General features: G+C 43.4%; 1 protein-coding gene across 2 annotated transcripts; it reads right to left on the bottom strand.

The window, feature by feature from the left end:
• Window positions 1-37,196: 37,196 nt before the first annotated feature.
• Window positions 37,197-105,977, bottom strand: TMEM26 (transmembrane protein 26). 2 transcript variants are annotated; one of them, XM_083149143.1, is made up of 8 exons: window positions 105,434-105,572; window positions 77,322-77,377; window positions 70,221-70,299; window positions 65,506-65,574; window positions 61,518-61,577; window positions 54,933-55,150; window positions 48,766-48,842; window positions 37,197-38,559 (listed from the first exon to the last, which is right to left on the bottom strand). In XM_083149143.1, the coding sequence occupies exons 3-8, from the start codon at window positions 70,269-70,271 to the stop codon at window positions 38,138-38,140; spliced, it is 897 nt and encodes a 298-aa protein (XP_083005269.1). In that variant the 5' UTR covers window positions 70,272-70,299; window positions 77,322-77,377; window positions 105,434-105,572; the 3' UTR covers window positions 37,197-38,137. The 2 variants fall into 2 exon arrangements, with proteins under 2 accessions (XP_083005269.1, XP_083005268.1); XM_083149142.1 differs by lacking the exon at window positions 77,322-77,377 and having other exon boundaries at window positions 37,200-38,559; window positions 105,434-105,977.
• Window positions 105,978-144,179: the final 38,202 nt, after the last annotated feature.

Raw genomic sequence — 144,179 nt, forward strand, 5'->3', positions numbered from 1 at the left:
ATCGCTTTCCTTCTGGACCTACAAGCTATGCTATTACTGGTGCCTGTCCTTGTGTTTCCCTCCTATTCCCTATAGACTGTAAGCTTGCAGCAGGGCCCTCCTACCTCCAAGTCTGTCTGTTGTTACCCAGTTTGTTTTATCTCTGTTTACAATTGTAAAGCGCAACGGAATCTGCTATAAGAAACTGCAAATAAATAAATCACCTAGTGTGTACCCACCATAAGGGAAATATCCAATCAGCTGCTGTAAATTCCCACAGCTAATGGTGTTGCCCGGGGCAATCCAATTAGCACTGACAACCCTGCACTTATTGCAGATAATGCTTTGGGTGCCTCATAACACATGGGACTGTGTTATGTGTTATCCAGTTAACTCTCTCTGCACATGTTACATCAGCCCCACCTGCAGTGCATATGGTTTTGTCCATTAGAGAGTGATTGTGCCTTTGCGAGTAAACCAGAATAACCCCCTATAGGCAGCTCAAGAAAGTTGCCTTCAGAAACTATTACCCACTTGATTTACTTCCTGAACTGCTTGAGAAATTGCAGAAGGACAACATCTTATTTATAAAACTCGTTCTGCATTGGGCCTTCCATACCGTTCTTATGCAATCTGTATATGAATGCGAGATTATTCTCCAGCTCACATATGGACATTCTGAGTACATGGTAATAGCGCTCACTCTCTGCGGTGCATCTGCAAATTTTCAACATTGTATCAACTTTGTTTTTCCACCAATTATACAATTGCCCAAGAACGGAGCTCTATTCAGATGCTAAACTAAGGTCAAGGATCTCTTATTTAGCTGTAACTCTGTGCACTTTAGCACCATTATTTCCAAGTAAGATAAATAGAAAAATATTTACTGCACTAAGGGTCTGATTCTGCTTTGGAGGTAAAATAAATAAGAAACTTTGTGTCTGGAATAAACTTTGTTGCCATGCAAGGTGGCTAAATACAGATCACTCATCATAGTGCGATGCTGCCAGCCGGCAATGGGTCATGCGCATCTCACACACCCCTTTCTCCACTATGGACGCGTGAGCATGTGGCATACTCGCGCGTCCGCCGACCCACCCTCCGCCAATACTCGCCAGCTAGTGAAATCTGGCACGCTGGCGGCAAGGGAGAGTATGGCTCCATCTGTACATATTTATTTTGAAGTTTGGCGACCTGGCACTCCAATATAGAGTCTTGTACCTGGGTCCCCTTGCGGAATTGTAGACAGTTGGAGGGAAGGGGGTATAATTCCCTGAAACCATTGCACATTAAATTTTGCTTTATTTCACAAACCCTGGAGTGCCGTGCTGGTGATTTACCCTGAGAGGTCATATCACCTTCCAACTATTTATTTATTTATTTATTTACAGTTTCTTACATAGAGCAGCATATTCTGTTGCACTTTACAATTGGAAACAACAGTGATGAAAAAAGCTGGGTAGAAACAACCGACATAGAGGTACAGTAGGATGGCGCTGCTCGCAAGCTTACAACATACTTTTTCTGTGTATGGTCATACTTGCCTACTTTTGAAAACTGCTTTCAGGGATATTATAGTTGGTATTAGAATTTCGCATACACAAATATACACTCACAGCCAGGGCCACATGGATAAGGGATACTCAATCTTTAGTACTTTTTGGTTTTCCAAACTGGGCCCCGACAGACAGGTAGCCACTAAGCATAGGACCCAAGCAGCAGGTAGGGAAAGCTGGTGGAGCAAGTAAGAAAAGCTGCAGAAGCAGGTAGGGAAAGCTGCAGGTAGGGAAAGCTGCAGGAGCAGGTAGGGAAAGCTGCAAGTAGGGAAAGTTGCAGGAGCAGGTAGTGAAAGCTGCAGGTAGGGAAAGCTGCAGGAGCAGGTAGGGATAGCTGCAGGTAGGGAAAACTGCAGAAGCAGGTAGGGAAAGCTGCAGGTAGGGAAAGCTGCAGGAGCAGGTAGGGAAAGCTGCAGGTAGGGAAAGCTGCAGCTGCAGGTAGGGAAAGCTGCAGGAGCAGGTAGGGAAAGCTTCAGGTAGGGAAAGCTGCAGGAGCAGGTAGGGAAAGCTGCAGGTAGGGAAAGCTGCTTGTAGGGAAAGCTGCGGGAGCAGGTAGGGAAAGCTGCAGGTAGGGATAGCTGGAAGAGCAGGTAGGGAAAGCTGCAGGAGCAGGTAGGGAAAGATTCAGGAGCAAAAAGGAAAAGCTGCAGGAGCAGGTAGTAAAGCTGCAGGAGCAGGTAAGAAAATCTGCAGGTAGGAAAAGCTGCAGGAGCAGGTAAGAGCAGGTAGGGAACGATTCAAGAGCAAGAAGGGAAAGCTGAAGGAGCGGGTAGGGAAAGCTGCAGGAACAGGTAGTAAAGCTGAAGGAGCAGGTAATAAAGCTGAAGGAGCAGGTAGGGAAAGCTGGAGGGGAGCACAAGCTTTATAAGTCTTTCTGGACCATAGATTCAGTCCTCACATGGACATAGACCCCCCCCTACCAGCCATAGACTGGTGCCTCCCTTACACATAGACTGCCACTCCCTCCTGCCCTACCTATACCATAGACTGACACACCTTTTCCTTGGACAAAGAGTACAGCCCCTACTGCATACAGTACTTACCTACTTTTTGAAAACTAGTTTCCGGGAGATTATCGCTGGAAATATAATTTTGTAAAGCACCTCATTGAGTTTCATGCTCCACCCAAAGGGCGTGTCTAGTTCCATATATGGAGAGTTTGTGAAAAGAGATTGTGAACGTGGCACCTAGAAGCGTGGATGTGTACTGCTACATCTGAGGAATCTTTTAACATGAATTATATCCAAATATAGACGAGCCCCCAAAGCAGTTAGTAAGAGATAATATACTTGGTAAAGTGTTGGGAAATGGGGCTGATGATTCATTGTAAATGTATCTATCTCTCATTCCTTTTTCCCCAAAAAATTTAACAGTGTAATGTGAGCTAGGTGACATGAGGGTGATTGCTAGACTAATGAGGGAGAGAGGGAGATTGCTGCTATTTCAGGGAGTCTCCTGCAGAATGCAGCAGGGAATGCTACTATGGTCTGGTAAATACCGGATGCCTTTGCAAGTAGACCACATCTGTTGAAGCTGGGTGCACACTGGCCAATGTTGGTTGCAGCTGGACCAGGTGTAGCACCAGCATTGGCAAGCGCATACACCCTTGCAGAGGCCGGCAGGGAGGGAAGTGCCTGCAGAGGGAGCCGGGGCCATGCTGCATCATGGCATTCTTTAACGGGGACCTCCCTTGTCTGAAATCTTAACTATGCGTGGGTACACACTAGATGAGATAGTAAAAGATATTGCTCTTAAGGGCCCTTCTGAGTGATATATTTCACTTTCTTGTCAAGTGTCTATGGGGCTTTAAGCTGCTTTAGCTTTCCACTATAATATAGATTTCAGAAGACAATCCACACAAACCTTTACTTTGATTCCAAATCTGAATCAGACCCTAATACCGAAAGAATAATCAATGAAATTAGGAGACCTGCTTATAGCTATCAATAATAAAAAGGGACTTTAGGAAAAAAAAAAACACAATCCATTATCCTACAGAGATAAAATATACTGTAACTGGGTGTACACACGGGCTGGAGGATGGGTGATTCTGATTAAACGATTTTGCTTACTCAAAATTGGCCAGTTGTTGCCCGAGATAAGGCGGCGGCCATCCCCAGGAGCAGCCCATGTGTACAGCCAAATAGACACTGCAGGTCTAGTCAAAAAATTCTTGTCTGCAGTGTATATTTGACCGGGCGATAGCGATGCTACACACAGGGCAATTCAGCAAACCTAAGTAATTTTGATGATGTAAAGACAATATAAGAACAAAGATGGAGTATCTGCGCTGTTTTTATATATCTATTTGCACCATGGATGAAGTCACTTCACACACACAATTTTTGTCAGTTTCTGAATATTGGTTTTCATATATTTATTTTTATATAAAAAAAGTTAATCATATAAAATACAATACAATTTTATAGGCGGCCACCTACAACTACACAGAATAATATTAGTATTATAACAACTGCATAACCATTTTATATACCATGCAATCAATATGCAAGCAGAAAAAATGAATACACAAATACATATAAAAAATGTATAAAAAATATATAGAAAAAATATATATATAAAGATAAAAATATATACAATGTTATACTTTGTATTTTAGAGCCTTGGGATAGAGAATGCTGTAAACTCAGTTCATGTATCTAGAATTCTGGACAGAGAATAGATTTTCTGGAAAAAGACTGAACTAAACGGGTCTTATTTTTGTACGGACCCTAATAGTCTTTATTTGCAGATACAGTCCTTTCAATTAAAGGTGTAGTACACGTGAATAAATGTATGCACAGCCTTGTGCCTTTAGTTGGTTTGGGGGTATATAACTTTGGGGAAGTGAATTGCACAGTGGTGCGTCTCTCACCTGCACAGACTGTGCGTGGATATCTGCGTTGGTAGTGGAGTGTCTCTCTGCACACACTGTGCTTAGATATCTGCGCTGGTGATGGAGTGTCCCTCCGGTGAGCGGGGTGGTAGGGGAGGACGCCGCGTAGATGTTGTTGGCTGGCGTCTCACTCACCCATGTAGTTTGAACCGGACAGCTGGCGCTGCTCTCACCTGCGCCGCTGTATCACCTGATTCACACCGGAGTTCTCCTGGCAGCTTGGAGGGCGTGATGATGTGCAGCTTGGTCTGTATTTCTCCCAATCAAGTTGTGCTGGTGGTAGTAGACACGGGAGACGTAGCAGAATCCAGGCAAATAATTTTTTCAAAATTGAAGGCTGTAAACTGGGTGAACTCTAACGCGTTTCGCCCTATCAGAGGGCTTTTTCAAAGAGTAAAAAAAAAAAAAGCCCTCTGATAGGGCAAAACGCGTTAGAGTTTACAGCATTCTCTATCCCAAGGCTCTAAAATTTTATCTTTATATATATATTTTTTCTATATATTTTTTATACATTTTTTATATGTATTTGTGTATTCATTTTTTCTGCTTGCATATTGATTGCATGGTATATAAAATGGTTATGCAGTTGTTATAATACTAATATTATTCTGTGTAGTTGTAGGTGGCCGCCTATAAAATTGTATTGTATTTTATATGATTAACTTTTTTTATATAAAAATAAATATATGAAACTGACAAAAATTGTGTGTGTGAAGTGACTTCATCCATGGTGCAAATAGATATATAAAAACAGCGCAGATACTCCATCTTTGTTCTTATATTGTCTTTACTCGGATCTGTCTAGAACCTGTACCCTAATAGGTCGGGCAATAGACAGATTAAGTGTATCCACACTGATACACGTGGGAGAACTGCAAGCTAAAATATAGATTGACTAGATTCGAAATTACTATATTCTAAATAATTTTTCTTTTGTTTTTAATACTAACTAGCGCCCAATCTTCCACTAATTTAGTGGTCTAATTTTGATGATGTAGTCAAAATGGGATAGATGCCTTACATATTGCTCCTGCATCGTAGGATGCTGCGGGGATGCAAACATTTTTGAATGCTGCAGGAGGCATCTTGTAAAATAGGGTCTAATTCAGCACTGTTTGTAATTGTGTAAAAATCGCTAATTGGCAACGGCGCATGCAGCAGCCGCCGCAGCGTGCATGCACAAATTCTCAAACTGTGGACCTGAAAAAAAGTGAACGCAGTCTGAGTGAAATCAAGGGGGGAGAAATGACGAAGTGGAGTTGGGTGGGCATGGTATGTACAAGGCAAGTGTGTCCAGACCATTTTCAGGGCAGTCACATGCAGCTGCTGCAAGCTGAAAAATGCCAGCCCTGTGTCTGCCTTTGCAGCTAGTCTGCCCAGGCAGGGGGCTACAATAAATATGCAAATGCATTGTATTTCAGCAATGCCTTCTCATTTCTGTGATGCGAGTGCAATTATGTTGCAATCGCATTGCTGGGAGGGACTCAACATGCTGGGTGGCCTTGCTCTTGTCCTATGCTTGGAGGTCCCCAGCATGTGAGAGACAGCAGTTCCAATCTGCAACTGAAGCTGAATCAGGCCCACAGAATCCTGTACAGGCTAAAAAGGGCTGTGTACTGTTTTCTGGGTCTCCGACTCTCCATTGAAGGTATATGAAGGGGGGCATGGCCAAGTGCATCATTGGAATTTGGACTGTCACCTGGATGAATTGCAACTTTACACAGACTTCCACCTTTAGTTGCACTTGTGCAAACTTCCATGTGGCGTAATTCTCTGAACCTTTAGGGTTAATAAAGCCCATCATGGATGCAGCTACTGTAGGCATATACTGTATATAAACTGGGATACTGTGCAGCTTAACTGATTATCTTGTCTGTAATGAAGGGTTCTATAGTGTCTGAGGTGTCTGTTTGTCTGAGCCCATCATATGTTAATATGCACTATTTTGTGCTTGACAATGTTTTAAGAAAGTACAGACTAGTGGGAAGAAGTTTGGTAGGCAGGCCAGCTGGATAGACTTAACCAGGAGCTTGTATTTATTGTAGTGCACAGATATTGTATAGCTATACACACAGTTATGTAAACAATCAGCGGAGATGGAACCAGGGCTTAAAGTGGTCATGCAGAGGTGGGGGAACTCATTTCTCTATGCCGCCTAATGACCTCCCCTCCCCCCCATTAGGCAGAGACAGGGCCAGTGGTAGGGTTTTTGGCATTCCCCTGGCAAACTACAATGCTTTTCTGTGAGAAATACTGTGCAGGGCAAATGTGGAGGTTAAAATGTTCCACCGCACCATTAGAGGTGGTGGAACTCAGTTCCTCCCCGTTTCCCCTCACTTTAACCCCTGGATGGAACCAAGCATATAATACATCAGGCAGCCAGTCATGTATATAGGGAGGATCACAGGATTGCACAGGGCCCCAATGGAGCTTGGTAGTGCACGTTTATGAACTACTGTGCCTCACAAACACAATCACAAGATGGCGTCCTGCATGTTCAGATTAAAGAATGGTGGCCATCTTGTTAAAGGACCATGTGCTTCATGTAAACTCCTTTAGCATGGATGAAGAGCAGTAGCACCCAATATAGCAGGTGACTCCATTGCCTATGGGAGTTACACCACTGCCAAAATGTATGTACAGATGGAGCCGGCTCCATATTTGCAGGGGCTGGCGATTCTATGGTTAGCCCCCACCAGCAGCAGGCTCTCACCAGGGGCGCGTGCGCACGAGACGCTCGCTATGGTGCTTTCTACGTTGCCTGCTGCCCCCCCCCCCCTTGGTGCCCCTCGCAACCCTGCTGTACCCCCTATCCCTGCCCGTCTCCCTGAAGTGGAGCCGGGCAGGGACCCGCAGCGGCACCGTCCGGAAACTGGGACGCGTGTGAGATGCACGCGAATCCCAGTCAGATGAAGCGCCTCTGCGCCGGCGATCGCCAGCGCAGGCATGCTGGTGATCCCCTGGCAAGGACCAGGGGCGCTCCACCTGTACATACAGCTTGCCTGGATAAATGTTTTGAGATAAGTGAAATGTGGGTGGCAACCCCTGCGGAACCAGTGTCTGTTATTTATTTAATCACAGGCCCTGTACATTGCTCCCTACATCTGCAACGCGATAATATTATATCACTAATGGGTCTGTGTACTAAGTCTGGGAGAGAGATAAAATAAACAAAGATAAAGTTTTAGCCTGTCAGCTCCAAACTGCCATATTACAGAGCTGTCTTTGAAAAAGGACATGAGCTGATTGGCTGGGACTTTGGCTGGTACTACCTTTCTGTTTATTGCTTGTTTTCCTTTATGTTGTTTTGCGTGCAAAAAGTAAAAAGTGGCCAGTAACAGCAAAATATATGACTCTGAGCTTACCTTATAAATAGCAAACTCATTATGTTCTGGACAGTTTCCATTATATTTATAGCTATGAAACTTTATGTGTCCAAAACCACAATTCTCTAAACATTATTTCATACCACCACATGTACACTGTACATTTCCCTTGATCTGTATTTTAATAGAGGCTTCATAAATATTAGTGAATGTTCTATATGGCAGTATGTGCAAAATAAATATTTGATTACCAAAGTTATGACATTACCATAGGACGGAATATTAATCAGCTGCCTAGAAGGCATGAGGATTTCTGTACATTGTCTTCCACACTTTGCATTATACATTCTGGGCATCACTTTCACTGTTTGGGGATCTAGTGAAAACATCTATTGTATTAAGCACAAGTCACATAAAACTTCTCTTTATATGAAGGTTAAAGCTGCAAGAATAAAATGTCTGTACAGCAAGGCATACTTGCCTACTTTTGAAAACTAGTTTCAGGGAGATTATAGTTGGTAGTAGAGTTTCGCACAGTGCCCCATTGAGGGGGCGTGTCACGCTCCACCCAAAGGGCGTGTCTAGTTTCATATATGGAGAGATTGTGAAAAGAGATTGTGAACGTGGCACCTAGAATCGTGGGTGCCACATCTGAGAGGAATCTTTTAAAATGACTTATATCCAAATGTAAAAAAAAAATATAATATAATAACATTTAGACACAATGTATTGCACAGAATATCAAGCAGTACAGAACATTTAAAAAATGTACATTGGTATGAAAATAAAAATAAAAAGGTTTTGAAAAAGCTGTCAGTTGGACGGCGAAACATGTCAGGGAGCACCTGCTGATTTTAATTGGGCATCTTTGGTCTGATCCCTCTCCACTCATCTTTACTACAAGTATTTGGAGACTGACTACCCCAACTCTGCAATACCTGGGCCTTAAAGCTGTTATATCAATTTGGGAACCACCACCTGCAAAATTAGGATTACAAATTCCGCATTATTGTTGAGGACTCCGCACACTCCATCAGGGGCTCTAACAGCATCCTCCAGCGTGAAACAAGAATCCGGCAAGGTTCAATGGACCCCAACTATCTCCAGCTATTTAAGGATTGACCCCAGTATTGTCCCTAACTCCATCTACGTCTCCCCACCCTGGGTGAAACGGGACTTCAGACCATAAGTATCAGACCCTTTTTTCCAAAACCTTTTTATTTTTATTTTCATACCAATGTACATTTTTTAAATGTTCTGTACTACTTGATATCCTGTGCAATACATTGTGCCTAAATGTTATTATGTTATATACCAACCTAGTGCACTGCACAAGGTGATCATTTTACTATAGAAATACATTTTTCATGTTGTTATAAATTTATCTCAAACCAATTATTGTTCATAGCGCTCCACCCACCCCCTCCTTTTTTCCCATTTGCAATTGTACCAGGAGATTGACACCCCCAAGTAGGAGCAGCTTGACAAACCACCCCAGAAGGCGCCCGATAACTACAGGCCACCAGGCCACTAGTTAACCCTTCCTTTTTATATCCAAATGTAGATGAGCCCCAAAGCAGTTAGTAAGAGCTACTATACTTGCTAAAGAACAGTCACTAATATGTGTCTGGAATTGTTTATCTATTGCAGGGGTGGCCAACCTGTGGCTCTAGAGCCGCATGCGGCTCTCCCCCTGTTAAAGTGCGGCTCCTGCTCCCACTGCTGCCCGCCGCCCACCGTCTGTCCCCATCACCCGCTGCCGGTTCCTCTAATCCCTTCTCCTTCTGAGGGGAGGAGGGCGCGCATCGCTTATCTCTCCTACCCCTCACTGTGCATCCTTGTGACTGGGTCATCCGCCAATCAGAGCTCGCGTACCGGCAACCAATCAGGAGCCGGCCCTCAAGCTTTGATTGGTGGACGGCCCAGTCACAGGGAAGTGAGGGGGGAAGGAGACGTGCGGTGTGCTGTGCTCTCCTCCCCTCGGTGACATGACAGGACTGCAGGGGGACACCAGACTGTCCTCTCCATGCCCGGCAGCAGCAGCAACAACGGTGAGTGCTGCTGCTGGGAAATTAGCACTGTGGGGCATAGCACTTTGTGGCACTGTGGGGGCATAGCAGTTTGTGGCACTGTGGGGGCATAGCAGTTTGTGGCGATGTGGGGGCATAGCAGTTTGTGGCGATGTGGGAGCATAGCAGTTTGTGGCACTGTGGGGGCATAGCAGTTTGTGGCACTGTGGGGGTATAGCAGTTTGAGGCACTGTGGGGGCATAGCAGTTTGTGGCACTGTGGGGGCATAGCAGTTTGTGGCGATGTGGGGGCATAGCAGTTTGTGGCAATGTGGGAGCATAGCAGTTTGTGGCACTGTGGGGGCATAGCAGTTTGTGGCACTGTGGGGGCATAGAAGCTTTTTGGCACTGTGGGGGCATACCAGCTTTTTGGCACTGTGGAGGCATAGCAGTTTGTGGCACTGTGGGGCATACCCAGCACCATGGGGGGCATACCTGGCACCGTGGGAGCATATGTGTATCTGTCACTATTGGGGGCATATGTATATATGTGTATCACACCCACCCAAGGGGTCCAAATAGACCATGCCCCTTTTTTGGCACGTGTGTCGAAGGCGCGCGCATGTTGTTGGCTCTTTAGCTTGACTACAGATATTTTTCAGGCTCTTTACCTCTGACCGGATGGCCACCCCTGATCTATTGTGTCTAAATGGCCACACGACTGCATGTAGCCATATGATCATTGTGTTTTATCACCAATGCTGGGAAATGGTGCTGATGATTCAATGTATCTATCTCTCATTGCTTTTTTCCCAAAAATGTAACAGCTACATAATGTGGGCTAGGTGAAATGAGGTAGATTGCTAGACTCTTCAGGGAGAGAGGGAGATTGCTTCTATTTCAGGGAGTCTCCTGCAGAATACAGGAGGGTAGGCAACTGTGCAGCAAGGTTAGGTGTACAAGTTGCTTAGCTTAATTAACAAAAACATTTAATATTTAGCTCAAGTTTCTCATGGTGGGCATCTCAAATAAAATAATCCGCAACAAAAAGAGTTTCGACAGGTGAATGATTGCGCCCGGGACTGCTGCTATGTGTAAATTCAGTGGGTCACTACTTTCCTACCAACAAGATACAATACAGAAAAAATTGAAAATACACTTTAGCGCTGTCCCCTAAACATCAAGCAAATATCTACTTGTTGACAGGACAAACAGAATTTGATTGATGTCCTCTTTTATCCTTAAGACAAGTTGGGGTCTCCTACTGACCTCCGTGGGGGTCCCTATATGCACATAAAGGTATCTTTATGTGAATTTAGAGATGATCTCCCTTCCACTTCTTCTGCAACTTTCTTCCTGTTCCTCGCTCAGCATGAATTGTACTGACCTGATGAAAAGGCCCTATTTGCACAAAAAGGTATCTTTGGGGTAGAATCCTATTCTTCCAAATTATCACTCGGCACTTCGTATCCAATCACCAACCACCACATCAAACGCCTGATAAAACGACACTCACCTCAATATGAGGCCCTATGTGCACGTAGCGATTTCTTTGTGGTTTCTCCAGGTAAGTGCAATCTCCACAGACAGCATACTCCGTACAAAAATATTTATTCCACAGGTGTATACATAAAACCAAACGATAAAAATTTGTATTAAAAGACAATGTCACACTCTAAATGTGTGAGACCAAAAATTCTCCTTTCCTGCATCCGGAACAGGTAAAGATGAATTCTGCCAGATGAAAAATAGCAATAGGTCTCACCATCAAGTGTGCCTCCTTCCTCTCACCAACGCGTTTCGGGCTATGGCATCAGCCCTTTTTCAAGGTGTGAGGAATATGTGATCTGTGGTGGTTTTTATACCTATCCCACAGTTCACCTTAAAACATAATTCATAAAACCTGGGCCGGAGCGGAAAATACCCATCTCCCTTAAACCCACCTAAATACCTGACTAATACAGCAATGTTACCTGGCTACCTCACACCTTGAAAAAGGGCTGATGCCATAGCCCGAAACGCGTTGGTGAGAGGAAGGAGGCACACTTGATGGTGAGACCTATTGCTATTTTTCATCTGGCAGAATTCATCTTTACCTGTTCCGGATGCAGGAAAGGAGAATTTTTGGTCTCACACATTTAGAGTGTGACATTGTCTTTTAATACAAATTTTTATCGTTTGGTTTTATGTATACACCTGTGGAATAAATATTTTTGTACGGAGTATGCTGTCTGTGGAGATTGCACTTACCTGGAGAAACCACAAAGAAATCGCTACGTGCACATAGGGCCTCATATTGAGGTGAGTGTCGTTTTATCAGGCGTTTGATGTGGTGGTTGGTGATTGGATACGAAGTGCCGAGTGATAATTTGGAAGAATAGGATTCTACCCCAAAGATACCTTTTTGTGCAAATAGGGCCTTTTCATCAGGTCAGTACAATTCATGCTGAGCGAGGAACAGGCAGAAAGTTGCAGAAGAAGTGGAAGGGAGATCATCTCTAAATTCACATAAAGATACCTTTATGTGCATATAGGGACCCCCACGGAGGTCAGTAGGAGACCCCAACTTGTCTTAAGGATAAAAGAGGACATCAATCAAATTCAAATAAAATAATGCTTAACAAAATTAACCCTATATCCGTAGTGTTTTTCCACTGCAGCAATATCATATCTACAATAATTCTCTAATGTCTTCCCCTCTCCAACATGCACACACACAATGGCATCATTGTACATACCCCAACAATTCCCACTGTTAGGGAGATGGGACATATCGGGGGAAATTTACTAAGTTCAAAAATATGAACTGAGAATACGGCTATTTTACTGAACTGCCATAACAATAGCCCTGCAGACCTCGCGGTGGCGGGGAGGCGCTTAGAAAGTGTGGGCACCGGGGGGGTCTGAGGGGCTATTGTTACTCGCTGATGCCTGGCACATCTGTCTGTCGCAATTTGTCTGTGCCATGACAGGACCTGCTGCTGCCGCATCTGTCTGCGGTCCTGTCCTGGCTCTCCTGGCTCCGAGTCCTGCTAATGAAATGTGACACACAAAAAATGACTGCCCACATATAGCAGACAGTTTTTGAAGATGCTAGAGAAGGCGGCGGACACCTCTAGCATCCTTAGAAACAGTCTGTTGTATGGGGGCAGCCATTTTTTGTGTGTCACTTTTCATTAGCAGGAGCCAGGAGAGCCGGGTCTGGACTGCAGACAAGACAGGTGGTGGACGCAGGAGGGGTAACGCACGGGAAGGGGGGGTTAACACTACTTGCGGGGGGGAGGAAGGGGGAGAACAGGGAGAGGGAGGGGGGGCATTACCAACATTTTTGACAGGGGGAAAAAAATTATTAGTTACGCCACTGATGGGGACCTTATTTAATTTCCCCCCCCTGTATTTCTGTAAACGGGACCGTCTCAAAGAGCCTGTGGCTGGTTTTGCTCGTGGGGGGGAATGTTGAGTATTTTCGCCTACGAATTCAGCAGTATGCATGATAATAAAGATAGAACTCTATGACCATATACAGTATGACCAAGTTCTATCAATGGTGTATTCATTTGTACACCAGAATTCGGCTGAAGTTGCTGTTCACAAAAAAGGGCAAATCAGCCAAATTTGTCTCTTTGTAAATTAGCCGGGCACCGGGTTCTAACCATATTTGAAATTGAATGGGTACAAATGGGTGCATTCCTACCCATTAAATCTTCGTAAATTTCACCCACCAAGTCTAGCAGTAGAGGAGGAGGTCATGATCCTGGGCCTCAGAACACATGATGGGTATGGTTATGGGAAGGAACCAGGGTGTTGTGGGAAAATTCAGGGATTGGGAGTACAGAACATGGGAAGCAGGACAGAGGAGATGTAAGAGAAGGGGTGGGCCAGCAGAAGCCCAGGGGAGGGGAGGGGGGTATACCCTGGGATACTGTAACTCAGTGTATGCTGGGTCTCTTTACTTGCATTGAAATATTCAATTATCAATAAAATATTGCATAAAGACTGCAGCTTGAACACTGACATAACTATAACACCAGTCACAGTCAGGGCCGGCTCTACTACTAGGCAGCTTTAGGCAGCTGCCTAGGGCACCGGGATCTAGGGAGGCGCCACCAAGTCTGCCTATCAAAAAATCAAGGATGTCTGTGAGGATCCTTGTTGTACTTAATGCTGTGGAAACTCTACGACCTCACCTCCATACTTTCTCTTGAGGCATACTTCCCTATTTTACTGCCCTCTCTTCCTGTACTCTGTTGTGGGTGGCAAAGGGGAGGGTGCTGGGGGCCTCCAGAGAAAGCAGGGGTCTTACCCACCTACCTGCGGGGTAGGTGGGTAAGAAGAAGAACATGGACCACCAAGGTTTCTGGGCTGCGCCCCTTTGTCAAGGTTTAGGTGAGAATGTATATATATATATATATATATATATATATATATATATATATATATATATATGAGCCTATGTTTGAGTGCATGCTTTGTCTTCCATTAGGCCTATGTAGGCATAAGGAGAAGTGCAAATGCAACCAGTTAATAAAGATGTATTAGAAACCAGGGAGTAGTCTTTGGCGCTCGGGGCAAAGGGGGTGTAACTTGTCCCCCTGCAGCCACCACGTTAGAGGATTGCTAGCCTCTAAAATTGGACAAAAACAAAAGAAGAACGTGGGGCGCTTGGGTATGACAAGAAATTCACAATTTATTAAAAAAACACATATACCACAACAATACACACAATAATACAATTTAAAATCACGGTGTCACTAAAGTGCTATTGAAATAAGCATTAGACAATCTATCCCCTTATGGTGGAGAAAAGGGGAGATTAATTTTGGATAGAGAAAGTCCAATTAATTTCCAGGGTACAATATCCTTTAGGAACAGGGTAGTTCGCATGGGTGATTCACCGCTTTGAAAAGATTAGTGTGCACACTTTTAATTTACTGTAGCACAGATATCCTGCTCATAGGGGTAATAGCAGTCACAATTTAAACACAGGACTTCTGCCACACAGAATGCAGTGACAGTGTCCGTCCTGTATTTTTTGAAGTGGATCTTACCGCTTTATAGCGTAGGCAGGTATCGGCAGTGATGAACTAGTGCAACTGCACTGTAGCGCCTGCTTGTTTTGTGCCTCTCGGCTGGCTCAGCTGTTAGGTGGGAGCGCACAGCCGGTTGTTGTATTCAGCTAGTACCGTCTCCTTGCCGCAATCGGTGTTTATCTCCGTGTTACGCTCTGCCACAGCGTGTCTGTTGGAGTCAGGAGTCGGCGGCTGGTAAAGGAGGTTTTCTTCGGTTTTCTAAGGCAGCAGAAGGCAGGTATCTTCAGCAGGGGATCTGGATACTCTGTAGGACGCGTTTCGCCGCACACTGGGCGGCTTTATCAACCAAGTATGGTGCTTAGTCTCCATACCTTGCTTAAATAGCTGTGCTGTTTGCATATACAGGTGTCTCTCATTTGGGTAATCATCACGGTCTCCATTATTACCTGTCTTATTCACAAGACATTTAGCTTTCCAATATCCTATGTTTATTGCACTTTTAGATTGGTAATCAATATTTATGCTTATTTCTGAAGTGGTCATAACGCACATTTTTAAAAATAAATATAGATAAAAATAATAATAAAAAATAAAGACAAATATAAAAACAATTAAGTTGTTTGTCTTTCTTGCCATGCGGACAGATTCATAATGTCTAGAAGGGAGTATATAAAACACACTCAAGTGCACTACACATTTAGCTAGAACATTTCAAATTGTGTTCATAGGGATTATTGTTTTAGTACTAGATACATTGCATCAGCTTCTAGCAGCACTGGAGGGTTGGATAATCTATTTAAAGGTACAGATCGCATTTTCCATAATGGAGCAACACAGTATGTTTTTTTATATATCAATTTCAAATACAGAAATGCTAAGCGGTGTTACTCTACCATATTGCTTACAAACATACATAATCATTTATACTTTATAGTATACATCTTGCGTGGATGGATCTCTAATAAGTACACAATTGTTAAACTTTACTTTATAATTATTTTAATTCATTTTTATTATTATTGTTGTAGAGCTTATATCCAAGGTATAGAGGGAGAGGAATCAGTGTATTCACATACATATGGCAGAGCAGCAATGCTCACATATCAAAGGATGAGGGGAGTCTTTTTTTGTATATATTTTTACAAAGAGAACACACTCAGCTGTACATGGTCTCAAGGTGTGTATGGGTCCATCAGACATGGAAACATCTCTTGTTGGAATATGTTAATACGGGACAGAAGGGCGGGGAGGGCCGGGGGAGGAAGGAGTGGAAGGGGGGGGGGGGGGGGTTTGGCATGGGAAAGTGGGGAAAAGGGGGGGAAAAAAGAAAAAAGAGTGGGAAAAAAGGAGGGTGTGGGGGGGGGGGGGGAAACACGGGGAAACCGGCAGACTGGAGGGCTAAGCCCAAACTGAACTAGCGTACTTTTTTCGGGGGCCCCTATATTCCCATAATGGAACACTAGTAGTATTAGATGAACTCAAGATCTATATTATCATTAAGACCCTGGGGTTTTAGGGATTGCAACCTCAGGATCCATGCTGCTTCTTGTTTGCACAAGGTCCTGAAGCGATCCCCACCCCGGCTTGTTGCTTTTATTTGCTCGAGTCCAACAACCAGCATCCCTTTTGGGTCATAATTGTGTGCCTCACAATAATGTCTGGGAACACTATGATTCATACATTTTTTCACAATATTTCTCCTATGTTCTGTTATCCGATTTTTAAGTTGACGTGTTGTCCGTCCCACATAGTATTTTTGTCATGGGCAGATAAGGAGATAGATAACATAGCTTGTTGAACAGTTGATAAATGACCCTATCTCAAAGGATTTCCCTGAGACAGAGGCCTCAACTGTCCGTCTTTTATTACTCACAAAATCACAAGTTATGCATCTTGTGTGGTTGCATCTAAAGAAACCACAGACCTCTGGACCTATCAGGGTTCTTTGTGTTGAGTTTTTGTTGCTCCTGTCTCTGTCTTTGAGCATACTTGGGGCTAAAATATTCTTAAAGCTACGTGCCTTTTTAAAGATTATAGAAGGATTTTTTTCAAGGTTGGATTTTAATATTGGGTCTGTGCTGAGGAGTTTATAATTCCGTTTAATGATAGAGCTGATCTTATTAGCCGCTACATTAAATGTAGACACAAAGAAGGGGTTCTTGTTATCATAATTATTCTTTTTAATTAGAGTTTCTTTGTTAACATTTTCATTTTTGTGTTTAGTTTGATTCCTATTTTTATTTTTATTGAGCATCTCACTTCTATCAAGATTTTCAGAATAGTGTGTAGCTTCATCCAATACTTTTTGTGGGTATCCGCGTTTTTTAAAGTCACATAACAGTGACTCTGCTTGTTCTCTAAATTTCACATCTGAGGAACAATTTCTCCGGACCCTATGTAGCTGGCTTTTGGGCACATTATTTAGCCAGCTTTTCTTGTGATTGCTAGCGTATGGGATGAAGCTACACACATCCACTGGTTTTTTATAACTGGTGACTGTCACTGTTCCCTCCACCGCCTCCACCAAAATATCAAGAAAATTAATCTGTGTGGGGTGGTGTGTGCAAGTGAAGGTCAAACCAAAATTATTAGTGTTCAAATAATTAACAAAATTTGTAACTGAGGAAGTGTCTCCGTGCCAAATAAAGAACAGGTCGTCGATATAGCGACCATACAGGACCAGGTTCGACGCATAGCTTCCTTCCCAAATATATTGATTTTCGAACGCCCCCATATACAAATTAGCGAAGCTAGGCGCGAACCTGGTCCCCATCGCTGTACCGAGGACCTGTAAATAGTGACAGTGATCAAACAAAAAATTATTGTGAGTGAGAATAAATTTAATTGCATCCAAGATGAATTTACGCCTCTCCCCTGAAATGTCCTCATCTGTCATGAGGTATCCTGAGACTGCCTCCACACCTTTGTGGTGGGGGATGTTGGTATATAGGGCCTGGACATCACAGGTCACAAATTGGTACCCTGGATTCCATTCTAGGCCCTCAACCATCTGGATGAATCCAGTGGTGTCACGTATATGTGATTTCAGGGAAGAGGCGTGTGGTTGCAAAAAACTATCTACAAATTGTGACAAATTAGACGTTAAACCCCCAATCCCTGAAATAATAGGTCGCCCCGGTGGATCATGCAGTGTTTTGTGAATCTTGGGGAGGTGGTAAAAAATGGGGGTGACAGGGTAAGGTGAGTGCAAGAAATCAAATTCATCACGGTTAATGGCACCAGTTTCTAGTGCCTCTTGTAATAGCTCTAACATTTCGGTTTTAAATCTAGGTGTAGGATCATTTTGGAGGACCCTATAAAAGGACTCGTCCGACAATTGGCGTTTGGCCTCCTTTATGTACTCCTCATAATCCTGAACTACAACTCCCCCACCCTTGTCAGCCGACTTGATGACAAGGGTGGGGTCGTTTGATAATCTTTTAAGGGCTTGTCTTTCGTCTATTCCTAAGTTAAACTGCCAAGGTTGGGTTTTTGTTTCACACAGAATTTTAAATTCTTCCAGGGTCGTCTGGTAGAATGTGTCTATGGCACTGGATTTGTACTGGGTTGGAAAAAATTGGGATTTCCTCTTAAAGATCTTTCTATTTGTATCATAAATCTGGGTTTCTGGTATAGTGTCCAGAGGGGTAGCATCAATATTTTCCAACAATAGATCGTTGAGCATTTGAACCCCTATCTCATCAGACTCCTCCAGCTCATTTTTATCTTTGTCATATTTATCATTTTTGTTGATGGCAAAAAATCGAGTTCGACAGAGGGCTCTTACAAATCTATTAAGCTCTATAAATAGCTCAAAATAATTCGGTGCTGACGTGGGGGCAAATTTCATACCTTTGGACAGTACTCTTAGTTCAGTATCTGTGAGTTTTTTTGAGGAGAGATTGAACACTCCTACTGGTTCTATTTGAACCTCTGATTTTTGTGAAGGTTTCCTCTTTCCTCCCCGTTTGCCTCTTGGTCTGAATCCCTTGCTCTTTTTGGTGTTTTTGCCAGGGTTTCGTATCGATTGGGGTGTTGGTATTGGCTGTAAAGGGCATCTGGGGGTCTCTCCGTCCTCTTTCCTCTCTCTAAAAAATGTTTTTGTTGGGTTGGCTCATTCTGATAGTTACGGGTGTTAGGGCTCCCCCTCCCATTCCTACGATATGAAACTCGCCTCCAGTTTGGGGTGTTCTCCCCTTGATTTCTCCTTGGGGAATCAATTGATTCATCCCTGTAATTATAGACATCATTGTGATGTCTCTTGTTTCTAGATGGTACACGTGGTCTAGGGCGTTCTCTAAACGTATCTCGTCTCTCTTTAACATTTCTGTTTTGGTTCCAATTATGTTCTCCCTCCCGTCTTTTTTTGTTATAATCTCTCACTTGATTAGTGCTATAGTCATTTAAATCTCTACTGAATTTTTTCTCTTTTCTAGCCACTATCTCATTCTCATATTGTTCTAATCTAGTGTTAACAATTGACTCTTTCTCCTTATAATAGGGCTCATCCTTAAATTTAGATATGGCATCCTGTGTAGTTTTAATTTCCCTCTCTATTTCTTTCAATTTATTCTCTCTATAATCAACCAGCAATTGCATCAATGAAAAGGAACATTTGTCCAGGATTTCTTCCCATTTCTCTAAAAGCTTCGGGTCATCCTGGAAGGATAAGGATTTGGATATTCTCAGGCCGCGTGGGATTTTACCATTCTCAATGTATTTGGTCAAGGATGTCTTATCCCACCAGTGTCTACATTCTGATTTCATTAATTCCTCCAAGCGGCCTGAGTATTCCAAAAATTCATCATGTGGGGTATTTATGGTGGACTTTCCACTCTCATAATTACGTAACAGATCCTGTCTCCTCTGTAATCTATCCGCATAGCATGAAACATTCATATTTACACCACAGTTGTCCCAGCTGCCAAGACTTAAGCAGAAAAACGTATTAGAAACCAGGGAGTAGTCTTTGGCGCTCGGGGCAAAGAGGGTGTAACTTGTCCCCCTGCAGCCACCACGTTAGAGGATTGCTAGCCTCTAAAATTGGACAAAAACAAAAGAAGAACGTGGGGCGCTTGGGTATGACAAGAAATTCACAATTTATTAAAAAAACACATATACCACAACAATACACACAATAATACAATTTAAAATCACGGTGTCACTAAAGTGCTATTGAAATAAGCATTAGACAATCTATCCCCTTATGGTGGAGAAAAGGGGAGATTAATTTTGGATAGAGAAAGTCCAATTAATTTCCAGGGTACAATATCCTTTAGGAACAGGGTAGTTCGCATGGGTGATTCACCGCTTTGAAAAGATTAGTGTGCACACTTTTAATTTACTGTAGCACAGATATCCTGCTCATAGGGGTAATAGCAGTCACAATTTAAACACAGGACTTCTGCCACACAGAATGCAGTGACAGTGTCCGTCCTGTATTTTTTGAAGTGGATCTTACCGCTTTATAGCGTAGGCAGGTATCGGCAGTGATGAACTAGTGCAACTGCACTGTAGCGCCTGCTTGTTTTGTGCCTCTCGGCTGGCTCAGCTGTTAGGTGGGAGCGCACAGCCGGTTGTTGTATTCAGCTAGTACCGTCTCCTTGCCGCAATCGGTGTTTATCTCCGTGTTACGCTCTGCCACAGCGTGTCTGTTGGAGTCAGGAGTCGGCGGCTGGTAAAGGAGGTTTTCTTCGGTTTTCTAAGGCAGCAGAAGGCAGGTATCTTCAGCAGGGGATCTGGATACTCTGTAGGACGCGTTTCGCCGCACACTGGGCGGCTTTATCAACCAAGTATGGTGCTTAGTCTCCATACCTTGCTTAAATAGCTGTGCTGTTTGCATATACAGGTGTCTCTCATTTGGGTAATCATCACGGTCTCCATTATTACCTGTCTTATTCACAAGACATTTAGCTTTCCAATATCCTATGTTTATTGCACTTTTAGATTGGTAATCAATATTTATGCTTATTTCTGAAGTGGTCATAACGCACATTTTTAAAAATAAATATAGATAAAAATAATAATAAAAAATAAAGACAAATATAAAAACAATTAAGTTGTTTGTCTTTCTTGCCATGCGGACAGATTCATAATGTCTAGAAGGGAGTATATAAAACACACTCAAGTGCACTACACATTTAGCTAGAACATTTCAAATTGTGTTCATAGGGATTATTGTTTTAGTACTAGATACATTGCATCAGCTTCTAGCAGCACTGGAGGGTTGGATAATCTATTTAAAGGTACAGATCGCATTTTCCATAATGGAGCAACACAGTATGTTTTTTTATATATCAATTTCAAATACAGAAATGCTAAGCGGTGTTACTCTACCATATTGCTTACAAACATACATAATCATTTATACTTTATAGTATACATCTTGCGTGGATGGATCTCTAATAAGTACACAATTGTTAAACTTTACTTTATAATTATTTTAATTCATTTTTATTATTATTGTTGTAGAGCTTATATCCAAGGTATAGAGGGAGAGGAATCAGTGTATTCACATACATATGGCAGAGCAGCAATGCTCACATATCAAAGGATGAGGGGAGTCTTTTTTTGTATATATTTTTACAAAGAGAACACACTCAGCTGTACATGGTCTCAAGGTGTGTATGGGTCCATCAGACATGGAAACATCTCTTGTTGGAATATGTTAATACGGGACAGAAGGGCGGGGAGGGCCGGGGGAGGAAGGAGTGGAAGGGGGGGGGGGGGGTTTGGCATGGGAAAGTGGGGAAAAGGGGGGGAAAAAAGAAAAAAGAGTGGGAAAAAAGGAGGGTGTGGGGGGGGGGGGGAAACACGGGGAAACCGGCAGACTGGAGGGCTAAGCCCAAACTGAACTAGCGTACTTTTTTCGGGGGCCCCTATATTCCCATAATGGAACACTAGTAGTATTAGATGAACTCAAGATCTATATTATCATTAAGACCCTGGGGTTTTAGGGATTGCAACCTCAGGATCCATGCTGCTTCTTGTTTGCACAAGGTCCTGAAGCGATCCCCACCCCGGCTTGTTGCTTTTATTTGCTCGAGTCCAACAACCAGCATCCCTTTTGGGTCATAATTGTGTGCCTCACAATAATGTCTGGGAACACTATGATTCATACATTTTTTCACAATATTTCTCCTATGTTCTGTTATCCGATTTTTAAGTTGACGTGTTGTCCGTCCCACATAGTATTTTTGTCATGGGCAGATAAGGAGATAGATAACATAGCTTGTTGAACAGTTGATAAATGACCCTATCTCAAAGGATTTCCCTGAGACAGAGGCCTCAACTGTCCGTCTTTTATTACTCACAAAATCACAAGTTATGCATCTTGTGTGGTTGCATCTAAAGAAACCACAGACCTCTGGACCTATCAGGGTTCTTTGTGTTGAGTTTTTGTTGCTCCTGTCTCTGTCTTTGAGCATACTTGGGGCTAAAATATTCTTAAAGCTACGTGCCTTTTTAAAGATTATAGAAGGATTTTTTTCAAGGTTGGATTTTAATATTGGGTCTGTGCTGAGGAGTTTATAATTCCGTTTAATGATAGAGCTGATCTTATTAGCCGCTACATTAAATGTAGACACAAAGAAGGGGTTCTTGTTATCATAATTATTCTTTTTAATTAGAGTTTCTTTGTTAACATTTTCATTTTTGTGTTTAGTTTGATTCCTATTTTTATTTTTATTGAGCATCTCACTTCTATCAAGATTTTCAGAATAGTGTGTAGCTTCATCCAATACTTTTTGTGGGTATCCGCGTTTTTTAAAGTCACATAACAGTGACTCTGCTTGTTCTCTAAATTTCACATCTGAGGAACAATTTCTCCGGACCCTATGTAGCTGGCTTTTGGGCACATTATTTAGCCAGCTTTTCTTGTGATTGCTAGCGTATGGGATGAAGCTACACACATCCACTGGTTTTTTATAACTGGTGACTGTCACTGTTCCCTCCACCGCCTCCACCAAAATATCAAGAAAATTAATCTGTGTGGGGTGGTGTGTGCAAGTGAAGGTCAAACCAAAATTATTAGTGTTCAAATAATTAACAAAATTTGTAACTGAGGAAGTGTCTCCGTGCCAAATAAAGAACAGGTCGTCGATATAGCGACCATACAGGACCAGGTTCGACGCATAGCTTCCTTCCCAAATATATTGATTTTCGAACGCCCCCATATACAAATTAGCGAAGCTAGGCGCGAACCTGGTCCCCATCGCTGTACCGAGGACCTGTAAATAGTGACAGTGATCAAACAAAAAATTATTGTGAGTGAGAATAAATTTAATTGCATCCAAGATGAATTTACGCCTCTCCCCTGAAATGTCCTCATCTGTCATGAGGTATCCTGAGACTGCCTCCACACCTTTGTGGTGGGGGATGTTGGTATATAGGGCCTGGACATCACAGGTCACAAATTGGTACCCTGGATTCCATTCTAGGCCCTCAACCATCTGGATGAATCCAGTGGTGTCACGTATATGTGATTTCAGGGAAGAGGCGTGTGGTTGCAAAAAACTATCTACAAATTGTGACAAATTAGACGTTAAACCCCCAATCCCTGAAATAATAGGTCGCCCCGGTGGATCATGCAGTGTTTTGTGAATCTTGGGGAGGTGGTAAAAAATGGGGGTGACAGGGTAAGGTGAGTGCAAGAAATCAAATTCATCACGGTTAATGGCACCAGTTTCTAGTGCCTCTTGTAATAGCTCTAACATTTCGGTTTTAAATCTAGGTGTAGGATCATTTTGGAGGACCCTATAAAAGGACTCGTCCGACAATTGGCGTTTGGCCTCCTTTATGTACTCCTCATAATCCTGAACTACAACTCCCCCACCCTTGTCAGCCGACTTGATGACAAGGGTGGGGTCGTTTGATAATCTTTTAAGGGCTTGTCTTTCGTCTATTCCTAAGTTAAACTGCCAAGGTTGGGTTTTTGTTTCACACAGAATTTTAAATTCTTCCAGGGTCGTCTGGTAGAATGTGTCTATGGCACTGGATTTGTACTGGGTTGGAAAAAATTGGGATTTCCTCTTAAAGATCTTTCTATTTGTATCATAAATCTGGGTTTCTGGTATAGTGTCCAGAGGGGTAGCATCAATATTTTCCAACAATAGATCGTTGAGCATTTGAACCCCTATCTCATCAGACTCCTCCAGCTCATTTTTATCTTTGTCATATTTATCATTTTTGTTGATGGCAAAAAATCGAGTTCGACAGAGGGCTCTTACAAATCTATTAAGCTCTATAAATAGCTCAAAATAATTCGGTGCTGACGTGGGGGCAAATTTCATACCTTTGGACAGTACTCTTAGTTCAGTATCTGTGAGTTTTTTTGAGGAGAGATTGAACACTCCTACTGGTTCTATTTGAACCTCTGATTTTTGTGAAGGTTTCCTCTTTCCTCCCCGTTTGCCTCTTGGTCTGAATCCCTTGCTCTTTTTGGTGTTTTTGCCAGGGTTTCGTATCGATTGGGGTGTTGGTATTGGCTGTAAAGGGCATCTGGGGGTCTCTCCGTCCTCTTTCCTCTCTCTAAAAAATGTTTTTGTTGGGTTGGCTCATTCTGATAGTTACGGGTGTTAGGGCTCCCCCTCCCATTCCTACGATATGAAACTCGCCTCCAGTTTGGGGTGTTCTCCCCTTGATTTCTCCTTGGGGAATCAATTGATTCATCCCTGTAATTATAGACATCATTGTGATGTCTCTTGTTTCTAGATGGTACACGTGGTCTAGGGCGTTCTCTAAACGTATCTCGTCTCTCTTTAACATTTCTGTTTTGGTTCCAATTATGTTCTCCCTCCCGTCTTTTTTTGTTATAATCTCTCACTTGATTAGTGCTATAGTCATTTAAATCTCTACTGAATTTTTTCTCTTTTCTAGCCACTATCTCATTCTCATATTGTTCTAATCTAGTGTTAACAATTGACTCTTTCTCCTTATAATAGGGCTCATCCTTAAATTTAGATATGGCATCCTGTGTAGTTTTAATTTCCCTCTCTATTTCTTTCAATTTATTCTCTCTATAATCAACCAGCAATTGCATCAATGAAAAGGAACATTTGTCCAGGATTTCTTCCCATTTCTCTAAAAGCTTCGGGTCATCCTGGAAGGATAAGGATTTGGATATTCTCAGGCCGCGTGGGATTTTACCATTCTCAATGTATTTGGTCAAGGATGTCTTATCCCACCAGTGTCTACATTCTGATTTCATTAATTCCTCCAAGCGGCCTGAGTATTCCAAAAATTCATCATGTGGGGTATTTATGGTGGACTTTCCACTCTCATAATTACGTAACAGATCCTGTCTCCTCTGTAATCTATCCGCATAGCATGAAACATTCATATTTACACCACAGTTGTCCCAGCTGCCAAGACTTAAGCAGAAAAACGTATTAGAAACCAGGGAGTAGTCTTTGGCGCTCGGGGCAAAGGGGGTGTAACTTGTCCCCCTGCAGCCACCACGTTAGAGGATTGCTAGCCTCTAAAATTGGACAAAAACAAAAGAAGAACGTGGGGCGCTTGGGTATGACAAGAAATTCACAATTTATTAAAAAAACACATATACCACAACAATACACACAATAATACAATTTAAAATCACGGTGTCACTAAAGTGCTATTGAAATAAGCATTAGACAATCTATCCCCTTATGGTGGAGAAAAGGGGAGATTAATTTTGGATAGAGAAAGTCCAATTAATTTCCAGGGTACAATATCCTTTAGGAACAGGGTAGTTCGCATGGGTGATTCACCGCTTTGAAAAGATTAGTGTGCACACTTTTAATTTACTGTAGCACAGATATCCTGCTCATAGGGGTAATAGCAGTCACAATTTAAACATAGGACTTCTGCCACACAGAATGCAGTGACAGTGTCCGTCCTGTATTTTTTGAAGTGGATCTTACCGCTTTATAGCGTAGGCAGGTATCGGCAGTGATGAACTAGTGCAACTGCACTGTAGCGCCTGCTTGTTTTGTGCCTCTCGGCTGGCTCAGCTGTTAGGTGGGAGCGCACAGCCGGTTGTTGTATTCAGCTAGTACCGTCTCCTTGCCGCAATCGGTGTTTATCTCCGTGTTACGCTCTGCCACAGCGTGTCTGTTGGAGTCAGGAGTCGGCGGCTGGTAAAGGAGGTTTTCTTCGGTTTTCTAAGGCAGCAGAAGGCAGGTATCTTCAGCAGGGGATCTGGATACTCTGTAGGACGCGTTTCGCCGCACACTGGGCGGCTTTATCAACCAAGTATGGTGCTTAGTCTCCATACCTTGCTTAAATAGCTGTGCTGTTTGCATATACAGGTGTCTCTCATTTGGGTAATCATCACGGTCTCCATTATTACCTGTCTTATTCACAAGACATTTAGCTTTCCAATATCCTATGTTTATTGCACTTTTAGATTGGTAATCAATATTTATGCTTATTTCTGAAGTGGTCATAACGCACATTTTTAAAAATAAATATAGATAAAAATAATAATAAAAAATAAAGACAAATATAAAAACAATTAAGTTGTTTGTCTTTCTTGCCATGCGGACAGATTCATAATGTCTAGAAGGGAGTATATAAAACACACTCAAGTGCACTACACATTTAGCTAGAACATTTCAAATTGTGTTCATAGGGATTATTGTTTTAGTACTAGATACATTGCATCAGCTTCTAGCAGCACTGGAGGGTTGGATAATCTATTTAAAGGTACAGATCGCATTTTCCATAATGGAGCAACACAGTATGTTTTTTTATATATCAATTTCAAATACAGAAATGCTAAGCGGTGTTACTCTACCATATTGCTTACAAACATACATAATCATTTATACTTTATAGTATACATCTTGCGTGGATGGATCTCTAATAAGTACACAATTGTTAAACTTTACTTTATAATTATTTTAATTCATTTTTATTATTATTGTTGTAGAGCTTATATCCAAGGTATAGAGGGAGAGGAATCAGTGTATTCACATACATATGGCAGAGCAGCAATGCTCACATATCAAAGGATGAGGGGAGTCTTTTTTTGTATATATTTTTACAAAGAGAACACACTCAGCTGTACATGGTCTCAAGGTGTGTATGGGTCCATCAGACATGGAAACATCTCTTGTTGGAATATGTTAATACGGGACAGAAGGGCGGGGAGGGCCGGGGGAGGAAGGAGTGGAAGGGGGGGGGGGGGGTTTGGCATGGGAAAGTGGGGAAAAGGGGGGGAAAAAAGAAAAAAGAGTGGGAAAAAAGGAGGGTGTGGGGGGGGGGGGGGGGGAAACACGGGGAAACCGGCAGACTGGAGGGCTAAGCCCAAACTGAACTAGCGTACTTTTATTGTGTGTATTGTTGTGGTATATGTGTTTTTTTAATAAATTGTGAATTTCTTGTCATACCCAAGCGCCCCACGTTCTTCTTTAGTTAATAAAGATGAGCATAATACAGGCATACAGGTGTGGGGCGGCATCTTCAAATTGAAGCCTACAACTATGTGTGGCTGACTATGCCATTTATAACACATTGCGGGGACATCTATAACCAATTTGAGTTCAATTTTGGATCAGCCACTTTAAAACTCAGAACCTAAAAGACCTGATCGCATGGCCGGGAATTCACAAGCTGGGAAATTATTGATAGACTGCGCATGCTTATAGCCCGTAGTACACATGCGCGGGGCCATCTTGTGATAAAGTCCTGCTGCTTTTTTAAATCGCTGGGCGTGTGGAAAGTGATTAACAGAAAGCCAGCGCTTGGGGGTGGTAATGGCTGTTTTCTGGGAGTGTCAGGGGAATAACGCCGGAGTTTGAGTGGAAGGCGTGTTATGTCAGCTCCGCCCCCTGATCAGCCTGCTTCTATTGCAGCCGCCGAGTAAGTCCTGGGTGAAGTACAGATTGCACACACTAGGAAAAATCCTTAGATGGTGAGCTGCTTGCAGACGGATTTGCATATAGCTGCTCGCACGGCTCTGCAAACTAGAAGCTGTGCGATCAGGTCTGAATTAGGCCTAAGTACAGCAGAGGGGAAGTCGGCTACACAAACAAGAAATAGGACATACTGTACTAATGTAGACCTGTTAAGCTACTTAAAGTTTTTTTTTATATACATACAATATCTATCTGTGAGCCCTGGATTACAGTCATCAGAAACTCTTATAAAAGCTAACTTGTACTTCATGGCTAGCTATACAGTCTATAGACAATTCTGACTTATTTATTATCTGCTTTCAATATACCACTTACATCTGTGTATTTCCAGTAACATTAATGGACACTGTAGGCATGCAGTACTGTAAGTCTGCTGTGAAAGGATAGTATAGAATTGCATAGTGTATTGTGTAATATATGGAACATTTCCATCAGTGCTAAGAAAATCCAGATGTTTAAATTCTTTTATTGGGAAACTGTGAGCACAGATGGAAGAGGAGTGCTGAGTAACATCGGCTTTTATCATAGAACAATAACTAGAAGCTATTAATGGATATTCTACATTGTGGAGGATATTACTTAGAAAGAACATTTATGTATTAGTTATTTGGCTTTATTATATGAAACCGTGTATTACAGTATGCTTCAAAATATTACAGAGTTAGGATTATGTCTGTATTTTATATTTGTTAATTATGTGCAATCTTTTATTTTTTACGTCTGCTGAGTTTAACATGTGATACATATTTTTTTTATCTTGTAGCCAAGCTGTAATAAAATGTTTTGAAATGATGCAAACATAACTGAAAGATTTAGACAATATGCAGATTTTATTATTGTGTTTGTACAAACGTTAATATTATTCTGGTATAACCGACAATGTTTATTCATATGGTCTGTGCAGGGAAACTTAATTGAAATTTATATATTAGGAAATAGTCATTTACCTATGAAATTCATAAAAGCTAACTCTAGTATTATGAGGCCAGCCTAGATTTAACCACCATCCATAAGTTTTGCCAGAGGTGCTTCAAGAGAGGAGGAGACCGCATGTGCAGCCTCCTCCGACCGCCCCCCACTTCTATCTGAAGCATCCTAGCCACCCAGTGCAATAGAGTCTGAACACTAGAGCACTCAGACTCTATTGCACATGCACAGACCTTTGGAAAAATTGCCACCGCGCCATTTTTCTGGCAATTCTGGCAGCGCTGCTGCCTTCATCCCTGTACTCTAGAGGGTAAGAAATGGGTCCCATGTCCACAGTGCACGTTGCACCCAATATAAATCCGACACTGAGTTTTACCTGATAATTACGTACAAAAAAGATTTTCCTTAAAGCATACTTTCTACCGTTCAGGAGTTTTCAGAAGGGTCATAGGAGTCAAAAGAAGTACGGATGGGTGGAGAAGGGTTAGCAAGGTGATGGCTAGCCCTATCAAAATATATGAAGGGCACCAGTCAATGTTATGAATCACGGGGTGCAGTACAGCCCCCATCTAGGCTTACCAAGGTCAACGTCAGGATTGTGATAATTACCTTTTTGACTGCTCTACCTCCTGCCTCCCCACAGCCCTTCGCCACGCACCTCCAGAGAGCTCCTCCCCCCTGTGCCGAGCTCTTGCCCCTACAGTGTGTGACTAGTTCCTAGGGGCTGGCCCCTCTTTTTGGGACCAGCCCCGCACCATTTCATACCTCCCATTTTGCCTGATCTAATACCTGGACTGTTTTCGAATATAACATAGATAGCTTGCGTTCTGTAAAGTATATCAAGCTCGCCAGCCTCATCCACATTTTATGTAATGTTATCCTTAACTTTAGCAATAACACCTCTTGCATCGGCTTAATGGATTCCCATATTCTGCATTGCATTCTGCACAAGGGTCAGGATAGTATTGAGGTACTTTATGTCACGTTAGTTTAGTATATTTGTGGCTTTTACGCATTTTTTATGACTGTGTGAAACAAAATGCTAAATCCCTGTACATGGTGGAAATGTTACATTTTGAACAACTGTACATAGCGAATGGCTACATTTCAACACAAAAGTTTTTTGTCCAGACACACATGTACAGTATATAACTTATGACCATTGTACTCATTGGCTGGAATGATGCCAGGTGTTACTGTTATGATCTGACAGAAGAAAAGTGTCCCCTGGGGCATATTTCACATATAATTTTCTGTAGATCACATAATAGTGTGAATGTAAAGTGGTCTTTTTCCAGAGCAATCCAAGATTGCAAATAGAGTAGATGCAGCTGTTCCTTATATTTGGCAGAGACATTTTAGAATAATTCCACAATGCAAACATTTTGGCTATGCCAGTGTTTAGTATAGGTGTTAAATCCCTAAAACAGATGGCTTCTTTTCGAACCTAAACATTAATTAAAAGCCATAATACCGTTACTTCAACTCAATGACATCACCGTCTCGTACTAACGAGATTTTCCGACTTAGAGACTTGACATAGAAGTTTCAGTGAATTCTAAACTCAAATCTTTTTTTTTAGACTTTTTTAAAACCATACTGAGAAATAGCAATGTTTCCTAACTTATTATTTATGTAATATGATAATGAATCAAAAATGAAATTATTCATAATCTAGAGGAGCAAGGGTTCATAAATTTTACAGATGTCTGTAAATTTCCATATTTTGCTGATTACTATATTTGTATTTGATGAATCAAATATGTCATAGTATTTAATATTTTATAAATAGAGATATCCTTCCCTGACTTTCATATGAAAACTAGTCAGAACACAGAATTTTATTTTTCCATGCTGCAATTAAAAAAAAAGAAGAATGCAAATAACAATGAGGGAATCAAGAACAGCTGCATTTAATTTGCAAGTGTAAAATGTGGCCCAGAAAGGTGGTACATTTTGAGTAGCTTGCAGAACTAACCTGCTTACCCTAACCCTTTGAGTGCCAATTTTTTTGGGGGTGCAATGTTTAACTAAACTTCAATTAATTGACTTAGCTGCATTTGTATTTATTTATAAAAGGCTGTGCGCGCCACTGGCCTTTTTAAGCGGATATTTTCTGTTCTGTAAATGGGGCTTTAGTACAAAGCAGTGTTAGTGGTCTGGGCCTGCTTTACTCCAGGAGAGAACAGTAGTATATGTGCCTGCTTTACTCCTGGAGGGAACAGTAGTATATGGGCCTGCTTTACTCCTGGAGGGAACAGTAGTATATGGGCCTGCTTTACTCCTGGAGGGAACAGTAGTATATGTGCCTGCTTTACTCCAGGAGAGAAGAGTAGTATATGTGCCTACTTTACTCCTGGAGGGAACAGTAGTATATGGGCCTGCATTACTCCAGGAGAGTAGAGTAGTATATGGGCCTGCTTTACTCCAGGAGAGAACAGTAGTATATGGGCCTGCTTTACTCCTGGAGGGAACAGTAGTATATGGGCCTGCTTTACTCCTGGAGGGAACAGTAGTATATGTGCCTGCTTTACTCCTGGAGGGAACAGTAGTATATGTGCCTGCTTTACTCCAGGAAGGAACAGTAGTATATGGGCCTGCTTTAATCCAGGGGAGAACAGTAGTATATGTGCCTGCTTTACTCCTGGAGGGAACAGTAGTATATGTGCCTGCTTTACTCAAGGAAGGAACAGTAGTATATGGGCCTGCTTTAATCCAGGGGAGAACAGTAGTATATGTGCCTGCTTTACTCCAGTAAGGAACAGTAGTATATGGGCCTGCTTTACTCCAGGAGAGAAGAGTAGTATATGTGCCTGCTTTACTCCTGGAGGGAACAGTAGTATATGGGCCTGCATTACTCCAGGAGAGTAGAGTAGTATATGTGCCTGCTTTACTCCTGGAGGGAACAGTAGTATATGTGCCTGCATTAATCCTGGAGGGAACAGTATTATTTGGGCCATAGTTGCCGACTTTTATGCTGCCCTCTCCGGGAGAGGAAAGCCAGCCAGCTCACTGAAGTAGGGGGGCTGGGCCATCACCGGGAGGGGAAAGGGCGATTTGGGGGCGGAGCCACGGGCGGGCTGCTCTATCGGGGGCGTGGATATAGCAATGTCGGTATTTCAGTCATTGCACTGCGGGGGGCGTGGCTAAAGTGACGCGATCGCGTCATTTGACCCGCGGACCCCCCTGCCGGGTGGGGGTTCGAGGGTGATGGATGGATATGCGGGAGGGTTGCCCCCCTTTCAGGGGGGCCGGGAGGGGGACCCGCTTTCCGGGACCCTCCCGGCCATTCCGGGAGGGTTGGCAACCCTGATTTGGGCCTGTTTAGTAATGGAGAGAACAGTAGTATATGTGCCTGTTTACTGAGAGAACAGTAGGACTGCGTTTGGGAACTTCTGTTTTATAATCTAAAAATCAGGTAATAAGCATTAGTGTACTATAAGTGCTTCATTTGCTTCCCCACATATCTTATTACATATTAAATGGAAATAGCTAAGTACGCATCTATGTTCCAAGAAATATATAAGGTGAAATCTTGCCTAAGCGCACAACCCTGCTGTATTCTCTGGAAACAATTCCATGTAGCATTAAGCTGTTAAAATGTTACAGTGTATAAGGCTTATAAAAAGAGACAACCTTACAGCAGCAGGGCCTTATGATGGGTACACACTAAACTATCCAGGATCGTGTCCGATGGCACAATTTATGGAACAATATGTTTACATCTAGGAGAATGCTGTTGTTAAACATTTCTTTTACTCTACTAGATCTATGATGAAGGATATACACTGGAGGAAACAATAGTCAATATTAGATGATTTGTTGTTCCAATATGACAAATCGTCCTACACCATGCTGGCCTACTTTAAATGATGTGAAATGCCACTATTGTGCCATATTCGCCCTGCCCCCTCTCCGCGGACCAATGATTCAAGGTAAGTGAACCAGCGGGGATGAGGGGTGCGGGGGCTCTGGCAAGCAAGCGGGAGACTTGCCCACCTTCCCGGGGGTGGACCTGAGTTTCGTGAGGGTAGGCAAACCGGTCCTACAGACATACTGACTGTTTTTTCATTGACACCAGTGGCGGCTTATACCTGCTTGGGCAACAGCCCATAAAATGGAGTCATGGTCCCGGCGCCTGTGTAATACAAATGACAGGCACCGGGACCGGCGTGTGCGTAGTACCGATGTAGGCACTGTGCTTGCGCAATTAGGAAATTTGCCCGGCAGCCTGCAGAAAGGCATCCTGGAGGGAGGGAACACCTCCCAATGGGACTACTTTGGTGACTGGCAGGTTGGACTTCCAATAGGAAGTCACTGCCAGTCACAGTGACGCCAGTGCAGTCTCACAGACTGCATCTGGCTTCACTACAGTGGTGGATTTTACCTGGGGGGGGGCTGCAGGCAGCCCTGCAACCCACAGGTAAAAACCGCCACTGATTAACACCATAGGATAACCTTAACTCTTTATTGATAACAAATCCTGGTAATATAACTAATTGCATGTATTAGACATACAGTAGAGTAACAGAGAGAAAAATATTATTTTATTCTGTGTGTTTAATATCTTGAATGTCATTTTAGATGTGCATTTTTATGAAACTGGCCAGGTAGAAATAGGTATTTTCCATACATTTTATTATAAATATATTCCTATTCTAGCGCAGTTTTTTTTTTCTGTCCAAAAAGCTTGACTAAGGCCAAAGATTACAGAAGTAGCAGGATTTTATCCCAGGGTGTCCCTGCAAATGCAGCTGTGCGATCAGGTCTGAATAGGCCCCCTTTTTTCCCTCTGCTTCCTTCCGGGGGCCTATTCAGACCTGTTTGCACAGTTCCAAATTCAGTCCTGTCACCGATGGCGGTGGTCTGCGCATACGCATAGTCACTCATGCGCATGTGCAAACCCCCAGAGCGATGCCCTCGGTGAGTTTTTCACTTGTTGGGGCATTCGCAAAATGATTGGCAGCCAGGGGGCGGTCGCCTGCAGATTCGGCCATCATGGTGCAGTATAAAAGGAAGGCCAAGTAAGTCCAGGCTTCTTTTTATCTGCAAAGAGCGGAAACATCATTTGATGGTGATCGATCATCGAATTATTTTTGCTCTGTGCGGGCGCATGTGAGCGGATGTATAAGCGTACCCATCCGCTCGTATTGTAACGCGGGATTCGGGCAGCAGGGTGGGTGTGCGTTCGGCAGGGCGGCGTTTACCTGCTCACTGGGCAGCAAATACACGCGGCCTAGCGAGCAGGTCTGAATTATTAAAATATCCCAATACGGTGGTGTATATGATATTTGGCGATCACTGTGTATTACATTACCATTCGTGCAAATGTTTCTAAAAATAATTGACAGTAATTATGTGGATAGTGAAGAAGGATAATGCAGCACATATAAAGAGACATGCAGTAATGGAAATAAATGCTGACACAGAGGTAATGTGCTAGATTAGATTACAGTATATTACTTCTTATCTGGAACAGGGATATCACACTTCATCAGTAAGTGCAGTATACAGTATAGCACAAAGAAGTGCTGCTACAATTCATTCAGCATCCAACGGGCTAGGATGTCATTATAGACAATGCTTGGCAGCTCTCCAGATTCTTGCTTTACCCTCCATAAGCAAGGCTACAGTAAAGCCCCATACACACTGGGGGTTATTTTAATTTATTTGGTCCCCCATGCGTTCGCACAGGCGCATTTCTGCACATATGCAGATGCAGGGTTCGAGCGGGCACGGCAGTAGGTCGACACTTGAATAAGGTTGGCATGCGTTAGGTTGACATTGTCAAAAGGTTGACATGAAAAAGGTTGCTATGATTTTGTGAAGGGGGAATATAATAGTGTGCCGAGTGCAGCAAACAAGGGGACGGACTACATTTATATACTGTGTCACCGTAGACATCGTAGACATGTTATTCATGTTTGCGAATTATTATTTTTAGTGATTCGAGTGTGCAGGGAAGGTTAACAGAATTGGGGGGCAGAACAATTAAATGGGTCTGTCAGTGTAAAACATGTAATTCTGGATATATAAATAAAAAGTAATTCAAACTAATTCAAGACATATAAAGCATACACACAATAAATGTGGCCATACAGTAGATACGATTCAGTAACAGGACAGACATAATCTACAATACATACTTTTTATTCTTCAAAACACAAAAAGGGAATTTAATGCAAATGCCATAGCAACAAAACCAGTTCTAACTGTCATTTTGCTAATGAAGTCTATAAATAAAATAGTTTGGTTGCTATAGATCACCTACAGGATTCTGTTTCTTGTGCATTAAATCTCTTAACTCTTTTTAGTATTGGCTCATTGGATTGGTGGGGAGGAACTAGACGCGCTCCAATTTCAGTTCTGTCCGTAGGAAGCATACAGCGGTTCTACCCAATAGGTCCCCTAGAAATCAGTGAATACAAAATAGGATGTGTATCCCACCCGAGTATTGTATGGAAATTATTCTTGCAAACCTCATGAAATAAACTATTTGGATATACAATTATTGAAATCTTACTTTAAAAACATTTACATTTTCCAGTAAATTAACAAAATGGTTTTTGGTGGGGATTTATGTCATTCACATTTGGGTGACATTCAAATGTCACACACGGATTCCTACTTGACATTGAGCAATATATTTTAAAAATAAGTAATAAAAAAAAAAAAGCAATGATTTCTCTACTTTATATACAGAAATATGCCCAGGATACCATTGACGATGGATTTCGCATTGAAGATGGAACTCTGGCATCACCCACTAAAATTCTGACTGGGGATCAAAGCGTCTGCATTTTATTTGCAGTAATACCAAACATGATTGCTTCAATATAGGCAACATTTTTTTAATTATCGTTCATATGTCATAATATTTTCAGAGACAAGAGTAACAATGAAAAAATGACGTATGAAGTTGGAAAGAATTGTTAAATCAATAAACATTAATAAAGGAGTTTAGTCATCAATTGAGAAACAGCCAGCTGATAATTCTTACCAGCACAAATAGAGACATTATTCTCAGCTTCACTAACAAGAATAAACACACAATGGAACACTGTTGATAACAAACCTTATATTGAGTCCCGCTCCCGCAGTTTAATGACCTAAACAATTCAGCGGTGAGAATGGATAAAATGCATTAATTAAAAGGATAATTTCAGCAAATTATCTTATTCTTGTATTTTGTACTGCTGATTTTCTCCTCTTTTGTCGAACAATTTTATAAAGAAACAATGACTTAAATTAAGACCTAACAACGGAGAACAGTTATTTCTTGGCTGAATTTAACATCAGACTTTCTTGCCAACATTTTTTTCCTTCTACCTCCCATGTTGAATATTTTAACTAATACAATTTGACAATATCTGTTTAATGTATTGTAAGCTGCGTGTTCATTGTAGACTAAAGCTGCTGTGTGGGTTTTGTATGTATATTACCACATTAGCTTTAGCCATTTAAAAGTATTTTTTTCTATCCTACTCTACTGTATTCTTAAGTACTTTCTAAACAGGAAGTTATTTTAAAAAATGTTCAGGAAGTGCAATAGAGTGAAATAGGGAGATGTATTCCCATGGGGGGGGGGGGGGGGGGGTTAAAACAATATTTGTGATTTCTCAAAGAACGTCAACCACTACAGAAGGGAAATCTCTTTCAGGATACACTCTTCTCATTGTTTTAATGAGTCATTTCCTCCCTGAAGTTCGACAAATGTGACACTAGTTTAGGATTGTGTTCAAGTACAGTATACAGACTGTGGACTGAAAAATTCCTGGAAATATCAGGGGCAACAAACGAATCCAAGGAAAAGATATCTAGTACAAATTATGATGATGATGATGATAATAATACAATTAATTATAATGATACCTTTGTATGTTATATTGCATTTCAAAAAATCTGTATGACTCTCTTGTTAATTTATCCAAACATCCGGCAATAAGGTGATTTGAAGCCTAAAATTTCTTAAAAATTAAAGTTTTTGAATTGTTTGAGGGTGGTTTAATAATACCCCTTTTACATCACATACCGGGTCGGACCCATTGTATTCACTTTAAACCCAGGTAAGCCATTATACAGAGAGTGACCCAGGTTTAACTCTTCTTACAACCTGGGTCAAATTGCTGGGTTGCTTGACCTGGGTAATAAGGTCTGGTGCTTTCACACTGCACCTTGACCCGGGGTCGACCCAGCAACAACCCGGGTCCAAATCGGGTTATTTTGGCGATGTGAAAGGGTATACTTTACCACCAGGCCAGAGCAGGTAGACCACTTATTCCTCTCACAGATGTTAGACGGCCCATTTTAACAGTCATAGGGGGAAAGATGGGAGTTCTGTTTCACATGGGATGTTGCTATGAACAACCATTCAATATCAACTTCTCATTTATTTACCACCTTCTAAAAGATAATAGATAGTATCTGAATGGTTGCCCATAGAACCATTCCATGTGAAATCAAACTCCCATCTTAGTAAATTTCCCACATTGTGTCCCAACATCAGCTGGAAGACAGCAAAGCTGGCAGAAACCTGGTCAAACATTGAGGTGCACAGTGTGATTACATTTCTGCATCTAAAGGGCACATCAGCTGCTGAACTATATCACCAATTTGTTAAGGTGTATGGCAATAACGTAGTGCAAAAAAGTTTTGGTTTGTTCACTACTTTTGGTTATGGCAGAACAGATGATCACAATGACCAGCGACCAGAAGGCCTAGCATGTTCACCAAAGGCAGTGCACCAAGCTCAAACCTGTTTCCATGGCATGAAGTTTTCACGGTACACCTCGACAAGTTGGCAATGAATCATCATCTGCTGATGTGCCCTTTAGATTTAGAAATCTGATGACACTATTTACCTCAATGTTTGACCATGTTTCCACCAGTCTTGTCATCTTACAGCCGATGTTGGGACATTATGACTGATATGAGTCATAGTCTAATGGCTGTGAGGGAAGCAGGGGTCTACCTGCTGTGGCCTAGTGGGAAATTGGAATGATATGTAGAACATTACACACATGATCGATCTTGGTACCTTACTCTTTGAACCACCCTTGTGCCTAAGTCTAAGTCTAAGTCTTGGCACCACACCTTGAAACAGATGTACAAAAAAGACCCAGTGCTTTTCCAGATCGCACTAGAAGACAGTTTTGAGAGTTTCATAATGTTTATTTCATTTCATAATTAGTTAATGATATCTAACAGCTTATCCCGCTGTCTGCAACAGAAATACAAACATAAAAATTACAATTTGAATGTTTAAATTCAAACTCTGCACAGAGCTCCAGTTGTCACAGTGTTTTGTACGAAGCACAAGTATGTCTGTATAATTAAACAGCAATGTGGAATATCTTGGATCGCTCTGATTGTTACCTGTCTCTCATCATCATCATAGTAATACAGTGCATGTCATATATGAGGAGAACACGTGCCAACGCATAAACATTTTCTATCATCCCATTGGTAGCATTGAAAACTTGAGATGGAAGTATATCCTAATGAACAGTACGACATTCAAAGATCTTCCGATAGAGATTCCGAAAGTACCATGGCAGCATTGATGTTTTCTGAGCTCTTTGTTTCAGTGTCAGCATCAATGAATGGCACTGCTGGACCATTGTTGGACTCACATGGACAGCAGCCTTCTTCTGCAATTTTTTCTTCCTGATTTTCCAAAGACGTGTGGAAATCTAGTACCAATACCACAAATCGATACAGCTGCAGCATCACAACAAGAGTGTTCTTTGCAGCAAAAAATACCAACATATGGTTAATCACGTGGAAATAGGCCATAAGAATTATCCGGCATATAAGAAATGGACCATCTTGAATCAGTAGACTGATGCCAATGTTCCAGAGATCGGCACTGTATCGGCAGACCAATAAACATAAGTGTCTTTTGGTTGATGATCCCTGCTGGCACCCAATATTTTTCACTACAGATAGAAAAAAAAATGAATTAAAAGACATTGTAAAACAAAAAAATGTGATTAATCACCTCCTCATATACAATATCATGATATCAGACATCAACACACCGTTACATAAATATGTCCTATCTGATATCTTGAGTTTTTTTATTTATTTTTTTATTTAGGAAACTACATCCAATAAACAGTTTTGACAGTATAGAGCAAAGGTTCCCATCAATGGTCCTCCACCCAAGAATGGATATTATTAAACCTGGACTGATGGACTATTGAGGACTGAGGTAGGGAAACACTTGCCCAATTTTACCTAAACTTGGATGGTTAATATCTTTAGTTCTCAGCTTGTGATTGTGTGTGTGGTTACTACATGTTGGCCATTCTGCTATGTGATCTTGCAATGCAAGGTACAGTATATTGAGGGTAGATGCAAGGGAATATGGTCACTAGGTCTACAAGCATTAAGTCGACAAGCATTAGGTCGACACAATCATTAGGTCGACATGGGGAAGGTCGACAGTCAAAGGGTCGACATGGGGTTTTCCTCTTTCTTCTTTTTTGAGCCGACATGTGCCGAAAGGCTGTATTTTAATGTCCTACCATCCACTAGTGCATTGTGGGAGAATAAAATAGTGTGCTGAGCGCACCAAAGCACCGAGCCCAAAGCATGGCGAGTGCAACGACATTCATGACAAAAAAGTGAAAAACCCCATGTCGACCTTTTGACTGTCCACCTTCCCCATGTCGACCTAATGCTTGTATCCACCTAATGACCCTGTCGACCTAACCCATGTCGACATTCAATCATGTCAACCTTCATGCATGTCGACCTAGTGTGTCAACCTAATGCTTGTAGATCTAGTTGCTGTCTATCCTGCCCCCAGGCCTACCCCTCATGGTGAGCATGGAGCTTTGTAACCTTTGCAGTGCGTCAACGATGGCTGCCTCATCTGGTGCACTTGTGGTTGAGATACATGGACCTGAATATACACTGAAATCACCCATTTTGGGTAATTTCTTAATGGGGTAATCTATTCCACCCAGGGTAATCCTACGCAGAGCGCTTAAAATGGATGCCGCACCTGGTACCTTGTCATGGTGGAGTACACAACCCATGGAAGTTATTATCCAAATATGCTGCACCACTCCTGCATTATGCTTACTGTGTGCTCAAGGGTTTCTTTTGTCTGTGACTTGTCTGTTACTGTACCACAGTTCTGTATTATGTGCATTGTTATAATGTCTGTAAAGCGCCTTGAGTCCTGTTGGAGAAAGTGCGCTATATAAATCAAACTTACTTACTTACTTACTATCCTATGATCCATACCCCATGTATGAGGACTAGGAATGTGCGTCGGACACTTTTTGGGTGTTGTGTTTTGGTTATTAGTAGTAAATGGATTCACAAAAGTCATATACACTGTAACGTTTTTTTTATTATCTAGAAACTCCATGGTAAACCGAACAGATACCTCACACCACTTTAATATTTTACTAGTGGCTGCTTTTCACTGACTAGATTTTATCTGTAAATCAGGCTGTATATGAAGGACAATAAACGAGTAGAGTACAGACAAGGTAGATACACAAAGTTGTCCAAATTAAACAGACAACAAATTGTACACGCAATAGTTAACTAGGCTAGCAATAAAATAATCAGCAGTAAACACTACAGCACAAATACACATTAAGCAATAATCATGCACTGCACAGATGATAATCAGAAAAGTAACAGAAAAAAAGTAAATGTGAGCACAATATAATAACTAGAGATGAGCGGGTCCGGATTCCCGAGATCCGACAGATCCGAATATCGGGGATCCGGGCCAGATCCGAGCCGGCTCGGGATTTCCCGCCTGAATTCCGGACCAATAACGAGGCCGAACGTCATCAATGTCGGATTCTCGCGGGAGCGGGATCTTATAAAAGACGCACGCGCGCCCCGCCATCTTCACTCCAATCTTGGAGAGGGAAGAGGGTGGTTGGGAAGCTCTGTGTGCTCCGTGCTGTGCTCTGTGCCATGTGCTCTGTGACCTGACCTGTGCCCTCACTGCCCTGTGCTGTGCTCCGTGCTGTGCTGTGCTCCGTGACCTGCCCTCACTGCCCTGTGCTGTGCTCCGTGCCATGTGCTCCCTGCTGTGCTGTGCTCCGTGACCTGCCCTCACTGCCCTGTGTTGTAGACTTGAGAGTCAGTGACTGTTTATAGGCCTGAGCCCTGTAGTGTGATTTAACTAACTAGGTGCTGCAGTGCTCACACGCAGGGGCTGCAGTGTCCACTGTCCAGGGGCTGTCCTGTGGCCCGTGCCCTGTTGTGATTTATTTAGCCCTAAGCCCTGTGTTGTGATTTATTTAGCCCTGAATTCTGTGTTTTTTGTGACTTAACTAACTAACTCAGTGCTGCAGTGCTCACACGCAGGGGCTGCAGTGCTGCTGAGTAGTACACTGTGTACAGGGGCTGCAGTAATACAAGGGGCTGTGTCCAGTGTGACGGCCTATATCTTATCCATTGTCCAGTGTTACGAGTCACTCACGACATATATCCTGTGTCCTGTGTGACGACATATATCCTGTGTCCAGCGTGACATATATCCATTGTCCAGTGTGACGACATATATCCTGTGTCCACTGTGACGACATATATCCAGTGTCCAGTGTGACGACATATATCCTGTGTCCAGTGTGACGTCATATATCCTGTGTCCAGTGTGATGACATATATCCTGTGTCCAGTGTGACGACATATATCCTGTGTCCAGCGTGACATATATCCATTGTCCAGTGTGACGACATATATCCTGTGTCCTGTGTGACGGCATATATCCTGTGTCCACTGTGACGACATATATCCTGTGTCCAGTGTGACGACATATATCCTGTGTCCAGTGTGACGACATATATCCTGTGTCCAGCGTGACATATATCCATTGTCCAGTGTGACGACATATATCCTGTGTCCAGTGTGACGACATATATCCAGTGTCCAGTGTGACGACATATATCCTGTGTCCAGTGTGACGACATATATCCATTGTCCAGTGTGACGACATATATCCTGTGTCCAGTGTGACGACATATATCCTGTGTCCAGTGTGACGACATATATCCTGTGTCCAGCGTGACATATATCCATTGTCCAGTGTGACGACATATATCCTGTGTCCAGTGTGACGACATATATCCAGTGGCCAGTGTGACGACAATATATCCTGTGTCCAGTGTCACAAGTCACAACATATATCCTGTGTCCAGTGTGACATGTAATGTGTGCCGGCATATATCCTGTGTCCAGCGTGACATATATCCATTGTCCAGTGTGATGACATATATCCATTGTCCAGTGTGACGACATATATCCTGTGTCCAGTGTGACGACATATATCCTGTGTCCAGTGTGACGACATATATCCTGTGTCCAGTGTGACGACATATATCCTGTGTCCAGTGTGACGACATATATCCTGTGTCCAGTGTGACGACATATATCCAGTGGCCAGTGTGACGACAATATATCCTGTGTCCAGTGTCACAAGTCACAACATATATCCTGTGTCCAGTGTGACATGTAATGTGTGCCGGCATATATCCTGTGTCCAGCGTGACATATATCCATTGTCCAGTGTGATGACATATATCCATTGTCCAGTGTGACGACATATATCCTGTGTCCAGTGTGACGACATATATCCATTGTCCAGTGTGACGACATATATCCTGTGTCCAGTGTGACGACATATATCCTGTGTCCAGTGTGACGACATATATCCTGTGTCCAGCGTGACATATATCCATTGTCCAGTGTGACGACATATATCCTGTGTCCAGTGTGACGACATATATCCAGTGGCCAGTGTGACGACAATATATCCTGTGTCCAGTGTCACAAGTCACAACATATATCCTGTGTCCAGTGTGACATGTAATGTGTGCCGGCATATATCCTGTGTCCAGCGTGACATATATCCATTGTCCAGTGTGATGACATATATCCATTGTCCAGTGTGACGACATATATCCTGTGTCCAGTGTGACGACATATATCCTGTGTCCAGTGTGACGACATATATCCTGTGTCCAGTGTGACGACATATATCCTGTGTCCAGTGTGACGACATATATCCTGTGTCCAGTGTGACGACATATATCCAGTGGCCAGTGTGACGACAATATATCCTGTGTCCAGTGTCACAAGTCACAACATATATCCTGTGTCCAGTGTGACATGTAATGTGTGCCGGCATATATCCTGTGTCCAGCGTGACATATATCCATTGTCCAGTGTGACGACATATATCCTGTGTCCAGTGTGACGACATATATCCTGTGTCCAGTGTGAAGACATATATCCTGTGTCCAGTGTGACGACATATATCCTGTGTCCAGCGTGACATATATCCATTGTCCAGTGTGACGACATATATCCTGTGTCCAGTGTGACGACATATATCCAGTGGCCAGTGTGACGACAATATATCCTGTGTCCAGTGTGACGACAATATATCCTGTGTCCAGTGTGACGACATATATCCTGTGTCCAGTGTGACGACATATATCCTGTGTCCAGTGTGACGACATATATCCTGTGTCCAGCGTGACATATATCCATTGTCCAGTGTGACGACATATATCCTGTGTCCAGTGTGACGACATATATCCAGTGGCCAGTGTGACGACAATATATCCTGTGTCCAGTGTGACGACAATATATCCTGTGTCCAGTGTCACAACATATATCCTGTGTCCAGTGTGACATGTAATGTGTGCCGGCATATATCCTGTGTCCAGCGTGATATATATCCTGTGTCCAGTGTGACGACATATATCCTGTGTCCAGTGTGACGACATATATCCTGTGTCCAGTGTGACGACATATATCCTGTGTCCAGTGTGACGACATATATCCAGTGTCCAGTGTGACGACATATATCCTGTGTCCAGTGTGACGACATATATCCTGTGTCCAGTGTGACGACATATATCCAGTGGCCAGTGTGACGACAATATATCCTGTGTCCAGTGTGACCACATATATCCTGTGTCCAGTGTGACGACATATATCCTGTGTCCAGCGTGACATATATCCATTGTCCAGTGTGACGACATATATCCTGTGTCCAGTGTGATGACATATATCCTGTGTCCAGTGTGACGACATATATCCTGTGTCCAGCGTGACATATATCCATTGTCCAGTGTGACGACATATATCATACATTTTTAAATCTTTGATGGATGAATGGTGGGGAGATGGGTGGTTTCTTTCTCCACATCATCTATTATGGATGAAAATATGTCCTCATGGACATCCATGGTCTCATCCATTCCTATTGTACTTCTTTTTTGGATGGGATGTCCCGGATGGATGGCTGGGTGAAAGGGCCCCAGCAAATCTTTTACTTGCACCTATTTCTGCCTCATTTGTTGGCTGTTTGTAGCGTCCTGATATTTTACCTCTTTGATGGATGAATGGTGGGGAGATGGGTGATTTCTTTCTCCACATCATCCATTATGGATGAAAATATGTCCTCATGGACATCCATGGTCTCATCCATTCCTATCGTACTTCTTTTTTGGATGGGATGTCCCGGATGGATGGCTGGGTGGGAGGGCCCCAGCAAATCTTTTACTTGCACCTATTTCTGCGTCATTTGTTGGCTGTTTGTAGCGTCCTGATTTTTTACCTCTTTGATGGATGAATGGTGGGGAGATGGGTGATTTCTTTCTCCACATCATCCATTATGGATGAAAAATATGTCCTCATGGACATCCACGGTCTCATCCATTCCTATCGTACTTCTTTTTTGGATGGGATGTCCCGGATGGATGGCTGGGTGGCAGGGCCCCAGCAATTCTTTTACTTGCACCTCTTTCTGCGTCATTTGTTGGCTCTTTGTAGCTTCATAAATTTTTAAATCTTTGATGGATGAATGGTGGGGAGATGGGTGATTCGCTCTCCACCCCATCCATAATGGATGAAAACATGTCCTCAGGGACATCCATGGTCTTATCCATTCCTAGACCGAGTGCGTGGCTTCGGGAGGAACACACGTGATTTGGTGAAGTGGTGAGGGAGGTAAGGGAAAACACACCTAGCCAGCCAGCTCAAACAAATTAACCTTAGCGGTGAATTGGGTGACAGATGTCGCAGACAAATTGACCCTACTACCTAGATAGCGGTCTATAAGGGTAGACTATATAGGGATCTCCTAACCTGGGGTCCTAGAGAGGTGGAGGCCACCAATTACCCCATCCCTGCCACCAATTACCCCACCCCCCTCCACCCATTAGGTGATGGATGAGGAGGCAACTGGTAATGCTCCCAGCATTCAGAAACCACGTGACCTCACGCCAGATAGGGGTCTTGTTAGATATTAAACTGATCTAATCAGATACTAACTTGCAGACTAAATAAGTGCTGCACGAAACGCCCACTGCTCCTTGGCTGAACATGAGGAAGAGTGCACAATCAAGCCAAACAGGGGTTTTGGTACTTGATTGGATCTTCTACCAGAGGAGCGCAGCTACTAGTATAGCTTTGAATGAAGATCGGTCCTTCTCTATTGGGGAAGAATATATGTCATCAGTGACATCCAGAGTATTTATCCTCCTTTTGGGATAGTATGGATGGATTGATAAATGTTTGGGAAGAAGTAGTCCCAACAGCTGCTGATGGTCAGCGTACTAGACCAAGTGCGTGGCTTCGGGAGGAACACATGTAAAGTGGAGTATTGGAGGCTGACTAAGCCTTGGCTGGCTATAGAAATCTGGCTTTAGAAATTTTGTCAGAATTCAAAGTAGGAAGATTCTAAGTAGGAATATACAACCGCACACTGTCGCCTAGACTTAGCCTGGACTTGCTGTGACATAACTCCCGTCTTATTCTCTTCTCATTGCAGGTAAAATTCCATTCATGCAACAGTCATATTTGAACTAGCATCACTGTGATTAGTATACTGCTTTGTCCTAGGTAAAATTCCATTCATGCAACAGTCATATTTGAACTAGCATCACTGTGATTAGTATACTGCTTTGTCCTAGGTAAAATTCCATTCATGCAACAGTCATATTTGAACTAGCATCACTGTGATTAGTATACTGCTTTGTCCTAGGTAAAATTCCATTCATGCAACAGTCATATTTGAACTAGCATCACTGTGATTAGTATACTGCTTTGTCCTAGGTAAAATTCCATTCATGCAACAGTCATATTTGAACTAGCATCACTGTGATTAGTATACTGCTTTGTCCTAGGTAAAATTCCATTCATGCAACAGTCATATTTGAACTAGCATCACTGTGATTAGTATACTGCTTTGTCCTAGGTAAAATTCCATTCATGCAACAGTCATATTTGAACTAGCATCACTGTGATTAGTATACTGCTTTGTCCTAGGTAAAATTCCATTCATGCAACAGTCATATTTGAACTAGCATCACTGTGATTAGTATACTGCTTTGTCCTAGGTAAATGTACAAATTTATTTTTAAAATTAGATAGTGACTTAAAATGGACTAGTGACTTGGACATGGTCTGTAACATCTCACCATTTGCTTATCTCAGTTTTATTGCTCACTTTCTCTAGTGGGAGAGGGGCATTGGGTGCGGTCTTAATTACTGAAGTTAGAAACAGCTTTTACAGATCTACTTATAAGAGTATTGGAGGCTGACTAAGCCTTGGCTGGCTATAGAAATCTGGCTTTAGAAATTTTGTCAGAATTCAAAGTAGGAAGATTCTAAGTAGGAATATACAACCGCACACTGTCGCCTAGACTTAGCCTGGACTTAAACTGGACAGAAACTGAAGGAAACTACAATCAACACAAGTGCAACTCTTAACTGCTAAAACTTTGAATATTACTCTTTCTGCTTGCATTTGCACTGTCTGTTTTAAAAATGCACAGCTGTACCTCTAATGACTTTAGCTCTCCTGCTCTTCCATTGATAATAGGTGTCCCCCAACATTTTATTCTTGGCCCTCTTCTTCTCTATCTCTACATGTCCTCCCTGGGTGAGCTTATTTGCTCACTTAACTTTTACTACCACCTCTATGCTGATAATACTAAAATCTACCGATCCTTTCCTGATCTCTCTCCCTCTATCCTCACTCATATCTCCAACTGTCTCTCTGCTGTCTACTCTTGGATGACCCAGCGCTTTTTTAGACTTAAAATATTAAAGACTAAGCTGACCTCTTCCCACCCTCCTGCATAAAACCTGACAATCTCTCAACCTAACCTGTCTAAGCTCACTTCTTCCCCTTCTGTGTCACCCCAGTCTGTCTAACCCTCCCCTTTAGAATGTAAGCTCTCACGAGCAGGGCCCTCTCTCCTTATGTGCCTTTCTTAGAATATATAAACCTCTGCCACCCTGATAATTGCTTCAGTGTCCTGTCCCCTGGTGCAACTATCCATATTAACCATGTACTTGTCCGAAACTGTCTTGTACTGTAATTTGTTATGTGTTTTTGATTATAACTATGCTCTGTAAAGCGCTGCGGAATCTGTGTGCGCTATATAAGAAACTGTTAATAAATAAATAATAAATAATAAATAAATAAAGTGGTGAAGTGGTGAGGGAGGAAATGGAACGCACGCCTAGCCTGTCTGATCAAGTTTGATAAGGAGGTAACTTCACAAACCACGTGACCTCACGCCAGATAGGGGTCTTGTTAGATATTAAACTGATCCAATCAGATACTACCTTGCAGACACAGTCAATGCTGCACCAAACACCCACTGTTCCTTAGCTGCACATGCCAAACTGCAAAATCAATCCACATTGGGCTCTTGGTACTTGTGTGGAGGTTCTAACAGGGGAGCGCAGCTACAAGGGGGGGGGGGTTATTAAACTGCCACCCTGTCTGCCCCTGTAGTGCTGCTCTGCTTCCAACATGTGCCAGGTTGGAAGTGTAAGGTCCACATGTATGTGATGCCCACTGCTGTCGCCTAGCTTAGTCATCCAGCTACCTCGGGATAACCTTATGGCCCTACTACAGTATATGAAAACGATTTTGTGAGCTGTGAAGTGATCAAAATTGTCTAGAAATGAGTGGAAACTAATGTTATTGAGCTTAATAACACTTTAGGGGCAAAAACAGGCCCGAAAACTATTATTTTAGCAATTTTTAGCATTTTTCCAAATAAATCCAGATCCAAAACCAAAACCCGCAAGGGTGGTTTTGCCAAAACCAATCCAGATCCAAAACATGAAGGGAGATCCAGATCCAAAACCAAAACCCGAAAAAGTGGCCGCCGCACATCTCTAATAATAACGCATCATAAACACGGCTCACATAGGGGTCGATTCAGACTTGTTCAGTACGGGCCAAATTCGGGCCCATCTCCGATGTTCAGGGTTTGCACAAATATGCGTTTGGTGGGGCGGCAGGTGGCATTTACCCGTTCGTTAGGCTGCGACAAAGGGGTAACTCTGGGAGGCAATGGAGTCATCTGCCGCCGGGCTCCTGCTCCCAAGGGGGCACCTCTCCTCCCCTGCGAGTTTGAATCAGTTAATTGAATGCCATCCATATAGTTTCTGTGGCTGACTCTCACTCCTAACATCATTTTTGCAAATGTCACACCCTGTATTAGAACGCATGACCTGTCTTACTGGAGACAGACACCTTACTGATTGAGCTATTTGGGGGGCACTAATATTAATCTTGCCTCCGGGCAACAGGGATGAACTTACGTCACTAAGGGTGGGATGTATTAATATACATTGCCGCCCCTTGCCGCAGCGATGCTAGCGCATATGTATTAACATAGGTGCCTAGCATCGCAAAGCTGTGATGGTGGCCCCACATGATACCTGTGATGTGGTGTGTGGGCGGGTCTCCGTCACATCCCGGCTCAGCGGCTGTCTCCGGCACCTCCTCCTCCCCCTGAAGCCAGAAGGACATCCGGCTGTGACATACTGCTAGGGGGAGGAGGAGTTTCACAGAGGAAGGGGAGGGTGGTAGCAGTCTGCAGCGGGCGGGGTATCACCACCCAAAGGTGGCAATACCCTGCCTTGCGAAGATGCGGTGGCTGTGTAATAGTACATTTTATTTTTCCCTTAGTACATCCCGCCCTGAATATACAGAGCCTAGCGAACAGGTCTGAATTAGACCTGTAATCCCCAGGGTGGCCAGTACAGTCTCCTTTACCACCCACAAAAATTTGCTCACAGTTAATATTTTTCCTATTATTTAAGCGTCATATGGAAATAATACTTACCAGCCAGGTCAAGTGGGAACTGTAACATACTCCAAGTCCATACAGCGAGGATAGTATAAACCAAAATTTTGTTCGTTCTGAAAAGTAAAACACATGTTTTTGATATGATATTGCCAAATAGAAATATACAGTACTCAGGCATTTCATCACTGTAAGCACTGTTACAAAGCGGTGTCATTTTGACTGCATAAGAACAGCATGGCAGATCAGTCCTAAGCATTATGTTTGTACCTGGTAATGTAAAGGAAATGTAGCAGTTATATTCATATAGAGAACATTTTACTCTTGGACTCATTTCCAGTTCAGGTCCCGCTCCTAACTTGATTTACCGTAACCTGGCTCCTGCTCCCCCCATCTCCTCTTCTGCTGAGCTGCAGCCTGGAGGTCCCGGAGCACAGGCTTCTTCAACTCAGGATGCAGATGGCCAATTAAAATGATGCACCGGCTGGTGAGCCAATCAGAGCACGCGTACTGGCAGCCGCTCTGATTGGCTGCCGGTATGCGGGCTGTGATTTGGCTCAAAAGCCAGTGCAGCATTTTTTTTGACCATCAGCATCCTGAGTTGAAGAAGCCTGCGCTCCGGGACTTGCTTTGTTCAGCGCACTGAGCGCCAGCCCTTCCAGAGGCTAGGGGGTAGGACAGCTGTACCCACAGCACCCCCCTATTGGTGGCCCTGGTGGAGGGAAATGTATCCTATCAAACAGTTTCTGACTGCCATTTTACAGGCTATTTTATGGTGTGTACACACGGTGAGATTCCCTTGCTATTCAAATTAAGATTTGAGTGCTATGCAATCTTTGCTTGCTCTGTACTATTTACATACAATTCATACAATCTGCATTAGATTTGCACTATATAGTCATTGCAGCTCTGTCTATCTAGGTTTCACTTTGTGCTGTCCCGGTAGCGCGCATTGGGATTGCAAGGTAAAAAACCTGTGCAATCTGCATGCGATCTGCATACGATTTTGACTATATAGTCAAAATCTAATGTCAAATCTCACCGTGTATACACAGAATTAGAAAAATGGCAGAAGCTGATTGGCCGGTATTCTATACTGTAGCTCTCCAAGGTTTGATACTCTTCCTGCTGGATATGCCAACGGACCATCTTATGCTTTTTTCCCCACCAGTGGTACTTATGGCAAATCCAGTGGCTCATCCTGCCTCTAGTTTTCTGTATCACAACGTATTGCAAGAATTTCCATGGCAAGATCTATTACAAATATGGTTTTCAAGAAAAACAACTGGTCATAAAAAATGATTTCCAGAGTCTAATCTGAAAAATAGCTTATGAGCATTTTGACATATTTCTAAATAGTCAAGTTTTATTTCACTTTCCTGGTTTGTGTATTGAGTCCTTTTAAAGAATAAAATGTCTTTGTACATAAACCCTTTAACAAATGATGAAAAACAGCCTCTTTGCTTAACATCAAACAATACTGTACTGGTAACAAAACGTTTTATATTTAAATTTATAGTTTTTCTTCATTTCTCATTTTCGAGGGTGATTTAGTAAAATAATTCTGGTTGTTTTATATTTACTGTGAACTTGAAGTTTAGTCCAGTATAATATTGACTAAATGGTAAAATATATTTGGATTACAGTCTTTACTGTCAGGAATAGTTTGTTGTCATAAAATCCAATCAGGGATGGGGTCTTTATCGAAGCAGCCATTATGTATTTTGTTCTCCCCAGGCTATTATCCCCTTATTACCCAAAGTAGAGGAAGTAAAATGAATATAATTTGCAAAAACAAATTACTGAAGATACTTTATTATTACATTTCCTTCACAACAGGTAATAAGTAAACAATTTAACTGCAAGTAATTCTACAGTATCTACAGTGCATCCGGAAAGTATTCACAGCGATGCACTTTTCCCAAATTTTGTTATGTTACAGACTTATTCCAAAATGGAATAAATACATTTTTCCCCTCAAAATTCTTCACACAATAGCCATCAATGAAAAACATAAAAAAAGTTTTTTGGGGATTTTTACAAATTTATTAAAGATAAAAAAACAGCATTTTGCATTTGGCACCATTGGCAGCAATTACAGCCTCAAGTATTTTTGAATATGATGCCACAAGCTTTGTATATCTATCTTTGGCAGTTTCACCCAACGTTCCTTGCAGCACCTCTCAAGCTCCATCTGGTTGGATGGGAAGCATCGGTGCACAGCCATTTTCAGATCTCTCCAGAGAGGTTCAATTGGATTCAAGTCAGGACTGGGCCACTGAAGGACATTGATAGAGTTGTCCTGAAGCCACTCCTTTGATATCTCGTCTATGTGGTTAGTGTCATTGTCCTGCTGAAAGATGAACCGTCGCCCCAGTCTGAGGTCAAGAGCGCTCTGGAGCAGGTTTTCATCCAGGATGTCTCAATACATTGCTGAATTCATCTGTCCCTTTATTCAAACTCAGAGCATTACTAGTGTGATGACTTGGGGTGGTTGGTATTTGCTGGTCTGGGGGATCCCAAGCTCTGGATTTGAACCTTGGGGCTGACAGGGACCCACCTGATAAGGCCACCTGGTTTTGGTCGGTAATATTTTCGTCCAGAATTATTCCATGACCATCAATATTGCTCCATGAGAATTGTAGAGTTTTTTTATAATTGTTCTGATTAGCAGTGTTCTTCGTAATTTTCTTTGTTTGATACAAGTAAGTTTTGTCAGGGGTTTGGAGCACAAAGTTACCACCCAAACACCATCAGGGGCCAGACCTACCTCAATCTTGGCAATTTAGACTAAAAATTAACGAGTCACAGATTGTGCTAATTTTTTTCTACTAATTTTCTGAAGATATATTTTATTTAGGCACTGCTTGTTATTGGCTGGTCTCACCATGTGAATGCTGGTCATTCTATTCCACAAGCTTTGTGATTGCACATGCTACAACTTGAGTACCCACCATTGGTTTCCCCAATGGAACTGTATGCCCAAGCTTAGCAGTGTACTTGTACACTCTGCTATGAGACCCACTAAATGTCAGATATGCCCCAGGAATAATTTAGTTGTTTTATTTTTATATATTAGCCCAAATAAGTGGATTTTGGAACTTAGGCCCTTATTCTGATCTGATTGCAGTACAAATTTGTTTGGAAAATGGGCAAAACCATGTGCACTGCAGGTGGGGCAGATGTAACTTGTGCAGAGAGAGTTAAATTTGGGTGGAGTGTGTTGAAACTGAAATCTAAATTGCAGTGTAAAAATAATGCAGCCAGTATTTACCCTGCACAAAAAAAAAATAACTCACCCAAATCTAACTCTCTCCGCACATGTTACATCTGCCCCACCTGCAGTGCACATGGTTTTGCCCATTTTACAAATTTGTACTGCGATCAGATCTGAATAAAGGCCTTAAGGTGCCCATACATGTTACAATTATTGTATACAATATTGTATACAATATCGCATCTCGTCGCATCTCGGTTTTGCGATGAGATGAGATCTAGTAAAAAAAGTATGTGCAGTACTTTTTGTACTATATCTCATCTCATTGCAAAACCGAGATGCGATGAGATGCGATATTGTATACAATAATTGTAACGTGTATGGGCACCTTTAGAGTGCTTAACAATTCTTTAGCTATTTGCAGTATGCTATTGAATTGTGCCACTAGCAGAGATAAGCAAAAGACTTTGAAAAGATTCAATGAATGTCAGTATACAGTATTGTAACTTATGTTTTATTTTCATCTACGGGGCTTACAAATAATTGAAATCCTAAACATATTGCACAGAGATATTCAAACTTTTTTTCCCTGCAGATCATTGCTGATAAAGGATCATTGTGTAATTTATCTTGTTATATTTTATGCAGGATCTTATGTCCCTATAGTGAACTTCTTGACCTTGTTTAGGAGGACAATTGCCCTTTTTGCTATAACATCAGCTTAATTTTAATACCAGATAAAAAGATAGATATATTAAATGTTTTCCACTTAAACTGATTGCAGAGTCAAGGAAACTCGTCTCTATATATTCCAAACATTTACAAAATGCTGAGGTTTCTGGTACAAAAATTGGCTGGATTTCATTGCAAGAAATGAGTTTATAGAGGTACAGTACATTGAGTCTGATGGATGCAACAAATGCTTGTTAATGTAACTAATATTCTGGGGTGAACTACTCACATTCACAAATACAAGATTTTATCCTGCAAGGTAATATCATTAATTAGACTTTACATAGTAGTCATGATGTCACTTTGTACGATACAGATGACGCCAGCTCCATCAGGTTCCCGCCAGGGGGCGCACGCGCATGAGAGGCTTGCGCACCCCGTGGCAATGGAGCTTGCCCCAGGTCCCTGCCGCCTCCCCTCTCCGCTGCCGCCGTTCCCCCGCACCACCCCGACCCCCCCCCCCCTAACCCTACTTGGAGATGGGCATGGGCAGGATGCCGCTGCCTCGCCGGCGAAGGCTGGGACGCGCATGCGCCCCAGTTTTAATGGAGTCCGTCTCCACCTGTGCTCGCCAGAGGGGAGGTGCTGGCAAGAGCCGGCACTGAACGAGAGGGGCTCCATCTGTACCTTCTCCAACTTTCTCTGGTCTCTCCCCGTGCTCTCACATTGCCTAGCTGGTCAACCAATTCCTCTCCTCCAACATCTTCCTCTCATCATGCCTGCACCTTACCCTACATTCTTCCTTCTCTCTCTCGCTCTATAACTACCATCCTCTTACTCTATTCCCGTATGCATCCAAACGTCTAGAGTGGTTAATGTACCCTTCATCTCTACCCACTCCCTCTAAACTTCATTACAATCTGGCTTTCACTCTATCCAAATCCAATGGGCAATTGTTTACTCTTAAGGGGTGTACACACGTTGCGATTACCTTGCTATTCAATCCTGATTCGATCGTATGGCAAGGCAAATGCATTTCATTTGGACTATATAGTACAGATCTGTACTATATAGTCTCGCTGCAGTCTATTTTTCTATTAAATTTCGATGCCGCGGGCATTAGGATTGAATCCAAATCAAATGCATTCGATTTCTGTTCAATTTTTATTTGATTTTGCTTATGTAAGTAAAAACCAAATAGAAAAATAGACCACATTGAACCGTGTGTTCGGGGTATTACTCAGTGCTGCAGCTGCATTCCACACCTGTGACAACTACTTCTTTCTGCATACTTTCCATTCTATTGTCATTATCTGGGAGAAGTGCTATCAGCACACGTTATGTCCTCCATCTTTCTACTGATTTTATCACACATTTTGCACAACACACCTTCTGGATTTCTCCCATGCTGCTTCCGGCATCAGGAATATTCTCCCAATGTCGATATGACTTGAACACATTTCTCTGACTTTAAACATTTCCTTAAAATAATCCAATTCACTCAAGCCTTCCAAACCCTCCTCTTTGCAGTTTCTATTATCTTCTACGCTCAAATTTGTCACATAAACTAACACCTCTTCCTGCCACAATTGAAGGCAACAAGATATCGTTTCGGGACAAATGATTATTCCTTTATTGCTGACTTGGCAAAATGAGACTTTTCCATCACTGATCACAGTGCACAAAGCAGAGTCAGACCCTGGGGGGGTATTCAATCTTTCCCCGTATTTCCTATTTTGGAAATAAGGGGATTTCACTACTCAATCCAGGCTGGTTTCACCAGAGAAATGGCTGGGATTCACTGCTGCAGACTCAGCTCTTTGAAAAGCTGAATCTGCATTCACAGAAACGGACGTTACATTTTCAAATTAGCAGCCGTTTCAGTGGAAAAAGACATGTATTCGCAGATACATGTATTTTAATTTCAGATTGATTCAGATACTCTGAATTTTTTATTTTTATTTTTTAATAAATGAAATGCGAATTCCATCTATTCTTTGCAGAAATGGCTGCTATTTTCACAATTTTTCGGTGAAACAGAGGCTTTGAATACCCCCTCTATAGGAAAGAGCTGATATTGTCACCTGGAGATGACATTACATAGCAAAGGCAAGCTCTACAATGCTAGTCTGTTTTGGAGCAACTGTATTTAAATTTCAGAAGACCTCCATTCTTATAAGGAACTATGGGAGCACAAATCCCAGTATAACCAAACCTGCTTGTCTCTTCCTGAAACCTACATATTTGCAATAAATTGAAGTGTTTATGTACATATATGCATTTAATGAAATATGTTTTGCAGAATTATACACTGTACCTTACGTTAGCTCCTTCCATGGTCTCACTAGTGAATTCTAAAATGTCTGCTGCAGTTCCCACGAACATGAGAAGAAGCTGAGAGAGCTGGTCACGTGTTATTCCAACACCAATGGGAAGCAACCACCTTCCAATAATCAGAAGCAGCAAAAATGTCTGGTGGAGCCCCAATGTCCATATGGATGGAGAAATTGCATTCAATGAAGCAATAACTTTAGGCTGTATTTAAATAAAGACAGGTTAGTTATAACACCATATTTAATAACACATTACAGTGTTTATGGCTTCTACGTCTCAACTAATTCTGACATAACACAGTTTTTATCTTGCAATAAAGAAACAAATTTTCTGGTAGGAGTTCACCGACCATAATAGTAGGGCACAGGTTCTCAAAGTCAGTCCTCAGGACCCCACACAGTCATACCTGTGTGGGGGAAAAGGGGGCTCGACCTTGAGAAAATGGGGCATGGCCTCGCGAGATGACGCGTCCTCCGGCCACGCCCCATTTTCGCACAGCGTCTATTCTTGGCAGGCCGGGGGGCTCCCAACTGTCCCCCCCACCGCGGGACAATGACGGCCCCGGGCGGGACGCAGGAACGTCCCAGAATATCGGAACGTTCCTGCTGTAAGCGGGACATTTGGGAGGTATGCACAGTGCATGTTTTGCAGGTCTCCTCACAGAATCACAAGTGAATTAATTAGCTCCACCTGTGGATCTTTTAAAATGTGTCACCTGCTGGGTGACCTGGAAAACGTGAACTGTGTGGGGTCCTGTGGAACGAGTTTGAGAACCACTGTAGTAGGGTATTAGGGTATGCGGTCATAATGTTAATAATGCAAATGTTGGCTGTCAAAATATCATCAATGTTACAATATGGAAACATTCAAAATGTCTACACAGATGATATGTCGACAATCTAAGTGTCAACAGATACAGTACAACATGTCAACAACAACATTTCATAACAGTTCCAATGGTATTCAGAGTTACTGTACACAATGTGTAGCTAAAGATTGTGGCACTGTCCTAGCATGCCTGGATTGTGTAGGCAGTCAATGCTTTCCAAGGATGGTTGCGACTTATAGCCCCATAATAGTAGTTAATATAAAAATAAAGATAAAATTGTAAATATAAGCAGTTACTTTATGGAACATTTAAACATTCATTTCATTTTCCAGTGCATTTCTATGGGTTGTTTGTGTCCTTTGAAATACATTGCAGGGGATGTATCCAACCTTATAAAGTAGACAAGGGGAAAAGTTGCCCATAGCAACAAATCAGCTTACAGCTATCATTTTATAGAGTGCTTGTGAGTGTTGTCCTCTGTGGAATGCATCACACATCTCCCTCATTGCCCACATAAATGTAATACTGGTTTTCATGCCATCTCAACTGTCTGAAACTATTGATATGATTATTCAAGATGTCCATTGAGATTTTGCAAATCTTCCCACAGCAGTTTACTGCTCAACCCTCAACAGTTCAGAAGTTGATTTGTGTGGTTGTGGGGGGTCTATGGTTGTGAGAGGTTTGTGGTTGTGGGGGGACTTTTTGTGAGAGGTCTGTGGTTATGAGAGGTCTTTGGTTGTTTTGGGTCTGTGGTTGTAAGCTTTGTGGTTGTGGGGGTCTGTGTTTGTGTGAGGTCTGCGGTTGTGTTGGGTCTGTCGTTGTGTTGTGATTGTGGCTATGAGTGGTCTGTGGAAGTTGGGTCTGTAGTTGTAAGAGGGTTGTGGGGGGAAGGGGTCTGTGGTTGTGTTGGGTCTGCGGTTGTGTTGGGTCTGTGGTTGTGTTGTGATTGTGGCTATGAGTGGTCTGTGGAAGTTGGGTCTGTAGTTGTAAGAGGGTTGTGGGGGGAAGGGGTCTGTGGTTGTGTTGGGTCTGCGGTTGTGAGAGGACTGTGGGTGTGAGAGGTCTGTGGTTGTGTTGGATCTGTGGTTGAGAGAGGTCTCTGGTTGTGTTGGATCTGTGGTGGTGAGAGGTCTGTGGTTGTGAGAGGTCTGTGGTTGTATTACATCTATGGTTGTGAGAGGTCTGTGGGTATGAGAGGTCTGTGGTTGTGTTGGGTCTGTGGTTGTGAGATGTCTGGTTTTTGGTGGTTCTGTGGTTGTGAGAGATCTGTGGTTGTGAGATATCTGTGGTTGTGAGAGATCTGTGGTTGCGAGAGATCTGTGTTTGGGCGAGATCTGGGTTGTGTTGTGGTTGTAGTTGTGAGAGGTCTGCAGGTGTGAGAGGTCGGCAGGTGTGAGAGGTCTGCGGGTATGAGAGGTCTGTGGGTGTGACAGGTCTGTGGTTGTGAGAGGTCTGTGGTTTTGAGAGGTCTTTGGTTGTGAGAGGTCTGTGGTTGTGTTGGGTCTGTGGTTGTGAGAGGTTTGTGGTTGTGAGAGGTCTGTGGTTATGAGAGGTCTGTGGTTGTATTGCATCTATGGTTGTGAGAGGTCTGTGGGTATGAGAGGTCTGTGGTTGTGTTGGGTCTGTGGTTGTGAGATGTCTGGTTTTGTTGGTTCTGTGGTTGTGAGAGATCTGTGGTTGTGAGATATCTGTGGTTGTGAGAGATCTGTGGTTGCGAGAGATCTGTGTTTGGGCGAGATCTGGGTTGTGTTGTGGTTGTAGTTGTGAGAGGTCTGCAGGTGTGAGAGGTCGGCAGGTGTGAGAGGTCTGCGGGTATGAGAGGTCTGTGGGTGTGACAGGTCTGTGGTTGTGAGAGGTCTGTGGTTTTGAGAGGTCTTTGGTTGTGAGAGGTCTTTGGTTGTGTTGGATTTGTGGTTGTGTTGGATCTGAGGTTATGAGAGGTTTGTGGTTGTGTGAGGTCTGTGGTTGTGTTGGGTCTGTGGTTGTGAGAGGTTTGTGGTTGTGAGAGATCTGTGGTTGTGAGAGGTCTGTGGTTGTGAGAGGTATGCTTTTTTATGCTTAATGTTTAAAATGTGAAGCTTTACATAGCAATTTTGACATGAGCAGAATAGCTGACCTACAGATTGTAATGAAAATTTCAAAAAAATTAATCGCTGATCGAGTTCCTCTATAATCATCTTACCTGCAGACAGCAAAAAGCAGAGACTGCAGAAACTATGTACCTGACTAGGGCCTGATTCGGAGATGGGTGTGGTATGCCATTCCGACAGTCGGGATCCATACAGTCATTAGCCCCACATCGGGATCCCGACTGGCGGTGGCTCGATACGCTTACCACCTATTCTATTCTCCCTCTATGGGGTTGTGGACCCCCACAAGGGAGAAATTGACTGCTCTATGGCTAGAACACTAGCTATGCACATGAGCAGTCTGCTGATAATCAGAGAAACACCGATTCTTGTATCCGTCTCTGAATCAGGCCTTCAGAAGATAAAAAACTTAAACCAGTCACATAAAGAGTTACATCTTCTATGGGATTTTTAAGTAAGCGTTTTCCTTTTGTTTCTTAAAACAATAACACAATTTCCTACACTATCTGTCTGCTCTATTAGAATCATCCTTTATCATACATCATTCTTATCCAACTTCCCAGATCAATGTACTAAATAATTCAATAAGTTGGACCACCCAGTAAAGAGGCAATTACTAAACAGTCTGAAGACAGTGAGTATTACAGGCCATAGAGGCCATGGAAGGAGATATATACACTGGAAAATGTGCCAAATTATCCACTCTCATACACTTCCAGTGACCCAAATGATTCGTGCACACATTCTCATATATATTATTTATTCATTAGGATCTGTTTATATAGCAGCAGCGATAAAACAAGAATGGAGATAAACCAATAAACAGAGACGTAAGAGGGGACTGCTTGCAAGTTTACAATCTATAGGGAAATAAGGCTTTTGTACATAAGGCTAAGTGCTACATACTTTATAGGATAATGGCTGAGAATATAAGAAATAGCTTTAGACACTACATGGTGGGCAAGTGATAAGTGGTGGGGGTAAATTATGGTTAGGTTGTGGGTTAGGCATTAAGAAGGAAAAGTTAGCGCTAGTCGCTAAGGGAGTACAGTTAGTGTTAAGAATGAGGGGATATGGTTATGGTTAGGCTGTAGGTAGAGAGGGTTAGGGGGTATGGTGAGAGGCAGGGCCTGATTACCAATAATCTGATCAAGCCGCAGCCCGGAGTGCTGGGATGGTGCCGCTGGGGTTGGGGATGGGAAAAGTATGAATGAGATCCTCCCTAGAAATTGTGGGAGCGCTTCCTGTTGCAATCAGAGCAAGGGTTTGGGTTGGGGAACTGTGGGAGCGGCATGCCTGCTGGGATTGCCAGCATCAACAAGGCAGGGATGACTGGAAGAGATTTAGGGCCTTATTCTGGTTCGGTCGGCCAAACGTACGTACGGTCCGTTTCACCGTACGTTTCCCGTACGCGGACGGTGAGCGTAAGTTCACCCACAAAACATCCGCATATGGACGATCACAAACATCGACAAAGGGGAGTGGCATACACTTGAGCGTACACGGAAGGATCTCCTCTTAGACACCGATAACTGGCGTACAACAGAGCGTACGCCACCGTTTACGGACGTCTCTCGGCCGTTTTCCCACCGACATCTTGCAGCTATCTGAGCGTACGCCACCGTGCACGGACGGCTCTCACCTGTTTTCAATGGAAAACTCAGCGTATGTCACCGATCGTGAGAGTGAGCGTACGTCCGTGCATGGTGGCATACCCTTCACTTATATGGTCCTGCTAATCTAGCCTTTCAACTATGATTAAGGCAATTAAATGAATTATTCTAATTGCTATTCAATTATTGTTTTCTATTACCTCAATTGTCTACCTTAATGGACACCCTAATAAAAATACATTTTAACCCTCATTACATGTATATTTATTATGTTCTAATGTTGCATTTTAATCACTATCTATGTGTCCCCACATTGCTTTTACTTTTAAAATAAAGTTATGTTGGTGTTTGTGTGTATGTACTAAATTATGTCCATAATTAGTTTGTTCAGAATTTTTAACATGTATACCTACCCTGATGTTATGTGTGATGTTTTAATCTAACAACATTAAACATTCATGCATTTTAATGTGTCTAGATGGTTATAAACTAACTACCTTGGCATATATAAGCAGGTGTTAAAATGAATCTTACCTAAAACTAAACCAACCTTTAAATGTAGAGAAGTATAGAAAGATAAGCTTCCAATGTGTTTGTGGGCTGTGTGTGGCTTGCAGGTAGTGAAATAATGGTTTTGACTTAATAGGTTGCAGCATTGCTTATTACATTCAGGTGTATGAGTTTGAGTAGTAATCAGTGTTAATTAGCAGACCCAGCCGTCCACTCTCATACAGTATCTCTAGGGGTGGTCTGGAGGTATCGTTGTCGTCTGCCTGTCTTCTGTCTGAAATGCACGGTGCGTTCGCCGATCGAGCGGTTGTAGCACCGTACATTTTTGGTGCACACCCCCGTGCACGCCCATGTTTACACCCAGTTTTCCCCATTATTTCGGCCGCTCCCCTCAACACGCCCTTATGCCGCCCACAATGACAGTACTCTTGCGGACAGGTTTTTTCGCACGGAAAGACCCGCCCATGAGCGTTGTGAAGTCGCCGCGCCTGCGCATTGCGGAAGGTACGCATGCGCAGAACAAAAAAAAACCCGATCCGACGGCGTACGGTCCCAACGCACCAAGCAGAATAAGGCCCTTAGTGTGTGTATGTGTGTGTGGCAGGGTAGGGGGAACTTCTGTATTAGCCTAGAGTGGCAATAACCCTGAATCGGGCCTGGGGAGAGGGTCAGAATACTTATTTAAGAGATGATGGGATCCTCGGTTGGGATGCCACTAATGGTCTTCTGACCACTGGCACCCTAAGCGCCGGGATCCTGTACCAAACCGATGTTTAAGTATAGAAAGAGAAAATATGTACAATTTTTATGAACTCTAAAGAGGGGCGTTAGCCCATTAGAAGAATAGCTTAGTGGGTGGAAAATGTTAAGGTTGTAAGGGATGTATTCTAGAGAGTAGTACAGTATGTATAAGTATTCTATATTGGATTCTATAAAATAGTGTACAATATAGAGACTGACAGAGTAGAGCAGGAGTAGAAGAATGTTTTATGATGAAAATCAATATGAAAATAGTTAAAAGACTTTTAGTAACATGGGCAAACATGGATGGTTAGAAACCCAGAGTATAACTATATCCGGATATAATTTTCACAGAGATGACAATGAAATCCAAAGTAGCTTATTGATTGTCTAAGAGAAATGGAATGGATAGAGAAGAGCAGTGGACATAACACAGAGCCTTGGGAGAGTTCAACTTCTGAAGGAATTAAAGAGGAAGTGGATACAGACAAATGAATACTGAAAGAGCAATTTAATAAGTTAGGACAGTTTCCAAAAGATCGAGATAATGTGGTGTTTGTATGAGAAGAGAGTGGTCAACAATGTCAGATGCAGCAGAACAAGACAAGAGAGTTAGAATCAAGTCACTCCCAATGCACCAAATGATTCACTCACACTCAGATGATCCGCTCACATTCAGGAGGTAATGTAAAGTCTTTAGTGCAGAATACACAGATTTGATCAGCCATTTTGTTTTGTTTTTGTTTATTGATGAGAAAAGCCTTATGCTGCACAATACTTACTAAGTTTAGCAAGTCCACATTGTGTAACAATGTGTTGTTCTCGGTGGTCTTACTACTATCCTGAAAAACAAGTGGATGAAAATACATTAGTTCAGGTTTAGATCAAGTAAAATGTTTTGGGCTTTACTTACATTGAAGCATTTGCTTACTTTCATTATCCATGCATGCTGGTGCATTTCTATAGGTGCATAAACACGTTCACAGGTGCCGATTTATGTTTTTGCTGGTGGGTGCTCAAGCCAAAAATATAGGGGAGTGGCTTCATGGGAAAGGGGCGTAGCCACAAAATAATACTGATTTATATTACGGAGCACAGCTGTCTCCAATATTCAAATTATGGCAACAGTGCCAAATACATAAATGCCCCCACAGTGCAGGTACTAAATGCCCACACAGTACCTGTGCCAGTGATGAGGGAGGGCGAGTGCAGCGGGACATGGGCGGGTGGGCCGCTGCTGAGCGGGTGGGTGCTCGGGCCCTCAGGCACCCACAGAATCGGCACCTATGAACACGTTGCGATTTTAGCTATGATCAATTTTGACTATGTGATTTCCCATGAACTTCCCGAATTCCAGAACCACCAATTTTAACTATATTTCAGGAGGATTTTGACTATAATTCTGTGCGATTTTGATTATTTATGATTCTGACTATACTACAACACTAAATTGTATACAAACAATATAGTCAAAATTGACCTTTCCTGCACAGTCTATTTTCACTTGCGATTCCAACCTTGCGGGGGCACGCATCGGCATTGCAAGATATTGTATAGATATTATCTACTAACTTTTCCTCCGATATTGACTATATAGTCAAAATGGAAAGCACATATTGCACTGTTTATGCACCTTAGACCTGTTCGCTAGTCTTTGTATACTCGCAGCCTAGCAAACAGGTCAGCGCTGACCGCCGCCCCGCCGACCGATTGATTATTTCCACACCTGGAGATGCCTGGAGAGGAGAAGCAGATGGGCGGTGACAGGGATAGGGATGTACTAATTATGCCATTAGGCCCACGCCCACATGCAGAATCTCTGTGATTGGATTTTTTCGATTGTTTTGATAGTAGGTCATGCCCCCTTGCATGGTCAGCAAATTTACTGTATTTATCCCAGCATTAACCTACTTCAATAGAAAGTAAGTGGAATGGGGGAGGGATGCCTACTCTTTTAAGGGTAAAAAAGGGGTGTCACAAGATCCTAAAGAGAAGGCAAATATGAATAATTGTCCTATTTATCATCATTTAGGGGGAAACTTACTAAAGGAAATTTGTAAAAAAAAAATAGGTGTATTTGTATCCAGAAATACACTTATTTTTGACATTTACTATCCTGAAAATACGGCAATTCGTATTCGTATTGATAGCACATCAATACGAATACGAATTGCCGTATTTTCGGGATAGTAAATGTCAAAAATAAGTGTATTTCTGGATACAAATACACCTATTTTTTTTACAAATTTCCTTTAGTAAATTTCCCCCATAATGTCACTGCTTCTGAAACAGTTTATTTTCTCCAATATGTTCTTTAGCTTAATAATATTACATATATAATTATGACTATGACATCACTATGATGCATTTCCCTTTATCCCAATGATCTACAGATTTCCCAAGAATCACTAATCAGTCCCCCCGTCACATGACTGCAGAGTCATTAGATGGACTGGAGAGAATATGCATGAGTCATCCATATCACACTGGCCGGTGTGGGAGGATGGATAGAAAGAACCCATTATTGAACCAAAAGCACTTGTAAGCACATCTAGAGTTGACAGAAAATTGATCCAGCTAAAATGTGGGATAAGGCTTGTGGTAAAACAAGACAAAAATTTAGCTTTTTCTCCCCCATTTAAAATGCTATATGCAGTGCAAACCCAACGCTGTTCATTCTTCATCAAACACATTACATTATTGCTCATGTATTACCTAGGGGTTTGCAGCATCACGTTGTGGGGACGGTAGAGCATCTTAAAATTGAAGGACTGATGGATGCAACAAAATACACAGATATACTACTAAACACCCTACTTCAGTCTACTTGGGAGAAGGATCACCTTTCAGTAGGACAATGGTCCCAAGCACAAGGCCAACACAACACTTGTGTGGCTGAACAACAATGCAACATTTTCTACAATGACAAGTCAAAGCCCAAATCTTAATCTAATGGAGAATCTATGGCACTATTTTGAAATTCCAGTTCTACAACCATCCTGAATGGCCTGCAGCAAATCTGCAATGATGAATGGGCAAAAATGACCCTAAAACATGGTACATATACAAATTTATCCCACTGAATTTTAATCTGCTACTGCAGTAATGTTCTGTTTTACCTAGTATTAAACTTTAGGGTTTGATTTTGTTGTATAAATCTATGTCAATAATGAATTGTGAGGTTGAATTTTTTTTTTTAAAGATTTTTGTCAACCTCTTATGAAACTGTCTCAGAATATTGGCAGAGAAACCGCTAAGAAACTCCTGCATCTAGTACTTTGATTTATCCTATAAAGCACCGTGAGACCACATGCTATTCCTACCACACATATGTGGCTGCATATCACGAGAACGCCATCATCCAGGAGGAGGGCAAGAGAGGATTCAATCGCACCTCTCATCTATCTGGTTTACAGATAGAGCCATCCTCATCTAGTCCTTTAATAGGATTAAGTGAGCCGGAGCTGTCTGATTTAATCCTTTTCTAATCCCCTATTGTATTGTTCCATGTATTGTATTGCAGCTGAGAACAATAGCCTGTAAACTTGCAGCAGGTCCCTCTAACCTCCAAGTCTGTTGTTATCCAGTTTGTTTTATCACTGTCTCCAATTGTAAAGTGCAATGGAATCGTAGGGTGAGATTTAATAGGATGAGAGATTCAGAAAGTGAGAGATTTGGAAAATCTCCAGTTTTTTTTAAAGCGGCAATCATTTACACTGCAAAATCAAGCTGGTTTTGCAGTGTAAAATGATTGCCACTTTAAAAAAAACTTGAGATTTCTTCCCAAATCTCTCACTTTCTGAATCTCTCATCTATTTAAATCTCACCTTTAGTGTTCATTCTTGTACCCGCCAGTTTTGAAAACCCATGCAGTTCCTCTTCCCTGCCTGTGGTGTCGCTGTCTGCTGTAGTGCTTGGTAGGGCATGAAATACGGCTCAAAAAAATTGTGAAAACCCCCATGTCGACCTTTTGAATGTTGACCTTCCCCATGTCGACCTAATGCTCGTGTCGACCTAATGACCCTGTCAACTTAACCCATGTCGACATTCAGTCATGTCGACCTCAATGAATGTCGATCTAATGGTGGCAACCTAATGGTGATTTAAGAGAAAGGGAGCGAGAGAGAGTGAGAATGAGAGATAGAGAACAGATCTTAGTTACGATTTGAATAGGTAACACATTAGTCAGGGATTAACAAATGTATGATTCTGTAGATTGAAGCAGGGAGATATAATAGGGTACGAGTTTGCGGTGGTTTGGGATTTTGACCCAGGTTGATTTCGCCTTGTAAGTGATTGTTGCTTTAAAAACACGGGATGATCCTCTCACATTCAGGAGGTAATGTAAAGTCTTTAGTGCAGAATACACAGATTTGATCAGCCATTTTGTTTTTTGTTGCTGATGAGGAAAGCATTATGCAACCAGTGTTCCCTCTAAGCTGTGCGCACGTGCGCGCGCACACAACTCGACGAGCGTGCGCACAGACATTACAACTGAGCGCACAAAGCAGCAGTGGTCCCTTTTTGCAGTTGTGGACTCAATTAATGTGTGTTTCACCCATTAACTACATTGTGTGCTGTGTTTTGAATGTTTAAATGTTTAATATCATTTTGAAGTAAAGTAACACAAATGCTGAACGTCATTTTCCAGTTATATATAAGTGACGCACAAAAATTTAAATTTCCTTCCAAAGTCGCACAGCCAAAATCTTTTGCCGCACACAGCCCTCGTAAAATTAAAGGGAACATTGTATGCAACACAATACTTACTACGGTTAGGAAGTTCCCATCATATAACAATATGCTGTCCTCGGTGGTCTTACTACTATTTCCTAATGTCTGAAAAACAAGTGAATGAAAATACATTAATTTAGCTTCAGATCAAGTGAAATGTTTCCTGTTTTACTTACGTTGAAATATTTTCTTTTATTTTCTCTGTAGAAGCCAATTAATATGCATGAAATTCGCGCACTCTTGGTTGTGTAAGTAGGGCCTGAATTTGGGGGTCACATGCAGAAGCCCAAGCAGAAATACAACCTTTTGGTGGTCATCCAACCCTTTACTCAACTACGGCTATTACATTTTCCCTCATGTTCATCCATGCAGCCAAATGTGCAAGGACTGAAATGCTTACTTTGATCATCCATGCATGCTGGTGCATTTCTATAGCTGAATAAACAATTTTGGCTCTGATCAATCTTGACTGTGATTTCCCATGAACACCAATTTTGAGAATATATTTCAGTAGGATTTTGACTATATTTCTGTGCAATTTTGATTATTTACGATTCTGACTATACTAGAACACATTTAACTGCCTGCACAGTCTATTTTCACTTGCGACTCCAACCTTTCGGGGCCATGCATTGGCATTGCAAGCTGTATAGAGTTTATCTACTAACTTTTCCTCCGATATTGACTATATAGTCAAAATGGAAAGTACATATTTGCACCTTCAGGGGCAAACGCAGGATTTTCAGAAGGGGGTTTCCAGAGGGGCGGATCAAAGCACGGAGATAGACACTTAGGTGACCCAGTATATGCCGGGTCAGTTAAAATATTATAGATAACCAAATGTATATAGATAATAATAATAATTAAAAAAATTTTTATATATATATATATATATATATATATATATACATACATACAGGGGCGTCAACAGCAGTGTAGACCCCTGGGCATATCAATGTATTGGGGCACCTACTGATCCTCCAGCAGTAGGGGTGGGGGAAGCTTTGATGTCCTGTTGGTGGTAGGGGGTATTATAGGGGTATTATATCAACCGCTCAACATGTAGGGCCTGGATCAGTAATTTCCACTAATTACCCCTTTTCTGCACAGATGGTGGGAGATGGGGTGGGAGAAGGGGGCATTGGGCTGAATGAAGGGGCCCTGATACATAACTTCCAGGGTGATAGAGGATGTTTAATATGCAGAGGAGGGGTGCATAGTGGAGTGGGCTTATTATTCATAATTTTCTGGTGGGAGGACAGCTTGCTTGACTGCAGATATCTCCAGTTACCAGGAATAGATTTCTTCGATTTTAATGGAATTAAAAACTAGAGAATCCCACCTACCAATTGATATTTGGGACTAGGGGATCAGAGTTCAGGAGGTAGAGCAATCTGCCAACAAGGATATAAAACTACATACCAGGTGTGTGGAGCTGGAGCAGTAACCAGCTGCTGGAAGGCTGATATCTCTGGTTCTGGCAACAGTAGAGACAAGCTACTAATGTCCATCAAAGGGGGAGAGGCACAGCTTTTGGAATATACCCTCAGAAATACTTTACGTCAGACAGAACCTGAAATATCTGACTGGGAAGAGCAATTAACAGGCTTGGATGGGGGCCACTGCTTTGAAGTCAGATATCTCCGGTTCCCAAGGGCCGATTTTCAAAATTCTTGTACCCATGGAAAGAGGGGACCCTAAGCTTTCAGCCTAGCGCCCTCAGACTCCTGGGGGGTTCTGGGTACTCAGAAACCCCCCCTGCGTGCGCTACTGACCTTGGACGCTACCTTTGGTTGCATGACTATATCTTGCATCAGTCATATGGCAGGTAGAGTTTCTCTGTATAACTATGGCCTTCTATGCCAGCAGCTGTACATCTGTAAATGCAGCTGCTTGCACTGACATGCCCGTGATAGTCCCATAACACGCCCACTGATTGGAATATATTTGCATATTATTCTAGCAACCAAACCACAATACACAATTTTCGGCAATTCTTCTGATTCCGCCTGTCTCGATCACAGCAGCAACAACGTGCAAACACTCTATAACTCATGCATTGTACATTTTTGCACATGCACTATGTGGACGTTGGTATTTTGGGCCCAATTCAGACCTGTTCGCTAATCTATGTATAACCGCTGCCTAGCGAAAAGGTCAACGCTGACTGCTGACCGATCAATTATTTACACACCTGGAGATGCCTGCAGAGGAGAAGCAGATGGGCGGTGACAGGGATAGGGATGTACTATTTATGCCATTAGGCCCACACCCTCATGCAGAATCTCTGTGATTGGAGTTTTTTTTATTGTTTTATGATAGTAGGCCACAGCCCCTTGCATGGTCAGCAAATTTAGTAAATTTAGTAAATTTCCCTTTATCCCAATGATCTACAGATTTCCCAGGAATCACTAATCAGCATTCAGTCCCCAAACAGATTTTTCTGCCAGAGCAACTACAGTGTATACCAACATTTTTCAAGCCCCTAAGAAGTCAACAGATTTGTCTGTGCAGATTGTTCCAGGCAGATTTTTTTCTTAAAGGTGCCCATGCATGATACAATTTGCTGTGTGCGATGAGATGCGCGCTCCCGCACACATCTCACCGCACAGCTCAAAAAGTATGTGCTGCACATACTTTTTGTACTAGATTGCATCTCATTGCATCTCATGTATTGCAAAATGTATGCAATGAGATGAAACATATTTCCCTAACAATTGTTTTTCAATTTGTCTCTACAAGTACTGTAAATCTTGTAAAAAGGTCATCTTTTATGGTTAAATGGCCCCGTCAGTACACTGTACAATTTTTTTGACCAATTTTCTTAATTTCGGCCATTATAAACGAAATTGGTCTTTCAGTGCGTTTGCGAAGAATGACAAATGATGATGCACATACCCGCCAGTTGTTCATCAAGATTGTTCGTCAACTGTGCATGCAGCTCAATTTGGATATCTTTCAAAAAGAGCCTATTACCTGTAGCTATATCTTTCATCTGTCGTCTGTTGTCAATATCTTTCGGCAATATCTTTTGTCCAGGAAACTGTGTTCAAGGGAAATTTCTTTCAACGAAATTGGTCAAAAATATTGTACAGTGTGTTTGCACCTTAAGGGCCTTATTCTGGTTGACTCGCTTGGACGCGAATTCGCACAGAGCGAGTGTACTTGCTTAATACGCATGCGTACCATTCGCAATGCGCATGTGCAGGTTTGGCTAACCTTACACGAACACGACCTTGCGAACAAAAATACACTTGCAAATAAGCACTAGCAAAGTAGGCATTATGTGGGCGTATGGATGGACGCGGCCGCAAAACTTGTAAAATGGGGCGGAAACTGAGGCGTGTACAAGGATGCTGACTACAAGTGCTGGGTGGTGGCTTCACAGCACTATGCGAGCACTTGGACTGTTCAAGCTCAAAATCATTCTCTTGGAAAAGGCAAGTCTCAGGCCTCGGAGGGCAACCACTTAGCGGCCAACGTTCGCAACACCGATCAGCACGCACAAAGCTAAAATACATGAACCCGCACACAATACTCTCCCATGCACCATACACATTTCACTTATTAACAAATTAAGTAACCACATCTACTCAATGCAGGCACACGGTAAGCACACTATTGCACTTTAAACATTTCTACAAGTCATGCTTCATACGTTTTCTTTTTAAATCTACACAATACAATGCCATGCTACCGCTTGATCACTCTATTGGGTCCTGTGATCTAGTGAGTTTGTCTTTACTCTCTGTACTAATTTCTGGCTTTTATCCTCAGAAGCAGCTTTATTATTTTTAAAAGTATTCCTGGTTCTGTTCTTATTAAAAGCAAAAACCCATGTACAGTAATCCTCTGTAGCACTCGCTCCCTACTGTACATTATCTACATAAACTCACCATCGGGTATCTTCCCGGTTTACACCTTGTCTGTTGACAAACCTAAATACAACCTTAACTTTAAACTTAAATAACTTAACCTAAAATAAAGACACGGACACAAAGTGCTGGCGTTTCAAAAGAATGTCAAATTAATTTTGACAACTAAAATTATGACTATAAATGGTGGCGGCACTAAAGAATGGTCACTATAGGAAAGGTGGGGTTAAAGATCACTATGAATACATACATCGCTGGTGATCACTCTTCCTGGTCAGCCACCCGGCCTGGTGGTGTGGCCATCCCCCATACAGAAGCATGGCCCATGACATTCGATGTTGAGGGAGAGTGCACCCCAGTACCTACACACACACAGAGTTATTAAAGAATGACCTTCTTTACCACCGCCGAAGAAGAAGAGAAAAAGGGCAGGGTGGGTGGGGCTTCTTCAGACAGAGGGTTGTCACTATAACTCATAATCCCTTCCTACCCTGTCTAAAACCCTCCCCCTGCTCTGATAGGCCTTGTGCCCATCCACATTAACATACATGTGACCAACAGCACTGTGTAACCTGTGAAGAACCCTCAGTGGTTTATGCTCCCTCAGGCTTAATCAGCCTTCTGCGTTTCTTTCACAGCAATGTCGACCATGTGGAAGTCATATCTATGATATACTCTACAGTAGGGAGCATGCAGGGAGAAGTGTATTGAGAATGGGTGTTCCTTGTTGGTGAGACAGAGGTGCTTTAAAGTTGCAGATGGGAGACCACTAATAGATGCAGCTGTGGGGATTCTGTGTCCACCTCTGAAGCAGGCCATACAGTATATATGTGAGGGAAAGCCTCAGTTTGGGTTGATACAGTACAGATATCTTACCTCAGATTTATAGTTTAATTCAAGAAGCCAAAGGGATGGAACTATACTCATCAAGTAGCAGAATATTGGAGGCGAGAACCTGTGGAAACATTAAATAGAGTTTAATGCAAATGTAATGGAAAGAAGGCAGGATGAATATATTAGATATACAGTACTTCTTGTGCTATTAAAAACCAAAAATAATGTAACCCGTAGCTATTAAGTAATGATTTTCTTTCATTATTCAAACTTACTGTAAACTAAAGCTTATAGTTAAATGCTTGATATAGGTTACAGCAGCCTACATTCAGTTATAATGCATTTCCCCCAAGCCACATCACAGTGCACACGGGCCCCTGCACACCCTAAACTCATTTATCTATACTTACCTCTCTGTCAGCCCAGTGCCGGCTGTACAAGTGCAAATATCACAGGGAAAATGGCAACTGCTGCAATTTTTCAGTGATTTGCTCATGTGCAACGCATTGCTGACACCAAGTTCCTGAAGACCTGCGCATGCACAGTAGTCTCTGGCACAGTGCCAGAATCTACTGATCCACAGGAGAAGAGAAGGTCCAATCAGAAGCTGCATATGGCCCCCTCCTCTTTTAAAGCGCTTCTGCACCATACACAACAACTCTCATTTGCATTATGTACTAAACTTAAGATGTAATAAAGCTCCAGAAACTTTAACCCCTTGTGGGACAAACCACTCATGGCAGCAGCCAGTCCCGACTCCCCCCTCCTGTCTCTCCACCCCCACCCTGCAATCTTACCCCGGAGCTCCCCACCACCATTCGCACTGCAGCAAGTTTGTGCGGCTCGAAACTCCCAAGTGCTCCCGATTCCCCCCGAGCAGCCCCGAACCTCCCTGAGCAGGGCCTTCCACCTGGTCACTGATGCAGTGCAAATAGTGGCGGGTACAGCGGCAGGGGAGCTCCGCAGTATGATCACTGGAGCACAGAGGTCAGGAGGGGGGGGGGGCAGAAGGGGGAGGGGGCAACTGGAGGGTAGTGTGCCAGTGGTTCACAGCTGGAGGCACCACTGGCGCACACCTACGTACTGTGTTAATACATACGTAGTGGTTAATACATATATGAGGAGTCCCCATACGGGCAGTCCCCATATAAATGCTATGGGGCTGCGATGCACTGGTATGCATAAAGCTTTTGAAAGCAAAACTATAGATGGTGCTGCCTATAGCAGTATATTATTTTTTTTTTTTTTGCTGTGAGCCAATGTCCAGACAAGAGAATTTTTATAATCCGACTGCAAAAACAATATACAGTGCCCTGGACCTGTCTCAGAGTAGTGTTAGGGACTTTATTTATATTTCGTGTGCACCTGCAAACTCCTCCTCCTGCTTGCTGCACTACAGGTCTCAGCAGGTAGCACCTCATATGTCCAGGGTGTGCAGTTTAGGGCCCCTCCCCCCATGTACTATATGTTGTGTATTCATACACACTGGAAGGAACTAGAGACGCCTTCCTCCTTAACTAGCACCCCACCCACCTGTCCCAGATTGTTTTTAATTAGGTTGGAGTCCAACATTCAAGACGGCACACTTCAGCTTGGCACTATGAGGGTAAGTCCTACTATATATATATATATATGCTGAGTGTTAGTCTGTGGGACTGTGTTTGGGGTGCTCGGCTCTTTGGGCTGCTGTTGCTGGGCTGCTCCATGGCATCATATCGTACACTTTCAATCACCCCTTTAGTTTGTTTAATATATATGTAGCACACTTCACATTTATTATTACCTCTTACCTAGGTAACTCCTATCACATATAATTTCCCCTATCCCTTTTACTATCACTTTAATTTCACACTAATGTGATGCCATGGGGTGGTTCTGCTGGGCTGGCCTGGGGGGCCCTGTGCCCTGGACCTGTCCCAGAGTAGTGTTAGGGACTTGTCCTAATGAGGTAACCTGGACGCGGTGGACAAGCCCATAATAATGGCCACCATTATGCTAATAACCTCCAATGCAATATAGCAAAGATATTAAAAGGTCTAGCATATATATTTAGTGTGCACCTGCAAACTCCTCCTCCTGCTTGCTGCACTACAGGTCTCAGCAGGTAGCACCTCATATGTCCAGAGTGTGCAGTTTAGGGCCCCTCCCCCATGTACTATGATGGAAATTTCCTGGCCTCTTGGACGGAGCTACGGCAACAATATGGGTCACTTGGCTGGTGGTGTCATTGCTGCATCCTCAGATCACGCTAGCCACCTCTTGCTGCAGTAACATATCGGAACATCACTGCTGCTTACTTAGAAGCAGCAGTTATGCTCACTCCATCCTCATCTGTATCATGCTCACTATTGCTGGAGACCCTAGTTTGACCCTAGCTTTTCTCTGTGGGAAGCAGCACGTGAGGAAATCAGTGTACAGCAATAAATAACCCTTTGCACATTATTTAAATGATAAATAAAATATTATTAGACAAATTCAAAAGATTGGAATGATTGCTGATGCTGAGTTTGAATTCCCAATTCCCAGCGCTCTCTGGGACAACTGTCAAAATTTTGACAGCAGTTACTTTCAAAAAAATTTACCTTTATTGAAATGTTTGCAGTTGCTGTCCTTCTCAAATAATTATTGGTGCATTATTTGCATAAAAAGGAATTTTAAAAGACAGTGGCGCTTAGAAAGCATTCAATGGTACATTTGGGAGATTGAAAAAGAAGTTTGGTATGTGAGATAATACATCAGCAGTAGCAGTTTTGTTTTAAATAATTCACACAAGCAGAACACCGCAAAACATTCATTCTGAGATTATGATGATGAGGATGATTATTGCTATACATACTGTGGCAGAGCCAGCATTCCCCTACTTGAAAGTAATGTGGAGGATCCAGACCAGGTTTTGGTAGCAGTAGCAGAATCCCAGGTGTGTAATCAGCAGCACCTGGAATTTCCTGATATAAGGGTTTCCAGTGCAAAGTCACCTTGCTCTTGATGGTGGAATAGCTGCCAGTGGCGTAACTACTGTAAGGCAGCCCCAGCAGCCGCTTGGGGGAGCAAGCCGCAGCAGGGTCTGTGTGGGCGCCAGCACCCACTCGAAGCACTGACATGCTGCTGCCTGCCGCTGCCTACTGACTGAGCACTGGAGGCGAGTCAGCTGCAACGTGGGTGTGGCCATGGGAGAGATGACAAATTCCCCCACTGATTCAATTGACTGTACACAGAACCGGCTATTGGCTACTGTGTACAGGATGGGCGGGTGGATGGGCCTGGGATGCATCGGAGCCAAGGGAAGCAGCAGTGTCTGCTGGTCTCTCTGCCTCTATCCTGCTTCAGCTTCTCCATTATGCGTGTGATGTCATCATGTCACGTGCTGGGGAAACACGCTGGAGAGAAGCCTGGAGGGGGGGGGGCACCACAAACTTTTTTGGGGGGGGGGGGGAGCAAAATTTATAGTTACGCCACTGATAGCTGTCCAAGTGATAGGCTGGGCTGTGTGGGTTAAACTAGGTACCATTGGAGTCTATCAAGAGTCTGCTATGCTAAGAGTGCCTGTATGCTACTGCCTGTAATACCAACTGCATATGGATTTTATCGATTTAGCTCCTCGGCTGGTGCATAGGGGGTGTGGCAGCACACAGGTGGTGTCCAGAGGTGTAGTGGAACAATTACATCATTGTGGCTCTGCTCTGGCTCTATAATACACTATATAATAGGGACAAGGCTACAGTGATATAATTCAGCACAAAACATGTCCCCTCTGCTCTAATTCTGTCCACCTTTAAATGGGGCAGGAAGCGTCACCTAATTTTTGTGAGCCTCCTAGTCATTTTGGGAGGGTAGGCATGTATTTTTTAGACTTTATTAGGTACATTACCAAAGTGCTTATGCTTAAATAGATATATAAATAATAAAATCATTTTTTTGTATATGTTATTGAACAGATGATGTATATTTTTTATAAAATCCAGTAAAATGAACTGGCCGTACATTGGTCTTTTGGTGGTTGTTAAGTATGAAATGATTCCATACTTTCTAGATACACTGGGGAAAATTTACTAAGATGGGAGTTCTATTTCACATGGGATGTTGTTATGGCAACAGAATTGCTATTTTTTTTCTTCTAGAAGCTGTAAATAAATACAAAGTAGATTCTTTTGGCCACTGAATCTTTGCATTTTCTGCAAATGTACTGTAGCAATTGCGTCTGGTTCAGTTTTTGTTGTGGCATCATGGAGGACAATGTCCAACTCCATCCAATCATATTTAAGGTACAACATTCTTAAAGCATTTTGCTATATGTGATGGTGTTTGCACATTAGAGTTAGAAGGCCTTCCCTTTTTAGATAGTGTATTCGCTCATTTGAATTGATGTTGCTGCAAGTCCTGCTTTGCATCCGATGAATCTCATGTTTGTTTTCTGACCATGGACAGTATGTATTAACTACCTTGCTGCCCCTCGCCGCCAGACCGCAGCGATGCTAGCGCATATGTATTAACATAGGCGGCTAGAATTGCAGTGCGGTGACGGTGGCCCTCCCACGGTACCTGTGATGTGGTGTACGGGGGGTCTCCGTCACCTCCCTGGGCACCACCTCCCTTCATGCCAGGAAGCCTAAACAGTCTGTCCCCGGCACCACCTCCTCCCCCCTGCAGTGGGAAGGACGTCCAGCTGCATTGCTAGGGGGGGGGAGGAGTTTACCTTTTGGGTCCAAAAGGACCTGGAGGAAGGTAAGCCAGGGGGAGGGGGGGCGGTATCTGCGGCAGGGGTCGGTGGGTTGCCAGGTGTTAGTACATTTAAAAATGTGGTAAAACCCCCGGAAACCAGGGGGTTTTACCGGATTATTTGCTTAGTACATCCCACCTTATAAATGAAAAGGATACATGTTTACTATGGAAACATTAATATGCAAACCTACAGTATGGTATATAGCTACACCCCCTAAAAACTTGTTGTATTGGTTGAAGGGCAAATATCCTTGTAACTTGGGCATACCGATGAGTCCGTTTAATATCTTGGCTTGCAAATTTCTGTGCCCAACAGTACACCATGCTGCAATGCCATTTGCCCCATGCACTCTGTCAAGCCTCATTTTCTGTCCCATCTGGAGGTGACATCTTGCGGTACTATTCCTGCATATGTAGAGATCGTACAGATGTGTCCTTTTATCTCTTTGCTTGTGCTGTGGCATGGTTCAGCATGTCTGCCGTGGAAGAGGGACCAACCACTGGTTATGCTCATGGACAGTCGCATACTGTGCGGCACTACCAGCATTAGCATAGCTGGACACATCTGTATTAACAATATTGTCTGCCCAATGTAGAATTGTCACATTGGGCCAAATGTATCACGCTTTAAAAAGTGATAAGATGGATATTGATAAACAACCAGCCAGTCATCTCCCATCTGTCATTTTTCAAACCCAACTTGTAACATGGCAGTAAGGAGCTGAATGGCTGGTTGTTTCTCACTCTCCATTTTATCACTTTTTGAAGCTTGATACTTCTGGCCCAAAAACTTGGCTCAGACCCTCCCTTCTCTAGGATGCTGCTAATCAAAAGAGGACATTGCTAGCTTTGCTCGACTTTGTCACTTCTCACAGAGCCAATCAGAGCACAGCCTTTACCCCTGCAGCAATGGCCAGCTATGGAATCCCACACAGACCTGTCACAGTCCTAGCTAATTGCATGAGCACTGGCAGAAAAATGCCCACGGGTACTAAATGTCCACAAATGTGGATGTTAACTTTGTACATTGAATTGAATAGACATGAAATGAGCCAATATTGTGGATCAATTAATAATTCTTAAGGCATATTGAAGAACCGTGTTAGACCTCATTCATGGTCATATATCTGCAGGACATCTAGGAGGAGAAAAAACTTCTTAGAGAATTTGAGGTTTTTTTCTGGTAAATTATTACGTCATCAGTGAACCAAGTGTTATGGTTACCCAAAAGCACTTTAAAATACCAGAAGCTCAACAGGGATCGGTATCTGAAGAGATTTAAAAAATGTCTGCGTTAGATATAATTGAAGTCACTTAGGGCCTTATTCTGATCGGAGCGGCCAAACGTGCGTACGTTCACTATTAACGTACGCTAGCCGTACGCGGCCGTTGGGGTTAAGTCCACCCACAAATCAGCCGCTTACGTACGGGCAGAAACAACGTAGAAGGGGAGTGGCGTACAAATGAGCGTACGGCAACGTACGCGGACGGGCCAGCCCTTACACTCCGACAACTGGCGTACAACTGAGCGTACGGCAACGTACGCGTACGGCCCGGCCGCTCCAACCAGAATAAGGCCCATAGTGTTTAAGTCTCATTGTTTTCATCACAAAACCCAACAGGAATGATTTTTGTAAATTGATAATCTGTCCAAGGTTGATGCCTGCCCAATGCTTTGTGTGAATAAACTTACTGAAGAGCTGTGAATGGCATGGTACTCATCCACTCTAGACTTAGATGCATCAAAGGCACATGTTTGATAATACCCCAACTTAATAAAGTTGAGGCAATACAAAAAATTGCCATGACTCCTAAATAGGAAGCAGGTGAGAGCTTTTTTAGGAATCACAGGGTATTATAGGGTATTATAGAACATTTATACCCAGTGTTCCACTATTGCAGTTCTATTGACTGATCTTTATGGTCTTTATGGTTATGCTCATTATGGGCCAGATACAATAAGCTTCAAAAAGTGATAGAATGGAGAGTGATACTGTAAATCACCAGACAATCCGCTCATAACTGCCATGTCACAGGCTGGGTTTGAAAAATGTCAGGCAGGAGCTGATTGGTTGGTTGTTTATCACTTTCTATTTTATAACTTTTTGAAGCTTAGTGCATCTGGCCCTATAACTTTATGATTAAATGGAACCCTGATGAAGAAAAGGCTTTGCAGGTGTTGGAGATACTGTAGCATTGAGCAACCAAACAGTGTTGAGGACACCTGACTATAAATGTCAATTTGTGGTACAAACAGACGCATCAGGTGTAGGGAAGGGTGACGTTATGCCTTAGAACACAAAGGATGAGGTGCATCCTCTTATTTATTTTATTAGAAAACTAAATGTACATAAGAGAAACTATGCCACTATTGAAAAAGAAGCATTAGCCATTATGTGTGCATTAGAAACACTCAGGTAATACCTTTTTGGGAAGTCAATTCATGTTGATTACAGATCGCGCTCCCTTGAAATTAATATCTGAAAATAAAGAGAGCAATTGGAGAATAACAAGATGGTTCTTGGTGTTTAGATTGTCAGCAGGACATAAGCTAGGAAATCTACTGACTAATGCAAATCCTCTGTTGTCTCTTTGGTAAAAAAAAAAAAAAACAGGTCCCTGTCACTCCACTGGTCACAACAGGAGGAGGTGAGTTGTGATGAAAGCACAGTAGATAACTATCTATGCCCTACGTACTGTACATGTAATTCCTCTGGTAGACAGAAGCTAATAAGCAACCTTGAATGATAAAGTAACTGTAAGGGTCTGACAGAGCTGAACTTTCCATTAGTCACATGAGGCACGTGCCTAGGGGACGGCATTTGGATGCTTGTGATAGTACTGCCAGCTTGAAATGTACCAGTAACTGCAAAATATACACTGTACTGTACCATATTCCATCTTGAATAGAGTGTAAATGGATAGGACATGCAGATACTGCCCCTGTAACCTGTCCAACTTAGTAAATATGTATACATAATAAAAGAACATGTCACAGTTAGTGCGAATTTATTATTATCAAATGAGGGCTTACAACAGTGGCATAACTACTGTAAGGCAGCCCCTGCTGCCACTTGGGGGAGCAAGCGGCAGCAGGGTCTGTGTGGGCACCGGCCCCCGCCCGGCGCACTGACATGCTGCTGCCTGCCACTGCCCGCTGGCTGAGCACCGGAGGCGAGTAAGCCGTGGCTCGGGTGTGGCCATGACAGTCAGAGACAACAAATCCCCCCACTCATTCAATTGACTGTACACAGAGCAGGCTATTGGCTCCTGTGTACAGGATGGGCGGGTGGATCAGGGGCGGCCTGGGACCTGTCAGTGCCAGGGGAAGCAGCAGTGTCTGCTGGTCTCACTCTCTGCCTCTCTTCTGCTTCAGCCTCTCCGTTATGAGTGTGAAGTCATCACGTCACATGCTGGGAAAACACCTGGGAAGCCAGGCCAGCAGATAGGGAGCAGACAGGCAGTTCCACCCGGGTCAGGGAGGAGCAAAATGTATAGTTACGCCACTGGCTTACAAGTAATCAATGACCATAATACCATTAGGAGGGGGTGGGGGTGGGGGGGGGGAATTATTGTTATGCCTAGGGGTGCATTAGCCCCTAAATCCGGCCCTGCGGTCTGATATAAGGCATGGCAGATGCTGGTCTCCTTCTCCTGGGGAGGATGCAGCAGGCTTGTAGAGAGACACTGCTATTATTGGCTGAGTGTGAGAGGGATGTCATTGCAGAGGGTTTTTCTATTCTTTATCCATCTTTCTGCTGCAAATAAAACTAGCTTCAGCTACTTGTACCAAGGATCTGGACTGGTATGCTACTAATTGGTTGCTGCATGAAAGTTCTTGCCACATGAATTAGCACTAGTATTATCGAGTCACATCTCTACACACTTTTTATGGTATACAAGTATACATGCTTGTAATGCCTCAGGTACACATGCTGCAAATATTAGTGTTCTATAGTTGGACACATCTTGATATGCATCTGACTGAACACATGTACTGTACATAAATGTGCTTTTCTTGCATGTGTGTTTTACCAGCATACAGTATGTCAGGGATACAAATTTTGGAATGGCATCTTTGGATGCTACGGCACACATTCTGCAGTCTTTATAGCAGTCTGGAGCATCCTATTGGAGCAAAAGTATGTTTCTATGGGATGCATCCCAGAGGTCAGGATGCCAGCATTCTCTATACTGACATCGGCATCCCAATAGAAAACGTGAGTCCAGTGCTGGAATGCCAACATCAATTAGGATGCTGGGGCTGCAATCCTTACTGCCAGGATGTGGAATGAATGGTGGGGCACAGTGTCTCAGGGTAATACAGAAGTGCCCCGCACACACACACGCACTCAAAATAAAAACAGTGCGATCCAGCCCCCATGCCAAAAAATGGGGCCGTTGCTTTGTGGGGAAGGGGGGTGGCCACATAATAGTGCCATTTCACATTACACCACACAGTAGTGTCCGTTATTCACATTACACCACACAGTATTGCCACTTGTACACATTGCGTCAGGTAGAGCCCCTTATACCCCTTTCAGATCGTATGTATAACCCAGGTAATTGATGGTTAAGGTTTGATGTGAAAGCACCAAACTCAATAACCTGGGTTTAGTGTGAAAGGGCTGGGCTCAGAATCAAAATCCTTAGTCCGACCTGGGATATCTGTATTATATCACAGACACCATAATGCCCATTACATATTCTATCACAGACACCGTAATGTCCATTATATATTATATCACACACACCATAATGTACATTATATATTATATCACACACACCATAATGTACATTATATATTATATCACACACACCATAATGTACTTTATATATTATATCACACACACCATAATGTCCATTATATATTATATCACACACACCATAATGTACATTATATATTATATCACACACACCATAATGTCCATTATATGTTATATCACACACACCATAATGTACATTATATATTATATCACACACACCATAATGTCCATTACATATTCTATCACACACACCATAATGTCTATTATATATTCTATCACACACACCATAATGTACATTATATATTATATCACACACACCATAATGTCTATTATATATTATATCACACACACCATAATGTACATTATATATTATATCACACACACCATAATGTACATTATATATTATATCACACACACCATAATGTACATTATATATTATATCACACACACCATAATATACATTATATATTATATCACACACACCATAATGTACATTATATATGATATCACACACACCGTAATGTCCATTATATATTATATCACACACACCATAATGTACATTATATATTATATCACACACACCATAATGTCCATTATATATTATATCACACACACCATAATGTACATTATATATTATATCACACACACCATAATGTCCATTACATATTCTATCACAGACACCGTAATGTCCATTATATATTATATCACACACACCATAATGTCTATTGTATATTATATCACACACACCATAATGTACATTATATATGATATCACACACACCATAATGTACATTATATATTATATCACACACACCGTAATGTCCATTACATATGATGTCACGTCGCAGTGCCCTTTCCACATTGCCTCATACCGTAGTGCCCATTACACATTGCCACACATCATTATGCCATTACACATTATGCTACACCAGCCCTACACCCAGGACTTTCGCTCACACACCAGCACCCTCCTTTCACACACCAATAACACAGCCCTGCACTATCCCTCACACATTAATACACCAGCCCTGCACCTTGCCTCGCACACTCATACACCGGACCTGCACCCAGCACTCTCCCTCACACACCCATACCCCAGCCCTGCACACAACACCATCCCTGACACACCCACACCCCAGCCCTGCACCCAACACCTTCTCTTACACACCCATACACCAGCCCTGCACCCAGAACCTTCTCTCACACATCCATACACCAGCCCTTCACCCAGCACCTTCCCTCACACTCCCATACACTAGCCCTGCACCCAGCACTCTCCCTCACACACCCTTACACCAGTCCTGCACCCAGCACTCTCCCCCACACACCCATTCCCCAAACCTTGGGTATTAAGCTGTCTTCCACAGCGGAGTAGCTCTGCCTTGTTATACTGCCCAGGTGTGGATGGGTTGGTCGATCTAAAGATGGTCGACAGTCATAAGGTCGAAACCGTTGGTCCGACATACAGCAAGGTCGACAGGTGTCTAGGTCGACACGGGACAAGGTCAACAGGTGCTTAGGTCGACGCAAGCATTATGTTGACATGTTCTAGGTCGACAGTCAAAAGGTCGACATGGGTGTTTTTTTTTTATTTTTACCCCTGAATGTCGACACAGTCTACATGGACACAGGTTAAAGTGCACCGTGTCCCCTCGCTATTTTATTCTCCCACCACGCCCTATTGGATGGTAGGGCATGAAATACCTCCTGTCAACACGTTGGCTTAAAAAGCAGTGAACAACCCCATGTCGATCTTTTGACTGTTGACCTAGACCATGTCCACCTAACGCTTGTGTTGGCCTAAGCACCTGTCGACCTTGTCCCGTGTCAACCTAGACACCTGTCAACCTTGCTGTATGTCAACCCAACGGTGTCGACCTAACTTTGGGTTAGGCTGCAGGGGGACAAAGGTTAGTGTTATGCTGCGGGGATGAGGGGTTAGGTATTAGCGGGGAGGTTTTATTAGTGTTAGGCTGAGGGGAGTAACAGGGATAGTGGGAGTGCAGTGGGGTATTGTTATCTGAACCCAGGTGGGCTTCCCTCAGTTGGGATGACGGCATCTGCATTCTGAGCACCGGCATCCCAACCGCCGGTCATCCATAGGTATCCCATTTATATATAGATCTGCACTAGGGGAATTGGTATTGCACAGACATCTGTCCGGCACACTGCAGCCTACTCTAATGCTGCTTTCACACTGCCAAACCTGCTCTGACCCATTTTTTTTTAATGTTTCTTTAACTGGGTCAGAGCAAGTTTAACCCCATTCACGCTGCATGTTGTAAACGGTATATTACTGGTCAATTACCAAGTATAAAGCTGGCGGCGGTGGGGGATCCCTTCAGTGAATAAGAACTCACTAGCGCTATGCGGCGGCGTGGGAAGCGCTTCTGTTTTGAAAACACTGGCCACACGGCGCGCGCTGATTGGCTGAGATTCAGCCAGCGTGTGCCAGTGTTTTCAAAACAGAAGCGCTTCCCGTGCCGCCGCATAACACTGGTGATTTCTTATTCACTGAAGGGACCCCCCACCGATGCCAGCTTTATACTCAGCGCCGCAGCTACCCGCGCGGCAAGGACACCACTGCAGGGCAAGCTCCTGTCAGAAGCCGGCATGGATCCCCTTTGCACGGGGGGCGAGGGGCGAACTGCCGCCCTCCAGTGGCCGGCGCCCTAGGCAAATGCCTAGACCTGCCTAGTGGTGGCGCCGGCCCTGCTCCTAATGGACCTGCTTCCTCCGCCTGAGCTCAGACTGCGCTGCTCAGATCCCCAGGATTGCTGCCAGGTACCAGGGGAGAGGGGGGAGCAGGGGTACCAGGTACCGGGGGGGGGGGGGGGGGGGGGTACCGACTGCAAGGTACCAGGGGAGGGGGGGCAGGACAGGAACCAGGGGAGGGGGGAGACCAGTGTGGGATACCGTTTAAGACCTTTCCCACTGCCAAAAAATGGGTCTTAAACAGGTAAAACACTGCTTTTTGCCCCTTTAACAAATACCAGTATTTGTTAAACGGGTAAAGCACCCTGGAGCTTTCCTACTGCAGCTCTACCTGTTTAAAAGGGCTAAAAAATGGCAAATTACCGTTTAAGAGCTGCAGTGGGAAAGGGGTATAACTTGCTGCAGTTTCTCACTCGTTCATTATGTGTTCACTTCTTTTTACTTTGTTATTGTTTGAGCAGCAGAGCGGATCACAGAGAGCAATAGAAACATATACAGTAATTAGTGAGACATAGTAACTACATTAAAGCTTGCGTTTCATAACTGACATTTTTACAAATATCCTCCTTAAATATACACAGTTAACTGTGAGTACAAAACAACTTAATGATATACAGTAAAATTACATCAAAATAGATGTACAGTATCTGTAAAAACCCCTCAGAAGCAACCAGTTGCAAGAAGAACATGCGAGGGGGATTGGAACCTGATTATAATCATTATAATGCATTTCCAACTATAACATTTTATGCGTGAGTAATCCCTGCCAGATACAACAAGGCCACCTTTTAGCTGGCTGCTTGTCCTTCACTATTTAAACTGTTTGTGTATTTGCAACTTTAACTTGATATTAATATAGTCAACTAGTAAAGTGACCTGGCGGAACAACTCAATCTTCCTGCAGCTCCCCTATGTTGTGCCCGCTCCTCCCCACACACTGTATGGCTGTATAATTTCCCTGCTTCATGAAAGTCCTCTATGCCCTATGGCTAAGGTAAGGACCATTAAGGTCCAATGGACAAGTCGGACCTTATTTCTATGGCAGACCTCTAGGAAGGCTCTGACACGATTTGGAACTTGATGTGCCAAGTTTTGCATGTGATAAATTAAATGCAATTTATCACATGCAGCTCCAGGGGAGCCAGATGTCGGAGGGGGGGTGGTGGTGGTGGTGAAAAGTTGCAGGCTGGGGACTCACAGAATCGGTGAGCGGATGTGGGCGGTGGGGGAGGAGCCGGACAGCGGTGTTCACAGAGAGCCTGGCAGGGGAGCTGAGATCAGCCGATCAGCAGCCTCACATTCATTTGTATGGGTATTTTTTTTTCTGCAGCTCATCTCTCGGCTCCCCTGCCTGGCTGTCTGAGAACACCACTGTCCGGCTCTCCCCCGGCCCACATCCTCTCACCGCTTCTGTCTGTCCCCTGCCCGTCACTCTTCATCCCCCCTGCCCGCTCCCAGCGTCTGACCTCCCGACTCCGATCCGAAGCGCACGGGACCGCGCATCAGGTCGGACTGGATGTCAAAACATGAGATTTTGTCCGATTTATCGGCCCGATCCATCGGATTCAGGTCAAATCGGACCAAATCTCACTAGTGTATTAAGTCCCATTGTTGCAGCAAAGGCCACTGGACAGGGGGAAGAGGCGCGTGTTGTGAGCATGCCAGAGACAGCACAGACATTAGGAGATTACGATATAGATTAAAGCAGGGGTGTCAAACTCAAATTCATCAGGGGCCGCATCAGCAGTTTGGTCACCCTCAAAGGGCCAGTTGTATCTGTAGGTCCCCCTGTATAATTATAATGCCATGACACCACAGGCTGCTCCCCCTGTATAATATAAAATGAATGCCATGACACCACAGGCTGCTCCCCTTGTATAATAATAATGCCATGACACCACAGACTGCTCCCCCTGTAAAATATAATAAAAGTAATGCCATGACACATAAATGATTATACAGGAGGAGCAACCTGTGGTGTCATGGCATTATTATTATCATACACGGGGACACCTCAGGAAACAGCAGATATATATATATTTTTTATTGTGAGTGTGATCCTCATCCTCACTTACTGTTTCTCCGTCTGTCCTGCCAGCTGCAGGACAGACGGAGAAACAGCTGCGGCTTCCAGCTTTTCTTCACTGCTTGCTGCGGCCACACTGTCCCAGACTCCCGGACCAGCTTCCCTGCCTGCTCCTACTTCTCTACAGATGCATGGGCAGGCGGCGTCATGACGTCCCCACCCAGTGTCTTTCACTGCTGGGCATCAGAGGGAACAGGCGGCCGGGCCCTCCTCCACGTAGCCGTGGAGGCCGGCGGCCATGTTTCTGTAGCCGCATACATATGTGCCTACAGGAACATGGCCGCCGACAGTGGAGGAACAGGTAAGGCGGCCGCAGTAGGGCGGGGGGGTGAGAGGAGGTGGCCTAGGCAGGAGCTGGGACACACTGCCCTGCGTGCTATCTCCTCGTGCGGGTCACATGACGAGGTCTGGCGGGCCGGATTTGGCCTGCGGGCCTTGTGTTTGACACCCGTGGATTAAAGGTATCTACTTGTATCAACTGGGGTTACAACCTGCAGCTCTACCATTCCCCTCTACAGTATGTACAATACTGTATATAAGGACAAAAATCGAAATCATTGCTACTCAGTTGCATGAAGAAATGATGGAAACCTGAATACTAAGAGTAACTGTGTATGTTTCACCAATGGCACTCTTCACTAGACATAGGAGATTAAAGGCACTGTAACGTCAAACGATTTATTTGTATAACTGTGTCCAGCACATGGTAATGTACAGTAGTGGAGTATAAGTGGATACACCTCGGTAAACCAAGTATATTACCAACTCATATACCATCTTATTTATTACGTATACATGTCTTTACAGCAATTTACTTTTAACTCTGCAGCAGGCCCCACACAATATTTGTATACATTCGCAGCTTCTTATTCCATTTCAAAATACAAATGTAAAACAAAGATGATTTTGTTATTATTATGATGGAAATATAGGGTTTGTACTGAGGTGTAGTTGGTCCTGTGGACATATCAGAGCAGAGTACCCACATTTATGGATGATGCAGTTGAACGCAACACACTCATACTGTATCTTTGCTTGTATTTGGGTGTAACTGGGTGTCCACATGTACTGTAGGCATAGTTAAGTCAGTGTTTGTCTTTGGAATTGGGGGCTATGCAGTGCCATGCTGCCCATGCATACAGTGTTCTGCCTGTTTTCAGCATATGGACAGGGGCTGTGTGGTTGCGTAGATGTGTACAACTGTACTAGTGAATATCAGTACTTTAGCCATGGGCAATGGCACCACCTCCCACCAGCAGCAACTTACATACCACAATAACTTGTCTAAAATAATGAGAACAGAAAGTATGAAAAAGGATTGGTTCTTGTTTCGTTTCACAGCGGCCAATATATCGGATGTGATATCGGCCGTTCCGAAGCGATCCGATGCGATTTTTTACCTGTTCATAACCCCAGTATCCACTACGCATGGAGTTGATTTTATATAGTGTGGCAAGCGCAGTAATCCATGGCCCCTCGTGGGGCTCCCCACGCTTCGGGCTCTATATAATATCAACTCCTTGAGTAGTGGATAGTGGGGTTATGAACAGGTAAAAAATCGCATCGGATCTAAACTAAACAAGTACCAAAGGATCAGTTTCTACACTCAGAGCTCCACATGCCACAATAATTAACAAAAATATGGGACAATGATGTGGCCTTCTGTCAGTCCATCAGCTTGCACAAAGTATATTAAACTACCGGTAATCACCACCAGTGCCAAACCAGCGCTCCTGTGTGACTTTTTAAGTCACTGTGTTTTTTAGTTTATGAATATGTTAGACCACCAGTTCTTTCATTATTGCCATTTATCCTGTAATTCTCTGTGTTTCACACTTGGATCTGATTAGTGATAATATCATACAGATGTGACAAGAAAAGACCGTTTGCTCTCTGTTATTGCTCACTGTGGAAAATCTGTTACACACTGATAAGCTATTCTGACCAGTGGCAGCGGCACATCTGTACTTACTGAGACATTTCATTTTCATTATTGGAACACATATTTACACTACCAACTGCCTGCATAACATTCCCAGCACTGTACAGTGAGTCTGATTTATTTGCAGCCTTTGGTTACTTTACTTGTGATTAACAGTGATAGTTGTAGACTAAAATAGTTACATGATTATTATAACACAAAACTGGAATTATTATATATGGAGCACAATAGCAGATGATGCAGATGCTGGTGTTAATGATGTGTCTACATGTACTGCTGTTGTATAGTTGTACAGGCACACACCAGAACAATGACTCAAGCTATGAACAGCTCAGTTACTTAACCAGGGATTGTGGTTTATTGAAGTATATAGTTATAGCCCAGGGGCAAACGCAGGATTTTCAGAAGGGGGTTTCCAGAGGGGCGGAGCAAAGCAACGGAGGTGGACACTAAGGTTACCCAGTATATGCCGGGTCAGTTAAAGTATTATAGATAGACCAAATGTATATAAATAATAATTTAAAAAATGTGTAAAAATGTGTGTATATATATGTATATATATATATATATATATATATATATATATATATATATATATATATATATATATATAGGGCAAGGGGGTCCTGGCACTCGTCTGGAGGGTTCATCTACTTGCGGTGCCTCTCAATTTCACGAAGGAAAGATGTAGCAACAAATTTGCAGATGGCACTCACAAGATTTTTAAACGAAGTCTGCACGGCGGCAGCAATCATAGAACAAAACGGAATCAACACAAGCCTGTGTTGATTCCGTTTTGTTCTATGATTGCTGCCGCCGTGCAGACTTCGTTTAAAAATCTTGTGAGTGCCATCTGTAAATTTGTTGCTATATATATATATATATACACACACACACACACCCACACACACCCACACACACACACACACACATATACATATACATACTTATATATACATACAGTGTCAACAACAGTGTAGACCCCTGGGCATAACAATGTATTGGGGCCCCTACCAATCCTCCAGCGTTAGTGGTGGGGGAAGCTTTGATGTCCCACGGGTGGTAGGATGTATTATATCAACCGCTCAGGATGTAGCGCCTGGATCAGTAATTTCCACTAATTACCCCTTTACTGCACAGATGGTGGGAGATGGAGTGGGAGAAGAGGGCATTAGGCTGAATGAAGGGGCCCTGATACATAACTTCCAGGGTGGTAGAGGATGTTTAATCTGCAGAGGGGTGTATAGTGGAGTGGGCTTATTATTCATAATTTTCTGGTGGGAGGGCAGCTTGCTTGACTGCAGATATCTCCAGTTCCCGGAAATAGATTTCTTAGAATTTAATGGAATTAAAAACTAGAGAATCCCACCTACCAAATGGTATTGGGGACTAGGGGATCAGAGTTCAGGAGGCAAAGCAATCTGCCAATGAGTATATAAAACTACATACCAGGTGTGTGGAGCTGGAGCAGTAACCAGCTGCTGGAAGGCTGATATCTCTGGTTCTGGGAAGAGTAGAGACAAGCTACAAGTGTCCATCAAAGGGAGAGAGTCACAGCTTTTGGAATATTCCCTCAGAAAAACTCTAAGTCAGACCTGAAATATCTCACTAAGAACAGCAATTAACAGGCTTGGATGGGTACCACTGCTTTGAAGTCAGATATCTCCGGTTCTTATGGGCCGATTTTTTAAATTCTTGTACCTCTGGAAAGAGGGGACCCTCAGCTGTCAGCCTATGGTCCTTAGACTCCTGGGGGGGTTTCTGGGAACTCAGAAACCCCCCCTGTGTGCGCTACTGTAGCCATACTCACTGTTGCATGCACACTGGTGGTGGAGGAGCTTGAGGAAAGTGGAGTTTTATATAGTTCGCCAGCCAGTGGGCGCTTACTGCTTTCAGGTAGTAGTGCAGGGTTGGTGAAACAGTTTGATGCTGGTAATCAGTGGGGTCTCTCACATGCTAAGCATGAGCGTTCTGCCTCCTGCCATATTAACTTACACAGCACAAGTATCTTTACGTGTGGGGCAGTTACATGGTGCAGCAGTACATCAGATTGGAGGAAAGACCTTGCTGTCCAGCATGTAGCAGATGCAACTGAGGCAGGTGCTCAGGAAGTAGCAACCTTGGAGCAATCTATAACACTGCTTGCAGTCTATTACATACACTCCAAGTATTTGTGTTATTATTCTGTGTGTATATACTTAGACACATCTGGGAAACCACACGATAAAAAGTGTGTTGGAAAGATAAGAAGACGAATGTAGATTATTAATGTTAGCAATTAGGCGGTAGACCTCTTCCTATGGGAAACCATTTTTGAACAATGCCACCAAACATTAGACATAGCACCCTCACAACCACAAAGTCTGCTGTCAATGACAGAAAGGGACTGTCCCATAAAAATCGGAACAGTTGGGAGGCATGCGTTAACATGGCCCTGCTGTAATGAAAACTGTGGCATAAAGACCATAAGAATGCAAAGATTCCTGGTGTGCTGTATGATACGGTGACCTAGCAGTTTGGCCAGGGGTCAGTAGGATGGAAAATGTGAAAGAGAAAGAGAGGATATGTGTGGACTGTAGTTGGGATGTGATTGGATAGGAGAGGATATGTGTGGCCTGTACAGTGGGGATGTTATTGGATAGGAGAGGATATGTGTGGCCTGTACAGTGGGGATGTGATTGGATAGGAGAGGATATGTGTGGCCTGTACAGTGGTGATGTGATTGGTTAGGAGGATATGTGTGGCCTGTACATTGGGGTTGTGATTGGATAGGAACGGTATTTGAAGGTTAAGTAGTTGGTTGTGGAATTTGATAAGCTTGCCTGAAGATAAGAGTTTTCAGGGAACGCTTGTAGGTTTGGAGACTGGAGGAGGAGTGTCTTATTCTTGCTCTCATGTCATGTATTATAATTTCTCTTTAGCAAAGTGCTCAGTCAGAACCAGAGGAGAGAGAAGGGGACCTGTATGCAGGTAAAATCTGGACCCCTCCTCTCTAGCCAGCAGTGCAGGGACTCTGGGCACTAGGGTTACTAGGAGACCCTAGCGCTGTCTAAGAATCTAGTGCACATATGCAGATTTCCAGGGAAATGGTGCATGGGACATTTTTCCTGGTGATTTTCCTACTGTGGAAACATCAAAATACCTAATGCGGTCATATAATTTCCCCTGTGCACAGCACACACACCACCTATTATAGATATATGCCATTGGTCAGAGCCTTAAACATGTTACAGTTCCTATTATGGTGGGAATATACAGTATTTTAAAATTATTGAAATATATTATTAGTGATATAGAGGCCATATGTAGTGACATGCACTTTACTACAGTACTGTGCGTGGTGGCTGTGAACAGAGAAACACTGACACAGTCACAGAATGGGAGAAATGTACTAAGATGTGTATTCTACTTCACATGTGATGTTGCTATGGGCAACCAATCAGAATCTACTTCTTATTTATTTAGCACCCTCTAGAAGATAGTAGGCAGGATGTGATTGGTTGCCCATAGCAACATCACATGTGAAGTCTAATTCCCATCTTAATAAATTTCCCCCAATATGTGTCATACAGATGAATCTGGCCTTGTTGTTGCTGGCGATCCGCCAGCAACACGGCGCCTCTATCTGACTGAGACGCGCGTGCTTCCCCCACGCACGCGGGTCTCAGTATCCGGGCGGCGGGGCGGCGAGGCGGACGCAATACTGTCCGCCTCCCGCTCGAGGGGGCTGGGGGGGGACCCGAGGCACTGCGGGGGGGGGGGGGTGTGTGCGGTCGCCCGGTGTGGGCACCGGGCGACCGAGGGCAGCACCGTATGAAGGGGACTTCCGGCATACAGATGGCGGCGGGGCAGGGGATGGCGATGGCGACGCCATCGCCATCACCTGCAAAGATGAATCCCGCTACATCTGTACCAGAGGCAGAACTCTGGGAGGCAATGCAGTCATCTGCTGACGGGCTTTTGCTCCCAAAGGGGCACCTATCCTCCTCTGTTAGTTTAAATCAGTTAATTGAAATCCATTGATATCGCTTCTATGGCTGACTCCCCCTCCTAGCAGCACCATATAGGCCAAATTCTCTTTATTTTAAACATATTACAGATAACATACATACATACACACAAGCAAATATATATTTATATAAGGTGGTATGTGGTGGTGGTAAGGTGGTAACTGATATTTATCTTGCCTCCGGGATGAACTTACGCCACTGTGTCATACTTTAGGTATATTCTTTGTAATATTTTAAACAAAATTACAGAGGATGCACTGCCTCCCCTGACTGCACATCCCTGTATTACAACATAATGCCCTTACATTCAATCGAACATAGAATAAACAGAATTATAGTCGGATGGTAAATGAAATGTGGGCTCTTTTAGTTACTAAAGGATTTTTTTTTTCATTAAAGTTGTGAACCACTGTCAGCTCATCCCATTATTTCTGAAATCATGCACTGCCATAGGGGAAGATATGGAGGTGATTCATTTTACTGTTACCTTAACAGTTTAAAAAGATAGTCTTCACACACCTGATTACAGTATAAAGGTTCCTTTGTTACTTCTATATAATGGAAATATTTCTGACAGTTCCTACAAACTATTGAAAGTAAAATGATAACATACCGTTAGGAAGAAATAATATATCTTAGTGTTTTCTGTCCGTACACTTCAGTATACTTCTAAATTGAAATGCCTCAATTGCGTTCCAAAGAATCCTGTAAAATACTTAAATTGGATTTGACAAACTCCATAATGCTACTGTATATGAGGACTGTGTACAACGAGAAAGTAATCTTAAAATCTAAAATAAGAAATATAGTCAAAGTGTTGACATTTACAGTTAAAATGTCAACGCCACACTGTGGACAGTTATGGAGAGGTGTGGATGGAAAGTTCTTTAGTGTCTAGGTTGACAGGTAATACAGATGGAGCCCTCTCATTGGATGCCGGCACTCGCCAGAATGTCCCCGCTGTCGAGCGCTGACTGAGAGGGACTCCATTAGACTGGGACGCGCAAGCGCGTCCCAGTCACGCAGAGGCTAGGCAGCGGAACCTTGTCTGGGGCCGACCAACAGGGACCAGGGGCGAGGTGGCGGGGACGGACGGGGAGCACCGTCGGAACAGGGCACGGGAGCATCATTTGTTTCTTTTTTTTTACAATTTTGACACCTGTCAATATGGACCCCCCAATTATGCTGCTTTCAAACCGCATAACTGGCTTTGACCCTGTATTTGCAATCGTTTCCAAAAACGGGTCTGCCAGGTAAAACCCTTTTCACACCGCATCTCTTAAACGGTTATTACCGTTTAAGTGCCGTTTTTTTTTTACATTGGCAGACCCTTTTTTGGAAACTTTCCAAATACAGGGTCAAAGCCAGTGCGGTCTTCAGTGCCCCCCCAATGTGTTTAAGAAACCCCCCTGTGCAGCTGGTACCTCCTGCTTTGCTGACCCCGGCTCCTGCTGCTTATAAAAAAAAGTGACTTTCGGATAATGGCTGCCCCCATAGGACTCTGCTTTTTTACCGTTTCCAAAAACCGGGTTTTTTTGGGAAACGGTAAAACCACTCTGCACCTTTCAGCCCGCACAGATTACCGGTTTAAAACGGTTAAAAATCGTCAAAATACCGTTTTTTTAGTGCGGTCTGAAAGGGGCATTAGTGTTGTGCGTACCCTTGCATGTTGGCCTTTTAGGGGTCAACCATTGTCATGTTGACCTTTTGATTGTGTCAAATTTTTGCCAGTTGACCTACAGCATGTGGACCTTTTGTCAATGTCAACCTATTGCAAGTCGACCTTTTGGAATCAAAAGAAGGACCCCTTGTTGAGATCCGCTGTATTGCGTTTAATCATTGCTTTTCATTTTAACTTAATTTTAGCAGCTGTTTTTATTTTTAACATTTTTGTGCATAATACACAATAGTATGTACATAGCTCCCAAATTCTTCAATAAATGAGTTGAATATTAGGATGATCAAGAAATGAGTCAGTTGGTGCGCATGTACAGAGACCGTAAGTGTTATTCGCACAGATTTAGGAGGAAGAAATGACTTTTTTCGAGCTACATTTTTGAAAAAGATTTTCTATAGAGGAAAAGCAAAGGGGGTGGGGTAAATATAGATAAATATGGGCATTGTGCTTCAAAAAGAAGGAGATGCGGTACTGTATATGGGGATTCATCACCAACATTGCTGCACTATATTTCCCTGATTATAAGCCCTACCCCGATAATAAGCCCTACCCTTATTTCTAGATAACGGTCCAAAATAAGCCCTACCCTGAAAATAAGCCCTAGCTAAATCCCCATTTTACCCAGTCCCTGCGCTAAACTGCTTCCAGCCCACGTCCCCGCCCGCATGAAATGAATGCTGCTGCTACGGTAGCAGCCCTGGTACCGCTGAAGCCTCTGCTGGCATCAGCGGACCCAGGGGTGCATTGCGCATGTGACATCACCACGCACATTAAGGACTGTGCAGCGTCTGTACATAGGTGGGAGCCGAGTGACTGAGCCAAGGCTGAGTGGCTAAAAAACGCAGAAGGAAAGGAAAGCGGCAGTTGTGCTTAAAGTATAAAGTGATTGAAGGGCATGATGGGGATAAAAGCAGGACTGAGGGGCAATTGCTGTCAATGTTACTTAAAATAAGCCCTACCACGGAAATAAGCCCTAAGGTGTTTTTTGGACCGAAAAAAAATAAAATAAGACAGTGTCTTATTATCAGGGAAACATGGCATGTTGTTGTTATTATTATTGTTATTCTTCTTCTTCTTCTTCTTCTTCTTATTATTATTATTATTATTATTATTATTATTATTTTACTGTCATGAAACAGGATGCAGGACAGAAGCAAACAGGTTTATTTACTGAAGCCACTGGTGGTGTTGCCCACCGCAACAAATCAGAGTGTGTGCACATTTTCTAGGATGCAACAGAAAACAGATATCTAGAATCTGATTATCTGCTATATGTAAAACCACCACTATTAATTTTTAAAGCTTTCTGGAAATGTAAAACAAGATAGTGTATTTCAGAAGAGAACAGAATCCCGTTTGGATTCCATATTTCCCAGGTTGTTATCGTGGGAAACACATAAGAGTGTTGATTGGGGCAGAGAGTTGGACTGGCCTACGGGAGAAGCCCCCTGAGTTGCCAGATCATCCATTTAATAAGCCCACATATAAATTACACAGGTGATTTACTGCGTATTAGATGTAATGTCAGTTGGTATGGCTGGGAGGTGTCAGAGTTCATACCAACTGTCATCACATCCGATAAGCAGTCATGAACCTGTGTAATGCATATTTGGGCTTATTAAAGGAAAGATCTGGCAGCTCCGGAAGTCCCTGATGTCTGGAAGTCTCCAGAAGGCCCAAAACCCTGCTCTAGGGATCATGCTCCAGGCCACTGGCATATCTATATCTACCATTAGGCAGCTTCAGGCACGCCGGGATCTGGGGCGCTGGGATCTGGGGGGGGGGGGGGGGGGGGGAGCGCTACCAAATCTGACTATCAAAAAATCAAGGATGTCTATGAGGATCCTTGTTGTACTTAATGCAGATGGCTGCTGTGGAACTTCTAAGACCTCACCTCCATACTTTCCCTTGAGGCATACTTCCCTATTTTGTTGCCCCCTGTATTCTCTTGTGGGTGGCAAAGGGAGGCCTTCAGGGAAAAAAGGGGACTCACCCACCTCCACAGGGGGCTGGGAGGACCGCACGATTTTTGGGAGCCTCCCTGCCATTCCAGAATATTAGGCAAGTATGCCTTAAGGGGTTGGAAAGTGGAGTGGGAGGGGGGGAAGGGGTTGACAGTTGGTTGATGTTTTGCCTAGGGTGCTGAGAAGCGGCCCTGGCAGTGTGTGCAGTGCACATGGGCCCCATCGGTCTAGGGGTGAAAGGCCAAGATATCGCTAGTCCATCAGCCAGTGTGTACCAGCAATATGTTGGTCAATGACTTCATTTGCAGACAAATTGTGGCAGCTGTGTAGCACAGCCGATATACTAAAGATATATCATAGCATTGTGGCGTGTGCGATTCGCAGACTGCCTGTACACCTTCTGCACAAGCTGCCAGTGACTGACAGCGCAACTGGGCAAGCATATATGAATGCCTGCCCAGTTGTGAAATCAGTCATGACTGATGTGGCAGTGTATATACAAATATATCTAGAGGGGTGTACCAAGCCTTAAACCACCTTTTGGTATTATTTCCTACACTACAATGCCAGCAAACTGTATTCCAGATATAAAACATCTTCTTCTAGAGTATGCAAGAAACAGTTAACTTCTGTTTCTAATTAATTCTTACAAACCAGACCTGCATTGTACTCATCACTGCCAAAACCCCATTGCACAGAGGGTCAGCACAATGATCCAGACCTCTAGGAATTAGATGTATAGAGTCCTATATGTATCCAGTCACATTCTCACAGTCACATCCAGAAGGTAAACGTATGGCTTATGCGGCTGCCATTTTGCATTCTAAATTGTTTTATTGCATTTTGCATGAAGTAAAAATCCACAGGTGGAAGAGTTTTTCAGTCTTTGCTTCCAACTCCATATGTCTGGAGTCTCCGTGGAATTGTCTTTAGCCAGAATCATATTTCTGTATATTTATCAGCAAGTCAAAAGTTTCAAATTACAGGAGACAAGTTTATTGAAGAATATACATTCCCAAATTGTTCATTACCCATGGCCCCATATTCACTGCAACAAATGCTACTCCATCTGCACACATGATATTTTAAAAAAATATGTAGCTCTAGATCACAATGAAGAATACAGTAAAGTCTTAAGGACGAGAAAGATTAGTTATGTCAAAATATTTTTTTTGGTACTTTTTTCCTAGCAGGGCTCCCAGTTTTCCTACATACGCTACCGTAGTGAAATCGCATCTCATCACATGGGCCGTTTTAGTGCATCGCATAGCATTGCACCTCCTGCAAAATCGGGTGCGAAGCCATGCCATTAGCTATACACTTGTATGACATACACTTGCCACGCTTCAGGCTCGGTGGCTCACTGTGCTCTCCACACTATATAAAAATCAACTCCACGCCGACGGGGATAGTGGGGGTATGAAAAGGTTGGGAAGATGCGTTCCACTGCGATCGCCACTCTTCGGGGTGGCATGGATAGTGGGGGGTGACTAAAACCTCATTGTATATCATACAAGTGTATATCTAATGGCATGGCATCGCACCTCCCGATTTTGAGGAAGGTGCGATGCGATCCCCTGGGGCCAACAGAGCAGTGAATAAATTACATTAAAAAATCTCACCGCATCGCACGGCACTAAAATGGCCCATGCGATGCAATGTGATTTTAGTACGGAGAATAGCCCTGTACGCAAATAGAGTACTGGGCGCCTTGCTAGGAAACAAGTACGTTTTTTCTTTAATATCAGCCAGATAACTACATGTACAATTCATACTTGCCTACTTTGAAAACTAGTTTCAGGGAGATTATAGTTGGTAGTAGAATTTTGCGAAGTGCACCATTGAGGGGGCGTGTCTAGTTTCATATATGGAGAGATTGTGAAATGAGATTGTGAATGTGGCACCTAGAAGCGTGGGTGTGCACTGCCACATCTGAGAGGAATCTTTCAAAATACAGTAACTTATATACAAATATAGATGAGCCCCAAAGCAGTTAGTAAGAGATATTATACTGTACTTGCTAAAGAAAAGTCACTGATACATGTCAGGGATTGTTCATCTATTGTGGGCGGTATTCAATGTGGATTTTGGCGATGTGCAGCGAATCCTGTTTAGGATTCGCTGCACATTCGCCACTGCTCGCTGCGTTCCGGAGCCTCGCCGGCTCCGGTATTCAACGGGTCAGGGGCTCGCTGCCCCTGACCGGCGAATTTGAGCTCCTGCGGCGAACGCCGCAGGGAGCCTGAGGACGGTGGCAGGCAGGGAGATGGAAGTCTCCCTGCCTGCCCCAGAACGTTTGTGGGGGGGAGGTGGGCTCCCCGGGTGCCAGGCAGCACAGGCTGCCCCCCGGGGGTGCCAGCAGGGGACAGCGTATATTTGCTACACCCGATTATGAATATGTAATGATCGGGTGAAGTGAATATATGAATATCTAATGAGCGGCTCGGCTCCGGCCCCCTGCTGGCTGCTCTGTGTAAAAATATATATATATATATATTTTTTTTAATTAAATATATATTCATGTGCTTACAGCACATGAATAAAAATAGCATGCCTCAGAATAAAATTCCAGATTTTTTGACACCAATTGTAAAAAACAAAACACTTTATTTTAAAAGTTCACATTCCACTTCACCATAAAAAGATAGCGATTGCTACTCGGTGAATCATGGCGAAAAAAAACCTTGAAATGTATTCGCCATCTGGTCATTGAATAGGGTGATTCACCTATTTAGTCAGAAATTCGCCTTACAGCACAAAATCGCCATAAAAACCTGGCGAATCAACCTCATTGAATACATGTCTTACACGTGGTTCCATATAAATGGCCACACAACATGCACGTAGCCATATGGCTCATTGTATTTTATCACCAATGCTGGGAAATGGTGCTGATGATTCATTGTACATGTGTCTATCTCTCATTCCTTTTTTCTTCAAAATGTAACAGTGTAATGTGGGCTAGGTGAAACGAGGGAGATTGCTAGACTAATGATAGAGAGAGGGAGATTGCTGCTATTTCAGGGAGTCTCCTGTAGAATAAAGGTGGGGAGGCAACTGTGGCACAATTACTGCAAATACTGTACATGCCAAGGAAACAAACTTCCACTACAGAGTGACACTAATTAAAATGTTAGATACAGTAGGTGTTTTCAAGATCCTTTGACTTCTACATTAAAATGGGCACAGAACTGAAATATTGCCCGCCATACTTCCTGATCTCCATATAATGAATTCTCAACATATTTTAATTAGGCGGACACATACTACTTTCGTGGAGGTGATGTTCAAGTATATTTAGATTCTGTTGTAAACAGACTACAAATCTGGCTGCTTAATACAGTCTTGTATCTTCCTTTGCGTGTTGTTGCTGATGATTTTTAAGTCCGATTTATGACATGTATCACATCTGGCCCTACGTGTAGTCGGCAGTGTTTATCATTTCAACACAATCCCACAAACAGGTATATTTCAGTAAAAGGCCACATACAGTACAGTATGTTGTTAATTTACTATTACTGGTGTGTTATACAGTAGTTTAGTAATATACTATGTTATGGTCATTGTACACACATAGAAATGGTAGGTAACTTCTGCAGTTTGTTTGCTATTGGCTCATATTAGATTTGTAATGTTTTGGATTAGTGTTTCAGCATTTCATCACTTCCGATAAGAGAATTATCAATGCTATTACCAGGGCCAGTATATTTAGTGCACCTCCTCTGTTAGCATGCAAGGAGGGGAGCCACGGTGGGTAGGCTGATGGAACTACAGAGGGTGGGCGGGCTGATGGAGACGGGAGGGCAGCGTGCCCAGGACGAGGCGGGCTCACACTGCGCAGAGCCACACTGCTGGGGACAGGAGGAGCCGGGCAGCAGTTGAGTACCCGCTCAGATGCTGCCCGGTATTAGACTGCGCATGCTCAGTCTAATCCCGAAATCCCAGGATTGGAAACTCCAATCACGGGATTGAAATCCCAGCATTTTGGGGGCCAAATCCCAGGATCCCACCGATCCTGATCCCAGGATTGGCCACCCTACTCCTTATTCTTTGGGGATTGGGTAGCCCCCCCCCAACTCCCTGATGTACCCAAGTTCCTTTGACACAAGGCTACACATCTTCTGTCCCAGTCCAACCACAACCATTGGAAAAGGTGTCTACACAAGCACATGAAAAGGTTGACATTAGTTTTTCACTTTTTGTGTCAATGTCAACACTTGAGCACGTGTACTGCGTCCTCTCACATGGCTTGCTTTGCTCACCATACCTTGGGTCAGGTGCCTTGCTTGACATTTTTTACTTTCCCAATCGTAGTCCAAATAGGTGGCAACTTATGTAAAGGTTAAAAAATTTAATAAAAAAAAAAAAAAACTCAAACCTTTTCATGTATTACCATATCAACCATGTCAACCTTTTTCTTGTGTTGATCTCTGGTCCATGTTGACCTAGTGTGTGTCAACCAACAGTGGTGGATGGGACCATGTATTGTCGACCTGATGCAAGTTGACCCATAGTCCGTAGTCTAGGTTGATTTACTAGAACAATCACAGACAACTGGTGAACAATTGCACATTTGCAACTGAATTAACAAATAAGATCTGTGCTATAGTAGAATACAGCAAAGTCATGTTTGTAACATTGTTTAAAACTTGGATATCTTTGATACAATTTATTGACTATGGCCAGTATTTAATTAGCTGCAGCTAAATGATTCGCCTGGAATATCCAATTAGCTCTGCACTTATTGGAGATTATTCTTTCGGTGCCCCAGGCACGTAAACCGCAATCCACACTAAGCAGCCCGCAGACCCACAATAACACATGGGTCCGAGATAATTATGACGGTTTCCAGATGTTATCAGCCTTAAAGTGGGACATTTTTGTCATGAAATAAATGGGATTTCATTGGAGAGCCTAATAATGTCTATAGGTCAAAATTACCCCCTTTTTTGGGTAGAAATGATCGGGCAAATTGAAAACCAGCCTAAGTATTTTAAATAATTTATGTTGATCTGTAACTTTGCACTAAAACCCCCTTTGTTGTATTCATGTTATTAAAATATTTTGAATAGAAAGCAATAGAGATCGTGTCATCCGAAGGTGAAATGTATCCTATGGTTGTGCCTTTTGAACAAATATAGGATACATTTGTACATATGCTAATTCAGAATCAGTTGCAGGTTTGCTAAAAAAGCACAACTACAACTGCAGCCTTTGGCATGCTTGGGGCCCTAGATTGTCATCAAAACACTTGGGGCTGGGCACAGCAGCACACAGGCTCTTATGTGTCCGCCCACACATTAGTGGTTTGGCCACAGCTGCCGGGTCCAACCACAGCATGCTGCGGTAGAACAGGATGACAGGACAACTGCATTTCAAAGAGAACCCACTGCACTGTTTCACTTGAAAAGCATCTGTCCTGCAGGATCCGGCCACACTCTGTGTGTGACCACACACAGCCCCCTTGCCACCAAGTGTGTCCTGCTGAATGGGACCCGCTTGGTCGCTATGTGTGGCCCGGCCCGTAGGGTTCCTTCACCTTCACAGCCATGTTTTGGGGTGCAGAGGCTGCACGTGTCATCACGCAGCCGCCTGAAAACATCCGGACTGCGTTGTCCAAATGGTGCCCTCAATATGTTGCGTCGTTTGGTGCTAAAATGTAATGTTCGATTGAATGCTTACCAAACTGCACTTTGAAAGAACATTTCGAGGTTAAAAAAAACATGTTTTCCTTGTAAATGATTTCTACCTTAAAAATATGTCCATTCTTGGGCAAACTCCCGCACCTCTGGCCTCTCGCACCCTATTACATTTACCCCAGTAACTTTATTAAAAATAATCAATTTAACAGGTTTCATTATATATTGTAAGCAGATTAATTCCCTCTGAATACTGTAGCTAGTGGTAACCCAATGGAGAAGTGATGAATTTATAGCACATGACTGACCCTGTTTGGTAATTCTATGTGACTACCTGTAGTAAGTTGGTGGAAAGATAAATTAATACCAAAACTCATTCTGCTTATTGGTGGTTAATGAAAATGTGTTTATGTATATTTGTATGTGGCATGTAAACAATTTAATGCAGAAGGATGCTAAAACAAGTGCAGGTTCGGGCAGCACAGACGGTGCAATGGTTACTGCCTCACAGCACTGAGGTCATGGGTTCTATTCCCACCATGGCCCTAACTGTGCGGAGTTTGTATATTCTCCCCATGTTTGCATGGGTTTACTCCGGGTACTCTGGTTTCCCAAAAAATATACTGGAAGGTTATTTGACTCCCAACAAAATTACCCTTAGAAGGAATGTGCGCATATACATGTGGTAGGGAATATAGACTGTAAGCTCCACTGGGGCAGAGATAGTGTTTAAATATTCTCTGTAAAGCGCTGCGGAATATGTGTGCGCTATATAACTCTGAATAATAAATAAACATATAATATTAATATACATGTACTCGTTCTAAATATTACCATTACTCCATTACTGCCTCGTGGAGCCATGGAGCCATTGAATGCTGTGGGGGAGAGTTACAAATGTGTAATCTTCTTTAGGTGCATAGTTACTAATTATCGGTGCTTCATTTTTTTTTCTTTTGTTGTAACATGGAAATAAGCATCTACTGTATATCATTTACAAATACTCTAACGCAGGACAGCAACTCTAGAAGTAGCCTGAACCTGTGATGTGTAAGAAGTAAATTGATCGATAATACAATCAGCTCCTACCTGCCATGTCACAATCTGTGTTTGAAAAATGACAGGTAGGAGCTGATTGGCTGGTGCGTTATCACTCTCCATGTTATCACTTTTCAAGCTTAGTACATCTGGCCCATTACCAAAGGTGATCCCCTACACAACTTTGTGATGTGTAGTCCATAGGCTACAATGGATAATGCTAATAATTCCAAGTGCAGGTGCTGGAAGGCTTGGGCATGAGACTTCTAGGGGTATATAGAACTGGAAATATTACCCTTAGCATCCAATCAGATTCTAGGTATTATTTTTTAGTAGGTGCTAGATTAGTGGTCAGGGAACTCGGTCCTCATTACCCCACGCAGGGCATGTTTTGCAGGTCTCCTCACAGAATCACAAGTGAAATAATTAACTCCACCTGCGGACCTTATAAAATGTGTCTGTGAGTAATTAGTACACCTGTGCACCTGCTGGGTTACCAGCAAAACATGCACTGTGTGGGGTAATGAGGACCGAGTTCCCTGACCACTGTGCTAGATAAATGATTAGAAGAGTCTTGATTGGTTGCTATGGGCAACGTCTACACTTCTATAAACCCACACTTTAGTGAATATACCCCCTATGGTTCTACTAAATGGGAAAATAGTTGACTACAATTGAAACCAAATCCATCAGTTTACATTAATCTTCTGGAATATTGTATTGCAAGCTACGTTCATTATAGAAAGTAACTCGCATCTTCTATGTAGTCATTTTTCAAACAACAGTTTGCATGTCATAATACTACTCACTAATTTGAGCATATTAGTAAAACATTTTCACAAACCAATATACTTGACTAGTACAAAAGATTGCTATATTTTACACTGCAGCTGTTTCTAAAAGGGGGATTACCAAAACCCCTTCCACATACAATCTAGACAAAAAAGAACAATTTGAAACAGCGCTGTGAAAAATATATAAATGTATTTATTAAAATTACATCTATTAAAACAATATTCCAGCAACATGTAGATTTAAGTGTTTGCTGTTGCTGGAATATTGTTTTAATATATGTAATTTTAAATAAGATGTAATTTTAAATAAGTAAGTAAAGCAAAGTAAGTAAAGTAAGTAAATAGAATATCCCCCTAATTGCTCGCCTGCAGAGATTAAGGGGGGTATTCAATGTCAGAGGCACGGCTGTCGAGCTAGCGCGACAGCCGTGCCCCTGTCCCGTTCTCGCTTACCTCGACTGGAGCTCGGCAGTCGGGATTCAATGTCCGGCAGCTCGTCACTTCCCGGCTGTTCTCGGCAGAACGAGCCCGACAGCTAGAGATGTCGGGCTCGTTCTGACAGAAAACCCTGTTCAATGCTGTCGGGGAAGACAGCATTGAATAGGGCCCGTCGAGCATCTCCCCCACGGGAGATGCTCGACGGCGATTGAATCTCCCCCTAAGTGGCCAGGATGCTGATGCTATTCACAATGAACTGTATCATTGCAGCCCCACCACCTGCTTTACAATGCCAGTAATATGGGCCTTCAATGTCATGATGCGGGGCCACCATGACAAGATGGCGTCTCCATGCTCCCTGATGCATGCTATCAGCCTGGTTGCTGTTATTGCTGTTACTGCCTTAGCTCCTCTCACTCACCTGTACATCTATGTGCGCGTACTTGCTTATCCTCCTGCATTCTACAGGAGACTCCCTGATATAACAGCAATCTCCCTCTCTCCCTCATTAGTCTAGCAATCTCCCTCATTTCACCTAGCCCACATTACACTGTTACATTTTGGGGGGAAAAAGGAATGAGAGATAGATACAGTTACATTGAATCATCAGCACCATTTCCCAGCACTTTACCAAGTATAGTAGCTCTTACTAACTGCTTTGGGGCTCATCTACATTTGGATATAAGTAATTTTAAAAGATTACTATCAGATGTAGCAGTCCACACCCACGCTTCTAAGTGCCACGTTCACAATCTCTTTTCACAATCTCTCCATATATGGATCTGGGCACGCCCTTTGGGTGGAGCATGACACGCCCCCTCAATGGGGCGCCGTGCAAAATTCTACTACCAACTATAATCTCCCTGAAACTAATTTTCAAAAGTAGGCAAGTATGGTGGGGAGGCTGGGGGCAGGCAGTACATCAAAAGACAAAAACAAACAAACCAGGACACCCATGTGAACTGCAGCTTGCTCAGCCCATAAGAGAAGTTAAGAACCTACAATTGACCCAAATAAAGTAAAACAGTTAAAATGTAATTTTAATATGGGTTCATCTCAATGCTAAGACTACAAGTACTAGGAGTCACAGATTTCGAGTCCAAAGGAAACTTTATTTGGAAAATAGGGACATATTGCTGCCATGATCTGAATCTGTATGTAAATATTGAACATAGCCCATACTCCTTAGTCTCATTTAGAAAACATTATAAACTTGTCTAAGAATGTAGAATATCTAACTTTAGATTTGAGTAACTTTATTGACCCCCCCCCCCACATGTACATACACACACACACACACACACACACACACACACACTCTTTTGTTACTGGTCCCCAGCTTCTGTAATGAATGCCCCCCTATGGTTTATAGTTAAGTAGGACTCGTAGGCTTTATTGTCAGGAATTCTGTTTCTGGCCTCCAATAGAATTAGGCCACCAGTGCCATTTAAGGAGAACTGACCTTTTCACTACTGTGGTGTCAGTATTTCATTACTGAAGATCCCAGAGAGAGTCACATAAGGGCATAGGGGCTCCTCCCCACACTTTCTAGAAAGTGAGAATTGACACTTGAAAATAGTATTAATTAGAAAATCTGGAACCATTTGGAATGTTTCTGTACAAGCCTGGAGTAACTGGTCTGCAGACTGATCTGGAGAAAATTGATATATTGGTGAAATCTTGCTATTTATTTTGTTGACCGAGGAATGGTTCACACAATCTGCGAAATGTGTTCTATTTCAATCTCCAGTACAGATACAAATGTTACATTGACATTTTATTTTTTCAATTGGTCTATAATAATAATAATAACAATAATAATATGAAACACTGACCTTAAAATAATGTCTTTTGCATTTTGATATTCTTCCCGCATTCTGTATATACAGTCTAAAGGCCCCCATACATTGAGGTGATTTGGTCCGGCTGTTAAATCGGACCAAATCTCCCCTCCCTGACATGTCGTTGGGTCCGATGCGCGGTCCCGTGCGCATCGGACCCGACCAGGTGGTAAGACTGGCAGGCTGTCCAACCACCCATTCCTCCAGGTGGCTAGGCGGGCGGGAAACAGGGATGCATGCGATCCATCACAACGGACCACATGCGTCCCTGCCGCCGGGAAGGTTCCGGCAGCTCGCAAGGTATCGGGTGTCCGTACACTTCTGCGAGACATCACAGGCAGTGTATAGGCACCTTAACAACAAGGTACCAAGATGACTACTCACCTTTTTTGAAGAGATCTACAAAACTGTGTGCGCTAATCATATAACATAATATTTAGCAAACAAATACATTATATATATATATACAACGGGCCCTTCAAGGTCTAATCAGGGCACTCACCAGCAAGTATAATAAGAAAGATTTATTTTAGTACATCACCAATAGTGAGGACCGTAGTCCTTGTCGACGTTTCGGCCGATACCCGGCCTTTGTCAAGAAAACACCTTAAATCCCTGCTGCTGTTCGGTTGTGTGGCTGTTTCCTTGACAAAGGCCGGGTATCGGCCGAAACGTCGACCAGGACTACGGTCCTCACTATAGGTGATGTACTAAAATAAATCTTTCTTATTATACTTGCTGGTGAGTGCCCTGATTGGACCCTGAAGGGCCCATCATATTCTATATTATAGGAGCATGCATTGCTGCCATAAAGGAGCACCCCATATTGATGTATCTGTGGCTTAGAGTGCGGCTATACTATGACTATCTATATATATCTATATATATCTATCTATATATATATATATATATATATATATATATATATATATATATATATATATATATATATAGCACGCGGTATGTGCAGCACTCCAAACGAACTTCAGTAATCAGGTAGAAGAATTTTATTCACAATGTTTTAATATCAAGGCGCCTTGATATTGAAGCATTGTGAATAAAATTCTTCTACCTGATTATTGAAGTTCATTAGGATTGCTGCAAATACCACCTGCTATATTCCCTTGTATTGCCCAGTGCGGGCACCCAATAAGCAACCCCTACCGAGGCAGTGATGGGCACCACCATTAATAAATATATACACTGTGTATATAATTCAAGATACAGAATTGCACACAAATATTTGCAAGGTACATAGATAATCCAATGAAGACACTGACCTCCCCACCCAGATGGAGAAGAAACAAACCTGCCCTCAGATATTGTTACAAAGGTGAAAGTGTAATTACAAATGAAGCATAAAAGACGTGCACAAACGGCAGACCCTATATATACTGTGTATATATATATATATATATATATATATATGTACTGTATAGTAAAAGTAAGATGTACTGTAACCGTAATCGGTGGCAGTGGCTATTGCATATTACTAAAGGATTCCTTACAGATGCATGTGGAGAGTGTCACAAGTATATTTTGCACTTAATACTTTAGTAGCAGAAATCAGATTGAAAATACATCAGCCATCATGTGAAATTGCTGCATGCATGAAGAACTGCTTACCATTTCAGCCCTCTTCCTTTCTTAAGTTTCAGTGTCAGTACCATCTCAATGCACGAGAGGATGTTCACAAGAGCCAGTAACCAGTACATATTGTTATTCATTATAATAGAGACTCTCCAAACTCCAACGATAGAATGAAGGATGAAAAGGAGCCTAGTCAATACAGAATTGAGGAATATTTTCAATCCCATGATGATTTCGGCTGGTTCTCTGTGGAATTCCTGGTAAACGGCTCAGCACAGATGGTTTAGCTTCGCTTTCCCTGAAGTTTTCAGACAGGACAGGAAAGTTGCTCCTTGGATGTGATGTGTATCTGAGTGGATGCTTTTTCCTCTTCTACAACAAAGAAGCCTATAGCTGCTCTTACATGGCCCCTCCTCCCAGACTTCCTGAACTTCTGCTTCCACAGAACTCATACTTAGCTGCACAGTGTCTCAGAACAGTTTGGAGAAGAAAAAAAATGATTCATTCCACTACGGTGTTTATTTTTCATGTCGCTACTTCGTTTCATTGGAACATGTTTATCCCGAGGTGGCATGTGGATGGCAGCTACTGAGGGCTGTGCTTTAGATCAGCTGCATGCCCTACCTCCCACAGAATCATCTTCGCACACATGTAAAACAGTTACAAAGTTATGAAGGCGGTTGGGATTTACAAGGTGATGCTGAGGAATGTCATTACACCAAGGACAGGGTTGTTTGGAAGATCGACTTGATGTCATCTCAGTTTAGGACACAGACTGCTCAACTGGCATTGCTAGTGCTATCCCGGTTGGTAAGCTATCCCTGGTAGCAGCAGCTGTATGCACTGTTTCTGCCAACAGAGACAAGTGTCCTGGCTTTGTGTCCAGAAGTAAGTGCTATGCCAACAGGGCAGAGGGAGAACACTGCATCGCTCGGGACCAGAGCAAAGTCTGGGTAGGGGCATGACAATGCTACTGTGCCCGTGCAGCCACTGCGCATGAGACAGTCCAGCGTGCAGCCACTGCGCATGAGACAGTCAAGCTTGCAGCCACCGCGCATGAGACAGTCCAGTTTGCAGCCACCGTGCATGAGACAGTCCCGCTTGCAGTCACTGCGCATGAGACAGTCCAGCTTGCAGCCACTGTGCATGAGACAGTCAAGCTTGCAGCCACCGCGCATGAGACAGTCCAGTTTGCAGCCACCGTGCATGAGACAGTCCCGCTTGCAGTCACTGCGCATGAGACAGTCCAGCTTGCAGCCACCGCGCATGAGACAGTCCCGCTTGCAGCCACTGTGCATGAAACAGTCCAGCTTGCAGCCACTGCGCATGAGACAGTCCCACTTGCAGCCACTGCGCATGAGACAGTCCCGCTTGCAGCCACTGCGCATGAGACAGTCCAGCTTGCAGCCACTGTGCATGAGACAGTCAAGCTTGCAGCCACCGCGCATGAGACAGTCCAGTTTGCAGCCACCGTGCATGAGACAGTCCCGCTTGCAGTCACTGCCCATGAGACAGTCCAGCTTGCAGCCACCGCGCATGAGACAGTCCAGCTTGCAGCCACTGTGCATGAAACAGTCCAGCTTGCAGCCACTGCGCATGAGACAGTCCCGCTTGCAGCCACTGCGCATGAGACAGTCCCGCTTGCAGCCACTGTGCATGAAACAGTCCAGCTTGCAGCCACTGCGCATGAGACAGTCCCACTTGCAGCCACTGCGCATGAGACAGTCCCGCTTGCAGCCACTGCGCATGAGACAGTCCAGCTTGCAGTCACCATGCAAGAGAAAGTCCAGCTTCCAGCCACTGCGCATGAGACAGTCCAGCTTGCAATCACTGCGCATGAGACAATCCAACTTGCAGTCACCGTGCATGAGACAGTCCAGCTTGCAGCCACTGCGCATGAGACAGTCCAGCTTGCAGCCACTGCGCATGAGACAGTCCCGCTTGCAGCCACCGCGCATGAGACAGTCCCGCTTGCAGCCACCGCGCATGAGACAGTCCCGCTTGCAGCCACTGCGCATGAGACAGTCCCGCTTGCAGCCACTGCGCATGAGACAGTCCTGCTTGCAGCCACTGCGCATGAGACAGTCCCGCTTGCAGCCACTGCGCATGAGACAGTCCCGCTTGCAGCCACTGCGCATGAGACAGTCCCGCTTGCAGCCACTGCGCATGAGACAGTCCAGCTTGCAGCCACTGCGCATGAGACAGTCCAGCTTGCAGTCACCATGCAAGAGACAGTCCAGCTTGCAGCCTCTGCACATGAGACAGTTCAGCTGGACTGTCTCACTGCGCATGAGACAGTCCAGATTGCAGCCACCGCACATGAGAAAATCCAGCTTGCAGCCACTGCGCATGAGACAGTCCAGCTTGCAGTCACCATGCAAGAGACAGTCCAGCTTCCAGCCACTGTGCATGAGACAGACTAGCCAACAGAAACTGTGCATGAGACAGCCCAGCTTGCAGCCACTGTGCATGAGACAGCCCAGCTTGCAGCCACTGTGCATGAGACAGACTAGCCAACAGACACTGTGTATTAGACAGTCCAGCTTGCAGCCAAGGGCATAACTACCATAGGTGCAGGGGATGCAGCTGCTATGGGGCCCAGAGCTGAGAGGGGTCCACTTTGCCTGCCAAAGTATCATGTGCTTTATACATTTTTCAGCATTAGGAGATAAATAGGGGCCCTTACAAACTTTTACTATGGGGCCCACATGTATCTAGTTACGCCACTGCTTGCAGCCACTGTGCATGAGACAGCCCAGCTTGCAGCCACTGTGCATGAGACAGACTAGCCTGCAGCCACTGTGCATGAGACAGACTAGCCTGCAGACACTGTGCATGAGACAGTGCAGTTGCTGCACATTGGCCAGTCTAGCATGCAGCCACTGTATATGACCATCTGTTACTACCCAGTATGTTTTACCACTGTTGTTCCTAATTGTAAATTGCAGCGGAATATGCTGCACTATATAAGAAACTGTAAATAAATAAGAACCTAAATAAATATGACCAGTCTTGTTTGCCGCCACTGCCTATGAACCAATCTACCTTGCAGCCACTGTTCATGATCCAATCCAACTTGCAGCCAATGTGCATGAGCCAGTCCAACTTGCAGCCAATGTGCATGAGCCAGACCAACTTGCAGCCAATGTGCATGAGCCAGACCAGCTTTCAGCCACTGCACATGAGATAGGCAGTTCTACCAGGGCATACAGTTGCTCTGTGCTGGCTGATATCCACAAGCACAGAGCAAAAGCCTTCTCCAAAACCAGACTTTAAGGACCAGTAAGTAAAAAATGGTGAAACCAGTCATATTTATTAAAATTATTCAAATATGGACACAATGTCAATTCGTATTCAGTGGAGCTATTTTTTTTGTTGCCACTGTGTATGCGTATAAGTCACACTGTGCCATGAATATTACTTATCTTGGACATCCCATCATCATTGTGAGCATTAGAATTTGGAATCCCGACAACATGGATCCTGTCTACATCCCATTCCTGCAGAAAAACAGAAAGTTATTGACTATATAGGTGCGCAATTAAACCTTAGTGCAGCCACACTTAAATACACCCAGTAGAAACACCAATTACTACTGAAGATATACAGATAGATAGAATGAGGTGATTTCAGACTGTGGCGCTCATAGGTAACAATGTGATAAGGTGAATAAACCTTACATAAGGGGATAGCAAACCCCAATTAGACCAATTGTTGGTAGGTCACAATCCTGTGTATTCAACAGCTCCTTCTTTCTCCCCTAATTAAACAAGCAGGGGAGACACAATAGAATACCCCATAGTGCAGGTCAATAACATATAAAAAGTTTTAATACAAATTTTGCACTTACAATAAAGTGACTTTTAAAACAGCATTAGACAGAGGTCCCATATGGCAAAGCAGCAGGCAGATGGTGATATCCACAAGTTCCCTTCTGGGTTCCTTAGTTTGCAGGGGAGAAGAAAATGAGCAGCCTGGAGGTAGCTTCCCGGGATTCAGGTATCAAGAGGTTAACCAGCAGGACCGGATACAGCAAGATCAGTGCAGTCTCTAAACACTTCTATAACCTATAAGGAGGAACCGCTACACAGCGGCAGCCCGGCAGGAGGTAAACTTTACCGTAAAGTAAGCGCCGAGCCACTGAGCACCCGGCGAGCTACCCGTCGCTCGCAAGCGACGGGTTAGCTAACAGAAACACTGTTACAATACGGCGGCCCAGCAGCGGGACTCGGGCTACATCAGTCCCCAAAACCCCGCTGGCTGTCTCCCGGACCTGACAGCGCCCCCCCCCTCCAGCGCCCGGTGAGCGTGACCCCCCAGCCCCCCCCCCTAGTTACGGCCCTGCCAAACTTGAAATTGAATTGCCCTTTAACAGGTAGCCAGTGAAGGGCGTAGAGAATGAGAGTTATGTGGCTGGAGCGGGGCTGGTTAGTTATTAGCCTGGCAGCTGCATTTTGTACCAGCTGCAGGCGGTACATTTCTTTTGCTGGGAGACCCAGGTAAAGAGCATTGCAGTAGTCTAGGCATGATGATATAAATGCATGTATGACTTTAGGCAGGTCTTATGAGGGTATTAAGTGCTCAATTCTGGCTATGTTTCTCAGATGAAAGAACGAGGATTTGATTGTGGCTGACACCTGATGTTTAAGTGTCAGATTCCGCACATGATTAGAGTTTTTTAGTACTGTGCCCCCCCAGCGTAAGACCTGTCAGTTGGCTATGATGCCGTCTTGTCCTGTGATTTATCACCAGGACTTCTGTTTTATCTGGGTTCCGTCTCAGCCAACTGGCACTCATCCACTCCTGGAGCTCAGCTAGGCAGCCATTTAAGGTCGTTATTGTGTTATCGGTGCCTGGAGCAGGACAGGTACAGTTGTGTATCATCTGCATAGCAGTGGTAGACCAGGCCATGATGTCTGACTACGTCACCCAGTGAAAGCATGTATACTGCAAAAAGCATGGGAGATAGTATAGAACCCTGTGGGACACCACAAGACAACGGCTCTGATGGCGAAGAGTATACTCCCGATGAAACTCTCTGTGACCTGCCAGTGAGAAATGAACCAGCTAAGGACTGTGCCACTCAGACCACAGAAAGTCTTCAGGTGCTCAGCCCTTATTCTGGTTCACTTTCAAAGGCAAGTGGACACAACCAGGAGCACTGAGGGGGGGGGGGGGGGTGTAACATGTGCAGATTGATTTGGATTTGGGTGAGTTATTTTGTTTCTGTGCAGGGAAGATACTGGCTGCTTTATTTTTACACTGAAATATACAGTAGATCTCACTTTGAATTAACCTCCCACCCAAATCTAATTCTCTCTGCACAAGTTACATCTGACCCCATCCCCCCCGGAAGTGCACATGGTTTTGTCCATTTGAGAAGGAATTTGCCTTTGCGAGTGAACCATAATAAGGGCCTATGTGCCTTTGATTAGCAGTGGGCTTGACTGAGAACAATTGACCCCCCTTGGCGACTGCCTTCATAGCTTCTTGTATGGCAAGTAGAGAATGCTCCCCACCGCACTCATTTTGGTTTACATAGTGTGACCAGGCAGTCTTCTATTCCCGCCTTCCAGCCTGCAGCCAGACAGTGAATGGCTGTCAGCATGCTGATTGGTGGATGGCTGGAGTGATCCACCAATACGATTGTTTACAGCCATTTACTGTATGAAAGCATGTAGAGACTGCAGGAGGAATACGTTATTTTTATTTTCATTTATTCCCATGAATGGATGGATCATGGCCTACATACATTGCTTATACCAAGGCCAACTTGTTTTTTTTTAGACAGCCCTGGTAAAAATGTGCCTCAATTTTATTTGTGCAACCTTTGTTTTTGTTTGCAGGATTTTTTCCAACAATATTTTCAATTCAATGGTCTTAAAATAAAAAAAAATAAAAAACAGCTTTGTCGAGGCCCATTTCCGATTGCTTACAACACTGTAACCGCTGTGGCGTATTAGAGCTAGGTTACTCTAAGTAAGGTAATTTTCAGGGGAAAAAAGTCCAACAATAAGTATATGTACGGTGAATAATTCATTGTAACACATAATAATCTCACCAATGCCAATACAAAAGAAATCACAGAAGGATGCATTAAACACTGTTCCTGCTTTTCTTAATTGTAGACCTGAGTGCTAAGTGCACAATATTATGGCCTTTGAGTATTGTAAGAACATTCTCTGTGGTGTTAGGGTATTAAGTATAAACCATTATAAGATTACTAGATGCATTTGTGGTGTAACAGCAGATAGTGTCTTATAGAAATGTTTTGGCTGAGCTGTATTACAGTATAAACAGCACAGCTCAACAATAATTCTTTAACTTCACCAGGTTTATTTACAGAACTTCAAAGATGCAGAAACACAGCACAAATGTAGTTTTGTAACAATACGGGCTTTAACCCCTTGGGTGGTTTGCTCGGAAAATTTCCGGGCTCAGCTGCGCTGCCGCAGCGGGCTGTCCCGGAAAATTTCCGGCCATACCACTAATATGGAATAGGTGCGCGCCAGTGGTGTCCAGGTGTGCACCATTGGCGTGCCACCTCTAGAGCCCCCCCCCCCCCATCACCTCTGCTCCGGTGCAGGGCTGTCTTAACAGCAGTGTGGGCCCCTGGGCAAAGCAATGCACTGGGGCCCTTACCTATTCTCCCCTCCTAGGGGTGGGGGGTGCTATCAGCAGCAGCTTTGATGTCCCACGGGTGGCAGGGGGTGCTCTATCTTCCACTCAACATGTAGGACCTGGAGCAGTAACTTCTGCTAATTACTCCTTTACTGCACAGGTGGTGGGAGGGAGAACACTAACGTGTGGAAGGGGGCACTGAGCTGAATGAAGGGTCCCTTGTAAATGACTTCCAGGGAGGTAGGGGGTGTTTTATACGGGTTGGAGTAGGGTTGGATAATGGAGTGGGCTTAATATTTGTCATTTTCCGATGGAAGGACAGCTTGTTTGACTGCAGATATCGCCATTATCTGGAATAGATTTCCTAGCCTTCAATAGTATAAAAACCTAGAGTCCCACCTTTCAGGAGGTGCTGGGAACTTGGGGATCAGAGATCAGGAGCCAGAGCAATCAATTGACAAAAATATAAAACTGTACACAGACGTTTGGAGCTGGAGCAGGGACCGGCTACTGGAAGGCTGATATCTCTGGTTCTGGGCATGATAGAGACAAGCCGCTAGTGTCGACAGAAAGGGGAGAGTCCCAGCTTTTGGATCATACTCAAAAAAACTCTAAGTCAGAGAGAACCTGAGAAATATGACTGGGAATTGCAATTAACAGGTCGGATGTGGAATGCTGCTTTGAAGTTGGATATTTCCTGTTCCCCAGGGACGATTTTCAAAATTCTGGTATCCCTGGAAAAAGGGGATCCTCAGCTATCAGCATAGGGCCCTTATACACCTGGGTGCCCATTAAGCCCATACGAAAAGACAGCCCTGCTCCGGTGATCGTACGCCAGAGCTCCCCCAACCCCTGCTGCTTCCCCAGTCACCAGTTGCCATTCACTTTACAGCAGTGACGTAGGCGGCAGGCTCGGGGATGTTCAGGGCAGCTTGGCAGGACTCGAGAGTGCTCAGGAGTTCAGGCGCCCGAGTTCTCCTGACCCGCCGCGAACACCCTCGATGCCTGCCGCCTGTGGTCACTGATGTGACTATCGGCTGGGTCAGTGGCGGCAGGGGAACTCAGCCTCCGTGGTACAAATGCTGGAGCAAAGGTGAGGGGGAACTCCTACTATCTGTGGTGGGTTTTGCTGGGGCAGGACAAACCTGCCCTGGTAGGTTTGTCCTGCCCCAGCAAAACCCATCACTCAAGGGGTTAATAAGAGTTGTTTGCAATGTTTAATATCTGAATGTGTTGTGGACTGCAAGAGTCATATGCAGGGGGGTAACTATATATTTGTAGGCCCCATAGCAAAAGTTTGTAATGGCCTTTATATACCAACCAATAGTGCTAAATGTATATAACACATGTAACTTACACAAGGTAGGTGGACCCCCTTCAGCTCTGGGTCCCATAGCAGCTGCTCCCCCTGCACCTATGGTTGTTACACCCTTGGTCATATGGTTATGGCAATCAGGGCCGGTGCAAGGAGGTTTGGCACCCTAGGCAAAACTTCTAATACTGCGCCCCCCCCCTTACTTTCCCCAACACACATGTCCCCCAGCCCTGCACTTTCCCCAACACACATGTCCCTCAGCCCTGCACTTTCCCCAACACACATGTCCCCCAGCCCTGCACTTTCCCCAACACACATGTCCCCCAGCCCTGCACTTTCCCCAACACACATGTCCCCCAGCCCTGCACTTTCCCCAACACACATGTTCCCCAGCCCACTACTCTCCCCAACACACATGTCAAACCAACTCTGCACCCAGCCACCTCCCTCATATGCATACAGTTACCTTTTGTATATGTCTGGCATGGTCTCTAGGAGATTGTGCTGGAGGGGGCGGAGCTACCAGACGATCTCTGAGTAAAGAGCAGCAGCAGGAAGCACTGAAGCAGAATTTCAGCTTGAAGAGCAGGGACACAGACACAAGCATCACGACTGCCGGCTGCTGCTGTAAGCTGAGCCCAGCAATTTCCTGCAGTACCTGCACCCTACCTGGCCTGGGTAACAGCATTTGAATGTGCTGAGGGGAAGGCTCTTCTAGGACCCGATAAGTCCACTAAGTGCACTAAAATACTTAATTTCCATGATCACAGTATAGGGCGCCCTCTAGTGGCCAGCACCCTAGGCAGCTGCCTAAAGCTGCCTAGTGGTAGCTCCGGCCCTGATGGCAATACAGTGCCTTCTAGATGGGGGCAGAATTAATGGGTGAAATAAGTGACAAAAAAATAAACCTTACAGACCTGATATATGTGGGTGAATTAAAATCGTATCTACTTATCTACAACCAGTAGATTGCAATAGCTATCTAAATGCCCACAATAATCATCACCATGCTTGGCTTAAAAACATTCCAGGCGGCCAATTTAGAAGAATAAAAAAAGAAACTGTTCTAAGCAACATATCTTCAGAGAACAATCTGATAAACGGTTATTCAATTTTTATAAAAAGACTATAAGAAATACTAACTGAGAATTGAATTGGACAATTCTGCAAATTTAAAATAGATATAACTCTTACTTATTACAATAATAAAGTAAGTGGTTAATCACAAAGGTTTACATGCAAATCTTCTTACAAATTTTGTTGCTGTGAGTAACTTCAAACTAGGCTCCTTATCTTAATTCTTAAAGAAAAGATCTCCACATGGTGCAATATAGTTTGAAGAAAATGACTATATTTATTGGTCCTCACATTCCACTCACATAAAACATAAATCTAAAAGCATATAACCACCATTAGTGGAATACTCCTGGAGGTTCTGTTAGGTGTACTCAGCACACAGGGCCTTATTCTGGTTGGTGCGGGCGGACCGCTGTACGTACGGTCTATACGAGCAAATACCGCATTCTTTCGGGGGAATGTGAGTCCGCCCACAGAACAGCCGTACACGGACGGTCACAGACCCCGACAAAGGGAAGTGGCATACATTTGAGCATACGCCACCATGCACGGACGGATCTCAGCCCTCTCCCACCAACACCTGGGGCGAAATGTAATAGGGTGCGATTTTTAGACATGTGCGATTTTTGGTCAAAAACGGCCGAAATCGCACATTTTCCGAAAATCGCACATTTAATAGGTTGAAAATCGCGGTAAAAATCGCACTTTTGAATGTGGCGATTTTTAGTCACATTTCAAATCGCATCCAGATGTTTTCCCATTATAAAGTATACAACTCGCAAATGTAATAGGGTGCGATGTTACCAAAAATCGCAAAAAAAATAGACCAGGTTCTGACAGGCGAATTTGACAGAACCATGCACAGATCATTGAGATCTGTGCATGGTCCTGTTAATAAAAATGTGTAAATGTGTTTTTATTTTTAAAAAAAAACGGCGTGGGGTCCCCCCTCCTAAGCATAACCAGCCCCGGGCTCATTGAGCCGGACCTGGTTCCAAAAATACGGGGGGACAAAAAGCATAGGGGTCCCCCGTATTTCTGAAACCAGCCCCGGACTCTTGGACCGGTCCTGGTTCCAAAAATACGGGGGACAAAAAATCTGAGGGTCCCCCGTATTTTGAAACCAGCACCCGGCTCCAACAGCCCGCGGTGTCATGCCACAGCCGGGGGACACTTTTTATACAAGGTCCCCCGGCCAAAACATGAGCACCGTGGCTGGTCAGCCTTGGACGGGGTACCTGGAGGAGTGGGGACCCCCCCAATAAAGGGGTCCCCCCCCCAGGCTTCACCCGTCCAGGGCTGAAGCCCGGGGCTGTCACCGGCGTCCGTGGCCAGTGGACGCCGGCCTGATAGGGTTAAATCGATCATACGTTACATTGCTTTATACCGGAGTTCTACAAGTGCCAGCAGACCTCCCCCGCATGCTGGGACTTGGAGAACCACAAGTCCCAGCATGTGGGGCATTAATGGGCCTGCTGGGACTTGTAGTCCACCTGTAAAAAGAATGATTATAAAAAACACACACACAGAGAAGTAAAAGTTTATTACACACACACACCTTACTTTTACACCAGCGTTACTTACCATTCCTGGATCCAGCGCTGGTCTGGCTGCTTCACAGCCGGTCCCCCCCGCACTGACAGGCAGCGGGGAGAACCGGCTTTCTCCGTTGCCTCTAACAGCTTCTGTAGCGCTGTTCCAGCGATACAGAGGCTGAGAGCGCGATTGGCCGATACGTCTCCATGGAGACGCATAGCTCAGTCCTGATTGGCTGAGCTATGCGTCTCCATGGAGACGCATAGCTCAGCCAATCTCGCTCTCAGCCTCTGTAGCACTGGGACAGCGCTACAGAAGCTGTTAGAGGCAACGGAGAAAGCCGATTGTCCCCGCTGCCTGTCAGTGCGGGGGGAGCCGGCTGTGAAGCAGCCAGACCAGCGCTGGATCCAGGAATGGTAAGTAACGCTGGTGTAAAAGTGAGGTGTGTGTGTAATAAACTTTTACTTCTCTGTGTGTGTGTTTTTTATAAACATTCTTTTTACAGGTGGACTACAAGTCCCAGCAGGCCCATTAATGCCCCGAATGCTGGGACTTGTGGTTCTCCAAGAGCTCAGCCATTCATCGGCCGCCCGGTCTTTTGAATATGATTCCTCACAGCTCTCCCGCCGCGTCTCCGGCTCTCCGCTAGTAAGTAGAGACAGCATGCCTGCCCGGTGTTTTAAATATTTATCTGACAACCCTCCTGCCGCGTCCCCGCTCTCTTGGGGACCCTGCAGCGCAGTATACAGCGGGGTCCCTACAGTGCACTCTAAGGTATTAGTTAAAAACACCAGGCTATCGTGAGTGATCGGAGCAGCAGGGACAAAAAAAAAAATAATAAGAATGGAAGGGGGGACTGGAGCGGGGCAGCCGACAGCGCCAGCATGCTGACAGGAGAGATAATTGTCGGCATGCTGGCGGGATCGGAGGAGGGGTGGGGGGAGTAGTTTAAAAAAAACACCTAAAGCCAGCCTGAGGCTGGCGAAGAGAAAAAGCTGGCTTAACGTCGGGGAAGGCAATAATACATTGCCTGCGACGTTAAAGCTTATAACTAAAAGCCAGAGGACAGCGCCTGAACGTTAAGTTCAGGGCTGCCTCAGGGGGACGTTAAAAGCCCCTTTCATAAATGTCTACAACTCGTAAAAAAAACCATTTACTAGCGTTAAGTGCTACTTAAGCACTTAACGCTGCTTCGTACATCTGCCCCATTGTTGGTGTTAGACGTGATAGATGTGTTTAAAAAATACATTAGACTTGTATGTTTGTGTTGCAGTGAAAAAGTTGACAGATGTCGACTCCTATGAATTGTGTATCCTGCTTTGTAAAGACGTAAAACACACTTTCACTAAGGGTGTAGATGGTTAAAAAATAACCAGCTGGACATATTTGGATTAATACTACATAAAAATAAACCAACCTTTACATGGTGAGAAGTGTAGAAAGAGAACCTTCCTATGTATTTCTGGGCTATGTGTGGCTTGCAGGTACTGAAATGAGGCATTTCACTTCATAGCCTGCAGCATTGCTTAATATTGCAGTCAGGTGTATGCAATTTACTTGTAATTGGCATTAATTAGCAGACCAGGGTGGCCGCACTCAGGCATAAACTCTAAGAGTGGCATTGAGCACTCTTTGGCGTCCAACTGTTTTTGGCCCAAAATGCACGTTGCGCTAGCTGAACGAGGCGGTTGTCCCTCCGTGCAGTTTGAGGGCACACTCCCGTGTACGCCCAGTTTTGCCCAGTTTTCTAGCCTCTCCCCTAAAAACGCCCATATCCCGCCAACTGTCACTGTGTGATTGCAGATAGGATTTTTGGCTCGGGACAGTCCGTTCATCAGCGGTTTGCTGACGCCGCACATGCGCATAGCGAATGATACGCATGCGCAGAAGAAAAAAACCTCCAGACCATGCGAACACGGTCCGCCCGCACCAACCAGAATAACCCCCAAAGTCTTTTCAAGCATAATTCTGGGCCAAGTCTTTGGACCTGCAAAAAAAGAAGACAAAGAAGGAACTGTAATGACTGCAAATATCCAAGTCCAGATCTTTTCAAAGTGACAACTTTAAATTCTGCTGTAAATCAGGTAGTAGGCATCTTCCATTTATCTTGAAGTAGAAGTGAAGGGGGTGCCGGGGCTCAAGGGGTTTTATCCATGATGTCGGCGGCAGTGGCTCTTGACAGTTCCTTTAAGTAAGCTGCAGCATCCTTGGGGTTTAAAAATCTTTGAAAGAAAGGGTACAGTAGACCAAACTTGCGTCCCTCTTTCGCCAGCTGTGAAAAAAGCGGTGAGAAGGCCTTTCGTGCCTTGGACAGCTCATGGAGTAGTCCTGAAAAATGTGTAGCTTATTTCCTTCCCAAGCGAGGTCTTTGATCTTTCAGGAGGCTGACCATATCTCGATTTTTTGGAGGTACTTTAATCATTTGAAGAGTGTGACCCTGTGGCGTGGTCTGGAGGGGGTGGGTGGTGGGCCTACTCTGTGAACTCTTTCTACCACCATGTCAGTGCAAGCTGATTCTATACGAAGTAATAAAGGCAGAGTGATGCATAAAAAGTGAGCCAGGGCTGGCCCTTTGACTGATTCAGGCAGGCCCAACAGTCTGGTGTTGTTCCTGCGTGATCTGTCTTCCAGATCCTCCACTCTATTCCAGAGTTGATCATTTTCTGTATTCAGCCTTTTAAGGTCCCCATGCATGTCTGAGACATCATGTGTAACTGCACTTATCTGCTGCTCTTTTACAGTTACTCTGTGTGATAGATGCAGCAGCTGCTGGGTTGTATATGAGACTGCTTTAGTAAGCATAGGGGTCATCACTGCAGTTATAGCCACTTCTCTGTAGAATACAGGGCAGGGCCGGCTCTACCATTAGGCAGCTTTAGGCAGCTGCCTAGGGCGCCAAGATCTGGGGGGCGCCACCAAGTCTGTGATGTCTATGAGGATCCTTGTTGTACTTAATGCAAATGGCAGCTGTGGAACTTCTAACACCTCACTTCCATACTTTCCCTTGAGGCATACTTCCCTGCTGCCCCCTCCTCCTTGCACTCTGTTGTGGGTGGCAAAGGTAGGCCTCCAGGGAAAGCAGGGGACTTGCCCACCTTCACTGAGGGCTGGGAGGACCACCTGATTTTTGGGAGCCTCCATGCCATTCTGGAATTTTAGGCAAGTATGCCTTAAGGGGTTGGAAATTGGGTATTGGTGGCAGTATGGGTGTGTGTTTGGGGAGGGGGGGGGGAGTACGTTGAAGTTTTGCCTAGGGTGCTGAGAAGCCTTACACCGGCCCTGATACAGGGGCCTTAGGGCCCTGACTTAGGTAGCTCCTGGGCTCTGTGTCCCCCGCAGCGGCTTTCTTTTGTGCTGGGAGATCTCTGTCTCCATTGACTGCGGCGCCATATCTCCCGCTGTCCTCCGGCATTCAGTGCGTGGCTGCAGCTGCGGCTGGGATGTGTGATGCGCCAAGGGACCCGGCGGGCTCAAATAGCGGTCCATCTATTCTACGTGCACTGGGGGAGTGAAGGGGTGCATGTTATGGGCTGCTAGAGGCTCCAGGAGCCATGTAACTTTGGTGGGTAGTGAGGCGGGAGACAGAGCTGTGTGAGATAGCTCCTCACTCCATAAAGCTGGAACCGGAAGTCCCGGTGTCCCATCTTGTTTAAATGCTTTGAATGCTCTCCTTTTTTTAGCTACTGTATTTCAAATTTGACTTTGCTGTTAAGCCAGATCGGTTTCCTTTTGACATTTGTTCTTTTATTTACCCTAGGAATAAATTTACCAGTGCCTTCCTGCAGTATTTTTTTAAAGTTTGGCACGTTTCTGTAGTATCCATACCTCTAAATAATTCCTTCCAGCTTTTCTGAAATTTAAGGACTTAGTTGCTCCAATATAATTATCTTTGTTAAAATTTAAATGTAATGTGATCATATTGTGATCACTGTTCCTCAATGTCTCCCTTATGATTATGTTAGTAAGAATGTCCTCATTGTTGCTTATCAACAGATTTCAAATAGACAGTTGGTTGGACCTTCCTAAACAAATAACACTAGTAAGCCATTTGCCTTGTACTATAATAATGGTCAAGCAAAGGATTATAGGTGGGATGCACTAAACAAAAAATGCGGTAAAAAAAACAGTTTTCAGGATTTTTACCGCATTTTCATATGCAGTAAAACCTCACCGCTGGGGATTACACCTATGGGCTTCCTTTCCCACCGATCTGCGCTGCACCCCCCCCCCCCCCTCACCTCTGTCTCACTGCATCTTGCTGTGCTGCCCGGACCAGTGACCTCCTTCTCCCTGCACCTCTTCCGGGTGCAGGGAGGAGGAGGTGAAGCCCAGCAGCCCCTGCAGCTGTTTGATCAGGGGGCTGCCGTGAAGGAGAAGGGGGGGGGGGGAGTTGGCGGGGACCGCTCACACATTGCCGGACACATCACAAAGGGCAGCTCTTAATGCAAGTGCTGTCCTTTGCCATAATAATCGCATGTGTTATTTCATATTTAATTATTATTGACATTTGTTCTTTTATTTACCCTCGGAATAAATTTACCAGTGCCTTCCAGCAGTATTTTTTTTAAAGTTTGCCACGTTTCTGTAGTATCCATACCTCTAAATAATTCCTTCCAGCTTTTCCGGTTTTATCAATAAAGTTTTGTCTATAAATATCCATGTTGGTTATCGAACCACTATCCTTAAAAAGTGTGCAGGACGCGGGGACCATAAGAGCTCCCAGCTTGCTCCTACACAAGCCTATCCACGATCCCCACGGCGGTCGGTGCAGACTTCCAGCAAACTTCCGGTCACCTCCGGCTTCCGCTACACACGGCAAACATCTATCCGGACAAATGGGACCGCAGCCGTACAACATACTGTGCAACAACATCAAGCACAGGCTGTCCCTGTACCAAGCTCCAGCCACAATCCTTTCAACAGCTGTCATTTCACCTCTGGTGACCTGAGGCTCGCCCAGTTCAGTTATACAGGTTTACATCGATCCGGCCAAGTAACATTACAGATTAGCGGCATATTGTGCTATCAACATCCAGCACATGCACCAGATCGCAGGGTGAGGTAGGGACAGGAACACTGGACCAACTTATAATTTTTCCCCAAAAGGGTGTAAACATTATATACTAATCCATACAAGTTTTTATTTTGCAGGTACCACTCTTTTCAGTATTCATAACATATATATATATATTTTTTTCTCTTCCATCTTCAATTTTATTCATCTAATTCTTACTTTTTCAGCACTCTTTCCATATATATCCTCCCGCCCTATGTATTAAATATTATTACCAAAATAACCTACTGTAGATATTAAACATGAATGTATGTAACAAATGATTAGTAATTTGTAAAGTAAAAGACTGAATTAGCTTTTAAGAGGTTTACACCTTCACATAAATGACATTTAATGGCTTGTACTGTACATGTCCTCCTACAGCTTTTATATCTTATTTCCATTTGTGCTTTTTGAACCATATTTCACAATAATCCAGAGCTGTTTACTTCTAATTTTCCTGAATGTGACAAGAAGCTGCCCTTGTTTGTAGGAACAATTCAGACCTATGCAAAGAGCACAATGAAGTAATGTTGTATCACAGAAATGTGGTACTATAGTAAATACTGGACTTGATATAGAACAGCTGAAAACCAAAAATAAGACTAAAAGATTAAACTTCTGCATTTATTTAGTCAATATTGCATTACGTTAGGAAACACCGATCGGTACTTGTGTACTAGCACGGCGCCCATCGCATGCGATGCGATATCGGCCGATGTTCTACAATGTCATACAATTTTAAAATTGTATGGCATTGTATATGGCATACAATGCCATACAATGGCCCTTATTCTAATCTATGCGGTACGGCCCGCGTGCGGCCGTACCGCCGATGTTTTGACACTGCACATGCGCAGAGGTCAATCTGCGCATGTGCAGCCCCCTTCGCCGCAGACGGATTTCGTCCGCCGCAAAGGGGGCGTATAGGGGCGTGAGGGGCTTCATGCCCTCATTTCCCTATGTGTACGCCCCGCGTTTCATGGGCGTTCCCATGCAAACGCGGGGCGTATGCATGGTAATGAGGGCATGACGCAACTCATGGGGGCGGAAAGCTGACGTCGCCGGATGTCAGCTCTCAGCCCCCATACAAGCTACCACACGGACGATTGTCCGTGTGGTCTCAGCTTGCGGGAGCTGCTGGGGCGTGCGGACCTGCCTTCGATGGTCGACGACCATCGAATGCAGGGGGCAGCTCCCACCATGGTGGAGGCGTACGCCTCCACCATTTTTATGCGGATCGCCAGCCGTCCGTGTACGGACGGCCGTGGCGATCCGTCTCGTGGGCGGGGCTTGGTTTGTGCGGCCGGGGCACCGTGTGCGGCTCCGGCCGCACCAACCAGAATAAGGGCCAATGCGATGGGATGCGATTATAAATTGTATAAGCACCCTAATGGGTGCTTACAATGCTTAAATGCACCCCCACGCCACCCCCCGAGTATAAACGTTAACCCGAAGCGTGGCGAGCGCAGCGAGCCCGCGAAGGGCAGCAGTACGCGTCCTACGACCTTTTCATACCCCCACTATCCACGAGGGGTGGAGTGATTTTATAAAGTGTGGCGAGCGAGCCCGAAGGGTGGCGAGCGCAGCGAGCCCCGCAAGGGGACGCGGACACCTTCACAGTGCGGATACCTTCACAGTGCGCTATATTAGAAACTGTTAATGAATAATAAATAAATCTTAGCCCATATAGATTTACTGTATATGCACTAAATCAATACTGATCCCAAACAAACTTGCTTAAATATGTGCATATCACTAACACCGGCAATTAGGGCCAAATGTATCAAGCTTCAAAAAGTGATAAAGTGGAGAGTAATAAACTATCAACCAATCAGCTTCTAGCTTTCATTTTTCCTGTAACATGACAGTGCTGATTGGCTGGCTGTTTATCACTCTCCATTTTATCACTTTTTAAAGCTTGATACATCTGGCCCATAGTTAATATTGCATAATACCGTGTAAGCAGCAGACTATCTTCATATCAGAGAAATGGTCAGAATTATTTGCATAATCAAAAATTATAATGTATGTTAAAATTTAAAGGGAAAGTACATGTATGTCCCTCACTGGAACATTGTTTCCAACTGGGTAGCAAGTTCCTTTGCCGCTGTGTTTGTACATTTCAGATCTGAGAACATATGCTAATGCCACAGTCAATATCTTGTGTACAGAAACACCCATCATGACATCTCAGATCCGCCGCATCGGACCTCTAAATCATATGACTGATTCAGTGGCGTATCAATAAAACGAGCGCCCCCCCCCCCCTGACAGAAATTTCGGCAGCGCCCCCCTGTAAATTAAAGCCTGCCTGCCACACCCTCCCCCCCATCCTGCCTTGATCTGCTGGTTGCCTCCGCCGGGACATGCTGATTTGCTTGTCTGGGGTCCTGGCGCTTCTCCTGGCTGGCTCCTGCTAATGAAAATGACCCTCACAAAATGGCTGCCCCTAACAGCAGACAAAGTTTGAGGATGCTAAAGGAGCCCGTCGCCTTCTCTAGCATCCTCAACAAGTGTCTGCTATAAGGGGGTGGACATTTTGTGTGGGTCATTAGCAGGAGCCAGCCAGGAGGAGAGCCGGGACGTAGACAAGTAGATCTGTTGGTCCCAGCCATAGACCCGGCGGCGGCAAGCAGCGGGGTAAGGCATGGCAGTACAGCGCATCGATAGCCCGCCAGACCCCAGGATCCCACACTCACTCAGCGCCTCCCTTTCTTACGCCACTGGGCTCATAGCAAGGAAGCTATAAAGAAACTGTATTTAGACCCATGAGCAGTGGTGAATTAAGATGATCTGGGGACATTATTTAGAAAGTAAAATGGAAGTGTTCCTTTCATGTATAACATCTATCATGGGGCAGTAAGGATGGTGTAATGGTTAGCATTACTGCCTCACAGCGCTGAGGTCATGGGTTCGAGTCCCACCATGGCACTAACTGTGCAGAGTTTGTATATTCTCACTGTATTTGCGTGGGTTTCCTCCCTGTACTCCGGTTTCTTTCCACACTCCAAAAATATACTGGTAGGTTATTTGGCTCCTAACAAAATTAACCCTATAATGTCTGTGTGTGCGTGTACATGTGGTAGGGAATGTAGATTGTAAGCTCCACTGGGGCAGGGACTGATGTGAATGTTTAAATATTATCTGTAAAGCGCTGCAGAATATGTGTGCGCTATATAAGAAACTGTTAATAAATAAATCATGCAGCATGCCACAAAACTCCTCTGTCCATATTGTCCCACTAGTGAGTGCACCTAGCTTTTAGGTACAGCATTGCATTTAAGAAAATATAGACAATATGGGTTTCATCTTACTTCTGTTAAAAGGATGATACTGTGTTTGAATAGGATTAACGTCAACACAACATACAAATATTAAACACTGTGATTTATTACATAACTTGCTGTTATTATGCAGTAACTGGCCAAATGTTTATCATGAGTATGTTGGCTACTCTCTTTATGTTCTGTTTCTCATTTATTTGATGCATCATCTTTGTCTTTGGTAATCCCCTTGTTGAATTATTGTTACACTTTATTTGCTAATAAAGAATTTATATTTTGAATAATACTATAGTAGACATTATATAATATACATCCATCATTTATTTGTTGGCATAGATGTGTTCACCATAAGCTTCCACTGGTGTTGAAGCAAGGTACTGTATAAAAGGACAATGGTACATTCTGTTCTGAATAGAGAAATGTAGGCAAAATGTCAACAATAACAATGCCAACCCAACAGAGTCCAACATTTTTTTTTCAAAAACATTTTATTTATAGTTTTATAGTAAACATAGGTACTCGCACGTATCTGTACATACAAAAACATGCAAATGATTCACATAACATCATGCCGAAAATCAAATGTAGATAGCATTAACACTCACATTTTGATGTCTTAAACAAAAACAGGTCCATACAAATGCCATACAGAAAAGTGGACTTGATCTCCTTGTAGATTGTCTAGTACCTTGATGGCTAACCTTGACACTCCAGCTGTTGTTGAACTACACATCCCAGCATGCACTGACGCTCCGCTTCAGTTTTGCTATTTGGCCATGCTAAATCTGAAGCAGAGCATGCTAGGATGTGTAGTTCAACAACAGCTGGAGTGTCAAGGTTAACCATCAAGGGTCTAGTATATATTGATTAGTCTGTGAGAGTTATGCTATAGTGCTTGAATCTCGGAATAAATGTAAAATCAACCAATACTCTTACGCAAGGCATATAGCAATGTGTTCATCATACCACATATAATTACCCAGTACCAGGATAAGAAAAAATAATACTAACTGGGATATATATAAACACAGAGAAGGTGACACAAACATAAGTACACGCTTACACACACATGAGGGTAACACAAGGGCGGTGAGTGCTTAGATAAGACATACAGTATAGTAAACATATTGGGTCTTCACTTAATATATCATAGTTTAGGAGGATACAAGTAACATGGTAGGAGTGCCAAAAATATGCAAGGTAGTTTCTTACATTTTAACAAGCTAAGTGTGGGCAGAGGTAGAAAGTTTTCTATGTAAAAACCAGTTGGTGTTTTTGAACAACTTCAAAATATTGTCTATGGTAGACGATTCTAGAGACTGTGGGCGGTATTCAATGAGCCTGATTCGCCATGTTTTTATGGCGAATTTGTGCTGTTTGGCGAATTTCTGACTAAAACGGTGAATCACCCTATTCAATGACCACATGGCGAATACATTTGAAGGTTTTTTTCACCATGATTCACCGAGTAGCAATCGCTATCTTTTTATGGTGAAGTGGAATGTGAACTTTTAAAATAAAGTGTTTTGTTTTTTACATTTGGTGTAAAAAAATCAGGAATTTTATTCTGAGGAGGGGCATGCTATTTTTATTCATGTGCTGTAAGCACATGAATATATATTTAATTTAAAAAAAATATATATATATATTTTTTTTTACACAGCAGCCAGCAGGGGGCGCCGGAGCCGAGCCGCTCATTACATATTCATATATTTACTGCACCCGATCGTTACGATCGGGTGTAGTGAATATACGCTCCCCTGCTGGCACCCCTGGGGGGGCAGCCTGTGCTGCCTGGCACCCGGGGAGCCCACCTACCCCCCACAAAGTTCTGGGGCAGGCAGAGAGACTACCATCTCTCTGCCTGGCACCGTCCTCAGGCTCCCTGCGGCAATCGCCGCAGGAGCTCATATTCGCCAGTCAGGGGCAGCGAGCCCCTGACACGTTGAATACCGGAGCCCGCCGGCTCCGGAACGTGGCGAATGTGCAGCGAATCCTAAAAAGGATTCGCTGCACCTCGCAGGTATTCTCATTGAATACCGCCCTCTATATATAGTCCCCATTTCTTACAAAAATGACTTATACCTTTTTCAACATCAGGATAGATATCCAAATATATTATCTTAAGTAATACATTCTTGTGTTCTGTGATAGATGGAGTGGAGTGTTGGATCCAATGGTTTATACCAATTTATTAGCAGCACCTAATATAACAGTCAATAGTTCATTTTTGTTGCTGCCCAGATCCCATTCTTTAAAATTGAAACTTACATGCAATGGGAGATTTAACAAGTCTAATCAGAAACACAGAATTAATATAATTTATTACTCTATTCCAGAACTATTCTGCCACACTCCCATAAATAATGGAATAAAGATGTCGTTCATCCCCTACATTTCACGCAGCAGTCTGATGTATCTGGTAACATGTGGGCTCTTTGTGTCGGTGAAATGTATGGTCGTGATATAATTTTCAAGGAGACCTCTTGTAGGGAGGCGGAGTAAAGATGTTTATAGGTTGACAAGGAGTTTTTCAGGATATAATCTGAATTTAGCAAACTTGTATGTCGGATTTCCACCTACATATCGAGTTCCTCCATTTATTTTCTTTATTTGTGTCGTATAATTTCGAGTAATAAAGATTGAGTCTATAGGTGCTGGTACGAGTGAGGATCCTGTGTGCTCATAGTTTGCATGGGAGGATGTTGGGATTGGATAAAGTGTCTCACTTGTAGGTATATGTAGAAATAAGAATTTAACAAACCAAAATTGTCTTTCAGATCCGAAAAGGACAACATATTCCCTCCCAGATCATATACATCTTTAATGGATGAGATACCTTTATCCCGCCAATTTAGGAACAGGGAACAATGGGTTACCCCAAAATGTTGTAAACCGGGATGTTAGGGGGTTTCTTGACAATCTTTTATTTGTAATCATCCAGGTCTATTAAGTATTCTTAAATAAAACACTATTGAACATTTCTGGCGGAATCTTATTTTTGGGGGCACTTGGTGAAAACGGGTAAATGAAGGCCAGTTCCAGTGCATAGTTAGTAAATACAGGTCTATTCCAAAACTAGTCATTGATATGCCTGACGCCAATTGCTCTGCTAAATATACCTACATCAGGCATGTTTAAACCTCCCTCAGATTTGGGTAATTGCAATTTCACATACGAAATCCTAGCCTTCTTTCCCGCCCACAAGAGAGATGAGAATATACGATTAATATATGTAATATCTGTCTTAGTAAGGTTCATGGGTATCATCTGTAATATACTGTATATTTATGTTTAGGGAAAGCTATGCTCTTGATTACTGAGACCCTACCCGTTAAGGACAGAGGTAGGTTAGTCCAGTTGGATTCAGTATTGAATCCCGGCGGTCGGGATCCCGGCGTTCAGAATCCCGACGCCGGAATCCCGACAGCCGAAATGCCGACAAGGGGGGGACGTGGATCGCCCCCCCTTGCGGGCTCGCTGCGCTCGCCACGCAGCAGGCCCGGTGCCTCGCTACGCTCGGCACACTAATTTATTCTCCCTCCAGGGGTGTCGTGGACACCCCAGGAGGGAGAATGTGTCAGCATTTCGGCGGTCGGGATTTCGGCGGTCGGGATTCCGGCGTCGGGATTCTGAACGCCGGGATCCCAACCGCCGGGATTTTAACTGCATCCCGTCCAGTTAGAGAGGATCTTACAAATATTAGCAAGGACTGGTTTACAATTTAACGTATACTGTACTACTGATCAAGGCTTTTGGGGATATGTATCCCCAGATATTTACAGTAAATTAGGTCGTTACTAGTAGGAACTGTGCAATATCTGGGTGAGAACTTAGAGGCAAGGGGTCACCAGACAAAACCATGAGTTCAGACTTATTATAGTTAACTTTATATCCCATGAAGGAACCAAAGTGCTCTATCAATTGGACAATAGCTGGAATGGAGACCGACGGATCAGATGCAAACAGCAACATATCATCAGCAAATAATGCTAACTTAAGTTCCACCGATCCGACTGTCACCCCCTTGAAAATTCTAGATGTTCTTCTTAGTTTTATAGTCAACGGCTCCAGAACCAGTGCAAATAGCAACGGGGACAATGGACATCCTTGTCGGGTGCCTCTTTGTATACCAAAAGGCTTTGAAAGGTATCCATTCCCCAATACCTGAGTGTTTAAAGTATAAAGATTTCTCAAGCATGTATTGAATTTGTATAGCATCCCAAACCTCCTCAACGTCTCAAATATATGATCCCAACTCACCATAATGAACACTTTTTCAGCATCTAATGATAGAATTACTTTCCTAATATTTACTATTGTTTGACGTCCCCATATGAACCCTGACTGGTCAGGGTGTACAATTGTGGACAATACTAGTTTCAATCGGTCTGATAGAATTTTAGTCAGCATCTTATAGTCAGAGTTTAGAAGGGATAATATTTCCCCAAACTACTGGCTCAAAAGCCTTCCAAAACAGCAAGGAGTCCCTATCCTCTAACTCTGGGTTGGTATGTACATAATCCATCCAAGCGGATTCTAACATTGACCTGAATTGAGGTAAATTAGTAAGGGAGGGAAACCTCCATTGGCATATTGGGTCTTTTTCTGTGGTGTTAGCTAACGTCATCCAACATGGTCAGATATACATATCGGTTCAATATTGGAATCTATTACTCTTGAAAACAAATGTTTAGAAGTCAAAAAATAATCTATCCTGGATACCTTTCTGTGAGCTGTGGAAAGACAGGTATATTCCCTCTCCATGGGAAAACAGGCCATCCGCATATCTACTAGCTGCAGCTGCTGAATCATATTGGCAAATAGAGGATCAGTCCTCTGTCTCCCTCTAGTTGGGGGAGTGTTTCTATCTAATGCAGAAGACGCGCATAAATTAAAATCTCCACCTAAGATAACATCCGCAGTGGAAAAATAATGTAGTTTATTGATTAAGCCACAAAGAACGCCTGCGACTTAGAATTTGGGGGTGTATACTGTCACAAACCTGGCCAGTTAACCAATCCATGCAAGGCAAGGGTCTTAAATATCCTGCTCAAGGAACAGAAAATTGCCTTAAGCAATGTCGCTGACTACCCCTGTTGCCTGGCACCCTGTTCTGTAACTTTGTTACCACTTGCTACAATTCCTGGATTCTGCTTCCCATATCTAGTCTCCTAACTGCCATTTTACCACAACTGCTATCCGGTCATCTACTGCTGTTTGGCATCTGCAGCCACCATCTGCTCCACTGGGTCCAGCCCTGCTACAGTACCCATTCTACTGGGTTCAGCTCAGCTACAGTACCTGCTCCACTGGGTCCAATACAGCCACAGTACCTGCTAAACCGCTCCACTTGGTTCAGCCCAGCTACAGTACCTGTTACTTGCTTCACTGGGTCCAGCCCAGCCACAGTACCTGCTACCTACTTTACTGGGTCCAGCCCAGCCACAGTACCTGCTGTCCCGCTACCATAGCTGTTTGTGGGTTGTCCAGCTCCATCTGGATTCCAGCCGCTATTATCAAATCATCCATCACCTGGTTCCCCGCCACTACAAGCATATCATCCACTATCCAGATTCAGTCCCTATTACTGCATTATCGTGAACCCAGTTACCAGTTTCCATAGGTGTGTTCCAGTGTCCCTGGATTCTGTTACGTTGCCAAGTCAGTTATCCTAAGTTTCCTTAAGTTAATTCCATAGTCCCTGGATCCTGTTACGTTGCCAAGTCGGCCATATTGAGTTATTGTTACCTTGAGTACCTTAGAGACTTTCCGGCATCATCGGTCTCCTGATCCTGTCTGGTGTCCCCAGAGTAAAGCGCCTCCAGTTCCATTCTGGTATTTCCAGATCCTGTCAGCTTCGCTGTAAGTGAGGAGAGGGAATAGGCAGCGCTGCTGGAGCAGCAGCGGGACGGTCATGGCCCATCAGCCTGCGGGCGGGCGGCCCCCCTTGCTGGATTTGGAGAGGAAACCACACTGGGAGCTCCAGCTCCATCCACGGAGCTCCCATCCCCCGGCCCCCCCAGCGCCACTGCGGGATCGCGAGCTGAGACGGCCACCAGGAGTGAAGAGGAGATAGGGCCGGGATCCCCCCAGGCAGCAGCATTCCGGCCTAGCGGACTGCAACCCCGGCCTAGCGGACTGCAACCCCAGTGAGGGGAAGCTCCAGCCCCAGGCCTCACTGACTCTGCCCAGGCCTCACTGACTCCCTCTCCCCCACCAACTCCAGCCCCAGGCCTCAGTGACTCTCTCTCCCCCCGCCACCACCACTACCCCACCACCACCATCACCCAGGGCTCTCCCTACAGGAAGATGCAAGATGGCGCCACAATGGCTGCAGTGCACTCAGCCATATGTATCCCGTGTTCTCTATGTGATAACTCTGTTAGAACTGTGCTGTCTTTCCTCACACTGTTACCTCATACTGTGCTCATACTGTTAACCACCTGGCTGCTGAAACGACCAGTGGTGCTGCTGATGGCTGCCTAGGCGCTGTGCAGCTTGGCGGGAATGTGTTCTCTGTGCGATAACTATATGAAAATCACCTGAAAAAAGTCTGCAATGCCATTTTTACAGAGATTCGTACACAAGCAGTAATGTCTGAGCGCTCTAGGCAGAGAGGAGGGTGCCATGCCAGAAGAAGCAGAACACGGACCTCTTCCTCTCTTAAAATGCCTCTGATCCTAACCCATAGGACATTTATATAATACAACTACTATTATATATGAACGTAATAAACAGATAATGGTCATGATGCAAATTTACACATAGTATAGTCAGCAAAAAAATTATAAATAATTATTTTGCTGACTATACTGCAGATTTCAATGAATGAATCATTTTTTTGAATATATATATATATATATATATATATATATATATATACCGTATACACTCGAGTATAAGTCGACCCGAATATAAGCCGAGGCACCTAATTTTACCACAAAAAACTGGGAAAACGTATTGACTCGAGTATAAGCCTAGGGTGGGAAATGCCACAGCTACTGGTAAATTTATTTGACACATCAGTAGGTTAAATGTTTCTGAATATTTATTTCACAGAAACACAGTAAACAAGCTAGCTCTTTCAGTGGAAAAGAGGGTCAACCAAAACAATTGAAAATTTATTAAGCTTGGTGTAGTGATAATGTGGCTGGTACTTTATCACCGACCAATCAGCTCCTAACGCTCATATTTCAAACCCAGCCTGTAACTTGGCAGTTAGTAGCTGATTGGCTGGTGAAAAATTACCAGCCACCTTTTCAGTTCACTGGGCTTTATAAATCTGCCCCTGTGGACAGTCTGCTATATTTTATTTTCTTGGACACAAATCTTTATTTAAAATAAACTTACTTTTTTAAATATACCCCTGCACTTCAGTTAAGGAAGGTGGCTGGCTGCACTGGCACACTTCACGGAGTCACGAGCAACAAATCTCAGACTCCGCAAAGGCCCATGGGAAGAGCTGCTCTCTCTGGGCATGCTCAGCAGCACTCCTTAAGGACCGGCAGCCATCTTTGACAGTGGCAGCCAGCCTCCTCGCATCCACTGTAAGTACAGACTGGAGTGGACGCTGCACAGAATAAATATGATAGTGTGGTACTACTGTATTGCGCGGTCAGCTCAGTCATATGCAGAGCCTCTGCAGCGTGAGGGAGCGCTGGAGCGGGTACCTTCAGAGGGACAGGCGGCAGGACGCTGCACATAATAAATATGCTGGTGTAACGCTGGAGCGGGTACATGCAGAGGGACAGGCGGCTGGACGCTGCGCAGAATACATATGCTGGAGTGACGATGCGGCCGACCGATGGCAGAGCTCACATACTGTAGCTACGGCAAACCGGATTACAAGCACAGTGTGCAGACTGGCCGCGCAGCGCGCGTCGCGTATCTGCAGTCTGCACACTGTGCTTGTAATCCAGTTTGCCGTAGCTACAGTATGTGAGCTCTGCCAGCGGTCGGCCGCATCGTCACTCCAGCATATGTATTCTGCGCAGCGTCCAGCCGCCTGTCCCTCTGCATGTACCCGCTCCAGCGTTACACCAGCATATTTATTATGTGCAGCGTCCTGCCGCCTGTCCCTCTGAAGGTACCCGCTCCCTCGCTGCAGAGGCTCAGCATATGTCTGAGCTGACCGCGCAATACCACAGCCTGTTTTCTGCCTTAACCCACCACTGTCTGTGACCCTCAGCCGGCCCCTAGGCATTCCAGATGCCCCAGGCAAATGCCTGCCCAGACCCACACTCGAGTATAGGGCTCTTTCAGCCAAAAAACAGGGCTGAAAAACTCGGCTTATACTCGAGTATATACGGTATATAAAATCAGTTATAAGAGGATAGGTGCACTTTACTATAACCTTTATTATCTCTGAACCCTATTGTGTTATTAAGAAATTGTATAATTTATAACATCAAAAATGTATTAATATTGTGTTTTCTTTCTCTTGTATAGTCACATGAATGGATTCTAACTCTCTGGTGTCACTTACACTTTCTTCTTCATCCTCATAGTGTGGATGTATCAGCTAATTAAAGATGATTAAATTAATAGATACAACAGTTATAGTTGGACAATCTGTAGCTCCGCAATAAATAAACCAACATCTCCCAGGGGGATTCTTAAGTTTCAATCTAATCAGTGATCATTCTCTTTCTCCACAATTGGAATCATAGCATACTGTGGGGAGACAAACCCGCACTAGACAGCTGTAATCAGGCATATTAATATCTCTCCACTATAAAGCAACAATATATTTAAAAAGAGAAACTTGATAACTGGAAAATGTATAATATATAAAATCTGCTGCATTAATAATGGAAATATTCTTACTGGGGAGACATCATTAATCTTTATTTTATTCAGATGCTGGTATGCCTAGAGCAGGCATGTGCAAACTGTGGCCCTCCAGCTGTTTTGAAACTACACATCCCAGCATGCCTTGCCATAGTTTTAGCATTCCCTGATAGCAGAACTGTGGCAGGGCAGCTGGAGGGCCATAGTTTGGACATGCCTGACCTAGTGTATTCTGACATACATATAAAAGTCTCAAATTCTACCAAAATTATTATAGTAATCCATATTTGGATAGGAGAGGGCAGCCAACTAATGCCCAGAGTTTCATGAACGCTGGGCATTCCCATGTAAATGCGGCCATGTGTGCCGAGGGCGGGCGGCTGGTGGGAGGTAGGGCACAAATTGTATAGCTTGCAGGGGGTGCTGCAAACCCTGTCACATAAGGTGCAAGGTGGCCAGCAAGACAGAGCCTTCCTGAGCGGTAAAGGGGGGTATTCAATGTCAGGGGTACGGCTGTCGAGCAAGCTCGACAGCCGTGCCCCTGTCCCGTTCTCGCTTTGCTCGACTTGAGCTCGGCGGTTGGGATTCAATGTCCCGACCGCCGAGCGGTGAGAAAGGGAAGTGGCTGCGAGTTGAGGGCAGAAATAGACGAGCTCCGGCCGGGAGCTCGACTATTTCCGGCTTCTCTCTGCAGAACGAGCCTGACAGCTTGTGATGTCGGGTTCGTTCTGCCGAGAACCCCTGTTCAATGCTGTCGGGGAAGACAGCATTGAATAGGGCCCCGCAGCCTTCTCCACCGTCGGGAGATAGCTGTCGGAGCACGACAATCATTGAATACCCCCCAAAGCCTACTGTTTTATCATTAAAATTTAGAATTTTTTTTACATTGCAGACACAGACAACAGGAATTTGATTTTAACACATACAAAGTTCCTGATTAAGCACAAACAACCATGGTGTGTGAAACACCACGGCCACTACATTGTACACAGATTCAGACTTGTATACAGAATCACACAGAGATGTACAAATGCTGCACATCAAATTGATCAGATCTAGCAGAGTAGTTTAGGCTCTCCCATTTGTTTTACTCATGTGAATAAGACAAACATAATGGGGAAATTCAATTTTGCTGCATGCCCAATAATGGCTGTCTATAGTAATAGGCATCTATCAGAGCAATTCAATTGTTGCTCTTGTCAGGTGCTGGTTAGCCATGGCACACATATCCTTTCTCGCAGCCTCCTGAGGTGTAAGAAAAAACTGTGAGAATAGTCCATACTTTGATTGACTAAAGCATCCAAACCCAAATGTTAGATGACTAATAAAGATCTTTAGATGGGTTTTGCTGCTTTAAACTCAGCACTTCAGCCACATTGAATGGTAGTGGGTACCAGATCAGAGCAACAATTGAATTGCTCTGATAGATGCCCAATACTATAGACAGCCAGAAGCGAGCGCGCAGCACAACTAAATTTACCCCATTGAGTAAAAGAGAACTCCATTGCCGCCTAGTTGCCCAAGGACCTTGCACCCTAGAACCGAATAGGACACAGCTGTATGAGTGAAGTGGTGGTGAATATCAATAAAAATAATACAAAATATTTACATAATGAAATATATTTGGCAGAAGGACTAACAAATCTCAGTGAACTGTGCTTGATATAAAGCATAAAAACTGCCTAAATATTAGCGCTGTATAGGGCAGCACAAACATCTCTTCTTTAGGAGGTTGACAATTACCCCAGTAGTGGCCATGGGTGCAAAGACTACCCAACACATGAACAGAGCATTATGTATTCTGCCTTGTCAAAGAGAGGCAATTAGACAGCCAGGGACCCGGGTTTTTGGAATTAAAACCTGGGAAAAACCCTGTTAAATTCCAGTGTCGAAGCCACAGCATTTTAGATCCTGGTAGACCCTATCAGACAGACAAAAAAAAACCTGGGTCTACCCTCCTGGACCAGGGTATTTCCCAGGTTTTATTTTCTGTCTGAAAGGGGTATAACTGTCTTTTTCCAACTCTTATATTTGAATCTTACCAGGTTCTTACAGCAAAACACTGTTCTTGAAAGTCAACCATATTTGTCACCTCAAGCTATCCAAATCACTCCTCCCTTTCACCATCAATGGAATAAAATGAATATATTGTATATTCTTTACTGTCGTGGAACTTTGACTACACAGTATATGTATTTTCCTTATTGTTTTGTACACTAAAATCCCACATTTTACAAAAATTATCATTTGGAATACAGACTTTTATTTTTTATTTTTATGAATGTAGATTGTCTGTGAACTTTTCCATGCATGGTGGAATGGGCTGTATAGCCACAAAAACCTACAAAATGGAAAAGCACCCAGGGGATTGAGGATTAAATGATTTCACATACTGTAGGAAGGATATCCTATTATTAGAGTTTAAAGAAAGTTTAGAATGGAATTTCCACATATGATCATGACACATTCTGATGATTCAACTGAAACAGTTTTCAATTTACAGCATTACATTGGCAGAGTCATAGTAGGAAATGTATTCATTTACTACTGAAATCGTCAAATCTGCATTTTCTGGCTTTATGTCTAGTGTTTTCTACAACCACCAGTATTACTAAAAGCCATAAAAATGCAAATTGCCAGAATTTATTTACAATGAATAATATGAAATGGAAGATGTTATACAGTATTATAAAGTATTAGTCAGTTAAAGCCAAGCAGGCCCTAACCAAATTTGATGGCCTAGTTCTGCCTCTGACTCAGCAACCCTCTCCCAGCACAGCACCCATCACCCAGTAGCATAGATCACAGCAGCAAGCAGCAACACCCATCACCCCTCACCCATAGCAATCCTCGTTTGGACGAGTGGCCCAAAAAAGGGTCTGTTCTTTTTTGGAAGGTGCAAGCTTACCAAATAGTACCCCCAATTCAAATTATACCACATAGTAATTTATTTACAGTTTCTTATATAGCGCAGCAGATTCCATTGCGCTTTACAATAGTAGACAGTGATAAAATAAACTGGGTAACAACAGACAGACTTGGAGGTAGGAGGGCCCTGCTGCAAGCTTACAATCTATAGTAATACAAACTTATTCACATTATATATATGTATCCCTTATTCACATTATGGGCCTTATTTTGGTTCATTCTTTATGACAAAATCCTTCTTAGATGGACAAAACCATGTGCACTGCAGGGGGGGCAGATGTAACATGTGCAGAGAGAATTAGATTTGGGTGAGTAATTTTGTTTCTGTGTAGGGAAAATACTGACTGCTTTATTTTTACACTGCAATATAGATCTCACTTTGAAGTAAAACTCCACCCAAATCTAATTCTTTCTGCACATGTTACATCTGCCCCACCTCCAATGCACATGGTTTTTCCCATCTAAGAAGGATTTTGTCAGAAAGAGTGAACCAAAATAAGGCCCTAAGTCATACAGAGGAGGTAACCAAGGAAAAAGAGAAGTGCAGCACTAATGAAAACTATTGGTGTACAATTGGATGATCTTTACATAAATATTTTAATTAGTAATCTAGGATAAGATTAAAAAAAATTAATGGCCATATTAAAAGAAAATATTTAAGAACAAATATAATAACATGCCTGCTTCCACAATTAAACAAAAGATTGGAGAGTCCGTTCCTAATAATGCCCAAATATTTTGTGCAATGATGGTTCATAGTTACCGCCCCTGATGATGTAGGCTGTTGGGTACAAAGTCCATGTATTCGGCCCAGGTGTTGACACAAATTACCGGTCCCACTGGATAGATGTTTTTTGATGCATTGCGGTATATAGTCCTTAAATCCCCACTTGAGGAATGCCTGGGGGGCGGTATCCTGCAGATTCCAATTTTGCCAAATGGCATGGGTTAAGGTGCAAAAGATGTATCCTGAGGGCTGGTCCGGACAACAATCCAATTTGGAAGAATGGAAAGCAGGTAGCTGCATTCTGACGCGTTTCGATGCACTTGGCAGCTTTATCAAAGGTGTTGGGGACTATATACCGCACTGCATCAAAAAACATCTATCCAGTGGGACCAGTAATTTGTGCCAACACCTGGGCTGACCACATGACTTTGTACCCAACAGCCTACATCATAAGGGGAGTTAACTATTAACCATCACTGCACAAAATATTTGGGCATTAATATGAACGGACTCTCCATTCTTTTGTTTAATTGTGGAAGCAGGCAAGTTATTATATTTGGTTTGGACTTTGATAGCGACCAATATGCACGTATTAAGTTCACATGGGACAGTATTTGTAAATAAGGGTAAACAATTTATTATTCACAGAGGAAAAGATATAAAAAAAAGGATATAAAAAATGCATCTGTACACAAAAAGATATTTTTACAAAACTGGGGGATGACAATAAATAACCACAATAAAAAGGGGAAGACGTTTAAAAAAAAAAAAAAAGAAATCACTAATAGCAGCTGGTACAATGAGAGTATAGAAAAAAATATTTTGTTTTAAAAATCAGCTTATCTTAGGCAGTGCGGTAAGGAACAGGTGACCGAAGTTATACAACATGTTTCGTCCAACCGGACTTCGTCAGGGGTCAGGGACATAATGACTGAGGCTATTCTCATACCTGGGATTGGGTCTTAGGTGCCGCCCCCCTCATTAACACTACTAATTGGTTGTGCTGCAGTTTTGCATAAAACGCTATGAAAAACATATAGTATATGCTAGGACAGTGGCATCTATTAGACAGATTGTCTGATTATAAAAAATGAGTGTTCTAAATGCAGTAAAACTATGCAGAAAGGGATGGAGTGTGTCAGCTCCGTTAGTATGGAGCATGACATCACTTCTGCCCCACTTCCGCCACACATCCGGCATCTGTGGAACGCTACTGCGCATGTGCATTTCTTTTTAAAACAGTAGAAAATATTTTACATTTTATACTTATATCTTTCTCTCTCCATTACTGTTTTATTGGTCTGTTTTACTGACAACACTGTCTTCCCCTTTTTATTGTGGTTATTTATTGTCATCCCCCAGTTTTGTAAAAATATCTTTTTGTATACAGATAAATTTTTAATATCCTTTTTTTTATATCTTTTCCTCTGTGAATAATAAATAGTTTACCCTTATTTACAAATACTGTCCCATGTGAACTTAATACGTGCATATTGGTCGCTATCAAAGTCCAAACCAAATCTCTTCTCCAAAACTACTCCCTGAACGGCACACCACTGTTCCTGGACTTAGCTGACACCCCACATACTCAAGGGGATTGCATTATATGGGACTGGACTTCCGTACACTAACACCTGTTTAATACACCTTGGCGCACATCTCACTTAATCTACTCGTTCCACATGTTATTATATTTGTTCTTAAATATTTTCTTTTAATATGGCCATTCATTTTTTAATCATGTTATATATTACTAAGTAAAATATTTATTTAAAAATCATCCAATTGTACACTAATATTTTTAATTAGTGCTGCACGTCTCTTTTTTCTTGGTTACACATTTACAGGTCTAACTAATCTGTCCTAAGCAGCTGCTTAGAAACCACTTATATTATGCGCCCCCATTTCCAACCCCTAACAAGGTTGGTTTTCTATCATACAGAGGAGGTGTATTACTCACATTACACCACATTCTCTAGTGCTTGCATGGGTTTCCTCTGGATACTCTGGTTTCCTCCAACATTCCCCCCCAAAAAATACTGGTAGGTCAATTGACTGCCAAGAAAAATGAACCCTAGAATGAATATGTGTGTGTGTGTACATGTGATGTTCAAAAATGATCTGTAAAGCACTGTGGAATTTGTGTGCACTATATAAATAAGGTAATACATAACAAATACATACTAGTGTTCCTTATTCACATTGCACCATGCCATATTGCTCCTTATTCACATTACACCATGCTGTATTGCTCCTTATTCACATTAAACCACACCGTATTGCTTATTATTTACATAACATCATGCTGTATTCTTCTTTATTCACATTACACATGCCATATTACACCTTATTCACATTACACCATGCTATTTTGCTCCTTATTCACATTACACCACCATGTACTGCTCCTTATTCACATCCCTTTTTGCCATATTGCTCCTTATTCACATTTCACTATGCCATTTTGCTCCATATTTACATTACACTATACCATGCTGCTCCTTACTCACATTACACAACACTGCATTGCATCTTAATCACATTGCACCACAATGTATTGCTATGCATTCCAATTACACCACACACTAGTGCTACTTAATTCACATTACACAACACAATATTGCTCCTTATTCATATTACATTACACCGTATTGCTTTTTATTCACATTATACTACAATATATTGCTCCTTATTCATATTGCACTATATTGCAATGTTCCTTATTCTCATTACATCAAACCATACTGCTCCTTATTCACATTGCACCACACCGTACTGCATCTTATTCACATTACACAACACTATAAAGCTAATTTTTCTAATTACACCACACCGTACTGCTCCTTATTCACATTACACCACACCATACTGCTCCTTTTTCACATTAAACTGCACTTTAATGCTTTTTATCTACGTTAGTCCACAATAGATTGCTCCTTATTTATATTGCACTACACCGTACTTCTACTTATTCACATTACACTACACCATAATGCTTCTTATTTACATTACACCACAACATTCTGCACCTTATTCACATTGCACACCAATACATTGCATCTTATTCACACCACAATGTATTGCTCCTTATTCACATTACAGCCACATTTTAGAATCCCATTCATATTAAACTATCACAGACCTGTTCCATCTCATGGAAGTGTTGTGGGTGTGCAAGCTGACTTCAGCACTTGATCAAAGCATGTAGCATGTTATGAGACGCCCATCTCAGACAGATATTTTGAATACAGTGAGGGGTGTGAGACTTCCATATATAAAATCTTAACAGACCCATGCATTGTGATGGTCACCACCTAGTGACAACCCAAAAATGTCTGTTTCAATTGTCTACAAAAGCTGTCTCTGAACATGTGCATATGTCTCATCCAGCACATGTGAAGTTGATTGTTACTCTATATGGCACATGCACAGCATAAGGGAACCTTATAGATCCATATGCAAACCATCTGCCTCACAATCAGGCTCTCTGACTGCTTCTTGTGGACACCGGTTCAGCAGGGTGGTGCTCACAGAGGCTGAGTGGGTTATGCTTCCTGGGAATACCTTAACTAAAAGCTATGGAGCAATTCTTATTGGACATGGGAATAAGTGGGTATGTGACAAGGAGAAATGATGCAGGTAGAAATTTAATTTAGCATAAAGGCTTTAGGCTGGGATAATGTAATAGGACACATTATTGTCAATTGTTATATAAATGTATAACTCCAATAGATATAGCATATACAAGGATGGTGCATCAGGGCACAGGCACCATAGAATTGGCATTGGGCATGTGTGCTGCATCTCCCTCACCACCACTCCACTGTCAGGGGGAGATTTATCAAAGCTTTATCAAAGCTTGGAAAGATATAAAATAAAGGGGCAGATGTATTAAGCTTTAACAAGAGATAAATGCAAGGGTGATAAAGGGATATATAAACGCCCAGCCAAACACCTCCTAACTGTCATGTTACAGGCCGTGTTTGAAAAAAGTCAGTAAGGAGCTAATTGGCTGGACGTTTATCTCTTCTTATCACCCTTGCATTTATCTTTTGTTAAGGCTTAATAAATCAACAACCAATTCGATCTTCTATAGACTATGGAAATTTACTAAGATGTGGGGTGAAATTTAATACGATGAGAGATTCAGAAAGTGATAGATTTGGTAAGAATTCTACAGTTTTTTTAAAGCGACACTGCAAAACCAGTTTGATTTTGCAGTGTAAATTATTGCCGCTTTAAAAAAAATTGGGGATTTCTTAACAAATCTCTCACTTCTGAATCTCTCATCCTATTAAATTTCACCCGTGTATTCTACTTCACATGTGATGTTGCTATGGGCAACCAATCAAAATCTACTTCTTACTTATTTAGCACCCTCTAGTAGATAGTAGACAGGATTTGATTGGTTGCCCCTAGCAACATCACATGTGGAGTAGAATACACATCTTAGTAAATTTCCCCGTGTGAAAAGTGACTGACATACAAGTGCAGATAAAATGCCTGTCAGACCGATGGAAGCCACAGACCCTGCAGATATTGTGGACATACAGTACACTGGGGCAGAAGTATTAAGCCTGGAAAAGTGATACAGTGATAAAGTGGAAGTTGATAACGCACCAGCCAATCGGCTGTATTTGAAAAATGAGAGGAGTTGATTGGCTGGTGCGTTATTCCCGTCAACTTTTTTTTTGAAAATATGTTTATTCAGGTTCACAAGTCAACACAAAACAACATTTGCATATGGTCACACATTATAACTACAACACTGTGAGGTCAATCGGGAATAGTGGTTATTCAAACAATCTTTGTTGGAATATCAGATGTAACAAACACTTTATCGTCATGTGGAGGAGCCCTCCTCATAGCATTGCATTTATCAACCTCAGTTGCTTAGGTTAAGGTTAACCTTCGAACCATCATTTTTCTTATTTTTGTTTTAAACTTTACCAACATTTATAGTAACTGTATATCATTGTAATGGGAGTTTGGGGGGAAATGGGGGGGAAGGTCCAGGGAAGAGAATGTTTTCGCTAGTCATCGAGGCTTCGAGTAGAGCATATATAGATTGTTTTAAGGCAGCTGGGCGGCTCTCGATAAATAGGTTCCACATTTGATAGAATCTGGAGGGTGGGGTAGTAGTAGTAGTTGTTCCACCTCATTTACCTTGGGGGTATGTGAAGATATCCAAGAATTCAAAATTACCTTCTTTGCTACTGTGACCGTAAGTGTTAAAATTGGTATGAGGTGTGAGAGAGCTGCACTAAGGGTCCAGCTATCAAAATTTGCAAATAGTAGCGGCAGTGGATCTAGTTGCACTTGTATATGATAATTCGTTTTAATAATGTGTATTATTTTAAACCAAAATTTTCTAATGTGGCCACAGGTCCAGAAGTTATGAAGAAAAGTGGCCTCGTGAAATCTGCACTTCGGACAGTCTCCCTTCTCCTCTTGGACATAAAAACTTCTCTGGTGTTGGGAAATGTATGCTTTGTGGACGAATTTGACATGTACTTCCTGAAGAATTGAAGATTTCAGAATTTTTAGTGTTTTATGATGGTATTTAAATATTTTGGTGTGGTTAGTTAATAAAGGGAATTCTTTGGTCCATTGGAGTGTAATTTCTTTCCAAACCCTATCTACGGGTAGGGATGATAAAGTTTCATAAATGTATTTAGCTTTAAATTTACCTAACTGAAACTTATGTGCCACCCTTAACATTTTATTTGTTGCTTCAGATAGGGGGTATAGGGGTGGGAGTGATTGTGCATAGTGGCGTAATTTGTAGAGGGAGAAGGAGCTGCTGCTGGGTAGGCCAAATAACCACTGAACTTTAGATATAGTGTAAAGCTTTCTGCCTGGGTCAAAGACCTGAGACATTTTCCTTAGGCCCTTCCATCAGAGTCAGTAGAAGATGGAGCTATCCACTCCCGGCATAAACATCGGGTTGCCCCAAATGGGTAACCATGGGGAGGATTGAGGGTCGCAGCCCAGTGAGCGAGAGACAGACCACCACACCGAGTATGTGTCAGAGAATAGTGGGTTTTTGAGTATGTGAGGAGGGATTTTTGTGCGGGGGCAGTGGAGAAGGGCACATGGGGAAAAGGGGGCTAACATAGCGCATATGCAATTGCATATTCTGAGTAATTATCAAGTTCCAGTAGCCACCCTAATGCGAATCGGCATAGTAGAGATTTCGTATACTGTTTGAGGTCTGGAATATTTAGTCCACCTAGAGATTTTGGGAGGTGTAATTTATGTAGAGCTATTTTTGCTTTCCTACCATTCCATAGGAACTGTGTAATACGGGAGTGAATTTTTTGAATATCTTTGTTGGATAGTTTGATGGGTAACATTTGTACAACGTACATGAGTTTGGGTAGGATCATTGATTTAATGACCTCCACTCTTCCCAACAAGGATAAGGCTAGATCTGTCAATGTATCCATGGATTTACCTATTAGATTGATCAATGGGGTATAATTTGAGTCATATAGCCTGGATATGTGTGCCGGGATCTGCACTCCCAGGTATTTTGTTTGGGTGGATTTATTTTTCATGGTACGGAGATCAGCGTTGTTAGGGAAGAGTGGTGGTGGACCTCTCAGAATCATCAGTTCTGACTTATTAACATTTATTTTGTATCCTGTGAAGGAACTAAATTGTTTGATTATGTGAAATGCGGCTGGTAGGGAGTGTTCTGGGGATGTAAAAAAGAGCAGCATATCATCCGCAAATAGGGATACGCGGAGATCCACTGGTACTTCTTTACTTTCACGTCGCCAGCATGGCGCCGCGCTACTTCCGGGTTACACTCGCCACAAACTAAGTAAAATAAATGAAGTTAACGCCATGCCAACATGGATAGTTCATACCTCCACTATCCATGTTGGCATGGAGTTGATTTTAATTAGCGTGGCAAGCGTAGCGAGCCACCGAGCCCGCAGCGTGGGCGAGCGAAGCGTGCCCCGCAAGGGGACTCTGACGCGCGGCGCCATGCTGGCGCCGTGAAAGTAAAGAAGTACCGATCCACTTTCCCTATTTGGATGCCTTGAAAGGTTGTGGGATTGGCAGAGGGCGATGGCAAGGGGTTCTAGTGCCAGGGTAAATAACAGGGGGGATAGGGGGCATCCCTGTCTGGTCCCTCTAAGTATTGGGAAAGGTTCTGAAAGAATCCCATTACACATGATCCTAGAAGCTGAGTTATCATACAGTGCGTCCAGTAGGGAGGAGAATTTCTTGGGGAAAGCAAATTTCTGAAGGACAGTATGGAGGTGGTCCCAGTGGACCATGTCGAATGTGTCACAGATCTGCTTAGTCAAGCTTACCTGTTTGGTGATTCTGCTCTGTGTCTCAGTCTGACTCAGTCCTGTCTCCATTCATGCTGCCAGACAGTCTGTGCATTGCTGGTTCATTGATTGATTGCACCTGATTGAAATCCAGGC

The sequence above is a fragment of the Crinia signifera genome, chromosome 6, assembly GCF_055691185.1.
Source record: "Crinia signifera chromosome 6, ASM5569118v1, whole genome shotgun sequence".
NCBI classification, from domain to species: domain Eukaryota; kingdom Metazoa; phylum Chordata; class Amphibia; order Anura; family Myobatrachidae; genus Crinia; species Crinia signifera.

What these genes read in the sequence shown, in the direction of transcription:
- TMEM26 (XM_083149142.1), bottom strand. Translation starts at nt 105,624, where the DNA reads ATGGGATTGAAAATATTCCTCAATTCTGTATTGACTAGGCTCCTTTTC. An exon ending in AAAGGAAGAGGGCTGAAATG is followed by an intron (nt 70,300 to 105,433) that starts GTAAGCAGTTCT and finishes ATGTTTCCACAG; the next exon opens with GTTCTCGCCTCCAATATTCT. An exon ending in ATGGAAGGAGCTAACGTAAG is followed by an intron (nt 48,843 to 54,932) that starts GTACAGTGTATA and finishes TTTACTTTTCAG; the next exon opens with AACGAACAAAATTTTGGTTT.